Source organism: Silene latifolia, chromosome 9, assembly GCF_048544455.1.
Source record: "Silene latifolia isolate original U9 population chromosome 9, ASM4854445v1, whole genome shotgun sequence".
NCBI lineage: Eukaryota > Viridiplantae > Streptophyta > Magnoliopsida > Caryophyllales > Caryophyllaceae > Silene > Silene latifolia.
This window is the reverse complement of record NC_133534.1, coordinates 138,251,652-138,395,830: the sequence shown is the minus strand read 5'-3', so window position 1 is coordinate 138,395,830 and position 144,179 is coordinate 138,251,652. Positions and strand designations below refer to the sequence as shown.

At 40.4% G+C, this 144,179-nt stretch overlaps 1 protein-coding gene, 1 long non-coding RNA gene and 1 other non-coding gene across 3 annotated transcripts; 2 read left to right on the top strand and 1 right to left on the bottom strand.

Moving 5' to 3' along the window:
- Window positions 1-39,381: 39,381 nt before the first annotated feature.
- LOC141598311 (uncharacterized) lies at window positions 39,382-101,251 on the top strand. The gene is made up of 4 exons (XM_074418112.1): window positions 39,382-39,641; window positions 99,749-99,934; window positions 100,025-100,434; window positions 100,524-101,251. Exons 3-4 carry the CDS (start codon window positions 100,060-100,062, stop codon window positions 101,145-101,147), a joined length of 999 nt encoding a protein of 332 aa, XP_074274213.1. The 5' UTR covers window positions 39,382-39,641; window positions 99,749-99,934; window positions 100,025-100,059; the 3' UTR covers window positions 101,148-101,251.
- LOC141603207 (small nucleolar RNA R71) lies at window positions 48,191-48,297 on the bottom strand. Its single transcript, XR_012525098.1, has one exon. It is a non-coding gene; the product is annotated as a small nucleolar RNA R71 (small nucleolar RNA).
- A 32,586-nt stretch (window positions 101,252-133,837) lies between the features above and the next one.
- LOC141598310 (uncharacterized) lies at window positions 133,838-136,320 on the top strand. The gene is made up of 3 exons (XR_012523413.1): window positions 133,838-133,976; window positions 134,072-134,124; window positions 136,083-136,320. It is a non-coding gene; the product is annotated as an uncharacterized LOC141598310 (long non-coding RNA).
- The last annotated feature ends 7,859 nt before the right edge of the window (window positions 136,321-144,179 follow it).

Below are 144,179 nucleotides of genomic sequence, written 5' to 3'. Positions count from 1 at the left end.
GTTGATAAGCAATTCAAAGCCGGGTTCATCAAAGTTTCCGAGTATTCTGACTGGGTAGCTAACATAGTACCCGTGCCCAAAAAGGATGGGAGAATCCGTGTTTGTGTTGACTTTAGGGACTTGAACAAAGCGAGTCCAAAAGATGACTTTCCTCTACCTCACATCGACATATTAGTGGACAATACTGCAGACCACGCATTACTATCCTTCATGGATGGATATGCGGGTTATAACCAAATCAAGATGGCCATGGAAGATATGCATAAGACCGCATTCGTCACCCAATGGGGAACCTCATCGCTATACGCCATTGTTCGGATTGATCAACGCCGGAGCTACATACCAACGCACCGCAACCACACTCCTACATGACATGATGCACAAAGAAGTTGAGGTATACGTAGATGACATGATCATCAAATCCAAAGAAAGAGAGGGACATATTGCGAACCTTCGCAAATTCTTCGCAAGGCTACGAAAGTACAACATGAGGCTCAATCCTCAGAAATGCACATTTGGGGTAACATCTGGCAAACTCCTGGATACGTGGTTAGTCAAAGAGGAATAGAAATAGATCCTTCTAAAATCAAAGCTCTGATCGAAATGCCACAACCCCAAACAGAAAAAGAAGTCAGAGGATTCCTGGGAAAGGTACAATACATAAGTCGATTCATATCGAAACTTACAATGATTTGTGAGCCTATCTTCAAGAAACTCAAGAAAACAGACCACACCATGTGGGACAATGATTGCCAAAAGGCGTTTGACCGAATCAAGGAGATATTGGCTAAACCACCAGTGCTCATGCCGCCACAACGAGATCAACCTCTTGGTTTATATCTCACAAGAATCGAAACCGCCATGGGTGCTATCTTTGGCTCAAATCGTAGGAAGTGAAGAAAGAGCTATTTACTATCTAAGTAAGAAGTTCTTGGAATATGAGTGTAAATACTCACAACTCGAAAAGACATGCCTCGCTCTTGTGTGGGCAACGAAGAAGCTACGTCACTACATGCTGATGTGACCATAATTGGCGCATATTTAGCCCCCGAATTACCATTGTTTCCATGCTTTTTAGTGCCTATTTGGGTCATTTCTTATCTTTAGTTCTTTGTTTTGCATATTCTTTGAGATTTTGATCCCTTGGTAGGAAAGGAGTAAGAATCTTGCATTTTCATGGCAAAACGAGGCTAAATTGATCGTATTCAATGACCAAGCATCAAGGAGAGACAATACTAGAAGGCCTTTGTACATATTATAGTAGAAGAGCATTGTTGAGAAAAGGATCCTTGAGTCCCCAAGGAAATCCCCAAGGAATTCATGAAGAAAAGGGAAGAAAAGAAGAAGAAAAGATGTCGCTGGACAATCCGAACGGATTGTATACAATCCGCCCGTCCGTCCAGCCCAATCCGAGCGTCCCTCAAAGGAATCCGCTCGGATTCCACCTCGCCAATCCGAGCGTCTTGACCAAGGATCCGCTCGGATTCTCCAGCCCAGATCCGGCCGTCCCGACTCCCATCCGCACGGATTTGATGACAAAGCACGTTTTCATTCTTCAAGCCACGATAAAGAGAAGCCCTTCTCTCGGAGAATACCGGAGTCTCCTTGCTCAACTTAAAAAGTGTAATTACTAGTTTAGCCCTTAGTTAACCCTAATGCATCCTCCCTAATTTTCACTATAAATACCCCATTAGTCTAATTAGAGGAGCATGTTCTTCTTATCAATAATTAGTGTAGTTAATATCAATCAAATCTCTCTTCAATATTGTAATCAAATATTAATCAAGTTTTAATTCAAGTTTTAGTTCTTTAATCTCTCTCTTGTTCTTACTTTATTTTGGGTAATTAGAAGATTATTGGGTTTATTGGGAGATTGACAACCTTCCATCAATCATCAAGTTCTTCTATTATTCTTTGCATCATTACTTTGGAATCATTAGTAGGTATAATCTCTTAATCCCTTTTTAATTATTGCTAATTACTTTCATTTATTCATCACGTTTCATTATGTTAGTATGATTGACAACCTTTCTAGCATGATCAATATGATAATGAGTGAGTAGTCTCTTAGCTAGGGTTTAATGGGTGATTAGGGGAAACCAACATGGGGAATGATTCATGCTTAAATTAATGTGCTTTCATATCTTATTTGCTTGCTTGTTTTGATCTTAATACATGCACATGTTATGTTTGATGAAATGCTAAGCCTATGAATCCTTGCATTTACTATCATCTTCTATCCTTTCAACTTGACTTGTAAGACATAACCCAACTCGAGTCTTGTTAGACCATGCATGTGTTAAGTAGGAAAGATTAAGTCGACTTGTAGGTGTTGTACAATCTAATCGATTCGGCTCCGGGACCTAAACTTTCCTAGGATTGTAAGATATAACCCAACTCAATCCATCACAACAATAATTGCTTGTTTATAATTTGAGAACATGTTTGTATGATCATATCCCATGAATCCCCTATGAACCCATGACACCCTAGTGCCTTTAATCAATTGTTTACACCCCTTATTTTATTCATCTTGCTAGTTTATTTTCATTGTTATTTTAGTTTAGTAACCTTCTACATCAACCCAATTTGTGACACCCCTTAGACACTACTAGTTACAATAGAATTCTCATTTCAATACCCGTCCCTTGGGATCCGACCTTTACTTGCCTCTTTACTAATTGTAGAGTTGCTTGTGGAGTATAAATTGTGTTTTGTATCGACCATTGACCAACGACCACATATGCTTAATTGTGAACACCAAATGGACTCGATCACATGCTTAGCTACTCTATCAAGATATACTCCAAAATGGATCCAGTCAAATACCTCTTCGAGAAACCCGTCCTCAACGGACGTCTGGCAAGATGGACTCTGATGCTCTCAGAATTCGACCTCAAATATGTGCCACTGAAAGTCATAAAAGGTCGCGCCGTCGCCGAATTCTTCGCGGAAAATCCTATCAACGACGCACAAACCATAGATACTTGGTCATTTCCCGACGAGGATATACTTCAAACAGATGTAGACTCCTGGGATCTGTACTTTGATGGAGCATCAAACTTAAGAGGATTCGGAATAGGTGTGTTGCTCATTTCTCCTGAAGGTGAGCATACACCGATTGCTGTCAAACTCGACTTCGAGGTGACAAACAACGCCGCAGAGTATGAAGCTTGTCTCATCGGACTACAGGAGGCAGTAAGTTTAGGAATCAAAAACCTCCGGGTACATGGGGATTCATCACTGATCATCAACCAAATTACAGGATCTTGGAAAATCCGAAGTGAAAGCCTCGCACCCTATCAGGCTAGGATAGACCAAGTCGCTCAATTCTTTGATCACGTAACCTACTTACACCTACCTCGATAGGAAAATCAATTTGCAGAAGCTCTTGCAAAACTTGCATCTTTGATAAATATGCCAGATCACATGATGGACATGCCTTTGTGCATCGAACGACGGTCAGAGCCGGCTTATGTCCACCAAATCACCGATGAAGAGGAAATCGCGCAGGAACCCTGGTTCCAAGCAATCTTGAATTTTAAGCTCAATGGTACCTATCCACCGGATATGGACAAGAGGGGACAACGTGCTATACGCCTATTAGCTTCCCAATACATTCTGATGCAAGGAGAATTATACAAAAGAACATCTCTTGGGGTAGTCCTACGTTGCCTTGATCATTCACAGGCACGAAAGGTGATGGAAGAAGTCCATGATGGAGAATGCGGTCCCCACATGAGTGGGCCTATGATGGCAAAGAAAATCACACGTTTGAGGTATTATTGGACCACAATGGAATCCGATTGCATCAAGTACGTAAGACATTGCCATAACTGCCAAATCTTCAGGAAGGTGCAACATGTCCCTCCTTCATTGCTCTATACAATGACATCTCCTTGGCCATTTTCTGCATGGGGAATTGACATAATCGGAAAGATAACCCCACCAAACAGAGGTCACCTGTTTCATTCTAGTAGCAATTGACTACTTCACCAAATGGGTAGAAGCGGCTTCCTACACTGGTCTTACAGCTAAAAATGTGGCAAAGTCCATACAAAACAACATCATCTGTCGATATGGTTGCCCACATGAGATCATTAGCGATAATGGGTCACACTTCCAAGCTGAAACCGAGCAATTGCTAGCCAAGTACAAGATTAAGCATCACCGCTCTTCGCCCTATAGACCACAGACTAACGGCGCGGTAGAGGCAGCGAATAAGAATGTTGTCACAATTCTCAAGAAAATGACTGACAACTATAAAGATTGGCCAAGCAAGATACCCTTTGCTTTATGGGGGTATCGTACCTCTGTCAGGACGCCCACTGGGGCTACTCCTTTCTATTTAACCTACGGCATGGAAGCTGTACAACCAGTCGAGCTAGAAATACCATCCTTGCGTATTTTACTTGAAAGTCAAATCCCGGAAGCCGATTGGAAAAGGGATAGATATGAAGAACTCATCCTCCTGGATGAACGTCGGCTGCACGCCTTGCATAATGTCCAAACATATCAAGCACGTATCAAACGAGCTTTCAATAAAAGGGTTAGGCCAAGAAACATCAAAGAAGGAGACTTAGTACTCAAATCGGTTAGAGCTCTTTTACCTGTCGACCCAAGGGGAAAATTCAAACCTAATTGGGCCGGACCATTTCTAGTCAAATCCATACTCCCAGGGGGTGCGGTTAGAATCACAGACCTAGATGGGAATGAGTTTTCAAACCCCATAAACCTTGACCAATTGAAACGATACTATGCCTAGAATAGGACCAAACACGCGCCTCGCGTAAACCCATGTGTCGCTCTTGTGGCACTGAATAAACGGCCCCTGGCCAAGCTGAAATAAGCTAAATGTCACTGTGCTCTTGCATTTTGACAAATTTGTCATCCTCATATCATCAAATAAACTAAATTCGCACCTTGAGAACAAGCAAAAGCTCATGCTTATTTTCTAAGTTCATTACAAGCTCTTGCTTCGAAAAATTATTCTTTTACATTTACTTGAACTACGCGCAAGGGTTTGATTTCGCTTTTTTTAAAGTGAATACGTAGGCAATCCTTCACAGGATTCAACCCATTATACCTAAAATGTAAATAGAAGGACATTTGCATTGCATTTGAAATTCGACAAGAATAATAAGTAGAAAATCTTAACGGTTTCATAACCATTTAACCTTTTATTCATTTCCAAAATAATAGTAGTACGCTACATAATAATAAAAGAATAGGCTAGGATTCTAAAAATCCCCACCTTTTTATTACAACAATAATAATAATAATCAAATAATAAATAAAGACTCGGGCTATTCTTCCATCTTCCCTTTGCCCTTGTCATTCTTGTTATATTTCTTGTCACGACCTCGAGCTGGGCGCTCTTGCACCACTTCAGACCTAATCACCAACGGTCTTTCTCGAGGCCTGACTCTTCCATTCTTGCCAACCACCATCTCTGCAACAGGAGTAGTCTTTGATTTCTTTGAAGGACGAATGACCTGAAGCCCGGCTTCTTCTTCTCCCTCTGTCAGATGCTTCTCCTTCTCTTTCTCTCTCTCGCGCACCTTGTAATCAACAGGTTCGCGTTTCCTCAGTCTCTCGCGCTCTTCCGGAGTTGCAGCCTTTCTCCACCTCAGATAGGAATCCGACACCCATAAAGCATTAACGGAGAAGTTCAAGAACCACATGTTTCTTTGGGCCCATTTAATAGCCCACTCTCTTCGGCTCTCGGTAGTAAGCGCCATAGCGATCTGTCAGGGACGGTGTCAAGCCTCGGGATCGTCTGCTTCAGCCCAACTTGCCTCATCAATCTTTCCGGAAAGATGCATACCATGAACTCCAATCCCGGAATGCGCACGGACCTAGTAGGATCCAAAGAAGACACTCCAGTGACAGACTTGAGGTGCCACCACGGTACGACCCACCTAATCAACGGGCCATCATCACTTTTCAGCTTGTTCTTCCAATAATCGTCGACCCGGGTGAAGTCCACCATATACAACCGCGTCCTCATCGCAATCATACGGGAATGATAGGAAAGTGCATGAACTGGGGGCTCGATCAATCGGAGCCGTTCCATAAGCCAAACCTACCAAAAGCAGGTATTAGACACCAAAAAAAAAAAAAAAAAAAAAAAAAAAAAAAAAAAAAACGAAAAGAGAAAGAAAAAAAGAAAAAGGATGTCTTTTACCTGCAAGATGACGGGACTCCCCAAAAATGGAAGATCACGGTTGGATTTCCTATTATCCAAGCCCAATATAATCTCTCCTAAGCATAAGCAAGCTGGGCTCCTGCGCAGCTCCATTTGCTCGATAAGGCACAAAAGACGAGGATCACCTCTCAAGTCTTCATCAACATGCCCTTGGAAGACATACACATGCAACAAACAAAAGCCAAATGCTCTCCTCCTAGCAACATGAGAGACAGTAGGGTCGGCCCTGTTGATAAATCGATCAATAAAGTCCAACATTCTCACGCCTTTCGGGGTAACTAGACGATCCACCTCAAGTCTGGTCAGTCCAAGCAAGTCTCTGAATTTGCTCTTATACCCTTGTGAAGTGGAAGGAATGGCAGGTAAATGTTCAGGATCCCATCCACCAATAGCAGCTATTTCTTCAGGAAATGGGCAAATGTCACCCCCTGGGAACGCGAAAACATGATAATTCGGGTCCCAATAGTTAAGGCAAGCGTCCAAGAATGGTTTTACAATTTTAATGAGTTTCAAACTCAATAGAGATCCAAGGTTATAAGCACCCATGTCATGCTTCTCCATATTTGAAAATTCATTGGTCCATTCCTTCAAGCGGATCTCCAAAGTATTCATGATGATAATTTTCTTTTGAAAATTTATTTTGGGAGTTTTATGTGAATAGACGAAGAAAAGACGGAAGATTTAGGTGAATTAAAACTCCATCGACGCTTCTATTTATACTAATTGCTGTTTCCAAAAATCCGCCAGAACGGACCAGCTTGGGAACAGGCGCAGCACCTGCTGCGCCTCTTCAAAGGGACGCAGCTCATGCTGCGCCTCTTCCCCAGTCTCACTTCTGTGATTTCCGCGTTGGATCTTTCCTAATTCTATAACGCACGATTTCCTATTCCCGCGAGGTTTTATTTTGGTAAATGCGAGAAGATTACCATGTTTCGAGTTTCCTAAATTCGCGGGCACGCATTTCGAGGCGACGTCGAAACCTTCGCCATTTCATCACACTTAAGTCCTTTTCTTTTTTTAGGAAATAAATTTCATTTTTTATTTTTTAGGAAATAAATTTCATTTCTTTTTAGGAAAATAATTTTCTTTTGTTTTCAACATTTCATTTCTACACTTATAGATTTCTCTTTTTTCTTTTTTTAGGGGGTAACCCTCCCTACCTTCCGGTCATTTCCGGCAAAATTTTTGCATTTTTGTGTTCTTTTGAGTCTTTTTTGCGCTAATTAAGGCCATATGTATAAAATGTATGTTTTGCGTGATTTCCATGTAAATTTAAGCAAAGATGACGCCGTAAACCGTTATCTACCAAACCTGTTCAAGAACTAACCTGCAGATACAAGCAACACAACCCAGCAGCAAAGGCACTCAGGCCGTCGTATATACACCAAACAGAGCAAATGTACAAGCAAACTGGGGGCTTGCGCCCCAAACAAAGTCCAAAAATGTTCAAATCAGATGTCCAAATGTACAAGTCTACAAAACTACACAAAACTACTGCTGGGCGCCCTCCAACTCGGCAACTCTCGCCACCAGAACGGCGATCTCGGCGTCCCGAACCTCGAGCTCCCTCAACAAGCGAGCTGTCTCCTCCCGAGACTGGGTCAGCTCTCGCTCCAGCTCACGGTCACCCTGTAAACAGCAGTAAATTGGCTCATGTCAATCAATTCAAGCAAAATTGGAAATCAAAAATCAAAAGAAATCAAATGAGGTTCATACCTGACGACCTCGACCATCGACGAGTGCCTCGATGGCGGTAGCTCGTAGCCGGTTGGCCACCCTCCATAGTGCCACGAACCGAGACGGCGCGACCTGCATTTCAAAAGAAATTCTCAGCAAATTGAACAAGTTTAATCAAATGTGTTCTTACACGAAAGATATATAAGCTGGAGGCCCACCCTCCGAATCAGATGCTGCCAGTCGTCTAGGCCAGCATCACTCACAGCTACGTCAAAGTCACGCAGCTCGGAGATCGTCGTCCTCCCGGTCGCGTCGGTGTACTCAAGGGTCTCGGGGTACACTGGGGGCTCGATGCCCGCCGCCTCGACCTCCTGCAAAGACAAATAGCTCTCATTTATCGATGATCTTTCGTCGTAATTCTCAAAATCAAATCAAGGAAAAGTAAAAATACTCACCACTACTGGCCAGTACGCCAGCCTCCCGTAAAGGAACGCCGAGTAATCCTCACCAGGGAGAAGAAGGTCGTCGCCATCGGCACCGCCCCAGTCCGCCTCCTCTCGGCATCAGAAGGCTCCCTAAACATCGTCCTGGGAGGATCAACGGGAACCGTCAACGCGTCCCGTGAGCACTGACGAGCCAAACGCTCGCCCAGATACCACACAGGACCCATCGACGTCCACAACAGCAGCCGACTCGGGCTCCTAGGTCGAAGGACCTCAGCGACAAAAGGAGGCGCTCCAGCGTACTCCGCCCAAGGTCTGGGCACCCACTGCGACAAGATAAGACGAAGCTCATTCCTATGATCAAGTAAAGGCAAAGGATAAGAAATATAAATGAATACGAGTGGGATACTCACGCTTTCGGTGAAGGGCGTTCACGTCCCGCCGGTGAGACATTGTGAGAAGAACGCTTGCTCTTCGTCCGGCACATCACCCAATCCCTCACCACGGGATAGGCCTTCTCCAGTGGCTCCGTCCTCTTAGGCGCGAGACTCGGGAAGTAGGAGTACACCCACGCCTGTAAAACAGAATAATCAGTGACGATCTTTCGTAATTCAATAAAGAAAGGAATTTGCATTAGTCTAAAAGAGGAAGGTTCATACCTCCAACAGTAGTCCAGGTCCGACAGCACCTGGAGAAGTCCCCTTCTCCATCAGCTCTGGACGAACCATGGCCCTCATGAAGCGGATGAGGACCGCAAACCAAGAAAGTGATGACCCGGTCCCAAAGACCCTAGGGAACTCGGGTCGAAAGAAAGGGAAGAAGCTTCGTCGTGACCTCTCACCCTTGTCTCCGAGGTAAATCGAAGAAAACCACCACGCCCACGGGCGAGCCCCCTCTCGCTCAATTTGTGCGGGGAGGAGGAGCCGTCTCCCTCCCCTCGATCGTCACCGGCCGGGTCTTCCCCGCAAAGTAGTCTCGAACGTAAGTATCTGGGTACCAAACCAAGATCGCAACAGACCTTCGGCGACAAGTTCCAGCCGATCAATCTCCTCGCCTCGGCCGAGTCCGCCCTCATGGCAGTCTCCGGCCACACCATCTCCTCGGTCCCACACGGCAGACCAGAGATCTTGCCGTAATCCTCCAAAGTGACTCCCACCTCACCAAAAGGCAGGTGAAACGTGGAAGTCGTATCCCAAAATCGGTCCAAGAAAGCACGGACCAGGCTAAGGTTAGCCCGCAACTTCCTCTTCACGATATCCCTCCGGACTGAACCCGGAGGACCGAACGCTCCACGCTCGATCATGGCCCTCTCCTCACCGACGTACCGCTCGTAGTGCTCCATCGCTGTCGTATAACCCGAGAACGACCTGATGTTCCCGGCCTCCTATAATGATTTGAAACAAAGCTATCTTTAGTTTTGGCTGAAACTTGAAAGAAATTTGGACAAAAGAATGAAAAAGGACAGGTAGTGAGTAGTGAATTCTTATTTACCAGGCTCTTCATCGTCCTGTAGGACAGGTGACCCTCTGCAGCCCACACGAGGTGCCTACTCTCCCAGGTCTCGGCCCACGCAGGAGCTCCCCTCAGCTGACGACCCCCTCGCCCGACGTTGGCTCGTCTCGGGATCTCCTCCTCCTCGACGGCCTCCTCATCGTAAAACTCAGCAGCCATCACCGCAGCGGTGAAGGCCTGCTCTAAAGCCTCCTCAACAGTAGTGGCATCTATCTCCATAGGAGTCCTCCCAGAAGTAGAAGCATCATCACCTGCAACGTTAAAGTAAATTCAGGCCGCGTCACATGACGACAAGCCTTTGTTAAGGAGTTTTCGAGCCTTCAAAGTCCTGAAAACACCCCTTCCATGCCATCTTTGGCCATATTCCCGCCAACCCAATCACTCAGGTGGTAAATTGGGTCAAGTCAAGTCCAAATCCGAAGCCTAGTTCCGAGTTCGAGTTGAAAATTCGGCAGCATTCCGCTATAACGGCGATTATGCCCTAGAAAGGTGTCCCGAAAAAGTTGTTACAAACCAAAATTCCGAGATGGTAGAAAGTTTACCCATCATCCAAGGATCCCAAATATCAAATTTCATCACAAATGGGCAGTCCTAAGGCTATTTTCGAAGCAATTTACGGTTTAGCTGTAAAACCGTCTCAAATTTCACTCAAGAGCGCAAAACTCGACAAAAATTCGAAGCAAACACATGGTTATGTTCCTAACATTGCCTACTATCCGTTTCTAACATCAATTTGGCATGGCAAATCCATTTGGAGGAAAAGCCCCAAATTTTCGATCAAAAGGGTCGAAAACCCTAAATCTCGCGGCTCAAAATTCAACAAATGTAGATGATTAATGCAAGATTGGAATACATACCTCGATTATTCATGTTTAATGCAAGCTTTTAGATCAAACCTCGACGGAAATGGTGAAGATTTGAGAGAGTAATTGCAAGAATTGTGTTTCGAAAAAATGAATACAATCCCTTCTGATTTCGCGTTTTTACGCAGGAAAGCCAATTTGGGGAAAAGACGCAGCAGGCGCTGCGCCTCTTCCAAGAGACGCAGCTCTTGCTGCGCCTCTTCCTTGTGTTCCCTCCATACGGATTTTCAAAAATTCGTTATGAGTTCGTTATTTGTGGGCCCATCTTTGGTGCGCCTCTTCCTTGACGCTGTTATATTCTTTTGGTCCGTTTCGATGATTTTCTTTCGTTCCGGCCCACATTTCATCAGCCAACGACGGACTGTTGCATATTATTAATCCTTTTATCCGACGCAGCAGTATTTTGCAGTATTGCTCAAGATCTTTATACCAGTAAGAATAAGATATTTTGCGGTATTGCTCAAATCCATTTCATCCGGTAGAAGAAGATTTTTGCGATATTGCTCAAAATCCTTTTATCCATTGTGATAGTATTTTGCGATCTCGCTCACTCAAGATTTCTCCCATGACGATCAAGATGTTCCTAGTCGTCAAAATATTCCCCAAAGACAAGAGTTTGCTTGAGACCGACGCAAGCGATTCAACCTCAAGTTTTGCGAGTTCGCTTGAGACCGACGCAAGCGGATTCCCCAGCCAGATTTCTACCGACGTCCTGTTGCTTTTCAATATTTCTTGTTTCCCGCTGAGATCGACCAGGGTGCCGTTCTCCGAAGTTCCCAAATCAAAGCCTTGAGAGATAGCCTTGAAGTGTTAAGAGATTCCTTGGGTTCCTGTGACCCTAATGCCTTCAGACACCAAGTTATCTTCGGACCAAAGAGTTTTGCGAAGCGTCTTGATCTGTTTCACCGGGGGTATCTCGGTATGGTCTCTTTTTATGGTGGCGAGCTTCCTTACATAGTCTAATGGACTTTAAACGACCCTCCTCGATAGTCGACAGACTCTAAAATGTTCCCGACGACAGGTCCTTGGTTGAGACCCCTTGAACCCCGCGTCGCCATAGTCGTCAGGTTGTAATCTTCGATTGACTGATGGCTATACTTTGACTTTCGCCTTGTCCAAGCCTCGGTCAAAGTGGGGGCTCTGTAGATACCTCATTTTCGCACCTCCCGCAAACCACCCGGTGATGATTGGGCCGCATGTTTGGTACGCGGAACGATTTGTGACGATTCGTAAGATTATCGTCAAGTGATTGCTCAAATATTAATGTCGACCTCATAGTTGTCATCTACGTACCGATACGGTCGTTTTGGCGATAATTAGAGTACATTCGAGTCCGGGTCAAAAACCGTCTCCATTTTCTCGATAATGTTAAATCCCGAGTCGGAATGTTTTGGAATGTTAGGTATTTCTATTCCATATTTTACAAGTTTTATCTTTTGGCAAATAATATCCCGTAATATTCATATTAAATATTAAGGAAGATCGGATTATTTCCGTCCTACCATAACTCAAACGCGGAGATCTTTCTTCAGCAGGAGGAAACCTCCTGGGAATAGACGCAGCAGGTGCTGCGCCTCTTCCAAGAGACGCAGTGGCTGCTGCGCCTCTTCCCAGGCCCTTCTCTGCATGTTTCACGTATCTTTTTCATATCTTTCCGAGATTCACTTCCAAAGAGTCTCCGAAACCCTAATTCCTTCACGTGATTAGTATAAATAGGAGCCTTCGCTCCTCATATTTCTCACGCGAGTGTCCGCCCTTCTCTTCTCCCTTTGCATTCTAGACTTTGTTCTTACTAATTGGCGCCTACGTGCTTGAACTTTCGACCACGTAAGCTCGGATCCTTCCGGGTACCAGCCTCTCCGTTTGCATGACCGACCAATTTGACCAACTACACAATAATCAATCTAATTAATCAATTTAATCAATCGTTTTCCTCTTACGAGGGCACTTTCCTTGCATTCGCGTCGAGCATCACTAATCGATATCTTAGTCCTTCTCGTTTCGTCAACATGTAAGTCTGAGGGTGTAAATCTCTCTTTTATTTATTGTACTTTTATTTATTGTATCACAATTGTAAGGTTTATGTCGAAAATACCTCATTAAACCGATTTCTAAAACCGTCTTTAAAACCTCTTTTTACGGATTTTGGAAGACTAACGATCAAAAAAGACGCAAAGAATCGCTGCGCCTCTTGAAGGAGCGAGTTCTGCTGCGCCTCTTCGTGAGGCTGCCGCAGTTCCTGCTTCTTTTCTTCTTCTTCGTCCTCTGTAAATTTCGTCTTGCTTTTGTTTATTTTGTTTGCTTGATTAATTCTTCGTTCACATGATAGTTTAATAATCATATGTATATAATCCATCATTCATCCACATGTTTAAATCGTCATAAATCCGACTTAAATCCCAAGTAATTCATATTTGCGGGTTTTCGTCATTCAATTCAAACCCGGGTTGTAGAGGTTCGATTCATTCATATTGAATCTCTAGAATTCGTCATTGGTACATTCTAACCCGTTGTTCATCATATATTCGTCATATATCATCATGTTTAGACTAGTTAATTAATTTCAATAGAGGACTCATTAATGTCTTTCACCAATTAATCGTTCATTCATGTAAATTAATTAATTTGCATCCGTCTCACCCATGTTTTACTGTTTTTACAACCCATTCATATGTTAAATAACCTGTTAATCACTTCCATCCGAGTCAAATAATCTAATCAATCCTGAAAATTAACAATTAACATTAACGATTTGCGATTCGCCACGGCCAGAACTCACCCTTGGAAAGCACGCAAAGAATCGCGCGCCTCTTCCGAGGGCGCATCTCTGCTGCGCTGTTCAGGATGATTTCTGTCCCTGAACTCCGTTTCTGCCTTGACCTAGTTTAATTAGTTTACGTATTAACTAACTAATACCCGTAATATCGCTAATTTCTGTTCGTTTATTTTATTTCTTTCTTTTATTATTTTTTTCTCAAATTGTCCGTTTTAAAGGTATTTTCGACATAAATCGCCTATTCCAATGTAATTAATGTAATTTCCATTATTGTAAATTATTGTATTCCTTTTATTGTTTGTGTGTTTTCACATGTAAATCAATATTAAATCCCAACTTTGACCCAATTGTTTGTTAAATTAATTGTCAACCGACTTAGTTAATTTTCATATGCTAGGATTAAAACTTGGATGTTGCATTGCATGCATATAGCCGACGATATATCAAGTACGAATAAACTCCCTAATCATTAGTAGAGGCCGCTATCGAGGCGGGCGGGATTAGGTGTTCGATCAAAAGAGCTTCCTAATACGTACCCTCACCCCTTACTCCAGATCTCCGTGAGCACCCGTGTTCATTGGCATCCACGAGAGTCATTCTAGACATAGAATGCTAAGGGTAACGATTGCTTAGTGTTCATGTCACTACTTTATGTCTTGACATGACATGAGGTATTCGAACGGTTCCAATTTCCCATAAAAATTGGTGGCGACTCCATACAAAAATGCAAACGCTTGTCTTCGCTTCTCACCAAGCGCCCCCGTGGGCGGCCCGCTGTCCACAGGTTGAAGCGATCGTCTTGAAGTATCATGGTAATGATCTCATCCTGCGCGGCCCTAACGAATCGATCTTCTCCAAACAATAGGCTAACAGCTTATTCGTCTAAGCAAGGTGCTTGACGGGTTTTGACGGTAGGAACCGTTTCTGGAGGGATAAAGTAGCAATCGTGAAAGATCTCGATTCCGGCTAACTTCCTCTCGAGATAATGCCAAGGTTCGGGAAATCCGTGAAAGAATTCTACACTTCCTTCTTGAACAAAGTACCCATTTAAAGTAGGGAGATAGGGTCTCATTTGGATCCCCACGTGCTTGCGGTTTTGGACTTGGGCAAGCATTTCGAGAACCTCCTCTTTTGTGGGTTTGTACCCTAGTCCAAGTGGTATCCTCGTTGAGTTGCCTTCCTTGTACGGTGCGAAGGTATTCTTCCGAATAGGGTTCAAAGGCATTCCAGGGAAGTATCCCTGGGATTTGAGTATGTGGTTGACCACCAAGTTGGAGTAGGGATTATAGTATAAGGGTGCCAACTAACTTTCTATGACACTTACACTTTGGAAGCCCCCAAGTTCGTATACAGGATCTGCAAGGACTTGATTGTTCGACTGCTTTTCGATTATTGCCTTGATGGGTGACGAAGTGATCGTCACCACTTTGCCATTTAGTGGGATCTTGATCTTTTGATGAAGGGTGGATGTTACCGCTTTGGAAGCGTGAATCCAAGGCCTTCCCAGAAGTATGTTGAATGAAGCTTCAATAACCACTATTTGGAAGTTAACCTTTCGTTCGATTGGCCCTGTGGCTATGGTTAAGTTAACAAGTCCTACTACCTTTCGTCGTGTACCGTCATACGCACGCACACCTTGATTGGTAGGGGTCCAATCCGACTCTTTCATGCCTAGCTTATATGCCGTTTTGAGGGGTATGACGTTGACCGCGGAGCCATCATCCACCAAGGTCATTGGCACATTCTTCTTTAGACAAATGACAGTGATGTATAGAGCAAGGTTGTGACTGGCGCCAAAAGGTGGCAAATCTTCGTCCGAGAAAGTAATAGGATTACTTAGCCTCGGTGATTCTTGGAAGACCAAGTTGACTACATCTTCAGGAGTGGAGTTATGTGCTACATTTAGTTTGGCCAAAGCTTGCAGTAAAGCTTGGCGATGTGGGAATGAGCTTGCTACTAATTGCCAGACTGAAAGATCAGCCTTTGTCTTCTGTAATTGCTTGAGCAAATGATCAGTGGAGTCATCTTCGTTGTCATTTGGTGTGATGACGTTGGTTGGACCATTTTGAGTAGTGCTTTGATATGGATGACCCGAACGAGTTAGGTGGTCCACATCTTGGTCTTTGCCATTTTGGACTATTTCTTTAACTAGGGAGTTTTCAATGAGATATTCGTCCTCATCATCGTCGGCCCAAACTCCATTGATTGCAGCTAGTTCTCTCATTCTCATGATATCATCTTCTAATCGTGTGATTTGGTCGACTAATTTATCAACCACGGTGATTATTTCTTGCATAGTAGCGTTTTGGGAGAAGATTAGTGGCACATGTTCTTCGGGAGTTGCGTTGGGATTATGTAGAGCTGTCACCATATTTTCTAATTCCCAAACTTGCCTATCTACACTCCTTGCCCATGTGATGAAGTCGGAAATGGTAGGGGAGATAGTGGAGTAGAACCCTTCATTCTCGATTGCATAAATTTCATTTTCGATTGGAGAGATGAGGTGTGAGCAATCTAAGGTAGATTCATCACTTGTGATCACTAGAACTCCAAGAGGATTCTGAGTATTGTTGGGTTTACCTCCCGGTGGTATTGGCAATCGACCATCTTCAATCATGTCTTGAAGCACGTTTTTCAACTTGTAGCATTTTTCTGTGTCGTGCCCCTTGCCCCTATGGTAATCACAGTATGAATTCTCATCACAGAACTTGGACTTCCTTTCGGGTTCGGGAGTAGGTCCAATGGGTTGGAGTTTACCTTGCTTCATTAACCTTTTTAGAGCGTTGGAGTAAGTGTCCCCAAGATTTGTGAATTTCCTTGGTGGGGTAGTTTTCTTGGATGGCTCGAGAAGGTTAACTTCATCGGTCTTGCTAGTGGAGCCATATGAACGACTTGTGGACCCTTGATATCCTCGACCTACCGTTTTGGACAAGAGTCCTTTACGGATGTCATCTTCAATCTTTGTCCCTAGTACGGCTAAGTCCTTGAAAGTCTTGATGTTTTGGTATCTCAAATGATTGGCATAGATGGGTTTGAGATTATCCACAAACTTCTCCACAAGAGTAGCCTCATCCGGGCGTTCAACTAGTTGAGTGCTAGTCTTCCTCCACCTACTTAGGAAGTCGATGAATCCTTCTTTGTCATTTTGGGTAAGAACCTCTAGAGTGCGCATGTTGACTTGGATCTCGGCATTATCCGCATATTGTTTAGAGAACTCGATTGCGGCATCTTCCCAAGTAGCGACCTTCTTGTGATCTAAAGAGTAGAACCATTGCCTCGGGATGGTGTCAAGAGATGAAGGAAAGATCCTTAAGAACATCTCGGGTTTGATGCCTTTGATAGACATGTAATCCTTGAAGGCACGGATGTGGTTCAAAGGGTTCTCGTGTCCCTTGAACTTTGGGATATCCGTCATATTAAAGTTAGTTGGCAATTTGGAGTTGACGGCCTCATACTTGCGATTGTTCTCCCTATAAATGTCATCACCCTTAAGGTACATCAATTGCTCCTCTAAGTATTGGAGTCTTTTCTCGCCTACTGATCATCCCCATGAGAGGATTTTCATCCTTGGATTCGTTGTCAGAGTCACGTAGTACTTCACTTTCATAAGGAGGCAACCTTCCCTCTACGGCATAGATACGGCCCTCGATGAGCTCAAGGCGGTCATAGTTTTGTTCTTGGGTAGCTTGCATTTGGGCTAGCGCGGCTAGGATTCGATCATTACCATCTTGAAGTTGTTGAGGTTTGTTTCATCACTTGATCCCGGCATCTTGGAAACTGGATAAGAGATCGGCGACGAATCAAAACACGATCGACCATTCTAACACACTTGCTAAGAGAAGAAATGTTTTGACTCGTGAAGTGGGTGTGTGCCACTTGTGTTGAGTGAGCTTTGAAGAAAGACAAGGTTTTTGAAAATGTGTGTCCTAGTCAACTGTAGTGTAGTTGTAGGAGTGGACTCGAAGTGAGGTTTTGAAATGGGTTTGTGGCCCGAATTTGGACCAGACAAACGGACAGAGTTTTGACCGGATTTTGCGCTAATTAAAAGCCTATTTCGAAATTTTTGTTTGAAAAATGGGTTTTGATTTTTTGAAAAATCGTCATGGTTTCGTTTAGAAATGGTGATCACGTAAGGTATACACATTTATACAAGCATTATAACGGGATGCTGAGTGCATTTAATGGGTTTTGGTTTAAAGGGTGGGTTGCCTTACCGAACCATCAAACCCGAAGTCTGTGGAGAGGCTCGTACCAAACACGAGTAAGGCCGATTCCTAGTCCATTTCCTCAAGTAGTGAAGGCCCTTGATACAAACAAGAGTAAGCATCATGGTATGGATGACGTCAATCGCTATCCATCCTTAGGCCCAAATAGGAATTAGGACCGTTTAGACGGGACGATTGGTCGAATGGGTTGGGTTGGGCCTAGGAAGGCCGAATAAAACGATCTAGGAAGACCGAGTTATGAAAACCGACAATTGTCTTATACAAATTATTCCCTAACCTTGTTCAAGTTTCACCCTTGCTACACGTAAGTGTATTATCCCCAGTGGAGTCGCCAAACTGCGGACAGCGGGCCGCCCACGGGGGCGTTTGGGTTGGAAAAGAGAAACAAGCGTTTGCATTTTGTATGGAGTCGCCACCAATTTTTATGGGAAATTGGAACCGTTCGAATACCTCGTGTCATGTCAAGACACAAAGTAGTGACATGAACACTAAGCAATCGTTACCCTTAGCATTCTATGTCTAGAATGACTCTCGTGGATGCCAATGAACACGGATGTTCACAGAGATCTGGAGTAAGGGGTGAGGGTACGTATTAGGAAGCTCTTTTGATCGAACACCTAATCCCGCACGCCTCGATAGCGGCCTCTACTAATGATTAGGGAAGTTATTTATACTCGATATATCGTCGGCTATATGCATGCAATGCAACATCCAAGTTTTAATCCTAGCATGTGAGAATTAGACTAAGTCGGTTGACACGTAATTTAGCAAACAATTGGGTCGAAGTTGGATTTAAGTTCAATTACATGTGAAAGCATACAAATGATATAAATGCGGTAAATAATACAATGATAGAAAATTACAATAATTACATTGGGTTTCATTGATTTATGTCGAAAATACCTTTGAAACGGATAATTTGAGAGAAAGAATAAAAGAAAGAATTAACGAACAGATCAGTAGGCGATAATACGGTTAATAGTCAATTATACGTAAGCTAATTAAACTAGGTCAAGCAACAACGGAAGTTCAGAGACAGAAATCAACCTGGAACAGGCGCAGAAGACGCTGCGTCTGTTCCAAGGGTGAGTTCTGGCTGTGAAGCCGGAACTGCAAATCGTTAGTATTGATTGGTGATTTTAAGGATTGATTATGATATTCGACTCGGATGAAAGTGATTTAATTCATTAATTACGTATGAATGAGGTCATAAAAACGATAAAACACGGATGAGACGGATGCAAACGAATTATTTACATGAATGAACGAGATTGATAATTAACAAATATAAATTAACTAAACAAATTAATTAGTTTAAACATGACGAATTAATGATGAATGTGAACAAACGATGAATAACAGATGCAAATATGTCAACGGCGAATTCTAGAGACTCAATATTGATTGAATCGAACCTCTAAAACCCGAATTGAGTTTAATGACGAAAACCCGCAAATATGGATTATAAGGGATTTGACACGGCTATCGCAACCCTATAAAAGATAAAACCTAACGGTCTCAACTAAAATGTAGTAGAGGCAGTCGAGTATCGAATCCACAGGGAGGTAATGTAATTATAGCTGTCTAATCCTAGTCCTACGGTAACAAATGGGGGTTGTTTAAATTTGGTTCTAAACTACGAAGTTTGAAAGGAAGAGAAATAAAATAAGGAGCAGTAAAGACAATAAAATATGATTAAACTATCAAGAAGAGAGGGACATGTCGGGAATTCGGTTCACTACGGTAGTCCAGTGACTCAGTTGTAAATGATTCAGATTTAACTAGATGTGAGACGGATGTTAAAAGGTCCTTTCGGTCCACTTTCTATCCTAAAATACCACTAACTTAACTTTCGTCCTCATTAGGGTAGTCTACTGTTTATAGCAGGCCTATTTAGTCCAATCTTTCGATCCAGGATTAATTTTAGCCAGATTAAAGGGTGACATAGAAGCGTGCACTCAACTAGGTCGGAAATTACAGTTAAATTGCTATAGTGACAGAGTCTCGTAATTAATTCATCTAATTCATTCACTACATCGTCACATTTCTACTGCAGATCCCCTAATCCCAACATGAAGGGGTTTAGCTACTCATATTCTTAATTGAACTAACAGCAATTAACTTTCCAGCAGTAAACATTATAAATAAACAATAAATTGCAATAAAGAAAATTAGGGCAAAAGAAATAATAACACAAACAAGAAATTAAAGCAACCAAATGATTAACTATTATTAAAGGGAGAGAAGGAATTACAATCAATGCGAATCCGGCGTAAAGAACACAGAATCCGAGTAAAAGCAACCCCGAAAATAAAGTAACAGTAGAGGAGGAAAAGTAACGTAATAATGTTTAACAGTAGAGAGTTTGATAGTATCAGAGATAATCCTCATTAACCTAGTAATGCCTGCTTAAATAGCAAACAAAATAAGTTTATGCGAAATAAAACATCACGCGGGCTAATTAAAGCCCAAACCCATCAAAACTACTCGATCGAGTGGATTGAAACCACTCGATCGACCAACTCTTCAGCCAAAACAGCTCGATCGACTGGAAGGTTGCTCGATCGAGCAACAGCTCTTTGTGCAGGCTAGGGGTCGAGTAAAAAATCACTCGATCGATCATCAGAGGGAGCAAAAACCAGTCGATCGAGTAGTAACTGCTCGATCGAGTAACTATATCTCCATTTCAGCTCATGTCCGCGTCTAAGTGCCTCGTAATGCGTGCCGCGACGCTTCCAAATGCAGTATCTCACTCTGGAACAATCCCGTCTCCTCTAAATGCATGCAAAAAGGACGAAAAAGGGTACGATTCCACTACTTTCGCGTTCATTTCTACAAAATGGAGAAAACGAACCAAAGTAGCCAATTCGGGGCAAAATATCATAAAAACAATATGAAAATGCATAGAAATACGTGCTGAAATAGGCTAAAAAGACTATACATTAGGCACGTATCAAATCTCCCCAAACCGAACCTTTACTCGCCCACGAGTAAACTCAAAACTAAACTAATGGAACGGAAATGATAACTCAGAGCTAGCTTAACTTGTCGACTTGAACCAATTTAATGCAACAAAAATTAACAGTTAAAGCTAAACAGTCAATACGCAAACGAATTATAAGCTGTTCAGAAAAATAGCTGACCTATCGACCTTGCAAGACCAACAAAACTGGACTCTCACGTGGTCACCCTTCTCTCATGAAGCAAAGGGCAAATGTTATATGTAAAAGAGAGAAGAAAAGACAGTCACTCACCTAACTGCGACCTACATAGCATGCATGCAACAAAAATGAAAGACAATTCAAGCACTAATGCACAATTTCCAACCGATAATGTCCGTCACAGCCGAGGGTTTGCAAATAATATGGGAATAGTGAGGTTCAGGTGAGAGAAGGCAAAACAAGTTATGGAAATGTGGAGGTACAAGCGTCAAGCTAGTTCCTAACAAGACCATAATGAAACCATCCGGATCTCAACTGACTGAAAGACTAAGTACAAGTGCCCTTCATTTGGCACAAAACTCACTAGACTCAAAACACAATCTCCTCAAAAAATATGGGATAGAACGGAGGAGTCAGACGGTCACAAACTTTCCTTTTTTTATACACCGTCTGAAACAATTAACTGAAACAAGTCAACCTTTTTCGATTGTATATCTTCGAACATCTTCTCAACTCTTTTCTTTTTTTTTCTTCTTTCTGTTTCATGTTCCAGCCTTCCTTTTTTATCGTTTTTTTTTTCTTTTTTCTTTTTTTTTTTCTCACGTGTTTCTCTTTTTTTTTTTTTCATTAATCTTTTTTTCTTTCTTCCTCTATACTTACGCCAACTCCAAAACAAGAAACACGGACCAAATTGCAAAGGAAAAATATACCGCAGAAGAACATACTTACTAGCTTGACTAGGTAGGCTTAGTTTGGGATGTAGCTAATGGGTCAAAAGGCAATTTTGGCTTATGTGGAGCTAAATGGGTGTAAAGTAATAAGAAAGGGAAATTTGCAAGACCCTCCCTGCATGTGACACCAACCACAAACCCGAAAATGTGCATTTGACAAGAAATTGAATGTCATAAATGTGCAAATGAGATGAACATGCTATGCAAGGAGTACTACTCAAAATTCCTAATGAACTGGTCATGAATGTCACCAGTTATGGCTCTAAAAACTCAGAATTTTTAAGTAGTTTGCCAATTTATAGGTCAAGTCTAAACAGTCAGCTTATATTTGAACAGAATTTCGTAGATTATGCGTATGACAAAGCTAAAAACTATCAATAAAGTGCAAGGCTCAAGTAAATTGACAAGTTATAGTGCATTGTCATCATGGGAATCTACCGTTCCGACTCAACCTATATGCTGAAATAAACGTGAAATTTTTTGAATATTTGAAATTTTCTAATTTTTTTTGGATTTTTGATTTTTTAAAAGAAAATAAATAATAATGCAAGCTGAAAAATAAACGTGAATGCAAAAACGAATGCAAATGCAGACTCAAAAGGATGCAATACCCTCCCCAAACCAAAACGGACAACGCCCTCGTTGTCCTCCAGCATACACCAGCAGAAATATGAGGGATCGGGAATATACAACCTATAAAAAAAATAAAAGCAATAAATAAAGGAGACAAAATAAAAGTGTAAGAAAACATACAAAACACGAACTTCCCCAAACCAGCCAGAAAACTGGGGAAGTGAGTAGACCAGTAGCTACTCGTCGTCGTCGTCGTCGTCGCCATCTCCCTCACCCTGGTACTCCGGGTCTCTCTCCTCCTCTCTTCTCCTCCGCTCCTCAGCGCGAGCTCTCTCCACCGCCACCTCTGGGTCCTCGCTCTCCTCCTCGTCCTCTGACGCCGGGTACCCCCCAGCTGGGTACCGAAAGAAGGAAGGGTGTGGCCAACCCTCGGGCATCGGTCTGTGTCTCCGTAAATGGTACTCGTGCAGAGGGTGTAGGGTCAAAGCTAAGTCCCTCTCCATACGAGCCTGACGCTCTGCAAGCTCGATCAACAGACCGTAAACTGCGCCCCCTTGGTCCTGGACCGCGGGCGCTACAAAGGGAGGAGGTAGTCTAAAAGTAGCCGGAAAGACCGGCTCAGTCTGAGTCTGGGTCTGGTCTGTGGGAGGTGGGGCAGGAGTAGGAGTGGGAGTAACAGTGGGAGTAGGGGTCGGATCGGGAGTAGCCGTGGAAGGCTGGGTACTCCCTGAAGGTGTAGACCCCTCTCCAGTCTCAACTCGCCGCTTCTTGGCGGCAGGTGCATCAGGAGATGGTCGAAGTGGAAGGTGAAGTAGAGGCAAGGCAGGCAGACGGTGGCCCTTTACCACAGTAGGTAAGGGCTCAAGACGGGGGAGACTGTCGCAAGGTAAGTCAACAGACAAGGAGCCGTCAATCTTCCAAGTCTGGTAGTCTGGGGTAAGCCAATGCTAAGCGAGCATGGCAGCCAGACTCACTGGCCTCTCTCCCTCGAGGTACTGCAAGTCACGTGACCAGGCGGGGAAAAGTCGGTGGGCAAGAATGGTGGCTATGCCACCGCAGGTAATGGTTCCCGCCTCCTTCTTCCCCTGGTCGTGGAGGTACTGGGCGGTAAGGTAGGCAATGTTGAAGGTAAAAGGACCTTCACAGTCGACGTTCAGATAACCGCCCAGGATGGAGAGCTCGTTGTTGGTAGTGTTGTTCGGCTCCTTTCGGCCGAAAATAGAGCTCCCCATAAGTCTAAGAAAACAACGGACGGGGGGATGGTGGACCTGGTGGAGCTTTCGCTCCTGAAAACGGGTCTGGGCCAAGCACCGCCAAACCTGTTTGTAAACCTTCCTCGAGTCTGATTTCACGCCCGAGGAGGTAAGGTCAAGCAACCTACCAAACTCCGCTAGGGGCATCGGGAAAGTCCGGTTAAACAACCGGAAGGAGACTGACAGACAGTCGGGGTCAGCGTCGTATTCCTGAGGAGAAGGTAAAAGAGCTGAGAAACTCAAGGCTCAGCTCTAAGAAGGTGCGGCCCCTCATGGTAATGAGGCCAGGCATCCCCGTGCCCCGAAGTAAAGAACAGACTGACTCGTAAATACCTAGTTTCTCTAATGCCGATTTATCTAAAAATCGGGAAGGCACATGTACACACTTGACCAAGTTAAAGAATTTCGAACGATGAACAGCGTTGACGAATAATTCCTGTGGGTAGTCCGGGTGAGAGTCGAGGGAAGTGTCCCCTCGATCAGAATCGTCTCGAAGTGGACGGAGCGACGGTGAAGTAGAAGCGAGCAGGCGCACTGTGGAAAGCGCTAGGGGCAGGAGTAGAGGCAACAGGAGCTGGCGTAGCTCTAGACCGTCTACGACCCCGACTTCCGTCTCTGGAACGCAAGGCGGCGGCCCGCTCTCGGACTGTGTAAGGGACTAAAGCAGCTCTGAAGGCAGCTGCAACCGCAGGTGAGTCCGTCACAGGTGCAGAAGTGGAGGCTGGTGTACATGTGGTGGCTGCTGTGGTCACCACCGAAGAGGAACTAGCAGCAGTGCTAGCTGTGGTGGTGACTGAAGTGGAAGTGGCAGCCTGAACTGGGCTTCCAGCTGAGCTAGCTGGAGCAAAAACCGTCCCTACAGCTGAAACAAGGAAAACTGGAGCTGCAGTGGTGACTAGGGCAGAGGTAGTGGCGACAGCAGGGGCCACTGACTCGCTCAAAGACGGGCTGGAGGAAGTACTGGTAGAAGGTAAGGTACTCGACTCCATCCTGAAAACATAGGGGAGGGGGTATGAGAGGAAAACAATGGTTAACAGAGGCGAAAACAACAGAAAAACAGCATGTGAAACCATATACACTCCCCTATCAGTCGAAAATTTCGACCTACAGCAACAATTTCCAACAACTCCTCAGAAATTTCGAAATAGCAGTACGTGAATGGTGATAATGTGACAATGTAATGACTGCTAACGGAGACTAAAACAGCACGAAAAACTGCATGACAGCATGTAAGTTTCCTAGCAGTCGAAAATTCGACTCACAGTACTTGAATCCCAACAGTTTACAGCATGTAAAGGCGATAGGAGACGGAAAAAGCAGTTAACAACAGCAGCAAGTAAGCAAGAACTGAGGTTAAACAAATCATGGCAGCATAAAGACCGTCTGACAGTCGAAAAATTCGACTTAGATGCCCTAATCGCGGAATTCTTGCGCAAATTTCGAATTAAACAAGCAACAACAGCGAGGAATTGGGATATGATCATCAAGCAAGCTAAATAAGGGCATATAAAAACAATTAAGTCGAGAAATTCGACTGAACATGGATTTTCGAAACCCTAATTCAATATCACCTCATGAAATTCGAATTAATCGAAGATAAAATGCAAAGAGGGTGAATGAAACACTTACTTGATGATGATGAACCTACAAATGCAAATAATCCTCAAGTAAACAAGCAACAATGGTGGATTTCAGTCGAAAAACCCGCAAACCCTAAATCCCTTTTAAAACCGCAAAAATGGACACAAATAAGGGTGAAATTAAGGGGCTTTTGAAGATTAAGATGCAAATAAAGAAATGTAGGTGATGGATTTGGTGATTTGGGCAGGAAAATGGGGATTTGGGAGAGTTAAAATCGCAATTAGGGGAAAGGGATAGACGGAATTAGGTGAAATATGAAAAAGAATTGGGAACAAAAGAGTTTAAGTGAGAAAACTCCCTGTACACGGCCCATTTAACTCGATCGAGTGGTTTTAAACCACTCGATCGAGCCCTTTTATGGTCCAGCTGCTTGGTCGAGTAAAAAATTACTCGATCGACCAATCCTTCTTTTTGCTTTACTCGATCGAGTAAATAAACTACTCGATCGACCATATTTTCACTCGATCGAGTACAAAAAGTACTCGATCGAGGACTTTCCTTGTGTAGGCTCTTGAATTTTCGTCTTTTCTTCCTTGAATTGCGTGAAACTTCCCCAAACCTGCATAAAAACACATACAAAAATTTCCCAAAATACCAAATACGCAAAAGCACAGTCTATAGTCTTATGTTTACGCTAAAAATTGTCTAAAACTGATTGTCCTAATTAAAACGCAATAAAACAAATTCAAAAGAAATTCAAAAATTATCTATTACAAAGTGTTACACGGGGCATTTCCCCGTTCAATTCCCATCAAATTTCAGTAGCCCCTTCGTGGGCTTCTGACTGGAGGACGTCACCTCAGCAACATTGACTGTCCTCTTTATCTTCCATGAGCATGAATTATCACTTGAAACGGTAGGAGGAGAATAGCTCGCATCCACGTAAGCGTCAGCTTTCCTCGTCCTTGCTCCTCTATCACCAACCTTAGCGTTAACATTTCCAGGTTGATTGATAATGATTGCACCATGTCCTTTGACAGCTTCCCCTTTGCTTTCATCTGTACCTGCAGTAAGGACAACAGACGAACTTTCCTCCTCTTTGCTCTCAATCTGAGGCGGAGGGTTAACAATGGCAGCACAGTTCTCCAAATTTTTATTTGGAGTGTCAATATTAGGAATAATAGAAGAGAGAGCATTGCAAGGCTGGACTTGCATGGGAGCTCTCCGGAACTTGGACTGATGAAAAATTAGCTCCTCATCCCCTACCTGAAAGGTCAAAGTTTTCCCCCCGACGTCTATTACTGCACGGGCAGTGGACAAAAATGGTCTCCCTAAAATTATAGGGGTGTGTGCATCTTCGGGGATGTCTAAGACAACAAAATCAACGGGAATAAAGAACTTCCCGATCTGAACAGGTACGTCTTCTACTATACCTAGTGGCCGTGATAAACTACGGTCGGCCATCTGGACAGTCATGTTGGTGCAACTCAGCTTTGTCAAACCAAGTCTCTTAGCCAGAGACAAAGGTAAGACACTTACGCTAGCGCCTAAATCGCATAGCGCGTTATCAATCAAATGCATACCGATATGACACGGAATTGAAAAACTACCCGGGTCTGATTGCTTAGGGGGTAACTTATTTTGAAATAGGGCTGACCCCACCTCAGTCAAAGCTACGGTCTCACTGTCATTAATAGTCCTCTTACGTGCTAAAATTTCTTTCATAAACTTTAAATAAGAGGGTACCTTAGTCAGCAATTCAGTGAACGGCACGGTGACTTCTAAACTCCTCAAAAGTTCGACAAACTTGCCGAACTGTTGATTAAGTTTGGTATTCTGCAGCCGCCTTGGGAAAGGAACCGTGATTGGTATCTCGAGTCCCTTGTTTCTCGCTTCCAATGTATCTTCCGGTGCAAGTTCTGTATCCTTTGGACGCTTCTTACCTCTCGAACGAGGTCCTTCCGGTGATTTCTCACTTAAACGAGCACTAGCAGGCTCTCGAATAAGCTTCCCGTCATCAATACTACTCGATCGACCAATTTGCTCACTCGATCGAAATTTTTTCTTCATCTTTGTCGGTCGATCGAGCACAATTTCCACTCGATCGACCAACTCCACTTTCTGCTTCAGTCGATCGAGTACAATTTCCACTCGATCGACCAACATGCTCTTCCTGTTCACTCGATCGAGTGGAAAAACCACTCGATCGAGGACTTTCATCTTCGACTCTACTTGATCGAACACCAGATTTCAGTCGATCGAGTAATTCCTTTGTCGTGAGCCCTTTTCTCTTATCAGAACACTGATCATCACCAGTTATAGCTTCCCTCGGGTCTGATTTCGACACTTCCGGTCCCTCATAAGAAAGACCGCTTCTCAATTCTATCAGGTTTACCGTCTCACGTGGGTTCTTCTCATTTTGAGTCGGTAAATGACCCTGCTTTCTGGAGGATTGATTTGCAGCAAGTTGGGCAACTTGAGTCTCAAGTGCCTTAAATGATGCGTCCTTCTGTTGATTTTGTTGATCATTCAGCTGCAATTGCTTTGAAATGGACTGCAACATAGAATTTAGCTCACCCATTTCACTCACCCCACTAGAAGATGATGCACCTTGGTTAGGAGGGTTGAAAGAAGGAGGCTTTTGATAGCCTTGTTGATTCTTGTGTGGAGGAATATACGGCTGCTGCTGATTCGGAGGAGCAGTAGGATTGAGTACATTCTGACTACTCCTCCTCAGATTGGGGTGGACATTCGGCTCGTAGTAACTGTTGTTCTGCCTGTAGTGTTGGAAGGCAGCACATGACTCATAGGAATTGGGACAATGATCTGAGACATGTCCCTCTCCTCCACATCTTCTACAGACGAAAGGACCGTCTGTCACAACATTAACCTGGTACATCCCTCCTTTGGAAGCTCCTCCCAACTCATATTTATCAAATCTTGCAGTGAGAGCCTCAAGTGCAGCGACAGAAGAAGATTCAGCAGCTCTTCTTTGATTACCTCTGGAGTTCCCATATTCAGCCTTATGGATGGCCAAATCATCAATGATCTTCCACCCCTTAGTCTCTCCCATGTTTTCAGCAAATCGGCCATTGGAAGCAGCATCCAAAATAGCTCTCTGATCGTCGTACAACCTGTTATAGAAATGATTGCATAGACTCCACTTTTCGAACCCATGGTTCGGAATGGTTCGCACCAATTTCTTGAAGCGGACCCATACCTCGTGAAAGTTCTCGTCAGGCCCTTGTTTAAAGCTCGTGATCTGAGCTCTAATTGCAATAGTCTTCGATGCAGAAAAGTACTTCTTATAGAATGCTAAAGCCAGTGAATTCCAGTCAGTTATACCGTGAGCAGTCCGGTCCAAATTCCTATACCACTCCCTTGCAGCATCGCGGAGTGAGAAGATAAACATGGTTTCTTTTATCTGATCCTGGGTCACGCCAGCAGGTGGAGGTATGGAGCAGCAATAATCGATAAAAGTCTCCATGTGCTTAGCTGCATCTTCATTTGCAGCTCCCCCAAATTGGTTTTTCTCAACCAGATTGATATAAGCTGGCTTTGGCTCGAATTTTCTCGCCTCCCCTGGTAATACAAACCCTTTATAGAGATTTGCGGCTGTCGGCTCAGAGTGACTGGCAATTGTTGCTTCTTCGGCCATTTCTAGAAAGTCCGGAGAAGTGACTGTTTCAGCTGGTGAATTGGAAACTGGAGATGAAGGTGGATCTTCCTCAAACAAAGCGTTCTCGTAATAGCTTGACAGAGTACTCAGCTCTTCCTCTGTCGGTAATACCCTCTGTGATCGCCTCAACTCGCGCAAGGATTTCTCAAGTTCGGGATTATAAGGCAATAATTCACCGCCCTGTGACCTGCGCATAAGAGGAAACTACAAACAGGATATAAGAATAGTCTAAGGAACGGGTGTTCCTTAAACTGAAAAGGACTAAAAATAAAACAACTAATAATTTGAACAATTGCCTCCCCGGCAACGGCGCCAAAACTTGACACGGCTATCGCAACCCTATCAAAGATAAAACCTAACGGTCTCAATTAAAATGTAGTAGAGGCAGTCGAGTATCGAATCCACAGGGAGGTATAGTAATTATAGCTGTCTAATCCTAGTCCTACGGTAACAAATGGGGGTTGTTTAAATTTGGTTCTAAACTACGAAGTTTGAAAGGAAGAGAAATAAAATAAGGAGCAGTAAAGACAATAAAATATGATTAAACTATCAAGAAGAGAGGGACATGTCGGGAATTCGGTTCACTACGGTAGTCCAGTGACTCAGCTGTAAATGATTTAGACGAACTAGATGTGAGACGGATGTTAAAAGGTCCTTTCGGTCCACTTTCTATCCTAAAATATCACTAACTTAACTTTCGTCCTCATTAGGGTAGTCTACTGTTTATAGCAGGCCTATTTAGTCCAATCTTTCGATCCAGGATTAATTTTAGCCAGATTAAAGGGTGACATAGAAGCGTGCACTCAACTAGGTCGGAAATTACAGTTAAATTGCTATAGTGACAGAGTCTCGTAATTAATTCATCTAATTCATTCACTACATCGTCACATTTCTACTGCAGATCCCCTAATCCCAACATGAAGGGGTTTAGCTACTCATATTCTTAATTGAACTAACAGCAATTAACTTTCCAGCAGTAAACATTATAAATAAACAATAAATTGCAATAAAGAAAATTAGGGCAAAAGAAATAATAACACAAACAAGAAATTAAAGCAACCAAATGATTAACTATTATTAAAGGGAGAGAAGGAATTACAATCAATGCGAATCCGGCGTAAAGAACACAGAATCCGAGTAAAAGCAACCCCGAAAATAAAGTAACAGTAGAGGAGGAAAAGTAACGTAATAATGTTTAACAGTAGAGAGTTTTATAGTATCAGAGATAATCCTCATTAACCTAGTAATGCCTGCTTAAATAGCAAACAAAATAAGTTTATGCGAAATAAAACATCACGCGGGCTAATTAAAGCCCAAACCCATCAAAACTACTCGATCGAGTGGATTGAAACCACTCGATCGACCAACTCTTCAGCCAAAACAGCTCGATCGACTGGAAGGTTGCTCGCTCAAGCAACAGCTCTTTGTGCAGGCTAGGGGTCGAGTGAAAAATCACTCGATCGATCATCAGAGGGAGCAAAAACCACTCGATCGAGTAGTAAACTGCTCGATCGAGTAACTATATCTCCATTTCAGCTCATGTCCGCGTCTAAGTGCCTCGTAATGCGTGCCGCGACGCTTCCAAATGCAGTATCTCACTCTGGAACAATCCCGTCTCCTCTAAATGCATGCAAAAAGGACGAAAAAGGGTACGATTCCACTACTTTCGCGTTCATTTCTACAAAATGGAGAAAACGAACCAAAGTAGCCAATTCGGGGCAAAATATCATAAAAACAATATGAAAATGCATAGAAATACGTGCTGAAATAGGCTAAAAAAACTATACATTAGGCACGTATTAGGATTTAAGTCGGATTTAATGATAAATTATATGCGTTAAAGAATGATAAATAATACATGTGAGATGATTACGTTATTGTACCAAAGAATTAAAGAACAGGACGAAAAATAAATAAAGGAGACGAATTACAGAGGACGAAGGAAGAAGAAAGGAAGCAGGAACTGCGGCAGCCTCACGAAGAGACGCAGCAAGTACTGCGCTCCTTCGAAGAGGCGCAGCAGTTGCTGCGTCCTTTCTCAACGGTCTGTCTTCTGGAAATCCGTAAAAAGGGTTTTAAAGCACGGTTTTAGAAATCGGTTTTAACAAGGTGTTTTCGACATAAATCTTACAATAGATGATACAAAAATATAAATAACAATAAATAAAAGAGAGATTTACACCCTCAGACTTACATGTTTGACGAAACGAGAAGGACTAAGATATCGATTAGCGATGCTCGACTCGAACTATAATGCAAATATGAAAGTGCCCTCGTAAGAGGAAAACAATTAGATTAATTATGTTGATTGATGTGGAGTTGGTCAAATTGGTCGGTCATGCAAACGAGGCTGGTACTCAGAAAGATCCGAGCTTACGTGGTCGAATGTTCAAGCACGTAGACGCCAAAAAGTAAGAACAAAGGTCTAGAATGCAAAGGGAGAAGAGAAGGGCGGACACTCGCATGTGAAATATGAGGAGCGAAGGCTCCTATTTATACTAATCACGTGGAGGAATTAGGGTTTCGGAGACTCTTTGGAAGTGAATCTCGGAAAGATATGAAAAACATACGAGAAATACGCAGAAAAGGGCATGGGAAGAGGCGCAGCAGCCACTGTGTCTCTTGGAAGAGGCGCAGCACCTGCTGCGTCTGTTCCCAAGGGGTTTCCTCCTGCGGAAGAAAGATTTCCGTGTTTAAGTTATGGTAGGACGGAAATAATTCGGTTTTCCTTAACATCTTATGTGAATATTACATGAAATTGTTTACTAAAAGATAAAATTTATGAAATATGGAATAGAAATATCCGGAACATTCCAGAACATTCTGACTCGGGATTTAACGGTTGTCAGGAAATGGAGACGGTTTTAGGCCCGAACTCCGAATATACTCTAATTACTGTCAAAACGACCGTATCGGGACGTAGATGACAACTAAGAGGTAAACATTAATATTTGAGCAATCACTTGACGATAATCTTACGAATTGTCACAAATCATTCCGCGTACCAAACATGCGGCCCAATCATCACCGGGTGGTTTGCGGGAGGTGCAGAAATGAGGTATCTACAGAATGGTTGATTTTCGTGATGATATTGCACTTTAACTTGTCATTTTACTTGAGCCTTGCACTTTCATTGACGGTTATTAGCTTTGTCATACGCATAATCTACGAGTTTTTGTTCAAATATAGCTGACCGTTTTGACTTGACCTGATAAATTGGCAACCTACTTACAATTTATGAGATTTAGAGCCTTATAACTGGTGACATTCATGACCAGTTCATTAGGAATTGAGAGTAGTACTCCTTGCATAACATGTTCATTATTTTTGCACATTTATGACATTCGATTTCTTGTCAAATGCATACATTCGGGTTTGTGGTCGGTGTCACATGCAGGGAGGAGCTTGCAAATTTTTCCCTTTTCTTACATTTTTCACCCATTTAGCTCCACTTAAGCGAAATTTAGCCTTTTTGACCCATTAGCTACATCCAAAACTGAGCCTGCGGTATGATTTTCCGTTTGCGGTTTGGCCTGTGTGTATATTATTGGAGTTGGTGGAGGATGAAGAAAAGGAATATGAGAATGAAAAAAAGAAGAAAGAAAGAAAAAAGAAAAAAAATGAAAAAATGAATGATTCACGTAAGTCAGAAAAAAGAAGAAAAAGTTGAAAAATATTTGATTTGTATCAGTTGATTCATTAAGACGGTATTAAAAAAGGGAAGTTTGTGACCGTCTCACTCCTCCGTTCTTATTCATATATTTTTGAGGAGATAGTGTAATTGGATGGTGAGTTGTGTGCCAAATGAAGGGCACTTGAGCTTTATTTTTCAGTCAGTTGAGATTCAGACGGTCTTATATGGTCCTGTTTAGGAACTAGCTTGGCGCTTTTACCTCCACATTTCCATAACTTGTTTTGCCTTTTCTCACCTAAACCTCACTATTCCCATATCATTTGTAAGCCCTCGGCTGTGACGGACATTGTCAGTTGGAATGTGTGCATTAGTACTTGAATCGTCTTTCATTTTTGTTGCATGCATGCTATGTAGGTCACAGTTAGGTGAGTGACTGTTTCTCTTCCTCTCTTCTACATATTTAATTCACCCTTTGCTTCATGAGAGAAGAGTGACCACGTGAGAGTCCGATTTTGTTGGTCTTGCAAGGTCGATAGGTCGGCTTTATTTCTGAACAACTCATAACTCGTTTGCGTATTGACTGCTTAGCTGTAACTGTTGATTTTTGGTGCATTAAATTGGTTCAAGTAGACAAGTTAAGCTAGCTTTGAGTTTTCATTTTCCTTCCATTAGTTGCATTTTAGTTTACTCGAGGACGAGTAAAGGTTCGGTTTGGGGAGGTTTGATACGTGCATTTTGTATAGTCTTTTTAGTCTATTTTTGCACGTATTTCCATGTACTTTTGTACTGTTTATATTGCATTTTACCCCGAATTGGCTATTTTGGTTCGTTTTGTCTATGTTTTAGGAATGAACGTAAAAGTAATGGAATCATACCATTTTCGTCCTATTTTGCATGCATTTTGAGGAGACGGGATTTTCAGAACGAGATATTGCATTGGGATGCGTGAAGGAACGGTCTATGAAGCAGTCGGCTACGAGCTAGAGCTATTTCAGAGGAAGAATACTCGATCGAGCCCTTTTATTGGTCGATCGAGTGGTTTTATTGGCTGAGGTGGTCGATCGAGCAGTCTATTTTACTCAATCGACAATGCTGGAAATAGAGGTTACTCGATCGAGCAGTATTTCTACTCGATCGAGTGGATTGCTTGAAGAAGTACTCGATCGAGCTGTTTCAAACTGCTCGATCGAGTGGTTTGGTATCTCACGGGCCTTAATTAGTCCGTGTTACTTATTTTAGTTAATGGACTTCGCTAATTTCTATTTAAACGCATAATAATTAGGTCATTAGGATCTATCTTTTCATCTAGCATTTTTACACTACTCTTGAACGCTGCTTTTCTCCCTTCACTGTAACTTTTGCTTTTGGGGTTATTTAGCTTGGATCTTGTGTTCTTTACGCCGGAATTCTCGCGGCGATTGTAATCTCTTCCTCTTCCTTAATCTTAATCTTTCATTCATTTGCTTCAATTCTCTTGTTTTGTTCTCTTTAATTTCTGCCCTAATTAGTTTATGCACATTTATTATTGTTTTATCATCTTATTTATTAGTTATTTCATTATATTCGATATTGACAACAACAATAATATGAGTAGCTAATTTATTTCATGTTGGGATTAGGGGATCTACGGTAGAAATGTCACAATGTAGTGAATAGGTTAGATGAATTATTTGTCAGATTCTGTCCCCATGGCAATTTAACTGTATTTACCGACTTAGTTGAGTGCATGCTTCTAAGTTACCCTTTAATCTGGTTAAATTTAATCCTGGATCGGAATATTGGACTAAATAGACCTACTATAAAGAGTAGACTACCCTGACGAGGACGGAAGTTAAGTTAGTGGAAATCTAGGATAGAAAGTGGACCGGAAGGACCTTTCCATATCCGTCTCATAGTAATTTATCTAAGTTATTTACAGTTGAGTCACTGAACTACCGTAGTGAACCCAAATCCCGACATGTCCCCTCTTTATTGATAGTTTATTCTTATTTCCTGCCTTTACTGCTCTTATTTATTTCTCTTCCCTTAAAGCTTACTTAGTTTATTAGAAAACCAAATTTACAAACCCCCACTTGTGACCGAATAGACGAACCTTTTACAGATATCTTGCCTCCCTGTGGAGATCGACCTGACTTCCCTAGCTATATAGTTAGTTTAGTTAGTTATTTTTGATAGGTATATGACAGCCTTGTCAGTCAATATCATCCTTCTGAGTGAAACCTTTTGCAACAAGTCGAGCCTTATACCTTTCAATGTTACCTTTAGAGTCCCTTTTGGTCTTATAGACCCATTTCGACCCAACGGCCTTAGAACCCTCAGACAACACCACTAAGTCCCATACTTTGTTGTCCTCCATAGATTTCATCTCCTCTTTCATGGCAATTAACCATTTTACAGAATTATCACTTTCCATAGCCTTATGGAATAACAATTGATCCTCACTAATGCTCAAGTCACATTCAACCTCAACGTTATATGTCTCTAGTCATCTGGGATGGCTGATCTTCTTTCTCTTATAGATCGCCTTAATTGTTCTTATGGAATGTTGGCTAATCTCCTTCGCCTTATAGATTGCCTTGACTGTTAATGTGACATATTATTCTCCCCTTGAATTGTGACTTAATCATCATTGGTATTGTCATTTTGTGGGTCTTGCACCTAATTTCGTTGTTGTTCCATTATGTCATTTGATTGTGACGGCATAATTGGTACAACAATTTCACGTGCAACTTCAGGAGAAGGAACTTCAACCCAAATTTTTTTAATGTCCACTTTTCGTGGTTCGATGCTCCCACTAGTTTGACCATTCTCAATGAATCTAACGTTTCCAGTCTCTACTATTCTCGTACTATGATTAGGACACTAAAATTTATACCCCTTTAACTTTTCGGGATAGCCAATGAAATAACCACTGACTGTCCTAGGATATAACTTCTTTTCATTTGGGTTGTATAACCTTACTTCTGCTGGGTAACCCCAGACACGAAGATGTCTTAAACTCGGTTTTCTTCCCGTCCAAAGTTCATAAGGAGTCTTAGGAACTGCTTTACTAGGAACACGGTTTAAAACATAGGTTGATGTCTTTAATGCATAAATTTATAGTGAAAGAGGTAAAGATCAATTACTTAACATGCTCTTAACCATTTCCATTAACGTACGGTTCCGCCTTCCAGTAACACCATTCTGCTGAGGTGTACCGGGCATTGTATACTGTGCACAAATACCCCTACTTTCAAGTAGCTTTTTAAATGGACCAGGACATTGTCCATTTTCAGTAAACCTTCCATAAAAATCACCACCTCTATCAGACCTCACAATTTTCACTTTCTTTTCTAGGTGCCTTTCTACCTCATTTATGAATATCTCAAGGACATCCACAGAATGAGTCTTTTCATGCAACAGATAAGTGAAACCATACCGCGAGAAATCATCTATAAAAGTGATAAAGTACTTTTCACCTCTCCATGATGGAATGTTAAAAGGTCCACATATATCAGTGTGTATAATCTCTAAAAGCTGAGAGCTCCTTGTAGCTGGTTTCTTTAATGTATGTTTAGTATGCTCACCTTTAATGCAGTCTACACACACATCTAAGTCACTAAAATCCAATTGAGGTAGAATTTCATCTTTTACCAACCTCGTTAATCGTTCTTTGGATATGTGACCTAGCCTTTGATGCCACAAGTAAGCTGATTATTCCTTTGATGCACTACGTTTAATACCTTGACTCTCAACATAAAATAGGGAATCGGAAAATTTAACATCAAGATTGAACCTATAAAGTGAATCAATCAAAGTAGCACTACCATAAAAGTATTCATTACGGTACATAAAAAATACACCATGTCCAAACTTGAAATTAAAACCTAAATTATCCAATCTACTTGATGATACAAGATTTCGAGCACAATCAGGTACATAGAGACAATCTATAAGACCTATATGACAATCAGTGTCTAAGATTAAGCTGTAAGTCCTAATGCCTTCAATACGTGTCTTCATCCTGTTTCCCATGGATACAAAGTGTTCAACTCCTCTTATGGGCTGGATCATATATCCTGTTTAATGTGAGAAATATGAGTAGTTGCACCTGAATCTAACCACCAAGTATTATTAGGTACTTCTTTTTTTTTTTTTTTTTTTTGGTGAAAGGTAAGAATATATTGATATCAACAAAAGAATTATATCCCAGGTATGAGTTTATCAGATCATCTACATGATCTTAGATGGAACAACTAAGTATACAAACAACCTATATAAGGACTAGGTGTTTTGAAGTTTACGAATCCATTCACAATCTCTAACAGTGACACCATTATTGTTACGACTCCAAAATCTATCAAGAACTGCTTGAAGCACTTGCTGCACGACTATTTTTGGTGGAAGAACCTGATGCTCAAGCCTTGCTTTGTTTCTGAACTGCCAAATGAAGTAAGTATACCCACATGACAAGAACACACAATTCTCCTGACTAAAAGGCTTCTCGTTCTGCCAGTATTACTCCATTGAATGAGAAGCTCAAGAGAGAAATTCACCTGCAATCGAGTTTGTAAAAGGGACACACACAAGACGCTAAAGCTGCATTGATAAAACAAGTGATCATGAGACTCATCACCACTACCACATAAGAAGCAAGAAGGTTCATGTGCAATCCCCATAGTCATGAGTCTATCCTTAATGAGGAGTTTCCTGTGCTAATTGGCTCTGTAGATAAAGGACCATCTAGGAATATTCAGAGAACTCCAGCAAACAAATCTCCACTGAACTTTTGGAAGAGGATCTTTAAGCCATTGGTATCCAGCAGCAACTGTATAAGGGGCATCATCGCCAAGCCATTGATTGTTGGTATAGGCAGATTAGAAGAAAGACATGGTATGAGCAATTTTCTTCCAGGACCAGCTACAGTCATTAGGAGGGCTGTAGTTGATCCAGGATTCATTTCTCATATAAATATGGCTGATCCACTTCACCCAAAGGTGGTCTTTCTTACTAGCAAGCCACTATGTGTACTTTTCCAACATTGCCTTATTCCAGAGTTTGTAATTCTTTATCCCCAACCCACCTTCCTCCTTAGGTACGCAACATGTTGTCCAACTCACCTTAGAGGTTTTCAGATAGATATATCCCCCCCTCCCCCTAAAATTTCTACACAAGGCATCAATCTTGTTCATAACACCAGCAAGTATAAGGAAAATTGCAGTCCAATAGGAGCGTAAACTAGTAAGAATAGAATTAATAAGTTTAATTTTACCTACATAGGAAAGCTGTTTAGGCCCCCAAGATCTGATTCTAGCAGTGATCCTATTAGTAAGTTTAGCACACTCATTTTTTGAAAGCTTCTTGGAGGAAATAGGAACTCCAAGACAACGGAATGGCAAGGTGCTAAGCTTGAATCCAGAGACCTGCATGATATCCTCCATTATATTCGTATGCACCCCATTAAAATATATGTCTGATTTCTCCTTGTTCCAACACAATCCACTAGCAGCAGAGAAGGTAGAGAAGGCACGCAGAATCCATATAATAGAACCAGGATCTCCTTTAGAAATTAGCAGAAGATCATATGCAAACAGCAGATGATTCATTTTAAGTGAGCCACATAATGGATGAAACTTGAACCCTTCCTTATTCCCTACAACAGTTAAGATCCTTGAGAGATATTCCTTACATATTATAAAAAACAATGGTGACAAAGGATCACCCTGTCTTAGCCCCCTTTTTCCTTTCAAAAATCCAAAGTTGTTCCCAATCAATGATAAAGTATAAGTTGGGGTAGTAACACATATCATAACTTTATCAATGAAATCTTATGAAATCTCAAAGCTTCAAGCATCTGTCTCAGAAAAGACCACACAACAGTATCATATGCTTTCCTTAAGTCAATTTTGATGAGGCATTCTTTCTCTTATAAAGCCTAATTAAATATTAACAGTAGTGGTGTTGAGCTGTTTTTTGAATTTTTCCAGTGTGAAAAAAGTCCATAACAGCTTCACTCACTTCACGTCCAATGATATCCCAGAAATCCTTAAAAAAACTGACTTGTAAAACCATCAGGGCCTGGTGCTTTAGTTAAAGGAATGGAAAACACATGTTTTGATTTCATCATAAATAACAGGTCTTGATAGAATGGGAATATGATGATCTTCAACCATACTCCCAGTTTGAATAGTAGGCAGATGTACTACTTCAGTCACATGATTGGATCCCAATCATTAATCATTAATATTATTAAAGCAAAAGCCAATATACTCCTATAAAATGACGTGTCGAACTCCCATCGTATAAAATACACTATACATACGTAATACCTAATTTCCTTAAAAACAGAAACTTTGAATTAGCCCCATTAACTACCCCACTAAGCCACTACCTGATTTACAGTTTTACGGCATCAAAACCATAACCTTCTTTCCTTTTTCTGGCCCATTCTCTGTTTTTCAGCATCAGACGGAGTCCAACAAAAATTTTCGTTTGGTGTGAAAAACCCAAAGTTCCACATGTGAGAACTGTCCCACATTGGTAAAAGAGGAGAAGAATTAGCACTTTATAAGGCAAGGGGCTACTCCCTCTATTGCCAATTGGTTTTAGAGTGGAACCCTCTTGGGCCTACGTTGTGGACTCTTTCTCCTCCGTTTGGGTGCGGCCCAGGCCCGTTGTTGAATTTAACATGGTATCAGAGCCCATGGTTATGTGACCTGGGATTCATGGGCCAAAGTTTGCAGTCGGACGAGCAAAAAAAAATGTTGCTCAGTTGAATTTGTCCGGTCTGAGTTAATACTGGGCCAAGTTTACAGCTGGACGAGCAAAGTTGCTCTGTTGAATTTCGGTCTGTGTGAAAAAGTGGGCCTCGCATGTGAGGGGAGTGTGAAAAACCCAAAGTTCCACACGTGAGGGCGTTCGCATTGATAAAGAGGAGAAAATTCACTTTATACGGGAGAAGGGGCTACTCCTCTACGCCAATCGGTTTGGAATTGGTTTTAAGTGGAATCGCCTGGGGCTCGTTGTGACTCTTTTCTCCTCCGTTTGGGTGCGGCCCAAACCCGTTATTGAATTTAACATTTGGTTTATATCTTCTCTAAACTATCACCTTCTTTCTTTTTCCTGGCATATTAATGATCGTCATCATCGTTTGTTGCTTGATCGATGTGCCGATTTCTTGCAGAGGGTCAATCAATACGATGTTGCTTAATTTTCCGAATTGATTAATCGCACCAGACTACTATACGTCGGAGACAATCAATATTACTTTCACTTTGGTACTGATTATGGTGGATTTATCTATCGACTCTATTCAACCCTTTCGTTGAATTGTATTATCTAATAGGTAAACTTACACTTTCGATCTCAACTTTTTCTCTGCTATTTTTTAGGTTCCTTTGTTAATAACTCAGTTTTTTTTAGTGCAAGCATTTTTCTTTGTATTTCAATTATGTAGAATGAAAACTTGATTTAAGTGTCTCCTATTAAAGTTTCAGAAGCTTAGAGAATTGGTGCCAAATCTTTTAGACTTGATTTATACATCACAAAAAACTCAAAAGGTACTCCTTAGAAATTGTTTACCCCTCCGCCTCCATATCAGATCAATTATTTTTAACTCTTTATTCTTTGTAAAGACTATTTAAATCCAAGTTTAACAATTGATCGGAACGGAGAGAGTAATTAGCAAGTGTAAGTTTGTCATTAAAAATCTCCTTGGGAAAAAAAAATGTGAAAAGGACATATGGAGTCGAGGAAATGTTCAAAAATTAAGAAGAATTTGTTGGTAACTTAAATGCAACAATTGCAAATATGGCATCTGGAGTTGAGGAAATGTGTTTTGGAGTATAAATTTCATGTTTTTTTGTTAGAGATTTGATTAATGAAATTACCTCTTCTTCCTGATTTCAAGGCATTTTGTCGACAATAATTCTTTTGTGAAACAGTCTCATTATATAAAAAACAACTCATTTATTAGTGCAAAATGAAAATTTTTTTAATAAAAATGGACATCTCCCGGTGTGAGACGGTCTTATTCTAGAATTTGTGTTTTCTCTAATAGAGTATAATTAAACTCAATTATCCCCGGGTGTCCTTTTTTTTAGGATGAACTTATATTGAGTTGGTGAAGTTTGATTATTTTTGGAAGTTTGGCAAAGAAGTTCAAGGCTTCAGACTTCGTGTTAATTTAGAGTTCAATCTAGAGTGCAAATAGAGGTTCTTCCTATAGACTATAGACATCAATGGTGATAGCTACATGAACTTAATATGCCATTATAAGCAGATGCAATTGATTGCATTATACAAAAGATGTATAGAATTTTGGGTGGTGCTTATAAGAAGTTCAATGTTGTCTCTTCAAAAGGATAATGGCCAAACATCAGTTTTAATCTTCTCCTTTACAGTATACAGTGATGAATAATATGAGGATTCTTGCATTATTACTATACAGAACTATTGATTGGTTGGATTGTGCTTACTACTACTAAATATGCAACTCTCTGTACAAAAAATTCTAAATTGATATTATGACACTCATGTAATAAGAACTTCCTTACATTTTGTTTAATCTTGCATAATTAGCTTATATGATAGACATGTATGCATCTTCTTTCACTTTTACTTTGTTGATTACTTAAAAATATACAATTAAAAAGAAATCAAGAGTGCACACTCTTTATCAGATGATTGTTTGTTTGTATCTTAAGTCTACAAGGAAATACTCCCTCCAATTTCCTATTATTTTGTTTTTTGAATCAAATTTTTGTTATTTTGTTGTGTACTGTAATTATGTCTCATATTATCTTCATGTGAGACGGTCGCGCAAGAGACTTACTCATTGAAATGTATTCGATGGCAAGTGCTCTCCTTTCGTGAGGAATGAGCGTATATATATTAGCTTTTGGCGCGTGTGTAGGTATTTTTTACCAAGTTGATTGATTAGGGTCAATGCAGTCTTACTCGTTGGTTAATCGTATGATTGTTCGTTTGTTGATAATTAAATAAAGAAATAAAGTACGCGATGTAAATTGACACGTAAGATTTGGTGACGCGGAAAACCTGATGTGGGAACAACCGCGGGAGGGACGGTACCCTGCCAAGTATTGCACTATTTGAATAGGAGGATGATTACAATTGAGGCACGAAGTCAATCCCGCTGGCTCTAGGCGTCAGGCCTGCAAGATCTAGGACGAATGTATATTTGAGTATAATAATGTGCCGCGGTGTTGATGCGTTCCTGAATGGGAATTTGTGAATGCGAATGTGTTGAATGCAGATGTGTTGAATGTCCTTCTTGATTTGCTTCCTTGGCTATTTATAGGGAAAGAACCCTAGATATTGTTGGAATATGTGTCCTCCGACAATAATGCGATCACAACTGTTGATCATGATGATCACATGTTTAAGTCTCATTAAAATGAATACAATTGGGAAGTAATATTATTCTTGTCAACCCAATTGGTCAACATATATCGGTAATGATTGGTGACTAGAGTTTGACATTCTTGTCGTGTGACGGTGGTGATCGATTGACCCCTAGGTCATACCTAAAGGGCAACACTCTTAATTGATTATTTAATTAATCGTATAACGTTGCGAGTTAATTAAATTACTTGAAAATTGACGGACGATTTTGGATGTATAATTTACGTATCAAATTGAAATGTGATTAAATGAGATACGGTCTGAGTAATCAAATTGTATAATTACTCGGATGAAATAATTGTTTAATGAAACAATTAAATTTGAATGAATTGTTATAAATACAATCCGTTGTGATTTATAAATGGTAAAATATTTTGGCACAAGTAATTATGAAATTACTAAGTCGATTTTTGTATGTGACGTATTTTTATTAATACGTTGATTTTTAATATGTTAAAAATACATAACAATTTTATGTTACATGTGACATGTTACATATTGAGAAATTGACAAAAATAATATGGACACCATATTATGATTGTGCCGAAATTAATGGGGTATTAGGTTAATATTGTGTTGATTAATTTATTAAGTAAACACAATCATTACCTAATTCTCTAGCCATGCATACCTATGAACTTTGTTAAGAGCAACAACTTCATGCATTGGCTCCCCAAAAACCCCTCCTCTTACCCGGTTTTGAGAAGACAAAAACCATCATGGTTTTTGTTTAACTTTTACCTAATAATATACATAATGTTGTAGATTATTATTATTCTATTCTATCATCCAAAATTAGTATTTTAGAGAGATAAAAAGCTCTCTACTTCTCCTCCATAATACCGAAAATATTCAAGTGTTAAACAATATTTTTGGTTCAATTTTCTACCTTGATTAATATTATACTAGTATTTGTAATATTAATTAAATTAAGAGAAGCCTTGGGTATAAAGCTTGGGGAGAGATCTTATACTTAGATCTTGTTCATCCATAAAGGAAAAGCTCAAGAACAAGAGAGAAAGGTGATCTCCCTTGTGCCCAATATAACCGAAATCTTCAATGTAAGGACATGATTTCTCCTCTATTATATTATTGTTTGCATGCATAAAATCCGTTTTAATTTTATGACAAATTAATTAGACATATATGAGTATGTTAGTATGTATATGAATCTACATTTCCTTCAATCGGTATCAAGAGCCACGGTTGTTTGCATGCAAATTGGTTAAAAGTTTTTCCGAGTTATAAGAATAACAAATAAAACTTGTAAAATTTGTGTTATTATGATATATCACGAAATTATTACATGCATGTTAATATTTCTGGTCCTAAAATGTTTTAGGATATTTTGGTTAATTTTTCGGATTTTTATTGTTCATAATTACAATAATGGCATTTAAATGTGATTTTATGAGTAAAAATGTCATTTTTGGTCTAAAATTAGCTATACTCGAATTTTCACTTGGTTTTTGGATATGTTGTCACATATATTATTTTGAGATAACCTGTAAATTTTCATAATTTTTGGACTTGTTATGCTCGAAAAATGGATTTTCATTATTAAATTCGGATTTAAAGTGAAAAATAGGTTAATATGAGTTAAATTTCGAATCTGGTCATAGAAATTTTATATGTTGTCACATGCAATTTTACAAGATGTGTGTAAAATAATTGGCCATAAAGAAGTTCTTATGCATGATTTATGGATTTTTGAAGAAAAATAGCATAAATAGTGACATTATTAGTGAAAAATTAATAAAACATAATCTATGACTTAAGAAAAACGTCTAATGTTTCATTTTATTATATTTTTCAGATCTAAAATTGAAAAGTTAATGAATATAATTTTTCTTCATGTTTTATGATTATTTTAGTTAAAAATCGATAAAACCGCAACATTGTTTTTCCGGGATAATTTCGAAATTTTTTAACCTAAAATTTTGAACATTATGAGTGTCATGGTATTTTTCCAGAATGTTCATGAGTTTAAATTTCAAATTTCAAATTTATTTGAAGTTTTGTGTTTTATTTGAAGTTTAATAGCTTATTTTTGTAATTTTTGGTCCATTTATGAACAATTTTATAAGATATGGGTTAATTATGGTCAAATTATTAGTGAAGACTATATTTTGAAGTCCTAAGTGGTTAGGGTAATTAACTAGTGCATAAATATGAATTTATGTATTTTTGTGATTATAAAATGTTGAAATCACGCAAACCGAAAAAAAACCGAGTAATATACGATATTGGCAATTTAAAGGCGATTTAGCATAAAATTGAGCATGTTCATACATATTATAATGCTGCATTTTCTTTATGATTGTCATAATTTTTCATTTATGTAATTTTGAATTATGTAATTTTACTTAGTATGGCCTTAGATTTTAATTGATATTTCCCGAAATGTATGGGAATATCGATTCGGTTGTAATTTTTATTGTGATCTCGTATCACCATTTTGTAATTTAATAGATTTATTTTATTTTAGTTACAAATGTATAATAGGAATTATGTAATTTATTATGTAATTTTATTCATTAGGAGTTCCTAAGACGGATTTCTTCAAGAATGGCGATACATAAAGACGGTGTTACCTCGAGATGCGTGCCTCAACCGAAGTTCAAGGGACCAATGGAGTTGGTTTCCGAATTTGTAATAGTTAAAGAGTTTTTCTATTTTAGGAAAGGCCATACTAGGATTTTTATGCTTGCATTTTATTTTATGTCACATGCATTGCTAAATCGCCATAACTAAAACATGCATTGTCTTTTTATCGAGTTTATCGACCGTGTCAATTAGAATTATCGTAGTTCACCGCTTTAGTTCACTTAAAACGTGATAGATAATAAATTGACATGACCTCTCGCTAAAACAATTAATTGAGACATAGCCTTACCAAATAGTAGAAACCATGAAAACCTATTTCGCGAGGGAGTGCACTCGGCCCTACCGGGGTACAAACCTTGTTACGTAGGGGAAGTGGGTGATGAGTGTTAATCCACCGAGTTCATGTTAATGAGGGTTTCATCGGCCATACCGTGCCCAAGTTGATGTGGATTTGGATCATGGACACATTTATTCGAAATTTGGATTGAGCTCAACGGAAGTATTCGCGACCGTAGTTGCATGTGTTCCGGGCTATAGATAAATATTAGAGTAATTTTATCGACCAAGAGTTCTAAAAGTAGAATCGATTAAAGAGTTAATCCACCGAGTTATATTGATGAGGGTTTCATCGGCCATACCGTGCCTAAGTCGATATGAATTTGGGTCTTGGAATCATTTATCTAGTTGGGTAGAGGTCACTAGAAAATGCATAAAACTTGTTTAATTCCTACATTTTACGAGTATTATTTAAACGACAATTGTTTTACTCCTTATATTTTGTTTTGTAGACCACTTCTTATTCATAACAAATGGCAACACCAACTCCTAATGCTACACCTCTCGCTAGTTCATCTTGGCTCCGATCCTTTATGGATCGATGTAAACTTGAAAAGAATGGGTCAAATTTCTCCGAATGGGATGCCCAACTCAAATTAGCCGCCGAAGGTGACGACAAGCTTCGTTACCTTACCGAGGCCTGTCCACCCGAGCCCTCCACTAGGTCCACCGCGGCCACTAGGGAAGCATATGAGGCTTACCAAAAGGAGTCCGCCGCAATGAAAAATGTCTTGATATTTGCGATGGAGGCGGACCTCCAAAGGAGAGCCTTCAAAATGGGCAATGCTAATGAGATTTACTCCAAACTTGTGACCATGTTTTCACAAACTCCGCGGATCGTCCAATATGAGGCGGCCGCGGCATTCTTTGATCTCGACTTCAAAGAGGGCCAAAAGGTTAGCCCTCATGTGCTCAAACTCATGGAGCTTGTCGAGACCTTGAAAATTCAAAAGGTTGAAATCCCCAAAGAACTCATCGTAGATAGGATTCTACACTCCTTGTCTAAAGTCAAGGCATATGTGCAATTCCGGGTGAATTTCAACATGCAAGACAAGGATGTGTGATGCGACCATAATTGGCGCATATTTAGCCCCCGAATTACCATTGTTTCCATGCTTTTTAGTGCCTATTTGGGTCATTTCTTATCTTTAGTTCTTTGTTTTGCATATTCTTTGAGATTTTGATCCCTTGGTAGGAAAGGAGTAAGAATCTTGCATTTCCATGGCAAAACAAGGCTAAATTGATCATATTCAATGACCAAGCATCAAGGAGAGACAAGACTAGAAGGCCTTTGTACATAGCATAGTAGAAGAGCATTGTTGAGAAAAGGATCCTTGAGTCCCCAAGGAAATCCCCAAGGAATTCATGAAGAAAAGGGAAGAAAAAGAAGAAGGAAAGGCTTTGAACTACAATCCGAACGGATTGTAGAGAATCCGTCCGTCCTCGCCAGTCCGAGCGTCCTCACCAGGAATCCGCTCGGATTCCCCATGCCCAGTCCGAGCGTCTTGTTCCTTGATCCGCTCGGATCGTCCATCCCAGATCCGGCCGTCCCGACTCCCAGCCGCACGGATCACAAAGACAAAGATGATTTTCGTTCTTCAAGCTACGAAATGGAGAAGCCCTTCTCTCGGATAATCCCGGAGGCTCCTTGCTCAACTTAAAAAGTGTAATTACTAGTTTAGCCCTTAGTTAACCCTAATGCATCCTCCCTAATTTTCACTATAAATACCCCATTAGTCTAATTAGAGGAGCATGTTCTTCTTATCAATAGTTAGAGTAGTTAATATCAATCAAATCTCTCTTCAATATTGTAATCAAATATTAATCAAGTTTTAATCCAAGTTTTAGTTCTTCAATCTCTCTCTTGTTCTTACTTTATTTTGGGTAATTAGAAGATTATTGGGTTTATTGGGAGATTGACAACCTTCCATCAATCATCAAGTTCTTCTATTATTCTTTGCATCTTTATTATTGGAATCATTAGTAGGTATAATCTCTTAATCCCTTTTTAATTATTGCTAATTACTTTCATTTATTCATCATGTTTCATTATGTTAGTATGATTGACAACCTTTCTAGCATGATCAATATGATAATGAGTGAGTAGTCTCTTAGCTAGGGTTTAATGGGTGATTAGGGGAAACCAACATGGGGAATGATTCATGCTTAAATTAATATGCTTTCATATCTTATTTGCTTGCTTGTTTTGATCTTAATACATGCACATGTTATATTTGATGAAATGCTAAGCCTATGAATCCTTGCATTTACTATCATCTTCTATCCTTTCAACTTGACTTGTAAGACATAACCCAACTCGAGTCTTGTTAGACCATGCATGTGTTAAGTAGGGAAGATTAAGTCGACTTGTAGGTGTTGTACAATCCAAGAGATTCGGCCCCGGGACCCAAACTTTCCTAGGATTGTAAGATATAACCCAACTCAATCCATCACAACAATAATTGCTTGCTTATAATTTGAGAACATGTTTGTATGATCATATCCCATGATTCCCCTATGAACCCATGACACCCTAGTGCTTTTAATCAATTGTTTACACCCTTATTTCATTTACCTTGTTAGTTTATTTTCATTGCTATTTTAGTTTAGTGACCTTCTACATCAACCCAATTTGTGACACCCCTAGACACCACTAGTTACAATAGAATCTTCATTTCAATACCCGTCCCTTGGGATCCGACCTTTACTTGCCTCTTTACTAATTGTAGAGTTGTTTGTGAAGTATAAATTGTGTTTTGTATCGACCATTGACCAACGACCACATATGCTTAATTGTGAACACCAAATGGCTCCGATCAAAAATGGCGCCGTTGCCGGGGACGGTGTTTAATTGATTTAAGATTTCTTTTATTGTTTTTAGTTGTGTCTTTTTCACCTTGGGGAAGTAAGACTCCTCAAGGTTTGTTCTAATTGTTTTCGAGTTGTTTGATATTTTGCATGTCTAGGAGGTTACAAAGAAATTTGTTACCTTTTGACCTTGAGATCGAAAGAACTTTGACGAATAATAGGAGACTTGTTAGGAGGAATTTGGGAGGTGTTGGTGAAGTTGTTCAACCCACTAGTGAGTTTGTCAATCCTTTCGCAATAGAAGGAGAAGAGAACCCATTAAACAATACCACACAAAATCCACCTACAATGCCTAAATTCTCGTCACACTCTATACCCACCGAGGAGGATCTACCAAATGGTACTCCTACCCCACAACATCTCACCGGAAACTTTATTGCCAAGTCCGCCTTCATCCAACTAGTTGAGAGAAGCCAATTCGGGGGAATGCCTAGTGAGGACCCTCATTCTCATATGGAAACATTTTGTGATTATTGTGAAGCTATCTCTCAAACGGGCGTGACTCAAGACCAAATAAGATGGGTCTTATTTCCTTTTTCGTTAATCGGCACCGCAAAGCAATGGTTGAAGGGCCTTGATAAGGCCACCCTTGGAATAGATTCTTGGAAGAAGCTAGCTCTAGCTTTCTACAAAAAATTCTACCCACCGAAAAAGACAAATATGCTAAGAGCTCAAATTACGGGTTTTAAGCAAAGGGATGAAGAATCTTTGTACGAAGCTTGGGAGCGGTTCAAAGGTATTTGTCGCTCGTGTCCTCACCATGGACTTAGCGAATGGTTTTTAGTGCAACAATTTTGGAATGGTTTATATGAAGATTCAAGGAACATTCTCAATATGGGATCGAATGGAATGTTCACCGAAGTTGATGACAATCAAACATGGAACAAGATTGAGGAAATGGCGGTCCATAATTCGCAATATAGTAGGCCTCGCAAGGTTACTAGAGGAGGAAAGTATGAAGTGGACACCGTTACTCAATTAGGTGCTCAACTTAGTGCTCATATTGACACAATCAACTTGAAGTTTGAACAAGCTATGGCTAAGCTTGAGGAAAGCTCAAAATCATCAAAGCATCATGTCAATGCCATGACGGCATCCTCATCAATCCCAAGCGGGATATGTGAGAATTGTGGAACCTTGGGTCATGACTCAAGTGAATGTAGGGGAACAACCGAGCAAGTCAATGCTTTCCAAGCTTACAAAAGTGGTACCCCTTATTCAAATTTTTACAATGAAAACACCAAGTTCCATCCAAATCTCTCATACAAAAGCCAAAATGTCCAAAACCCTCAAACAACATACACTCCACCACCCATGAGAAATCAAAATCAAAGACCCTTTTTCAATCAAAACCAAGGCTACCAAAATCAAAATCCATACAATCACCAAAATGACCAAGGTTTTGATGTCCAAAAAGCAGTCCTTCAAATGCAAAAGAATCAACAAGAATTTTTCACTCAAATGCAAAAAGATAGCCAAGCAAAGGATACCACCATCAACAACATTCTAGCTCACACCAAGATGTTGGAAACACAATTGACCCAACTAGCATCTTCAAACTCACAAAGACAAAAGGGGCAATTACCACCTCAAAGTAATCCCCCTAGACATGAAACGGTTAGTGCCATTCACTTGAGAAGTGGTACAAGATATGAAGCACCGAAGAAGCAAGTTGAGGATGAAGTTGTGAGAGCTAGTGAGAATGAAGTTGTGGTGCAAGGTCCCAAGGAAGGGGAATCATCAAAAGAAGAAAGTTCAAAGAAAAATGAAGACAAAGCCAAAGAAAAGGAGCCCATTGTGATTAGACTTCCTTTTCCAAGTCGTCAAGCCAAGCCTAAATTTGATGATCAACTTGGAAAGTTCATGGAAATTGTGAAGAACTTAGAAGTCTCAATTCCTTTCACGGAATTAATCAATCACGTTCCGGCCTATGCAAAGTACATGAAAGATATCCTCACAAAGAAGAAGTCAATCCGGAAACTTGAGACTATCGCCTTCACTAAGGTGAGTAGTGCAATTCTTCAAGGGAGTTCACCTCCAAAGTTAAAGGATCCGGGAAGCTTCTCAATACCGTGTACCATTGGCGACACAACGATCAACAAAGCCTTATGTGATCTAGGGGCTAGTGTGAGTGTCATGCCGTACTCGGTAAGTAAAAGGTTGGGAATGGGAGAGCTTAAATGCACCAATATCACTCTTCAAATGGCCGATAGATCGACGAAGACACCGCTAGGGATATGGGAAGATGTCCCCGTGCGAATTGGGAAGTTTTTCATCCCGGTGGACTTTGTCATAGTTGATATGGAGGAAGATTCCAACATTCCAATCATCTTAGGAAGACCTTTCCTACACACAGCGGGTGCGGTGATTGATGTGAAACATGGAGAGCTCACTCTAGAAGTGGGAGATGAAAGCATAACTTTTAATCTTGACAAGACCATGAGAGCTCCTCGTTTGCATGAGCCATGTTTCATGATTGATCATTATAGCCGAAAAGATGAAAAGAAGAAATCGGAACTCCAATGGAGGAAGAAAGTTGAAGATGCTCCATTCAAAGAGCAAGTGAATTGTGAAAAGGAGAGCTTGCAAAGCTCATCAAAATCAACCAAGGAAGAAGATGATGGCCTCATTGGCCAAGAGAAGAAATTGGGAGAGTTGTCTCCATCCAAGCAAGAGATTTTCAATGATCAACTCAATGAAGTTTGTGGTCTTTGGGACGACGAATTTGAAGGGATCTTTAATCCCTACATTGGGCATGCCATCGATCATGATCAACAACAAGGGCCACGGTCTATTGAGGACCTCTACCACAACAATGAACAAGCTTTTAATTACTTCTTCGAGGTGTTGAGCAACATCAACAACACCTTGAACATGCCCCTTGACATCTCATCAAGAATGAGAGTTTGGTGGAGTCCTCCCTAAACCACCACTTGTAAATATTTCTAACTCCCTAACTTACATTTAATTTTTGTATTGCATTTTTGTCATTTTTGGATTTATTTACTTTGATCAAAATAATTGTCATGAAAAGAGAGAAGTGAGGGAGGGACTAATGATTTTAATTGATGTGTAGTGCTTTACCTTAGTGTGGGGATGGCAATTGCCTAGGCTATTCATGCCTTAGTAGTGCCCCCACAATGAAGAACACAAGATTTGAAAGAAAGAAAGAAAGAATGATAAGGGAATGCGTTGGTGCACGGATGGAATCAATCCGTGTACACAAGGACCAATCGAGCGGATCCCGAGAATCCGCCCGTCGAAGAGGATCCGAGCGTCCTGCGAGAAGACGCCCGTCTTGGCTGAGCTGAAAACGCAAATTCTTGATGTTGAAGAATCCGAGCGGATTCCGGAAAGACGCCGTCTCCCCGAATCCGTCCGTCTTGTGGACAATCCGCCCGTCTTGCGGTGAAGAAAAACAAAGAAAAATCTCTCGGACAAGAATCCGTCCGTCCTGCACGAAATCCGCCCGTCTCATCTCAGAAGAATCCGAGCGGATTCCCCAGAATCCGCCCGTCTCTAGGCGGGATTTTTGAAAATTTGAAGCTGAAGAATCCGAGCGGATTGCGCCTAATCCGCACGGATTGTCCCTGTGTCCTAATATTGTCGAGTTCTTTAAATACCCACCCCACCTTCATTCATTCATTCATTCACTCATAAACACTACCCATAACATCAAAACCCTCATCCTCTCCATCTCAAAAACAAAAACCCTCAACAAAACTCACCAAAATCAAATCAAACCATCTTTCAAATAACAAATCAATCACTCCATCTTCATTAACAATAAAAACCAAGCACAAAATCTTCACCTTTGAATTGATTTTTGTTCTCATAAAGGCAAAGCCTTTTACCTTCAAAATCGATTTGGGCATTCTACAAATTGAAGATTTTTGATCTTTTTCTTGGTTAACTCATCAAATGGCAAGAACAAAGGGAGCAACAAAAGCAAAAGCAAAGGCACCAAAGACTACAACTCTCTCTCAAAGGCAAAAAGCTCTACAAATGAAGAAAGCTTTGGCAATGGTGGTATCAACACCAAGCTTGGAAGTGCAACCACCTCAACAAATTTCTATGGAAGCATCACCCTCTACTCCGGTAATCGATCAACTCTTACATTATCCGGAGGTAACATTCATTTCCGATTCCCATAGAAATACATTTGTCAAGTTTGCTATGAAACAAATTCAATCCACCAAATTCGTATGCCAAGATGCTTTAGAGAAGTTGGGTGTTCTTGAACAAACAAGAGTCTTTTTCAATGCCATGGGTTTAAAGAAATTGTTTGAAATGAAGGAAGTAACATACCCCTCCCTTGTCTTAGAATTCTTAAGTTCCTTAAAAGTAACAAAAGTTGAGAATAGGGAAAATATTGAGTTTCGTCTAGCTAACACTAGTAGACGCATTACCTTTCCGGAATTGGGTGGAATTTTGGGTCTTAGCGATGCACATAAATTCTATAAGCAATATGGGAAGTATGATCCCGAGCCTCTTTGGGAGGCAATCTCCGGGAAGAAATTTGAAGATTTTAAAGCTTGTCGTGCTCTTTTGGTCCATCATCCGGGCATAAGAATATGGCACAAAGTTGTGGGAAATACCATAATTGCTAGGAAAGACACCAATCATTTCACGGGACTCGATTTTATTCTCCTTGAATCAACTTTGAATATTGGAAGAATTCACACCAAGCCTTACAATTCTTTGAGGCTATTGGTTGATAGATGGCTCCATGTAGATAGTGGGAAGAAGGGTCAAACCGTTATTGTTAATGGCGGCCTTGTCACGGTCCTAGCCAAGCACTTTGATCCTAATTTCAATAAGGATAGCAAGTACAAGGCTAAGGATGGTGGCCATCTTATTGATATGTCCACCTTGATTAACAAGTTTAAGTGGGTTGCTCACAATCCCCTTGACAACAAGTATGGGTGGCTTACAAGTGAGGCTCGATCATTCACTCTACCCGCAAAGATTTGCCGTCTTAGTGTCCACCGGACCAACTATTTACTTCCCCTATCCAAGGAAGCCGAGTACATCATTCAACAACAAAAGGGTGATCATGAAACTCCCTCCTCTTCCATTGTTATACCACCTTACCCCTATGATTATGAAGAGTTCAAACCGCAAGGAGTTGAAATTGGAAAAGATTATGTCACTCTTCTAATGCAAGCCATGCACAAGCAAGCTTATGAAGATCGGAAGAATGCTTATTTGGCTCAATATCCTCCCCTCCTACATCTAGCTAGGCAAGGACTCCTTGATCCATCTTGTCCTTTGCCTAGTTGGGCGGATAGAGAAGCCTTATTTCCGGATGCATCAAGGGACGTGGTGGAAGGCAATGAGGTTGTTGGAAATGATGAGGAATTTGATGATAACATTGAAGAAGAAGCAAGTGGAGATGAAGAAAGAGATGGTGAAGATGGTGAAGATAATGATGAAGAAGATAGTGATGAGGAAAGCAAAGAAGAAAGTGCCAAGGAAAGTGGCAATGTGACCACTTCTCATGAGGGAAGTGGTGATGATGATAGCATGATGGAAGACTAGCCTTGGAGATTCCTACTCTCCCACGGTTTGTCTATATCTCTTTGTATTTTATTTCATTTTGATCATTGTTGGTTTAGTCCTAGCAACATCAAAGGACTCACACCTCGGTACCATTGAGGTGTTCTTTATTGTTCCCATTTTTGAAAATCCAAAATGACAATCTAGTTTCATGCATAGCATAGCATGTGCATGAACTCCCCCATGCTTTGACATTAGCAATAGTGTCTTACTTGGTTTGGGGAAGTTAATGCATACGCAACGGGAGGTAATTTAAATTATCCTCTCCGTCATAACAAAAACCATGCATCATGTAGTGTAGCTTAGTGTAGAATTGCATTTAGTATAGAAATCATGCATCATCTTTGCATAATTTCCATCGATTTTGGCCATTGAGGACAATGCCCATATTAGTGTGGGGATGGGAATTCTAACACTTAACTTTTATTCAAAAACCATAAAAATTGAAAAATTTCAAAAAATAAAAAAAATTTAAAAATTGAAAAACCAAAAACAAGTTCATTTCCTTTGTAGTGTAGACTAGTATATATTGTTTTGTATATATTGTGTTTGTTCATCCTTTTTCACTTTGATCGACTACGCCACATCCGAGACATGAGGATATTGAAGACCGCATGGTATGATCTTTCCAATCTCCTTTTTCCTCTTTATGTTAATGACTATGTGGCTTTATTTTGATTGATGCGGTAAAAACAATGTGAACTTAGGACTTGCATTTAGTTTATATGGCATATTAGTTGGTAGAATCATTTGCATTAGGATGTATAAATGTTAGTTGCATTATCATGGCATGTAGTTTGCATGTTAGAAAATTTTGCGAAACCGTCTATTTGGGAAGCTTGACAAGTGTATATAGGCCCTAGTAGATGCTTTTTATTCTTAAGACTTTGCTTGTTAGAATACTTGTAAAACACCCTAGGATGTGTCATGCTAGTATCCTTTGACCCATGGTTTAAGGCCTAGTCAAGAGTACCTTGTGGTGTGATAACTCCTTGGCTACCGTTTATTCCAAGGTGACCCTTGAAACCATGCATACTTCTATCATTCATCCATGTTCTACCACATTTTTGTCACAAAAAGGGAATGGGCACAAAACAAAAAGAAATCTATTTGAGTTCAATGAAATGAAAAAGTGAAAGAAAGTTTGCAAAAATGCATCAAATGAAAAGAGGAGCAAAAATAGAACTCCTAAAACTTCAAATACAAGACACCCTCGTTACTAATTGGGGTGACTTTGAAAATGTTCAAAAAGAAATGCAAAAAGTTGTCAAGTATTGAAATGCCAAAAATCAAAAGAATGGCAAAGAAAGTGTTCTCAAATGTCAAATGCCAAAGAAATTGGGGGGAAAACAAAAACAAAAGCAAACTCCCAAATGAAACTCAAATATCTATTGGTCCCTTTTATCCATCGTATCCATTTTTGTGCATGGTAGAGAGGGGACGACCCTTCTTCTTGTCTAGGCAAGAGGGGGAATTCCGCGATCCTCCAGTGTTTCTAACACCATAGGGAGTCTACTCTTGACAAAAGCATTTAACGATTGAGGACAAAGGTACCCTAGCTTGACACCTTTTGGAGGTGATTTATTGGTATCCTTCTAGGCTTAGTTTGAACAAATTGCATCTATGAAGGATTGTGTACCCTTGAATTGCTTCCCTTGTAGATAATTTCCGCCACTTAGATGAGGAAAGTGGCTATTCTTTTTGTAGATGCATCCATTATGTGTTTTTGTGTGCTTAATGTTTGGATGTGTCGCCATTTTGGCAAGACCCACCTTGCCTTGCAAGAAGGCATCCTACCTCATGGTTGTCTTGTTGTGAGTTGAAGGGGCGGAGTGAGACCCGCTAATTGTCGCATATCGGCAATTATTATTAGGTTATGTTAGTATTGATCCTAGTCTTAGTCACCTCTTTACTCGGGACGAGCAAAGGTTCGGTTTGGGGATATTTGATGCGACCATAATTGGCGCATATTTAGCCCCCGAATTACCATTGTTTCCATGCTTTTTAGTGCCTATTTGGGTCATTTCTTATCTTTAGTTCTTTGTTTTGCATATTCTTTGAGATTTTGATCCCTTGGTAGGAAAGGAGTAAGAATCTTGCATTTCCATGGCAAAACAAGGCTAAATTGATCATATTCAATGACCAAGCATCAAGGAGAGACAAGACTAGAAGGCCTTTGTACATAGCATAGTAGAAGAGCATTGTTGAGAAAAGGATCCTTGAGTCCCCAAGGAAATCCCCAAGGAATTCATGAAGAAAAGGGAAGAAAAAGAAGAAGGAAAGCTGCTGAACTACAATCCGAACGGATTGTAGAGAATCCGTCCGTCCTCGCCGATCGAGAGCGTCCTCACCAGGAATCCGCTCGGATTCCCCATGCCCAGTCCGAGCGTCTTGTTCCTTGATCCGCTCGGATCGTCCATCCCAGATCCGGCCGTCCCGACTCCCGGCCCGCACGGATCACAAAGACAAAGACGATTTCGTTCTTCAAGCTACGAAATGGAGAAGCCCTTCTCTCGGATAATCCCGGAGGCTCCTTGCTCAACTTAAAAAGTGTAATTACTAGTTTAGCCCTTAGTTAACCCTAATGCATCCTCCCTAATTTTCACTATAAATACCCCATTAGTCTAATTAGAGGAGCATGTTCTTCTTATCAATAGTTAGAGTAGTTAATATCAATCAAATCTCTCTTCAATATTGTAATCAAATATTAATCAAGTTTTAATCCAAGTTTTAGTTCTTCAATCTCTCTCTTGTTCTTACTTTATTTTGGGTAATTAGAAGATTATTGGGTTTATTGGGAGATTGACAACCTTCCATCAATCATCAAGTTCTTCTATTATTCTTTGCATCTTTATTATTGGAATCATTAGTAGGTATAATCTCTTAATCCCTTTTTAATTATTGCTAATTACTTTCATTTATTCATCATGTTTCATTATGTTAGTATGATTGACAACCTTTCTAGCATGATCAATATGATAATGAGTGAGTAGTCTCTTAGCTAGGGTTTAATGGGTGATTAGGGGAAACCAACATGGGGAATGATTCATGCTTAAATTAATATGCTTTCATATCTTATTTGCTTGCTTGTTTTGATCTTAATACATGCACATGTTATATTTGATGAAATGCTAAGCCTATGAATCCTTGCATTTACTATCATCTTCTATCCTTTCAACTTGACTTGTAAGACATAACCCAACTCGAGTCTTGTTAGACCATGCATGTGTTAAGTAGGGAAGATTAAGTCGACTTGTAGGTGTTGTACAATCCAAGAGATTCGGCTCAGGGACCCAAACTTTCCTAGGATTGTAAGATATAACCCAACTCAATCCATCACAACAATAATTGCTTGCTTATAATTTGAGAACATGTTTGTATGATCATATCCCATGATTCCCCTATGAACCCATGACACCCTAGTGCTTTTAATCAATTGTTTACACCCTTATTTCATTTACCTTGTTAGTTTATTTTCATTGCTATTTTAGTTTAGTGACCTTCTACATCAACCCAATTTGTGACACCCCTAGACACCACTAGTTACAATAGAATCTTCATTTCAATACCCGTCCCTTGGGATCCGACCTTTACTTGCCTCTTTACTAATTGTAGAGTTGTTTGTGAAGTATAAATTGTGTTTTGTATCGACCATTGACCAACGACCACATATGCTTAATTGTGAACACCAAATGGCTCCGATCAATGTGTCTCTTGAGGAGTTGCACAAGTTACTTGTGCAAGCCGAGAGGGACATGGGGTTAAATGTGAACCCTCCCAAAGATGTGCTTAACATAAGCACTAAGAGTAAGGGGAAGTTCAAGAATAATGGGAGAAAGGGCAAGAAGCAAGCTCCCACATTCACCAAAGCTAAGTCTTGTGAAGCTAGCACCTCCAAAGTCAAGAAGGGTCCTCTTGATAAGTGCCATTATTGTAATGGCATGGGACATTGGAAAAGAAATTGTTCCAAATACCTTGGTGATATCAAAGCTGGAAAGATCACTCCAGTAGGTAAATGACTAACCTTCTTTTATGTTTCAAATTCAACTATGGTATTATGATGCAAAGTTGTGATAATGTATCTCCCTTTTTATTGTAAATAGGGCCTCCACCAAGCAAAGACAAAGGAAAGGAAAAGCAAGCATAAGAAACCATGGAGAAGCTAAGGATAGCTTTTATGGAGCTTTGTTTTTCCATTGTCTTGTTTTAAGTTATGTTTTGAATTTTAGAACTTTAAATTTCCGTGTTCGACATGGAAAGGTATTTTGGATAATGGTTTGTATTTTGGATGATGGTGACTTGGTTTGCAACCCAAGTCACCCGTTTTATCATTTATCCTTTTATGTTCTAAAATTCATCTTTAATGCTTGCACATTGGAACATAAGATTATTTACTTAAAGTGATCTAATAGACTAATATAATGACGGGTTTCATTATATGTCCACATGCTTAAGGCTTGTGTATGATCATTTATAAAGTAAATTGAGTCTATCACCAAGTACACATACAAAATCTAAAACAATTAGTCAACCTATGAGGTAGTTCTCCTTATACTTCAAAAATCATTATTTGTGTCTCATGTGCTATCTTTGAATCTCTAGCGTATTTATTCTAAAGATAGAGTGGGAGAAAATGAGGACACAACACACAAGGCGAGATTAAACTTGTGTACTTGTGTAAATGTCTACGCAAGAAAGAAGAATGATTTGAATAGTGGTATGTCTATTTAAATAGACATACCCAATAGATGTGATCTATGGTCTCAAGCAAGTTCTATATGACTAAAGAGACCACGTGAAGAATCGAAAGAAGATATTCTTGAGATTACTACGTAAGGACACCAAAAGAAAGTTTTGGAAGAAATGACTAATGTAAAGTCTTAATAAGAATTTTGACTAAGTTTAGACTACTTTGTGATAAGTTTTTGACCTATAGTTTCAACCGAGATTTACTTAAGAGCCTAAATGAATCAAAGTAACCTTCTAGTATATATATATATATATATATACGAGATTTATGACTAGAAATTGCGAGGATTGATATACCGATATCTTCAAAAGCTAAGTTAAGTACTAACCAAGCAAATGTCAATTATTAACCTCATTGTGAAAATCAAATGGTTGTGAAAATCAAATGGTTAAACCTCCTTTCGAAAGGGTATTTCAAAGGATGTATTCCAAATATTATTTATATTTGAATAAAGACATTGCTACACATCATTATGATATGTGTGAGTTAGATTAAAATCTTTTAATAAGGTTAAGATGAGACCACTTCAAAATAGGTATTTTGAAGGGATATGATGGGAACATATATGGTTCTATCTTAATAACTTGGCAAATACAATTCTTCGATTTCAATTCCTTAAAAGTTCCGATTGAGAAGTCAATGTCGAAACATGTGGAATTGAGTGGGAGTTAAGCAATTATCATGTGAAGACATGGAATTTAGTGGGAGCAATCATCTTGAAAAAGTTATAACTCATCACTCATTGAAGAATGACGAGCTAATACCTTCCTTCATAAAGGAAGATTTGAGTTTTCAATTCTGGATGAACATGGACTATGATGAATCCAATTACATCGAGGGATGTTGGATTAGTATTAAGAGATACACATCACATCAACTTTCATATAGGTTATTCACATAAATGAAAATGGGATTACCATTAGCAGTCATGGTAGTTCATTGAACCTAAGAACGGTTGATCTCATGATTATTAGTAACTAATGTTTCCGCCATTAGAATAATCATGTACGTGTCCAATTATGAATCATATGCGTAAGAGCATGATGATTGATTGGTGAGCTATAAAAGAAACGTCATGAATTCTCAAGTAGAATCCGATGAGCGATTTCGGTGTTTGACGGAATACTCTATTATGTGACAAGAGGTTGCACATATATATGAAATCCGAGCACATGTAAGGATTTATGAGAATCCTAAAACTTTCGAGCTAAAAAGAGAAATAAGAAGTTGTGGAAAGATGCTTAGTTGAACAAGAAGTTGCTTGAAACTAATCTTTCCAATAAGCTAGGACTTGTTAGAAGTGCTAGGCTAATCATCTTGACAATTGTTGAAAGATACTACAAAACATATACCTAGTGCATTATGTGTGGATGGAATACTTGATCAGTACAAGTTATATTATTCATCACAAATTCGTTCGTTATGTGATAGTCGATAAGAAAGTTCTTTCAAGTTAAAGAACCGAAACCAAGGTCGTGAACCTTGATGTGTACTTGGTAAGATTCATGCTATGAGAGAGAACATGAATGTGAAGGAGATTGCAAGTGTAAGAAGTTTTGAACACATGGACACATGGCATGTTAAACTTCTATTGCAATCAATAAGTGGTTACACTTACGATATACATCACAAGGTTGTAATATGATATTGACAACCCGAGTGTGATGTCGACATTTGTCGTTTGAGTTATTATTAACTCACCTTATACTTTGTTACATCCAAACGGGTTGTGAAGACAATTGAACCCCGTTAAAGTGAACGCGGATTAACATAGTATTTGCCCATAGTCACTTGTATGAGGTGACATCTCGAAGTGACTAGAGTGTGAGGCGATTGATGGCAAGTTCAAGTGCCATAGAGTCATGTGAGATGACTAGTCGATCACATAGGCAGATTGTTAGGAACATTTTGTCGGGCCTTATGACCGCTTATAGAGTTCTGGCAAATTTATATAGCCTGGTCGTGGCGAGAGCTACTATAGTATTCAAGTGAGTCGATTCTTTTGACTAAAGACTATTCACCTAAGATGGCACGGTTTCAGATTAACTTTGATTTGTGTTACTACGACCTTTGTAAATGGGGTCAAATGGGCACATTTTGGGTTATGATGGCTGTGGCTAGTCGAAGGGAATGAGTGCAATAGGAATTGTCCATCCCTAGTCAGGGTTATAACAATATCTCAGGGCCACTCGAGGAGTAATGAACTGGAAATGCGTGGCCACGCTCGGAAGGTATCCAGAGTGGATAAATCCGGTCAATCAGTTATTCTCCAGATCGAGGAAACCACTCTCGATATGATCACTTGCAAGTACGACTGAAAGAGACCTTGCATTGAGTGGGAGATAGTAATAGGACAAGAGAATTGGTGACGCACACTTGTCGAGGACAAGTGGGAGATTGTTGGAATATGTGTCCTCCGACAATAATGCGATCACAACTGTTGATCATGATGATCACATGTTTAAGTCTCATTAAAATGAATACAATTGGGAAGTAATATTGTTCTTGTCAATGGTCAACATATATCGGTAATGATTGGTGACTAGAGTTTGACATTACTGTCGTGTGACGGTGGTGATCGATTGACCCCTAGGTCATACCTAAAGGGCAACACTCTTAATTGATTATTTAATTAATCGTATAACGTTGCGAGTTAATTAAATTACTTGAAAATTGACGGACGATTTTGGATGTATAATTTACGTATCAAATTGAAATGTGATTAAATGAGATACGGTCTGAGTAATCAAATTGTATAATTACTCGGATGAAATAATTGTTTAATGAAACAATTAAATTTGAATGAATTGTTATAAATACAATCCGTTGTGATTTATAAATGGTAAAATATTTTGGCACAAGTAATTATGAAATTACTAAGTCGATTTTTGTATGTGACGTATTTTTATTAATACGTTGATTTTTAATATGTTAAAAATACATAACAATTTTATGTTACATGTGACATGTTACATATTGAGAAATTGACAAAAATAATATGGACACCATATTATGATTGTGCCGAAATTAATGGGGTATTAGGTTAATATTGTGTTGATTAATTTATTAAGTAAACACAATCATTACCTAATTCTCTAGCCATGCATACCTATGAACTTTGTTAAGAGCAACAACTTCATGCATTGGCTCCCCAAAAACCCCTCCTCTTACCCGGTTTTGAGAAGACAAAAACCATCATGGTTTTTGTTTAACTTTTACCTAATAATATACATAATGTTGTAGATTATTATTATTCTATTCTATCATCCAAAATTAGTATTTTAGAGAGATAAAAAGCTCTCTACTTCTCCTCCATAATACCGAAAATATTCAAGTGTTAAACAATATTTTTGGTTCAATTTTCTACCTTGATTAATATTATACTAGTATTTGTAATATTAATTAAATTAAGAGAAGCCTTGGGTATAAAGCTTGGGGAGAGATCTTATACTTAGATCTTGTTCATCCATAAAGGAAAAGCTCAAGAACAAGAGAGAAAGGTGATCTCCCTTGTGCCCAATATAACCGAAATCTTCAATGTAAGGACATGATTTCTCCTCTATTATATTATTGTTTGCATGCATAAAATCCGTTTTAATTTTATGACAAATTAATTAGACATATATGAGTATGTTAGTATGTATATGAATCTACATTTCCTTCAGATATGTCCTACTTTGAATATGAAAAAGGAATATAATTTCCATAAGAACTCTTTCCATACTTGGCCGCCTTTCCCAATTCTCCCTGACCTCCCTAACTTCTCCCTATCTTCTCCCTAACTCCTCTTTCCTTAATCCGGACGCCTTCTATGATGGGCTCCTGATCTCCCTTGAGCCCGTTTCCCCTTTCTCCAACCGCGGGCTTCCTTCCTCCTTATCACTCCTTCCATAGCTTTTTATTTTATTAAGTGGGCCTTCTTTATTGTGCTATTTTTAGCCCAAACAGTTTGCCCCAAATTTCTTGTGAAGTACGCTTCTAGGTATCGAGCAAGGAATTTACGTAACCGAATGCTAAAAACCCTAAGCCGCCTTTTACACTCCTTCCCATGCAATCCATCATGTCAGCCGCCCTATTCCTCTTTTCTCGCACCCAACTCCCTCTCTCCTCTTTATAACTCCAACCTCCACCTTCCACTTTCATTAATCTTAAATCATTTCAAAAATATTCTTCTCTCTTAAACCCTCAACCTTCCTTCTTCTTTATTCTTTGTCGGCTTCACTGTTCCTCTTCCCCGTCTCTTTCATCAGGTATTTCTCCCTCTTTCCTTCTCTTAATTCCTATTTTCTCTCTCCACCATGGGCAAAACTCGACAATCCTCCACACCCTTTGACCGTAATCTCGACCCCACCTTTCCTTCTCGGGGACTTTTTAAGCATCCCCACGACTGTGACTCCGCCTTGACTCCGGCCGACATTCCCACGATCAAGAATCTGCTTGGTCTTGGTGACGGGGTGGTCATTGCCATTCTTGAACCGGGACAGAAAGCTGACGCCCTCCGTCCAGGGTGGGTTAGTTTTTACCTGTACCCATTTAGATAAGGCCTCCGTTTTCCTTTTCCTAAACTCGTTCAAGACTTCATCTTCACCAATAACTTTGCCATGGCACAAATTTCTGCTGCCATTTGGAGAGTTCTTCTCTATTCTCTTGCCGCCGGTCGAATCTTTGGTAAATCTGTCACTCTGGGCGACCTAGCCCATATGTACAACATCAGATCCCTGGGCAGGGGTCAATTCTCATTCCGGGGCCGTGGAGAGGCTCCCTTCAGACACGTGTCAAAATCCCGTGATGAGAAATGGTTTGAGGACTTCTTCTTCGTGAGGAAGGCCTCCATCTAGCCTCCTGCTGATTATATTTTCGAGAAATTGGTTCTAACTTCGAGTAAGTATCCTCCCTGTCACCTGATTTATTTTATCTCGCTGCTTACTAGCTTACTTCATCGTCTTCGTGCAGGCTCCTGTGACCTGACCCGTATTGGCGCCAAGATCCCTGCGCACAAATGTTTCAAAGCATCTCCGAATCGAGAGAAAGTTCCCAGACCTGCTCCCTGGTTTTTCACCTGCTTCCTCCTCCAATCCTCCTCAGTCGGCTCACAGTATGTCTTCTGGTAAGACTTCTACAGCCGTTTTAATTTGCATGCTACTTCTCCTGATGTTTTAAGCATCGTAAATGCGAGACTATATATGCTTGCAGGTTCAAAAGTTGATCAATTAGAAATCATCCTCCAAAGTGCCAAAAGAAAGAGACCTTACGCGCCACGATGTGGCCTCGCCTCCAAGAGGAGTGCTCCTGCTTGCTTCCTTCCAGACTCCTCCCACGCTTTCCAGTTCTGCTGCACGCGAGCCCTTGGAGGTCGACCCGTTGTCTCGTCATCCGCCTACTCCTCCTGCCAGTCCTCTTGCTTCATCCAGTGGAGGCATTACCGTCATTTCCGGAGGGCTTGGGAATGTGGACAAGGTGCTATCTTGGCCGGAGATTGACCATTTGCTCTTCCCTCCTCTTAAGGAGACATTCTCGAGTTCTCCCGGAGGAGATGGTCGAGAACGACGTGCACAATGCCTTCATGGTAAATACTCTTCATTTTGCACTGTCTGTTTGTCCGCTTTTGCTTAGATTCTCGCCTCTTGACTTCCTTGCCGACTTTTGATTTCTCCCGCCTCGGACTCTTGATGCACTCTATAATAGGAAGATGATCAACATAGTGCGGACCACCAGCCGTGCTACCAACGTCAAGAACCAGGAGTCGAAGGGGACTATTGCGATCCGGCACAAAGCGGCGGGTTGATCGAAGGAGCGTGCGGTGGAGTCAAGACCGAGCTTCTTTGTCACCAAGAAGAAGTGAAGGAGGGGGCCGATTAGTGGCTCGTACTCAAGCGGTGTGCGACACTTTCTCGACTCCTCGAGCGCTCGATGAGAAGATCGAGCCGATCTCCCGACCACCCAACGTTGTTGCCTATGCTACCGGCGGGGAAAGATCGGTGGGATGCGTGCGCCCTCGTGGAGGCTCCTACCAAAGCAGGCTATAAAGGAAGAGGAGAAGCGGTGGAGATGCTCTACCCCACCCAACCCGATCCGAGTGTCTTTGATGCCGAAGTTGGGAGGTGAATTCTCCTGCACTGGCTGAGCAAGCTGCCGGGGATAGAGCTGGAATGTCCCAGGACGCTGCTGACGGAGCTCAGGAAGCTATGGCAGCTGAGGATGTGCAAGCTGGTGCGGTACCTGAAACGGGAGGTCAGCAGGCAGAGGAGATGCCAGAGGTGGAGGTCATTAACGTGACCGATAATTAAGTATTTTTATGTTTTTTGGTGAATCTTGGTAGTCTGGCCCAGTGGTGGCAGACTTGTAAGTTTTTGAAACTCTCTTCTGTGGTTGCTCCGCCAAGGTGGCGGTTAAAACTTTGGGGCCGTATTTTGGCCATGTTTTGAAATGCCCCTTGTCATAGTTTGGCAAGGTTTTAGTTTACATATTGTGTGCTTGTTATTTATTTTTCCTATTTTTAGGAAGTTTGCCGTGTCAGCCTGCTTGACTGATTTAGGCGAGTCCTGTCAACCTGAAAAGGCTGGCGTTCTAACTCAGCTAGCTGCCGTGTCAGCCTGATGGCTGATTTAGGCATATGCCGCAATGTAAGGAGGAGTGGCCGTGTCAACCTAGGAGGTTGATTTAGACCAGCCTGGTCAGCTTGAAAAGGCTGATCCAGACTAAGCTAGCTGCCGTGTCAGCCGGATGGCTGATTTAGGCGTATGCCGCAGTTTTGGACTACTTAACCTTGTTCATGACGCAAGGTGTGTTCATCACGTTTAAAGCCAGCATGGGCGTTATTTAGGCAAGTTTATCGTCATTCTAGAACCAATGAGACGCTGCAGGATTCTCGTAGCGCAGATATCCCTACGTTCCATGTTCATGTGCATGCATGCTGGGGCCCTGATTAATTGCGATTAGTGCGAGCTACGTCCAGGGGGTGGTATCAGGAGTAGCTGGATAAGCGTACTTAGATGTCAACCAGGCTCCCTTTCGTATGTTCCACAGTCCGCCTGGTGAGGGTGCTCCTTGTGGAGAAAATAGGTTAGGCATGTTGGAGTGCCATGCGCCTTGTCACCCCGCGTTGGCAGTTGACAGTCCTGCTAGATATCCTTTCAACGTACCATAGACACTAGGATTCAAAGTGATGTACCTAGAGAAGCCTGAAAATAGAAAAATCTATTAAAATGATGTAAAGTACCTGTCTCCATCTCATGGGGTACCAGAGCAATTGTGGTCCCAGGACGCTGCCAGACCACACTATCTAATAGCAGTTTAAAATTTTAAAATAGTTAGAGACACCAGAAATGGGAGTGAACTTGGTAGTATGCCTATTACCGGATTTTTATGATCATCTCTGTATTGTTTAGTTCCCCTGTCATATTTTCATACCTGTGAGTGGGAACTAGAACTTCTGACGGAATGACTGCTTCTGCGCAAAACACCAGGCTGAAGGGTGTTTGACCTTTTGCTATCTTTGGTGTCGTTCTGTCTGACCATAACACTAGTGGCAATTCATCTGCCCACTTTCCTCCTAACTCCTGTAACCTCCTTCTCAAGTTGTCCATGAGGATTTTGTTGCTGGATTCAGCTTGCCCGTTGGAATTTGGAGTCCTAGGCGCTGACTTTTTTAAGGTGATGTTCCACCTGGCACAGTATCTCTCGGTATCGTTGGAGATGAATTGTGAACCATTGTCACATATGATTTCTGATGGGATACCAAACCTGCAAATGATGTTTCGTTTTATAAACGAAATGACCTGTTTATCCTTTACTTCGTGAATGCTTCGCCTCTATCCACTTGGAGAAGTAATCTGTCATTGCCGCATCCGGTTCATTTCCGTGGCCCGTGGTAGAGGTCCTACTATGTCCATGCCCCATACCATGAATGGCCAGGGAGAAATGATAGGGTACAAGGGTTCTGCTGGCTGATGGATCATCGGTGCTGAGCGCTGGCAGGCGTCACATTTGCGTGCGTACTCTGCTGCATCTGCCTTCATTGTAGGCCAGTAGTATCCCTGTCTGAGGGCTTTATTTGCAGGACTCCGCCCCCGCATGGTTTCCACATTCGCCACCGTGGAGAGCATGTAACACGATCTGTGCTTCTTCCTTGTCCAGGCACCGTAGGTAGGGGCCTGCTAGCGATTTTCTGAATAATATATCCTCAATAAGTATGAATCTGGAGGCCTTCACTCTGAAAGCTCTCACTTCCTTCTTGTCATCTGGTAGCTTGTTATGGCGCAGCCAGTCTAGGTAAGGTGTGCGCCCGATCTTTGTTTGTTCTTTGTTTGGTCGGGCGTCGCTGTTTGGCTGGGAGTTCTCACCTTCCTCTGTAACTGTCTGGACTTCTTTCTCGCTCTGTGGGTCCTCCAGTTCACCTTTATCTATTTCATCTGCGTTCTGGATGGAAGGTTCCAACATGTGTGCTATTAGAATGCTGGATAGCTATATTGGTTTAAATGTTGCCCCCAGAGTTGCCAAGGCGTCTGCTTCCACATTCTGATCTCTGGGGATCTGTTTAAGCTTGCAAGTTTCAAATTTCTGTTTTAACTCCTTTGCTACTTTTAGGTATGCAATCATCTTCGAATCTCTGGCTATAAACTCATCATTCACGTGGTTGACTATTAATAGAGAGTCACTGGATATGAGCAGGTGCCTGACCCCTAACTCCAATGCTAGCTTCATTCCTAATATCAAGGCCTCGTATTCTGTTTCATTGTTGGTTGCCTTGAATTCACATCTTACTGCTTGCGCTATCAGGTCTCCCTATGGTGATCGCAGGATTAATCCCACGCCTGCCCCCCTTTGGTTGGAGGCTCCGTCAATATGCATCTGGCAGACTTCTGTCTCCTTGCTTCCTTATAAGGCGAGGATCTCCGTATCTGCCAGATTCTGGATGGCTGGGCTGAAGTCTGACACGAAGTCGGCCAGTGCTTGCGATTTGATTGCTGCTCTGGGGTCATACTGGATATCGTACCCACTGAGGTGTACGAACCATTTTGACATTCTGCCTGATAGTTCAGGCTTCCTCATGATAGATTTTAGCGGGTAGTTGGTCACGACATGTATGATGTGAGACTCAAAATAGGGCGCATTTGCGAGATGCTACTACCAATGCTAGTACTAACTTTTCAAGAGATGTGTACCTGGTCTCGCCGACAAGCAGAGACTTGCTCACGTAGTATATCTTGGCTTCTCGCTCCTTTTCTTGCTCTCGACCAAGACAAAGACTTATCGCCACTTCGTGACGGCCTGGCTTTGGCTTCGACGCCAGCGGCGGGATCCGAGGTAGTGCTTGACTCTTTGAAGGCTTGCTCGTGCTCGAGGTCCATTCAAACTTCGGATTTTCCTTAGTACGTCGTAAAAAAAGCATGCATTTATCTCGAAGATCTTGAAATGAAACTGTTTCAGGGTCGCTACCTTTCCAGCTAGTCTTTGAATATCCGTAGGCTTCTCAGGTGACTCCAGCTGCAAGACGGCTTTGATCTGCTCGATGCTGGCCTCTATTCCACTTTGGGTTACTATATAGCCTAAGAATTTGCCAGAAGATACTCCGAAGGTGCACTTAGATGGATTTAACTTCATTTTGTCTTCTCTGAGGGTGTTGAACGTTTCTGCCAGATGCCGCATATGATCTTTGGCCTTTTCTGATTTCACCACCATGTCATCAATATACACCTCCATTGTTCTTCCTATCTGTTCTTTGAACATTCGGTTAACCAGCCTTTGATATGTGGAGCCTGCGTTCTTTAGGCCGAATGACATGACGTTGTAGCAATATATTCCTCTTTCAGACATAAATGCCGTCTTCTCTTGATCTGCAGGATCCATCTTGATCTGATTGTATCCACTCCATGAGTCCAGGAATGTTAACATCTCATGTCCAGCTGTCGCATCTACCATTGCGTCAATATGAGGCAGCGGGAAGGGATCTTTAGGGCATGCTTTGTTGAGATCGGTGAAGTCCACACATACTCTCCACTTCCCATTCTTCTTAGGCACCACCACTACGTTAGACAGCCATTCTGGATATTTTACTTCTCTTATTTTCTTTGCTGCCAGCAGGCTATCTACCTCCTGGTTGATCACCTTATTTCTTTCCGCTGCAAACTTTCTTCTTCTATGTTGGATGGGTTTACACTTTGGGTCCACACTAAGCTTATGTGTTATGATGGACGGATCTATTCCTATCATGTTGTCGTGTGACCATGCAAAACAATCCATGTTATCATGTAAGAACTTGACTAGCTGCTGTCTTAAGCTTCCTATGCATCCTGCTCCAATGAGCACGGTTCGTTCTGGGTGCAGCTTGTCCAGGTTGATTTGATCCAGCTCTTCTGCTGGGGGTTCAATGTATTCGTCCTGGATATGCTGCTTCTGTAATTGCTATGCGGGAGGGCTGGCAGTGCACTTGAGTGCCTTCTTATCGCAGCCTCTAGCTTCCTCCTGATCTCCTCTTATTGTTTCTACTCCCCATGGTGTGGGGAACTTTATGCACTGGTGGTATGTTGAGGGGACTGCTTTCATCTGGTGCAACCATGGTCTTCCCAAGATGACGTTGTAGGTGGAGGGGCCGTCTATAACCAGGTACCTGACTTGCTTGTTGACTCCTCCCACATAGGTTGGGATGACTATCTCGCCTAGTGAGCTGGCTGTTTCTCCACTGAAGCCTACTAGCGGAATAGTCTTCTTCTGCAAATCCTTCTCGCTGAATCCCATGTTCTCTATAGTTTTCAGCATGATTAAGTTAACCGAGCTTCCTGTATCCACCAAGACCTTCCTGACTGTACAATTGGCCATCGATAAGGTGATAATAAGTGCGTCGTGATGTTCTCACTCGTCGTATGTATCTCCTTCATCAAAGCTGACCGCTGGTAGGTCACTGTGAGAAATTCTGCAAGAATTGGCTGGCCTGTCTCCTTTGATCTCGGTGGCACGTCTTTTAGCTGCTAGTGTTAGTTCGCTTAAGTCTGAGCCGCCTGTTATCACGTTTATGATTTTGGTGCATGTGGGTGGATCTGCAGGCTTAGCGGAGCCTACCTTATCTTGCTGCTTGCCCCCACGTGGTAATAGGTGGCTCAGCTTTCCTTGTTCGTACAGGCGCTTGATCTCTCTTCGTAATGTGTAGCAATCCTCAGTGTTGTGCCCAATATCACGGTGGAACTCACACTTCTTCTTGCTGTCCATTCTCCAAGCTTGTTCTCCTACTGGTGGGTTGGGCCACCTAACTCCATCTCCCATTTCCCTGAGTGCCTTCAGGATTCCTCCGATACCTGTAGTGAATCCATACTCTGCCAGAGTGGGGAGTAACTGATTTTCCTCGATTCTGTTGACTCCCCTTCCATATGGTCTGTATCTCTCATCCTTCTTGCTGGTGGTTTGCTTTCTTCCTGATTTCTCCACGGCTGAGGTACTAGAAATACTTGGCGTGCTTAGTAAGCTGGCTCTGGCTAAGATATCTTCCTCCAATCTGATTGTGGCAACTACCTTTTCCTGTACCGCCTCGAAGCTATAGCATGGATGCATGGTTAGCTGCTTATATAGGTCGGAGTCGTGGTGGAGGCCTCTTCTGAAGGCTTCTACTGCTGTTGAGACATCACACTCTCGTACTGCTACCTTCTCATTTTTTAACCTAGTATTGTATTCTCCAATGCTCTCTCCTGCCCCCTGGACGATTCTGTACAGATCTCCTGCATGCTTTTGTGGTTTTTTCTCGCTTTTGCGAACCGTTGAGTAAATGCGTTCACCAATTCAAAAAAATACAGATATCGACTGTTGGGGGGCTCACAAACCAAGGAAGTCTTTGGTATCTTGTTAGGGTGGACCCGAACCCTTTGCACATGCAAGCCTCCTTGACTTGCCCTACAGCTGTTACTGTCATCATTTTCTGCTTGTACTGGCTTATATGATCAAAAGGATCTGCCGTGCCATCGAAGAGAGGCATATTTGGGTTTGTGAATCCCTTTGGCATAGTTGTGAAGGATATGGTGTCCACGAATGGTGAGTCGGCGTAGCTGTCTAGAGCTGCTTTCTCGAGTGGGGGTGGCAATCCTGGGACCCTGCTCAGTATTTCTTTTAACTCAATCTTCGCGATTCATTATCTTTGCTGAACTGGGTCCTTTGTCGGCTGCCTCCTCGTACTTCCATACAGCTAGCTGCGGGCCAGTTATCTGGCGTGAGGTATCCCAGCCCTTGTGGGGTTATCCTTCCATCTGATGGTATCGTGGACAGATCCAATCTCATTATCAATTCAGCAGGTACCTGTCGAAGTGGATTCCTGCTGCCTCATGCCCCCTGCGTCAAATCTACTAGTGTAATCCATCCCACGTCTGTCCTGCTTGCTGGGGTGACAGACTGCTGTTTCAGGATGTCTATCTGTGCCCAGAGCTCTTTGTCCCTACTTCTTGCTTCAGTTTCAGCTTTCCTCTGGTCTTCTCTCATGTTTTCCATAGCTTTCTGAAGATTTTCTACGCCAGTGAGTAAGATTTGTGTGGGACTAGGTGGCGGAGGGACGCCTGAACTTGTTGTTCCTTTATCTGATCTGGCTTGGGCCGCGGCAGCAGGAGTCCTAGGAGGTAAAGAGGTTTTTGTTTTCGGTATGATTCTTGGGGTGTGTCCGGGAGCCTGCGTAGCTACTGTTGTTGTCGGGTTTTGAGTAGTTGATGGCGGTGGCGATGGTTGCCTGCTCCCTGACACGGCTTCAGATGTTTGCTTATCCATTGTGTATCTAGAATATCAACAATTGACGACCACAATGCTCCACGGTGGGCGCCAAACTGTTTAGGTATTTTTTACCAAGTTGATTGATTAGGGTCAATGCAGTCTTACTCGTTAGTTAATTGTATGATTGTTCGTTTGTTGATACTTAAATAAAGAAATAAAGTACGCGATGTAAATTGACACGTAAGATTTGGTGACGCGGAAAACCCGATGTGAGAACAACCGCGGGAAGGACGGTACCCTGCCAAGTATTGCACTATTTGAATAGGAGGATGATTACAATTGAGGCACGAAGTCAATCCCGCTGGCCCTAGTCGTCAGGCCTGCAAGATCTAGGACGAATGTATATTTGAGTATAATAATGTGCCGCGGTGTTGATGCGTTCCTGAATGTGAATGTGTGAATGCGGATGTGTTGAATGCGGATGTGTTGAATGTCCTTCTTGATTTGCTTCCTTGGCTATTTATAGGGCAAGAACCCTAGATATGTCCTACTTTGAATATGGAAAAGGAATATAATTTCCGTAAGAACTCTTTCCATACTTGGCCGCCTTTCCCAATTCTCCCTGATCTCCCTAACTTCTCCCTATCTTCTCCCTAACTCCTCTTTCCTTAATCCGGACTCCTTCAATGATGGGCTCCTGATCTCCCTTGAGCCCGTTTCCCCTTTCTCCAACCGCGGGCTTCCTTCCTCCTTATCACTCCTTCCATAGCTTTTTATTTTATTAAGTGGGCCTTCTTTATTGTGCTATTTTTAGCCCAAACAGCGCGCCTTGATGCTGCTAATAAGAAAGCGGCGATAGATCCTTCTCAGTGCTGTTGGGCGAACCGATGATGAAGAATCTGAGGAATCCTTGTTAAAATTTCATAGGACTGTTCGTAGAATTGACTTGACTTTGGGAAAGCAAGATTTCAACCTAGTGTGACGTTTCGACCCTTTCTTTTCTTTACTTTTGACTCAATAGCTCCAGTCACGGGCATGAGCGCACGGGCTTGGCTTCCTCACCGACTACGCAAGTAAGTTCACCTTAACCCGTTGGTTCAACATGAACTTCGACAGCCACGTCTACTGCGTCTACCACATCTGCCTCGTCCCCCACCGAGAGTGTCAGCCTCTTCACTCAAACAGGAGAGCCCATGCTGTCCACATGTCTGGGTAATAACGCTTGGTGGTTAACACTTGCTTGTGGTAACATCTAGGTAGTAAGCCGCTAGCTATGCCCCGCTTGGTCTCCCGGCACGCTTGAGGCTCCGTAGCGCGTTATGAGCACCGGGCTAAGGGGCGGTTGAGCAACTCAAGCGAACCGCCTGAGTGTGCATATAGAACTATAGACTCTCCTACTCTACAAAAAATCAGTTTTGCTTAAATTGAAGTGAAAGTGGTAGAAGCATAGAATGCAAGTACAAGAAATGTCTACCAAGACCCAAGGGTACCTTTTGTTTGAATGTCTCCGGTTGTTGAATTTTTATTTTAATTGTCTGTGGTTTTTGGTCAACTTATTCAGCTCTCACACTTATTTCTCAAAAATTCATTTGATTATCTTACATTCTTACGTGTGCACATGAATTTGAAAGGGCACTCCAATAGTAAGAACATCGTGCGGGTTGATCAATGAAAGAAGCGGGATAAAAGATAGGGACATTAATTAGTGAATTAATAAGGTTGTAAATTAATTGTTGTGGTAAAGAAATGACATGAGTATTTTAGCATAGCATATTCCTATAAATATATGACATGAGTTCTTTAGATCTACATGTGGTTGTAGGCTGTAGTAAATGTTGGAATTTTTTCAGTTTGGTTATGTAACACCCCCCATACACTAAGGTGCCTTACCAAGACCACCTAATGTATGAGAATGTTACCATCTCGGTTGCCCGAGGGAAAATATATCAAATAGACCATCAAAGAACGTACTTTAAGTAAGTAAGTTTAAAGTGTTACATCCAAAACCAAACTGAGAAATACGGTACAAGTGTTCCAAACCAAAAATACAACCAAAGTAAATAAAAATGTCTCGACACAACAACAGAAGACTACTAGCTGACTCGTGCTGACTCATCCCCAGCTAACCCTCGCGCATCCAAGTCATACGTGCTCAACAACTGCTCACCATCCCCGAATGGATCACCACAGTTTTCAAACCAATTAAACGGGGTCAGTTATTATACAACGATATAAGATAATACAACAACAAGTACATAGTCACAATCCTCCAACACCGTTACATCACCAATCATCCGACTAGCCTGAAGGTCTAGCCCTGACAGATTACAAGTCGCAACCAGTAATCCACACCGCCATTGGGGGACCGCAGCCTTGCCCACCTAAGCCCCACTCATCTCCATCGAGCGAATAACCCATATTCCTTAATGTGCACATCGCCCTTTTGACGGGAACCACAAGGGGTGAATCAAGGGCGTGAAGCCACTCACGAAAGTGACTCCACTCAGCCGAGGGCGCACCTCGCGAACCACAGACAATCAACAACAACCAATTAAAATATCAACAACACCAAAATCAATTACGATATAATCACATGCCAACAACCAACAACCATCTTAACATCATGTATAGAATAACTGAGCAGAGAAACCCTACCTGGAATGCAATCACCAAAATCAACACAAGCAGCGGATCAAAAGCGTTCCTCTACGAAATCACCTCCTATCAACATATAATCATACAATTACAAACCATCATCAACAATACTCCCACACACCCCAAATTACCCAATTAGGGTTTATCCAAAACTAACGAATTAACATAAAAACTGTACTAGGATCTTACCCACAATAAGACGGTCTCAACGGTATAAAGAACTATGAAATCCGACGACTCTAGTCCTTGGATTTGTTAGCAATGCGAGAGAGGATTCAACGTTGTTTGTTTTCTCTTGTAAAGGTTTTTAGAATAACGTAAAAAGTAAAAGAAACTGACGAAAAATACTTTATATATCATTTCACGCGTTGCTATCAAACCCGGCCAAAAATCCGTATAAACCAACTTACTCGATCGAGTAACTGAGGTACTCGATCGAGTACCGCTTACTCGATCGAGTTGCCCTTACTCGATCGAGTATCCACCAGGTAGAACACTCTCCAGAACGCAAAACTAACTTACTCGACAGAGTAAGCCTTACTCGATAGAGTACCCAAAAGCTCATAAATCTGAGGTATTACAGTCTTCCCTCCTTAAAAATGAATTTCGTCCCCGAAGTTCAAACCCATACTCGAAAACAAATTTACTAACTCAACTATGACATAACAAGACAACGAAAACTCAAAAACAAAACCCAAACATTACTCATACCGATTCAAAACAACCACTAACTGTACTAGAACCGACAGAAAACCGTACCAAAACCTTATGCGATCATCTCCTACCTCCCTAAAAGAAACATGGTTACGTCCCCGTAACCACACATACCCGAGCAAAAAGAGACGGATACCGCTCCTTCATAACCTCTTCCGCCTCCCAAGTTGCTTCCTCAACATCGTGATTGGACCATAAAACCTTGAGCAACACTGTTTCCCCAGATCTAGTTTTGCGAACTTTGCGATCAAGAATCTCTTTTGGCACCTCTAGATAAGACAAGGATTCATCCAATTCGATGTTCTCCACCTCTAACACATGGGAAGAGTCACTAACATACTTCTGTAACTGAGACACATGAAACACATTATGTACACGATTTAAAGCTAGTGGCAGAGCTAACCGATAAACAATCTCTCCCACACGGTCCAAAATCTCATAAGGGCCAATGACATTTCGGCTTAACTTCCCTTTCTTACCGAACCGCATTACCCCACACATAGGTGACACTTTCAAAAAAACCTTATCCCCAACCCGAAACTCGATGTCCCGACGATGTAAGTCCGCATAACTCTTTTGTCGATTCTGGGCCGCTTTTATCTTTTGCCGAATCACTTTCACTTGTTCTATTATCTCCTGTACCATCCGTGGTCCTAAAACCACTGCCTCTGCACTATCATCCCAGCAAATTGGACTCCTACACCTCCTCCCATACAAAGCCTCAAACGGAGGCATCCCAATACTCGTATGGTAGCTGTTGTTGTAAGAAAACTCAATCAAATCCAACCTATCTTCCCAACTACCACCAAACTCCATCACAAGCGCCCTTAACATGTCTTCCAAAGTCTTGATTGTTCTCTCTGTCTATCCATCTGTCGCAGGATGAAACGCAGTACTCATTTTTAAGGTAGTTCCCATCACTCCTGCAACTCTAGCCAAAACCGAGAAATGAACCTCACATCCCGATCTGACACAATGTCCTTTGGCACCCCATGTAATCTCACTACATTCTTCCTGTAGCCATTTGCCAACTACACCTTACTCCACGTGTCTTTTATTGGAATAAAATGAGTTGACTTTGTCAAACGGTCAATGATCACCCATATCATGTTATTACCTTGCTGGCTCCTCGGTAAACCCACTATGAAATCCATGGAGATAGATTCCCACTTCCACTCAGGCACCTCAAGAGACTGTATCTTACCTTGTGGTCTTCGCTGCTCCCCTTTGACTCTCTGACATGTCAAAAACCTAGCCACTAGCTCAGCTATCTCCCTTTTCATCCCAAGCCACCAAAAAGTCTTCTTCAGATCTCTATAAGGCATGTCACCACCCGGATGCACTGAATACGGAGTGCAATGAGCCTCTTTCATTGTCTTTCTCAACTCTTCATCCTTAGACACACACCATCTCCCATCAAACCGAACACTCCCATCAGAATGAATAGAGAACCGAGACACTGTCCCTTTCTCTACTCCAGCCCTCCACTCCTGAATCTTAGAATCAAGAGCCTGCTTCCTGCGAATATCGTAATAAAGATCCGGTTCCACTGTCAAGTCTCCCCTAGCACCCCCTTTTTGAATCACATGAATCCCCATCTTACCTACCTCATCTATCAACCTCATCAAAGACATAACTATGCATAGAGAATGCACACTCTTCCTACTCAACGCATCAACAACCACGTTTGCTTTCCCTTCATGGTATATGATATCCATGTCATAATCCCCGATAAGCTCCATCCACCTCCTCTGTCTCATGTTCAGCTCCTTTTGAGTAAAGATGTACCTTAAACTCTTGTGATCGGAAAACACCTTAAAGGTCGCCCCATAAATATAGTGCCTCTAAATATTGAGAGCAAACACAACTGCACCCAACTCTAGATCATGCGTCAGATAGTTCTCCTCTTAAGGCTTTAGTTGCCTAGAAGCATAGACAATGACTTTCCCATTCTGGATCAACACACAACCCAACCCGTTCTTTGAAGCATCTGTATACACCTCAATATTCTCACTCCCCTCAGGTAAAGCTAAAACTGGAGCTGTGGTCAAACACTCCTTTAATGTTTGGAACGCCGTCTCACAACTTTCGTCCCAACGAAACCTGTTCTCTTTCCTCATCAACGCGGTCATAGGCCTGGCAATCTTCGAAAAGTCTTTCACGAACCGTCGATAGTACCCTGCCGAACCCAAGAAACTCCTGATCTCGGCAACATTCTTTGGTGCTTCCCACTTAGATACCGCCTCTATCTTGCTAGGATCAACAGATGCACCCTCTTTAGAAATCACCTGACCTAGAAAAGCCAATTTCTCTAACCAGAACTCACACTTAGACAACTTTGCATACAACTGGTTGTCAAGTAGAGTTTGCAACACCAATCTCAAATGCTCCTCGTGCTCGTCCTTAGTCTTGGAATAGACTAAGATGTCATCTATAAACACCACCACGAACTGATCTAAGAACTGACTGAAAACCCGGTTCATCAAATCCATAAACACTGCCGGCGCATTAGATAACCCAAACGACATCACCACATACTGAAGAGTCTATCACACCCGAAATACTCGAGAGAGGGGGGGGGGGGGAATTGAGTATTTAAAAATTATGCCTACTTTTTATTTTATATCAAGGTAATTAATTACTTAAAGTTTATTGATTAAACTTTAACTAATTAACTAATTGATTATGAATGTAATGAAATGACTGAAAAGAAAGATGCAAGGACACACGATATTTGAAGTGGTTCAGCTTCACACGTCGAAGCCTACGTCCACTATTCTCGATTAATAATTTTAGTACCTTACTCCGGATTACAAAATTATCAACCCAACTCGTATAGTTAACTCTAACTATAACTCGATTTGAATATCACTAGATATTCGATTTGACTATCTTAAGTTAGTTACTAAGAAAGCACTTGATTGTTCTTCTAAGTGTTCACACAATTGAACGAGTAAGAAACAATATGAAGTACTATAATCTTATGACGTAATCTTAAGGAAAGATAAGCAATTTGACGAGCACGACTTTTCGCAAATCTTTTCCAAAACAAAACAATAAAACAATTAAGAATTAAACTCAAATATGTTTTGCAAAGTTTGTTGTATTTCGAAAAGCTTTTTAAAATGAAGAATGATCAATTGTATTTATAGTAGAAGTGGGTACTAGGGTTTGCACGAAACCCTAGGAGCCGTGAGATAGGCGGCTAAGGAAATAAGAGATAAAACTTTATCTCTTTCCTTAATTTAATCCAAGATATTACAGTTTAGGTAAATAAGATAAAAGTAAATCTTATTTGAAATCTAAAACTATATCTTTTAAGATGTTGGGATAAGTAAACAAATCAAATCATATATTATAAAGATAGGAAAGTATCTTATATAAATATAAGCTAGATTTGATTAAATAGGTTACTTAAACACAACCACCTCACACGCCCTAACGGTTTGCAGCTCACGGCTGAAACCCTAGGCCCGTGTCCATCTTGGATAAAACCTATCTCCTTGGATTAGGGTTAGATTAGATAGACTAACAAACCCTAGGTAGCATGACGACCCATAAGTCGTTTTACTAACCAATAGGAATATGCAAGTCACCAATTATAATAATCCATAATTCAATTCTACTATATACAAAAGATTTCGAAATATGTATAAAAGAATTTTATCTTTTGAAGGATGATTTTAAAACTATTAAAATCGTGCCTTTTAAAATGCTACCTAAAGTTATAGTAGAAACAGCTATAACTTTAAGTTTGGTTAGTAAAGTTATAGGTGAAATAGCTATAACTTTACTTCCCAATATTCTTATCTTAAGATACCGTCATTAGATGAAGACCTATACTAACTAATCTTCCTGGAGATCTTCAGTAAAGGATCTTCTCTTTATCTTGACCAAAAGCTCTTCATCTTGAGCTTTGTTAAAGACTTGATCTAGCCTTTTGCTTGAATGATCATCATACTTGAAACTTGTTACGAGTTCCTTATGATGCCTTAAGAACTTCCAATGTTATAGCTCAAGTTTGCTATAACATGACTTGAATGATGCTTCACAAATCTTCAATGTTATAGCTAAGAGAGCTATAACATTACTTGCTAAACTTGTAAACCTAAGTTAATCTAACAAAGACTAAACAAACAATTACAAGCAAGAGTATATATAAAACGAAGCACACACTTGTCATTATCAAAACTTAATCATATATCTATATGGTCCAACAAATTCCCCCTTTTTGATGATGACAAGTCTCTTAAGATTTGTGACTAAGTGTAAGTTCCCCCTCAACAAAATACTATAAAAAGTCATAGAGGTTGAACGCAAGAACAATCACTTATATACAAAGTATAGCATCTAAGGACCTTAAGAGATTAAAGATTCCGACAAGGAGCAAGCTTAGGCAAATACTTAAGTCACGAAGATTTCTTCCCCCTCTTGACATCATCGAAAAGACGAGAAAAGACATAAAACAACTAGAATAATATTAGTCGAGACACAATTTAAGCATGCAAAGAGATATTAGAAAACGAGAAAGTAATCAACATTAACATGCCAAAATAGAAGATAAGCATACTACAAACCAAAGTAGTCTAATTGCCAACTGGGCCGAATAAGAACAAGAGTTTTAAGCCAAATGGGCCGAATGAGAAGAAAGCCAAAATGGGCCGAATTAGACAATTATGCAAAATATAAAGTCTAACAAAAGAAAAGGCAAGGAAAAGAGGAGGACAGGTTTAAGGAATGTCACGTTTCACAACATTTGGGTTGATATAACCGGGACGGGTCCTAAACTCAAGAGAGTCGAGACGATCGAAGCATGAACGGACGTGATTAGCTTGAGCCGTGAGACACCGCTCAAAATTAAGCACCTTCATTGACAAGGCTTGAGTAGCCTCGTACACAACCCGCATATCCTCATGCATAGCCTTCCCTTCCTTCCACAAGGCTCCACCTTGACTAGCCAAATTAGCTAACGAGCTAGAATGACGAACACACTCTTGCGCCGCCCTAGCCGCATCCTTAGCCATAGCATCCACTCGTGTTTCAAGCCCATGTAAATAAGACAAGACTTCACCATGATCCGAACCCTTCGAACCCGAAGCCTCACCCTTGTCTTTTCCCAAACCCGAGACCAATTCCACAACCATCTTATTTTGTGCATCCAATTTCTCACAAATACTAGCCATAAACACTTCCAATTTTTGTTCAATAACCGAAACCACATCAGACGATTTCTCCACCACATTCCCTTTTGACAAAAACACCAAGTCGGGTCCAATAGCACCGACTTTCATCAATTTAAGATGAGTGTCACACATCTCATCTTTCACCCTTACACCATAACTGGAAATCCCAATCACCCCTTTGTGTTCCAAAAGCCGAGAGACCCACATACCATACGGCAAATCCAAAGTTGTATAAAATTTTTCCTCAGTGACACAAACACTAGTTTGAATGATTTTATGAAACACAAGACGAGGAAGACTAACTTTGGTTCCCTCGAGCCACTTAGACAACAACAACATCTCATAGCTAGACAACTTATCACGACCACCCCTTCTCGGAACAACCGTGTTCCAAATGAAATTAAGAAAGAATTTCAATTTTGGGGTAAACGGCCCCGCAAGCATGTTACTTGACCCCGTAGCATCAACATCAAATGATTTCTTAATTTTAAGCTTCTCTTCCTCCGTCACATCTCCCCATTCCGCACTCGGATTTATTTCGATCCCATCATCACGGACCGAAAACAGAGTACAAAAATCGGCAAGGGAGATTTTGACTTCGGTATCATTTACCACCGCATGCAACACATTATTTTTGACAGAGACGGAAGAATAAAATTGGATTACCTCTATAGGATAAACCGGACCAACAAAGGAACAAACTTTCTTCCATTCTTGAAAATTCAAGAAATCCTTAAAGAATTGCAAGGCTTCGATTTTTCCATACCACTTTTCGGAATAGAGACGACCACCATGAATACCGTATCTCATAACATTGTTGACACGAGTTCTTTCATCCGCGGTGAGTTGAAGAGTATCAAGCCCCTTTGATGTTGCATTCGGCATATATTCCCGAAACATTGTCCTTTGAGGACCTTCTTGAGTAGCTATAACCTCAGTTTCTTCCACCGAGTCTTCAAACCCCACGTCCTTCTTTTTCCCTTTATTCAACTTCCGTCTTTTCCCTTCTAAGTTAGGATCAACCCGGTTATGATCGGGGTTAGTTGGTTTTTGGTTTGATGAAGGTGAGGAAGTTTTGATAGGGACATAGGTTTTGGTGCATGAAGGTTTGGATGACCCGGTCCGAGTTGTGGACCGAGTTGAGGGCGAGTGAAAACGGGTTGAGGGAGGAGTCATGATGGTGAAAGGATTTTTGGAGGTTAAGAGTGTAAAAAAGTCTAAAAAGTGATTTTTGGGTTTTGTGTTTGTGATGGTGATGGTGACGGTAGGAGGGAGTATTTATGGGAGTTGGAATCTCATTATGGTAATAGAGATTTAGGGGAAGTAGGATTGTGGAGGTGGCGTGTGGAGATGAGTTAGGTAAATTTCCTTTTTTTTTTTTTTTTTTTTTTGTTAATAAAGGATTTACCAAAAGATAGACAAGTGGTTAGGGTAAAAGATATGGCAAGATATGTAAGGATAAAATAAGATATGGTAAGAGATAAATTTATGGGATTTTCGGTTTTGGCAGGAAATAAGAGCAATTGGTTACGAATTTTGGCTCATAATAAACTTAAAATATATATGACTCGAAAATGGAATATTCTTGTAATATAATATAAAGTTGACATACATAAAAGTGCAACTAAAAATACGGACACAGTCATACAATCTCGTCAAATCTAGTCAGTCATATAGAGAATAAAATTTTGTGACAAGTTTAGTTGCCACCAATTAAACCAATTTCCAATCGTAAAATCTCAAAACGTTCTCTAGCCAATGCTTTGGTAAAAATGTCAGCCCATTGTTTTTCTGTACTACAAAATTCCATTCTTATGTTGCCCTTATCTACATGATCCCGTAGAAAATGGTGTCTAATGTCTATATGCTTAGTACGTGAATGCTGTGCAGGGTTTTTAGAGATAATTATAGCACTTGTGTTGTCACACAGAATAGGTATACACCCAACATTAACACCATAATCACATAGTTGTTGCTTAAGCCATAAAAGTTGAGAACATACCAGTCCAAAGAAGAATGTATTCGGCTTGATAGATAATGCAACGGAATTTTGCTTCTTGGATCCCCACGTGATGATACATGGTCCAACAAATGTGGCTATGCCGGAAGTACTTTTTCTGTCAAGTGAACATCCTGCATAATCTGCATCTGAATACCCTATGAGATCGAAATTACACTCAAGAGGATACCACAGATATAATTTAGATGTACCGATCAAATACTTCAAGATTCTCTTAACTGCCATCATGTGCGATTCTTTAGGGCACGATTGAAATCGAGCACAAACGCATACACTAAACATAATATCCGGACGACTAGCAGTTAAATAAAGAAGTGAGCCAATCATACCTCGATAAGTCGTTTCATCGACAGACTTACCATTCTCATCTAAGGTCAACTTTTTCTCAGTACCCATAGGAGTTGGCTTAGAATTAGAATTTTCCATACCAAATTTCTTTATTAGCTCCTTGATGTATTTTTGTTGGTGTATCATAATCCCTTCAGGAGTTTGTTGGATTTGGAGTCCAAGGAAGAACTTGAGTTCTCCCATCATGCTCATCTCGAATTCTGAGGTCATTAAATCTGAAAAATACTTGCATAGACGATTATTAGTTGAACCAAAAATAATATCATCAACGTAAATTTGAAAGACTAATAAATTGGAAGCCTCAGTCTTCAGGAATAGGGTTTTGTCGACATATCCTCTTTTAAAACCACTTTCTAGAAGATATTTTGACAATCTGTCGTACCACGATCTCGGAGCTTGTTTCAAACCATACAAAGCTTTATCCATTTTGAAAACGTGGTTTTGAAACTTGCTATCGAGAAATCCTGGTGGTTGTTCAACAAAAACCTCCTCATTCAAATAACCGTTAAGAAAAGCTATTTTAACGTCCATTTGAAAAAGTTTTATTCCTTTATGAGCAGCAAATGCTATTAATAATCTAATAGCCTCAAGTCTGGCTACAGGAGCGAAGGTCTCATCGTAGTCAATTCCTTCTTGTTGAGTATACCCTTGTACAACCAATCTAGCTTTGTTTCGAACAATCACTCCTGTATCGTCCAACTTGTTTCTAAACACCCATCTCGTACCGATGACCGTTCGATCTTTAGGTCTTGGAACCAAATGCCACACTTTGTTTCGTTCGAACTGTTGAAGCTCTTCTTGCATTGCCACGATCCAATCTGGTTCGGCAAGTGCTTCTTTGATATTTGTTGGCTCAATGGTTGACAAAAATGAGTAGAAGGAGCAGAAATTGTTAAGTCTTCTCCGAGTTCGAACGCCTTCATTCAAACTTCCTAGGATGGTTTCCATTGGATGGGAATCCTTATATTTCCATTTCTTAGAAATATGAGGTACATCTTCATACGAACTTGTCTCGCCTTCTTCGAATGATTGGGATCCAAGCCTTGTTCCCCCGAGTCCAAGTCCGGGGTTATAACAGAATCAGTTATAACTTTGGACTTAGTTCGTTGATTTGAAGTTGAAGTTATATCTTCATCAGTTATAACTTTATCCTCCAATTGCTTGGATTGAGAAGAGGTTGTAGTATCATCAACTAAACTCTCAGTACTCTTTCCTTTATCATTCGAAGGGGTTCCTTGTTCATCATTTGTGCCCTCAATTTCTTTATCTTCCTCATCCATTTCCGGAAGTTCATCCTGGATAGCCGGAAATCGAGGTTCGTTCAAATCTTCTTCCTCATCCCTGTTCACTTTGTCAAACATGTTATTCTCATCAAAAACAACATGAACACTTTCTTCGATGCATAAGGTTCTTTTATTAAAGACCTTATATGCTTTACTATGATTAGAATAACCGACAAATACCGCTTCGTCACTTACGGGATCAAATTTGCTTAATCTATTTTTACCATTATTATGGACAAAACATTTACTCCCGAAGCAACGTAGATGTGATATGTTAGGTTTACGTCCCCTAAGAAGCTCATAAGGAGTCTTCTTGAGAATAGGTCTAATCAAAGCTCGATTATGAACATAGCATGCGAAGACTAATAGCTTCACCCAAAAATTTCTAGGTAGGCCACTACACAATAACATCGTGCGTGCCATATCCTCCAATGTTCTATTCATACGTTCCACAACACCGTTTCTTTGTGGGGTTCGTGGTCTTTGAGAAGTTATGCCCAACACCATTTTCCCTACAATATTGTATGAAGGCTTGATTATCAAATTCGGTGCCATGATCCGTACGAATGGAAATTAGTTTTGATTTATACTTATTTTGGGCAAGTTTCATTAGAACTGCAAACTCCTCGAAAGTCTCATCTTTTGAGTTTAGAAAGATTGGCCAAACAAATCTGGAATAATCATCAACTAGAACGAAGACATACCTGGATCCACCTCTACTTCTTACCTTCATTGGGCCACAAAGATCCATGTGCACGAGTTCTAGTGGTTCCTTGGTACTTACTATTCTCTTAGGTTTGAACGATGATCTAACGTGCTTGCAACGGGCACAAGAATCACATAGAGTTTCTTGATCGAATTTGATTGATGGAAGTCCTTCAACGGATCCCATTTCTTTAGCTTATTCAATGTTGTTGAGTTTATGTGAGCAAATCTTTTGTGCCAAAGGCACGGATCATCTGTCGTTACTTTCATGCATGTGAATGAATTAGTAGGAATGTTATTTAGGTCAATCATATAGACATTCCTTCTACGGTGTCCTTCAAGCACAACACTACTCGTTCCTTCAATTATTATTCGACAGGAATCTGAATGGAAAACAACTTTATTTCCTTTGTCGCATAATTGAGAGATACTGAGTAAGTTGTGTTTGAGACCACTAACAAGATAAACATCACTAATTGCATGAGAAGAAGATATTCCAACTTTTCCTACACCGATGATCTTACCCTTCTTGTTATCACCAAATGTGACCTTACCTCCATCGAAGGGTTCAAGTGAAAGAAATAAGTTTACATCTCCAGTCATGTGCCTTGAGCATCCACTGTCAAGGTACCATAGGTTATTTTCTTTCACCATAACCTGCAAAATAATTAGATACAGTTTTTAGGTACCCAAGCTAAGTTGGGTCCTTTGATGTTAGTCACCCTGAAAACTAGATCTTTTCTAACCCAAACCCTTTTTATGATTTTACGTTTTGGAGGCGAATGGGTTTGTTTAGGAACCGTCTTAGGTTGAGTTGTGGGTTCCTTATGTCGCGGTTTTTCAGGTTGTTTTGGAGGAGCTTTGGTTTTTACGGGCTCCTTAGGTTTTGGAGTTTGTTTAACTTTGGTATCCTTCTTGAAATCAAAGCTCATATCATAGAACCAACGATGATCATTGTTTCGTTTCTCACTAGTACTTGGTTCAGATGAGGTACAATCATTATCTCCGAAAATAGTGTCGGATGCTTTAACAAAGTTGATTCCTTTTCTTAAGTCCTGAGCATACTTGACACAATTTTCTTGGATATGTCCAGTATGACCACAGTAATTGCAAATCAAATATTCTGGTAAATTTGTATATTTTCTCCTTCTGAAGTCACGTTCGGAAGGGGTTGATTTGCATTTAGAGTGATCTCTACGACCATAGCACTCGTGCCCTAATCCCATTTTCATGTTATTGTCTGATTGCTCAGTTAGGAAATTTAGAACACGTGTGCTACCTTCCCATTTCTCATGAACCTTTCTAGCATGCAAAAGTAATTCCTTTAAGGACTCTATTTCTTTATTGCATTTAGAATGGTCTGACTCTATAACTTTGGGAGGATGAGTCTCTTCATAATTATCACGGAAGTTCTGGAACCTATCATTAAGAACCCGTACCATCTCGGTATGCGTTCTTTTAATATTTAAAAGATCAGTTTTAGATTCCTTTAATTGCTGGGTTAGAGATTCGATCTCCTTCTTTTGATTTGAGATCATAGCCTCTCTATTCGTGGCCTTTATCTCAAGTAGCTCTTTGACTTTTCTCAATTCCAATGTTATAGCTTCACTAGCTATAACTTTGGCTTGAAGATGCTTAATGTTGAGTTTTAGGTCTGAGGTTATAGCTTCATTAGCTATAACTTTAGACTCAAGAACCTTCTTCTCAGCATTTGTCGAATCTGAAGTTGTAGCTATATTAGCTGTAACTTTAGATTTGAGCTTTTTGGCCTTTGCCTTAAGGAGTTGATTCTCTTCAGCAATATCGAGAATTTGTTCTTTCAAATCTTTCAATTCCATTTCTTGTTCGTGACACTTATCAAGAGATTGCTCAAAATATTCTATTAAAGCATTCTTAGAGAGTTTCTTGACACTCTTCTTAAGTTCAAGATAGCTTACCTCTTCTTCTTCTTCTGAATCGGAATCTCCTAGGAAGCAGCAGTAGGAGTCCACACTATCTTTATCATCGTCTGAGAAGAGGTCAAGACTAACGTTGCTTAAGCATAGGTTAGCAACTTCTTCTTCTTCTGATGCTTCGTCGTCCTCAGGGTCGAGATCTCCCCAGCAAGATGCTATCATAACTTGCTTGAATTCCTTCTTGGTTTTCTCCCGTTTTGCTTTGTCTTTGATTCTCTCCCATGTGGGACAGTCCTTAATCATATGACCGGATTCTCCATACTTGAAGCATCCTCTATTAGCAAACGTGTTTTTTGTCTCTGAATTTTTCTTATTAGAGAACTTATTATTGTTGTTGAACGATTTTGCTTGCTTATTTCTGAAAATGCGTTTGTTGAACCGTTTAGCAAACAAGACCGTTTCGTCCTCTATTTCTACATCTTCTTCTTCCCTAGCAGAGGCTTGTAGAGCCATGCTCTTCTTATTACTGGACTCGGCCTCATCATCTTCCAGGACGAGTTCATGAGCCATGAGAGCGCCAATAAGTTCTGCATAAGGAAGGGAAGTGAGATCTCTGACTTCTTCCATAACCGTGACCTTGGGACGCCATTTCTTGGTTAGACTCCTAAGTACTTTTCTAGCAATATCCTCGGAGTTAAAGGTTTTACCAAGATTTTTTAGCTCATTGACTATAGTAGAAAATCGTGCTGACATGCTATCAAGTGATTCATTATTTTCCATTCTGAAAAGTTCATATTTTTGAATCAGCAAATCAATGCGATATTTCCTTACAGCCGATGTTCCTTCATAGGCCAACTCAAGACCATCCCATATTTCCTTGGCCGAAGTGCAAGAAGAAAAACGATCGAATTCAGTCGATGTCATGCCGTTCTGCAACAGGCTTATCGCTTTCGAGTTTTTCTCAGCCTTCTTGTAATCAGCCTCAACATAGTCTTCTTCTTTTTTCTCATAGGTAGTGCCTTCCGAAGATGCGACCAAAATTTTATTTGGTCCGTTCTTTATAATCGTCCAGCACTCCCAATCACGTCCTTTTATGTAGTGTGTCATCATATTTTTCCAAAGTCCATAATTCTTCCCATCAAAGACGGGACACTTAAGATACTTAGAATCCATTTCACACGAGTAAGGCAGCGGAATAAAAATAAAATAAAAAGATAAAAGATAGACGGATCTAGCCTCTTTGCGGTTAGGCAATCAAGAGCACGAGGCTCTGATACCAATTGAAGAGTCTATCACACCCGAAATACTCGAGGGGGGGGGGGTGAATTGAGTATTTAAAAATTATGCCTACTTTTTATTTTATATCAAGGTAATTAATTACTTAAAGTTTATTGATTAAACTTTAACTAATTAACTAATTGATTATGAACGTAATGAAATGACTGAAAAGAAAGATGCAAGGACACACGATATTTGAAGTGGTTCAGCTTCACACGTCGAAGCCTACGTCCACTATTCTCGATTAATAATTTTAGTACCTTACTCCGGATTACAAAATTATCAACCCAACTCGTATAGTTAACTCTAACTATAACTCGATTTGAATATCACTAGATATTCGATTTGACTATCTTAAGTTACTAAGAAAGCACTTGATTGTTCTTCTAAGTGTTCACACAATTGAACGAGTAAGAAACAATATGAAGTACTATAATCTTATGACGTAATCTTAAGGAAAGATAAGCAATTTGACGAGCACGACTTTTCGCAAATCTTTTCCAAAACAAAACAATAAAACAATTAAGAATTAAACTCAAATATGTTTTGCAAAGTTTGTTGTATTTCGAAAAGCTTTTTAAAATGAAGAATGATCAATTGTATTTATAGTAGAAGTGGGTACTAGGGTTTGCACGAAACCCTAGGAGCCGTGAGATAGGCGGCTAAGGAAATAAGAGATAAAACTTTATCTCTTTCCTTAATTTAATCCAAGATATTACAGTTTAGGTAAATAAGATAAAAGTAAATCTTATTTGAAATCTAAAACTATATCTTTTAAGATGTTGGGATAAGTAAACAAATCAAATCATATATTATAAAGATAGGAAAGTATCTTATATAAATATAAGCTAGATTTGATTAAATAGGTTACTTAAACACAACCACCTCACACGCCCTAACGGTTTGCAGCTCACGGCTGAAACCCTAGGCCCGTGTCCATCTTGGATAAAACCTATCTCCTTGGATTAGGGTTAGATTAGATAGACTAACAAACCCTAGGTAGCATGACGACCCATAAGTCGTTTTACTAACCAATAGGAATATGCAAGTCACCAATTATAATAATCCATAATTCAATTCTACTATATACAAAAGATTTCGAAATATGTATAAAAGAATTTTATCTTTTGAAGGATGATTTTAAAACTATTAAAATCGTGCCTTTTAAAATGCTACCTAAAGTTATAGTAGAAACAGCTATAACTTTAAGTTTGGTTAGTAAAGTTATAGGTGAAATAGCTATAACTTTACTTCCCAATATTCTTATCTTAAGATACCGTCATTAGATGAAGACCTATACTAACTAATCTTCCTGGAGATCTTCAGTAAAGGATCTTCTCTTTATCTTGACCAAAAGCTCTTCATCTTGAGCTTTGTTAAAGACTTGATCTAGCCATTTGCTTGAATGATCATCATACTTGAAACTTGTTACAGTTCCTTATGATGCCTTAAGAACTTCCAATGTTATAGCTCAAGCTGCTATAACATGACTTGAATGATGCTTCACAAATCTTCAATGTTATAGCTAAGAGAGCTATAACATTACTTGCTAAACTTGTAAACCTAAGTTAATCTAACAAAGACTAAACAAACAATTACAAGCAAGAGTATATATAAAACGAAGCACACACTTGTCATTATCAAAACTTAATCATATATCTATATGGTCCAACACATACTCATAATGACCATACCTCGATCGAAAAGCTGTCTTTGGTATGTCTTCATCCCAAATCCTTACCTGATGGTACCCCGATCTCAGATCTATCTTTGAAAAGACCCCGGCCCCACTCAACTGGTAAAAAAGATCATCTATCCTTGGTAAAAGATACTTGTTCTTCACTGTAACACTGTTCAGCTCCCTATAGTCGATACACAACCTCAAGCTCCCATCTTTCTTTTTCACAAACAAAACTGGTGCACCCCACGGCGATACAGTAGGTCTAATGTACCCCTTGTCCACCAAATCATTCAACTATTTCTTCAGCTCCTCCAACTCCTTAGGACCCATATAATACGGGGCCTTAGAGATCAGTCCCGTCCCTGGTTTCAACTACACACTGATATCTATCTCTCTCTTTGGTGGTAAACCCGGTATCTCCTCTGGAAAAACATCTGGAAACTCTCCCACCACTGGTATCTCATCTGCCGTCGGCTCTACCATACTATGATCTTTCACATGGCATAGAATCAAAGGACACCACTTCCTCAAGTAAGACTTCAATGTCACCGCGCTGTAATCACTTTGACTTTGGGTTTGACAACATACCCACGATAAGACACACTAACTCCCTTAGGACCTCTCAAAGAAACATTCTTTTAGTGACAGTCTATTCTAGCCTTGTACCTACCCAACCAATCCATCCCAACTATCATCTCAAAACCATCCATAGAAAATTCTAACAAATCCACTAGAAGATCAACCTGCCCAACTATCATGGATACCCCTTTATATAACCGCCCACAAGACACTGACTCACCCGACGGTATAAAAAATTCATCTTTTACAGACTCAAACTCTCTCAAACCCATAAACTTAGCATTACCCGACGATACAAAAGCGTGTGACGCCCCCGAATCAAACAAAACAAAGGTAGAAACATCGTTAACAAGAAAGGTACCGGTGATCACGTGTGCATCAGCCTCAACAGCTTGCTTGTCCATCATAAATAGTTTGCCACTGGTCTTTTGTCCACCCCCTTGTACTGTACTAGCTGATACCGTCGTCAGGTACCAAAAATAAATACCTAAGTTACAACTAACAGAAGTCAGCGGCAAGTAGGGTCGATCTCCACAGGGAGGCAAAATGAGATTTATCTGTCTAATTTTAGTCTATGAGTAACGGGTCACAATGTGGGGGTTTGAAAAGATTTTCTAAACTAATAAGAATAAGGAAAAGAGAATAAGAGAAGGGGATTAACCAGACAGAGAGAAACAACTAAGACAAACGGTTCACCATAATCATCCGGTCAAGTAATCTAGGTCTCAGGTCAATGCAAATACGGTCTAAGGGGTAACGAACGTCACCTTTCGGTCCTTAATTCACCCTAAAGTGTAAACAGCTTAACTTTCGCCCTCACTGCAATACCCTATTGTTCGCTACTAGTCTTGCCTCTTCCAACCTTTCGGTCCAGGTCGAGGATCACTAAGAATTATAGGTCTAATTGCGTCGACTCAATCAGACAGATACAATTAACTGCAGCATTTAACCAACAAAGACAATACCAACATTAACCCAATAAATCGATTACTCTCCCTTCATAATTATGGATCCCCTATAATCTTAGCAGAGGGGAATTAGCTACTCATAACCAACGAATTATCAATAACAAGAAATAGATAATTGGAATTCAACATTATAAAAGACTAATAAGAATTGAATTAAAGCAATTACGATAATTAATATAGGGAAGAAGGAATTAAAGCAATGAAAAGGATTAAAGGATTAAAGAGAAATAAAAATACCAATACAATCTGAATCCGAGTAGCAAAAGTATAAGGGAAGAGAAATTACAATTGATCCGAAAAATAGAGAAATGAAGAACAAGCAGTCGTCCGTCCCCTCTACTGACTCCAGGGAATGAATGATTTGCTATTAGGTCTAAACTACTCTTATTTATACTAAGTATTATTATTATTATTAACTAGATATAAGATAAACATAAGAATAAATCTAATCATACTCGACAATAACCTTCTCGCTGTAGCTAGTACTCGATCGAGTGATTTATCTACTCGATCGAGTACTTTTCCTGCTTTGCGCACTGAACTTCAAACGGCTGCCATTTCTTCGTTACTTGGTCAAACAGGGCGATTCCGGTGGCGTTGGAAAGCTAAGAGGACAAACTTTCATCTCCAATTGGAATCACCTGAATATCAGTTGTATAACTCGAGATATGGCTCTCCAAAGTAGGCACTAGCAATTTGAAGTTCTTCCCTTGTTCGCCTAGCTATCTTTCTTCTTTGCGCATCCCAAAATAGCTACATTACCGCTCCAAATTCACTCTTTCTCCAAATGCATGCTAAAAGGACAGTAAAAGGCTTGAATTCACTACTTTCTGGTTCATTCCTGCAAATAAGACAAAATAACCCAAAGTAGCATATTCGGGGCATTTCGTAGCATAAAACTACGATAAAAGCATGGAAATACGTGCATAAAATAGGCTAAAAAGACTATATAAAATGCACGTATCAAATCTCCCCCAAACCAAACCTTTACTCGTCCTCGAGTAAACTCAAAACTATATGCTAATGGAAAGGAAAAATAACTCAGAGCTAGCTTAACTTGTCTACTTGAACCAATTTAATGCAACAAAGATTAACAGTTTAAGCTAAGCAGTCAGTACGCAAACGAATTATAAGCTGTTCAGAAATATAGCCAACCTATAGACCTTGCAAGACCAACAAAATCGGACTCTCTCGTGGTCACTCTTCTCTCATGAAGCAAAGGGTGAATGTTTATATGTAAAAGAGAGAAGAAAGGACAGTCACTCACCTAACTGCGACCTACATAGCATGCATGCAACAAAAATGAAAGACAATTCAAGTACTTATGCACACACTCCAACCAATAATGTTCGTCACAGCCGAGGGCTTACAAATAATATGGGAATAGTGAGGTTCAGGTGAGAAAAGGCAAAACAAGTTATGGTAATGTGGAGGTAAAAGCGTCAAGCTAGTTCCTAAACAGGACCATATAAGACCGTCCGAATCTCAACTGACTAAGAAATAAACACAAGTGCCCTTCTTTGGCACAAAACTCACTATCCAAAAACACTATCTCCTCAAAAAATATGAATAAAACGGAGGAGTGAGACCGTTACAAGATAGAAATAGGCACAAACGGACTCAAAAATCAAACCACCTCAAAAAATTTCCAAACTTTGCCTCCTCTGGTTTCTTCCTGTGAACGTGATATTTGATTTTTTTTTCTTTTTTTTTTTTTCTTTTTTCACGTCTTTCTCATCCCTTTTTTTTCAATTCTTTTCATTTCTTCCTTTCTTTCATCCTGTATCACGTTTCCAGCCCTTGGTTTTTCTTTTTTTTTTTCACTTTCACGTTTTCTTCTCTTTATTTTTTTCTTTTTCAACACTTTTTTTTTTCATACTCCCTTCCTTTATTCTCCACCAACTCCAAACAAAATACACATGGGCCAACTGCAGACGGAAAATCATACCACAAAAGAACATACTAAACTAGCTTGACTAGGTAGGCTTAATTTGGAATGTAGTTAATGGGTCAAAAAGGCAAGTTTTGGCTAATGTGGAGCTAAATGGGTGAAAAATATAAGGAAAGGGAAATTTGCAAACACCTCCCTGCATGTGACACCAACCACAAACCCGAATATGTGCATTTGACAAGAAATTGAATGTCATAAAAGTGCAAAAGAGACGAACATGCTATGCAAGGAGTACTACTCTCAATTCCTAATGAACTGGTCATGAATATCACCAGTTATGGGCTCTAAAAACTCAGAATTTATTAAGTAGTTTGCCAATTTATCAGGTCAAGTCTAAACAGTCAGCTATATTTGAACAGAAACTCGTAGATTATGCGTATGACAAAGCTAATAACTATCAATGAAAGTGCAAGGCTCAAGCAAAAAGACAAGTTATAGTGCATTATCATCATGGAAATCTACCGTTCCGACTCAACCTATATGCAAAAATAAACGTGAAATTTTTTGGATTTTTTTGAAATTTTTAAATTTTTATCAGATTTTTGATTTTTATGAAAATAAACAACAATGCATACTGAAATTAAACGTGATAACGGAAATGCAATAAAAACAAGATGCAGACACAGATATGGATGCAAAACCTCCCCAAACCAAACCGTACAATGCCCTCATTGTACCAAAACATGGAAAGGAAATGCAAACTAAAGGAAAAAGAGAGTAAATGCAGAAAACTCACAAGATTGCGCGAATAAAGGGACCTCCCCAAACCAGCCAGCAATATGGGAGGTCACTAATAGCTCCGAAACATCGTCACAAGAAGCTAAGTCGAGCAATGGGCGTCCAAAACAGCTCGATCGAGGGGAAAACCGGTCGATCGAGTAAAAAAAAAAAAAAAAAAAAAAAAAAAAAAAAAAAAATATCACGTTCACAGGAAGAAACCAGAGGAGGCAAAGTTTGGAAATTTTTTGAGGTGGTTTGATTTTTGAGTCCGTCTGTGCCTATTTCTATCTTGTGACGGTCTCACTCCTCCGTTTTATTCATATTTTTTGAGGAGATAGTGTTTTTGGATAGTGAGTTTTGTGCCAAAGAAGGACACTTGTGTTTATTTCTTAGTCAGTTGAGATTCGGACGGTCTTATATGGTCCTGTTTAGGAACTAGCTTGACGCTTTTACCTCCACATTACCATAACTTGTTTTGCCTTTTCTCACCTGAACCTCACTATTCCCATATTATTTGTAAGCCCTCGGCTGTGACGAACATTATTGGTTGGAGTGTGTGCATAAGTACTTGAATTGTCTTTCATTTTTGTTGCATGCATGCTATGTAGGTCGCAGTTAGGTGAGTGACTGTCCTTTCTTCTCTCTTTTACATATAAACATTCACCCTTTGCTTCATGAGAGAAGAGTGACCACGAGAGAGTCCGATTTTGTTGGTCTTGCAAGGTCTATAGGTTGGCTATATTTCTGAACAGCTTATAATTCGTTTGCGTACTGACTGCTTAGCTTAAACTGTTAATCTTTGTTGCATTAAATTGGTTCAAGTAGACAAGTTAAGCTAGCTCTGAGTTATTTTTCCTTTCCATTAGCATATAGTTTTGAGTTTACTCGAGGACGAGTAAAGGTTTGGTTTGGGGAGATTTGATACGTGCATTTTATATAGTCTTTTTAGCCTATTTTATGCACGTATTTCCATGCTTTTATCGTAGTTTTATGCTACGAAATGCCCCGAATATGCTACTTTGGGTTATTTTGTCTTATTTGCAGGAATGAACCAGAAAGTAGTGAATTCAAGCCTTTTACTGTCCTTTTAGCATGCATTTGGAGAAAGAGTGAATTTGGAGCGGTAATGTAGCTATTTTGGGATGCGCAAAGAAGAAAGATAGCTAGGCGAACAAGGGAAGAACTTCAAATTGCTAGTGCCTACTTTGGAGAGCCATATCTCGAGTTATACAACTGATATTCAGGTGATTCCAATTGGAGATGAAAGTTTGTCCTCTTATCTTTCCAACGCCACCGGAATCGCCCTGTTTGACCAAGTAACGAAGAAATGGCAGCCGTTTGAAGTTCAGTGCGCAAAGCAGGAAAAGTACTCGATCGAGTAGATAAATCACTCGATCGAGTACTAGCTACAGCGAGAAGGTTATTGTCGAGTATGATTAGATTTATTCTTATGTTTATCTTATATCTAGTTAATAATAATAATACTACTTAGTATAAATAAGAGTAGTTTAGACCTAATAGCAAATCATTCATTCCTGGAGTCGATAGGGGACGGACGACGCTTGTTCTTCATTTCTCTATTTTTCGGATCAATTGTAATTTCTCTTCCCTTATACTTTTGCTACTCGGATTCAGATTGTATTGGTATTTTTATTTCTCTTTAATCCTTTAATCCTTTTCATTGCTTTAATTCCTTCTTCCCTATATTAATTATCGTAATTGCTTTAATTCAATTCTTATTAGTCTTTTATAATGTTGAATTCCAATTATCTATTTCTTGTTATTGATAATTCGTTGGTTATGAGTAGCTAATTCCCCTCTGCTAAGATTATAGGGGATCCATAATTATGAAGGGAGAGTAATCGATTTATTGGGTTAATGTTGGTATTGTCTTTGTTGGTTAAATCTTTGCGATTAATTGTATCATACGATTAGTCGACGCAATTAGACCTATAATTCTTAGTGATCCTCGACCTGGACCGAAAGGTTGGAAGAGGCAAGACTAGTAGCGAACAATAGGGTATTGCAGTGAGGGCGAAAGTTATTTTGTTTACACTTTAGGGTGAATTAAGGACCGAAAGGTGACGTTCGTTACCCCTTAGACCGTATTTGCATTGACCTGAGACCTAGATTACTTGACCGGATGATTATGGTGAACCGTTTGTCTTAGTTGTTTCTCTCTGTCTGGTTAATCCCCTTCTCTTATTCTCTTTTCCTTATTCTTATTAGTTTAGAAAATCTTTTCAAACCCCCACATTGTGACCCGTTACTCATAGACTAAAATTAGACAGATAAATCTCATTTTGCCTCCCTGTGGAGATCGACCCTACTTACGGCGACTTGTTAGTTGTAACTTAGGTATTTATTTTTGGTACCTGACGACGGTATCAAATTTTGGCGCCAAAATTTGATACCGTCGTCAGGTACCAAAAATAAATACCTAAGTTACAACTAATGAAGTCGGCAAGTAGGGTCGATCTCCACAGGAGGCAAAATGAGATTTATCTGTCTAATTTTAGTCTATGAGTAACGGGTCACAATGTGGGGGTTTGAAAAGATTTTCTAAACTAATAAGAATAAGGAAAAGAGAATAAGAGAAGGGGATTAACCAGACAGAGAGAAACAACTAAGACAAACGGTTCACCATAATCATCCGGTCAAGTAATCTAGGTCTCAGGTCAATGCAAATACGGTCTAAGGGGTAACGAACGTCACCTTTCGGTCCTTAATTCACCCTAAAGTGTAAACAGCTTGACTTTCGCCCTCACTGCAATACCCTATTGTTCGCATTAGTCTTGCCTCTTCCAACCTTTCGGTCCAGGTCGAGGATCACTAAGAATTATAGGTCTAATTGCGTCGACTCAATCGCATGACAGATACAATTAATCAAAGATTTAACCAACAAAGACAATACCAACATTAACCCAATAAATCGATTACTCTCCCTTCATAATTATGGATCCCCTATAATCTTAGCAGAGGGGAATTAGCTACTCATAACCAACGAATTATCAATAACAAGAAATAGATAATTGGAATTCAACATTATAAAAGACTAATAAGAATTGAATTAAAGCAATTACGATAATTAATATAGGGAAGAAGGAATTAAAGCAATGAAAAGGATTAAAGGATTAAAGAGAAATAAAAATACCAATACAATCTGAATCCGAGTAGCAAAAGTATAAGGGAAGAGAAATTACAATTGATCCGAAAAATAGAGAAATGAAGAACAAGCAGTCGTCCGTCCCCTCTACTGACTCCAGGGAATGAATGATTTGCTATTAGGTCTAAACTACTCTTATTTATACTAAGTAGTATTATTATTATTAACTAGATATAAGATAAACATAAGAATAAATCTAATCATACTCGACAATAACCTTCTCGCTGTAGCTAGTACTCGATCGAGTGATTTATCTACTCGATCGAGTACTTTTCCTGCTTTGCGCACTGAACTTCAAACGGCTGCCATTTCTTCGTTACTTGGTCAAACAGGGCGATTCCGGTGGCGTTGGAAAGCTAAGAGGACAAACTTTCATCTCCAATTGGAATCACCTGAATATCAGTTGTATAACTCGAGATATGGCTCTCCAAAGTAGGCACTAGCAATTTGAAGTTCTTCCCTTGTTCGCCTAGCTATCTTTCTTCTTTGCGCATCCCAAAATAGCTACATTACCGCTCCAAATTCACTCTTTCTCCAAATGCATGCTAAAAGGACAGTAAAAGGCTTGAATTCACTACTTTCTGGTTCATTCCTGCAAATAAGACAAAATAACCCAAAGTAGCATATTCGGGGCATTTCGTAGCATAAAACTACGATAAAAGCATGGAAATACGTGCATAAAATAGGCTAAAAAGACTATATAAAATGCACGTATCACTAGCTAATGTAGAAGGCTTGGCAGCTGACCCCTGATTGTTGTTAGCCGCCGGTTTCTGATAAGAATTACCGCCATTGCGGTTGAACCCACGGTTGTTGTTACTCTGCCCTCCTTGATTATTCCATGACCCAGCTGGTCGGTTGCTAGCATAGCTCTGTGTCGGACCCTGCGAAAAGCTCTCCTATGATGGCCTCTGAAAACCTCTTCCCCCTGCACTAGTACACTCGTGCCTCTTGTGGCCCATACCGCCACAGTTGAAACATGAGATACCCCAACTGTTGTTACAACCTTGACCACGCCCATAAGAAGATCCACCACTGAAACCCGATCCCGAAGAATAAGTCCTTGCTTGGTTGTGATTACCCTTTTGTAACTAGACTGAGCACCACCCTCACTCTCAGCCATTCTCATTTCCGGACCCCTCTCTTTGTTTTTCTTGGCCATCTCGACCAACCTCTCAGCTCGTCCTTCTCTCTCATAAACTTTCTTAACATCGGTAAGGACCCCAACCGGTAGCTTCTCCATGATCTGATAAGTCAACCCCTTCTCAAACCGAAGTGCTAAGTTCTCCTAACTCAGCCCCATATCCTCAGCATATCTCAATTTCTCGTTGAACTTATGATAATACTCCTCCACTGTCATATATGAGGTCATCTTGAAAGAATCGAACTCCTTCCGCATCTTACTGCGAACATGCTCCGAAATGAACTCCTTTCTCATAGCTCTTTTGAACTCGGTCCATTGAATAATAGACCTACCCTACTTCAGATAAAGGTCTAGGGCACTCTCTCTCACTTTGTCCCACCACTCCCCCGCTGCATCTCTCAGGTAGAACGCGGCTTGTTCTACCTTAAACTCTTCGGGACAATGAACCATCCCAAGGATATTATCCATCTCACGGTGCCAGTTGTCGAGCAAAATCGGCGCACCTGTACCCATATAGTTCGTTGGGTTGAAGCGGGATATCGTAGTGCTCATCTTGGCAAAGTCTATCCAGGGCATCCTTATCTTTCCCAAACCACTTGATAGCTTCGGTAAGCGCATCCAGATGCTTAAGCATCTTGGCAATATCATCAACACTCATCTCCTGAGCCCTAGCATACATAGGTGACCTCTTTGGCGGCATATCTTTGAGCTATAAGAGGCAAGATAAACGTAAGCACATAGCCTACGACTCAAAGCAAATATGACCCGCACAGAACCTACTCGATCGATTAACCACACATACTCGATCGAGTAGAGGTCACTCGATCGAGTTACCCACATAGTCGATCGAGTACCTCAACTCCAGAACCTGACCAGATCTGACATATAACACACTCGATCGAGTCATATACGTACTCAATCGAGTAGCTGACACTCGATCGAGTACTCCCCTTACTCGATCGAGTTGCACAAAATAACAGCTACTGCCCAACGTATACATATTCCCACTCGATCGAGCTCAGCCCACTCGATCGAGTCCAACCTACTCGATCGAGTTCCCCCACTTGATCAAGTCATGCTGACGTCGATACTACACTACCCGCATGCCTTTAACTTTATAAATTTTCATAAAAATAAAACATACGTATATGTTTTGTGTGGATTTTGCGCAAGGCGAAATCAGGTCAGGGTAGAGTTATGCAAGGTTAACTAGCTCTAAATGGTCTATTAGTCAGGGTCAAATGTAAAGCTGTAAATAACAATAACGACAATGAAACAAAGAATTTTGTACGTGGAAAACCCTTGAATGGGAAAAAACCACGGGCACCAAGCCAGGAGAGGATTTCACTATGTAATTTGGGAGAATAATTGTATGACAATAACAATGCTTATATTTCTCTATGTATTGCGTATGCTTCTTCTTGTGTGAGAACGAGATATGTCCAATGTCTTCAAAGTGTTCCTTATATAAGCTCCAATCTTGAACGGCTGCTTGATATGGTATTGAATGCGGATTATTCTCCATTATTGCCTGTAATAATGGCTAAATATTCCTCCCTTAATTACTGCATTTACTGCGAGATCTTCTCATTCAATGCTGCGTATATAATCCTTCTATAATACGCGTTTTATGGTCTAATATCGTCCTGATATTTTGACCGTTGTCCTCTCCATGGCCTGGCGCCTATCTTCATGTGCCCTGATGGCCTGACACCCTGACGGCCTGGCAGTCAGGTTTAGATGAGATACTGATCAGGAAGGTATGCGGATTTCCAGGCCTAACAATTGCCCCTTATCTCCTTATTTACAGTGTGCCAGGACGAAAAAATAAGGAGATAACTTTATTTTTAGGAAGATTACCCAACGGTTAAGTTATGCTTAGCCAGTTTCCTGTAACGGCTATTTTACTGCAATTTATGACGTGTGTAAGATTTACTGCAACTTCCTTAATGATTATCCACTTCCTTTGCGGTTGAAACCCTAATCTTCTCCACTATAAATACCTGCGTGCTTCATTAAGTTGAACTCACCAAAGCAATTCTTCTTATTTTTCTCTTAATAATCCTTCTCTTCAGTACTCTTAATTCCCAACTTCTTCAATCTTCGATCAATTCTTCACAATCTTTCAAATAATGGCTGCAAAAAAGAAGTCTACCAGGGCGGCGGTTCCTGTAACCCCTCCTCCTCAGAATCCTGAGGAAATTTCTTCTAAAAATCGCCTACTTCTTCTGCTGCTGCACCTTCCACGATCAGTAAGCCGAGTGATTCTCCATTGGAGATGATCTCAATATCCCATGGTGATTTTCAATTCAAGCCTACGAAGGCTTTAAATGAGGATCAGTCTGTTGCAAACCGTTTGAAGCCTCAGTTTGAGAAGATTTTGAAGGATAAGGGGATCATCCTGCTGATCTTTCAAGTCGGATCCCGAGAATTCTCCTATCGGGCCGACTGGGCTTGTCCTAGTTGGTTCTGTATTCATGACTGGGTTTTCAGGGCAGGTTGTAAGCTTCCTTTTTTCTCCTCTTATGGTTGAGGTTATTAAGGAGATCGGTGTTCCATCTTATCAGTTGATGCCAATGGTGTGGAAGGTTGTGTGTTCCATTGAGAATCTCGGTAAAAAAACACAATATTTCTTTTTCTCTTGACGATTTGAAGGCTTGTTATGCCGTTAAAACAAATAGTCCTGGCCGTATAAGTTTTAAGGTCAGGGCTTCTACTACTCCTCTTTTGAGCAACCTGGACATCGGCCATGATAAAGGCTGGGCTGCTGGGTACATGTTTGTCAGGACCAATTCTGTGGGTCCTGACTTGGCGTATTTAAATCATGAGGCTTGCGTTGCTGGTGAGTCTTTTGGTTTCTCTCTTTGCCCTACATATTTTACTTGTTAGTGAAAAATAAAATGAAATTTATAATAAGTCATACCTCTTATGTGTGCAGTTGATGATTGGGTTACTGAAACTGAGTATCCCACTCCCAATATTTCTGCTTTTCTTGCTATTCCTCCTTTGGAGAGGTCTTGGCCTCTCTGTTGTGGGGTTGGTCACCTTCCTCGCTGCTTGAAGGTTGATGGTTCTGCCAGGCCGGCTAATCCTTCTGGGGCTGTTAGTGCTACTACCTCAGGCAGTAAGTCTATCTTAGTCTTTCTCTTCTTTTTGCTTTGGCTTCCTGATAATGTTTGGTTTTATATTGCTAATATAGTATTTCGTATTGTAGCCACCAGGTCATCTACTCGCCTTGCCAGGTTTGGTATGGCTGACCTTTCAGCCAGGCTGGCTAAGATCAAGGGGGAAGGTTCCCAGGGAAGCGGGGATGCTGAGCCTGTTATTGATTTGACTGAACAGTATGATACTGCCAAGGTCACTGTTGTACCTGTTGCCCCTGCTGAAACGAGTTCAGCAGCCCAAAAAAGGAAAATTGAAGATGTTGACATTTATGCCCCGGCCAGGGAAGTGAGAGCCAGGGTGGACAATATGGAGGCTGCTAGGGTGAAGATCAGGGATTACGCTGCTTCTAAATCAGATGTCATGCTCACGCTTGACCCTGTTGAGACCGCTACTCAGGCAGTTGCTTCGGTGGATCATTCGGTTAGCCTCTTGGCAGGTGCTTTGGCTGCTGTAAAGGAGGTAGGCTTGAACAATTTTTATGTGTTTTGTTTGAGCAGTTTTTATTATTGGGGTATATTACTCATACTTTTCTCTCTGTTTTTGATCAGGGTGCTGCGACCTGTCTCCATAATGCCTATCAGGCCACTTCTTTGGTAGCCAGGATTGATCTGATGAGATCAGATTACGATAGGCTGAAGTCTGAGCTGGATTTTGCACGAGCTGACCTGGCTGCTAAAGCTACTGACTTAGTGAGGGTGCAGGCTGAGAGAGATGCTGCTAAGACTGAGGCAGTTTCGAGCAAGCGGCTGTTGCAGGAGGCCTTGGACAGAAATGAGGAGCTCACCCAAGAGAGGGATGACTTGGAGTTCAAGCTAGATGATGCTTCCCTCTACTTCTATATCAAGGGAAGGGCTCTTTGCTATGTCGAGCTGTTGAGGCCAGGGCGAAGTGGAACCCTGAAGCTGAGATGGCTTTTGCTGCTTCAAAGTATCATGACTTGCATAATATGGAAAATGAACAGGAGGTCGACTCTCCAGGGGAGCAGGATGTTGACGCTGATCCGGCTAAGAGTAAGGAGCAGGATGTTGATGTTGTTACTGTTTCTAAGGAGAAGCAGTAATTTATTTTTTTCAGTTGGTATTTTAGCCTATCCAGGGGGATGTCCCTGGACAAATAATATTTTATTTTCTTTTCCTGTCTTGGGTCAGGGAGACTATCCCTGGCCTTTATGAATATTTTGGCGCCTTTGCCCAGGGGGTAAGGGTTTTTATTAATATAGGCATGGTGGCCTTCTTTTGGCTGATTTTACTTTTAACTTTGCTTGGTTTGTGAGTTTCGTCCTGTTGGGCCTGTCAAACATTTTGTTTGAATAACCTGCACATCATTTTCGTTTTATTTTGTTATTCATGAGTAATTCAACCAAGTATAGTTTTTTGCTATAATGGTTGAAGGGGTGGGAAAACCGGCCTATCAGGAGGGCTTATGTCTCCTGCTGATCCGGATGATGTCGTCACTCATCCAATCAAACACATTTATAATACTCAACATACAACTAGCTAGCGGTAAGTCGAGGTCGATCCATGGGACGGTGTGCTTTGGGTTCTAAGTCCATCTATCTCAATTTATGCTAGTGTCACAATTGATGGGGTTTGTAGTTGTGTTCTAGACTAATAAAAGCAATAAGGTAAAACAAGCAATGAAATAAAGGATGTAAACAATTGATTAAAAGTGCTAGGATATCATGGGGTCATGGGGGATTCATGGTTTTGATCATACAAACATGTTTACAATTATATGCAAGCAATTAGTGTTGTGGGGGAACCGAGTTGGGTTATGTCTTACGGTTCATAGGAAGGGTTGGGTCCCGGAGCCGAATCGATTAGATTGTACAACACCTACAAGTCGACTTACTTTCCTCCTATTCAACTTCTATGCATGATCTAACAAGACTCGAGTTGGGTTATATCTTACAAGTCAAGTTGAGTAGATAAGAGATGGTTGTAAATTCAAGGATTCATAGGCTTAGCATTTCATCAAACATAACATGTGCATAAAGTTGACATCACAACAAGCAAGCAATTTAATCATGTGAACATATTAGATTAAGCATGAATCAATCCCATGTTGGTTTCCCTTAATTACCCACTAATCCTAGCTAAAGGACTACTCACTCATTATCAAGTTTAACATGTTAATAAGGGTGTCAATCATCACAACAAGTATAAACATGATAATAGAATGAAGAAATGAACAATAAAGATTAAAGAGTATAGGAATTATACCAACTTAAGATGATCCAAATAATAAAGCAAAGAATAATAGAAGAACTTGATGATTGATGGAAGGTTGTCAATCTCCCAATAATAACCCAATAATCTTCAATTACCCAATAATAAACTTGAATAATAAACTTGAACAATAATTATGGAAACATTAATGTGTAATTTGTGGAAAGATTAAAGAGTAATCTATTCTAATCTACTCCTAATCTAATCTAAGAGAATTTCCTCCTAAAAACTCATGCTTGATTAATTATGATACGTGCCTAATGTACGGTCTTTTTGGCCTATTTCAGCACGTATTTCCATGCATTTATATACTGTTTTTATAGTATTTTGCCCCGAATTGGCTGCTTTGGTGTATTTTGTCCTTTTTGTAGGAATAATCGCGGAAGTAGCGAAACCATGCTCTATTCCGTCCATTTTGCATGCATTTGGAGGAAGAGATAATTTGGAGCGGGAAATATTGCTGTCTTGGGATGCGTGAAGGTGTTTCGGAACTAAGAGGACAAGTCAAAGTCAAATTAACGAGAATTCTAAGCTGCTGAAGTCGATATCCACTCGATCAAGTGCTATTCTAGTCGATCGAGTGGCTTTAGGTTGAATAATCAGTCGATCGAGCTCTAGCCTAAGTCGATCGACCAGTTTCTTTATGCCCTTACTCGATCGAACAGTTTCCTTAGTCGATCGAGCTGTTTCCTGGCTGAGTTTGCTCGATCGAGTACTTTCTCTACTCGATCGAGTGTACTTTGCTACGGGTTGGGCTTTTTAGTCTAAATTCCGTTAATTAGGTTTAACCCTACTCCTAATTTCTTATAAATAGGAGTTAGGGATGTCATTTGTAATCATCCAGTAATCTAACAATCGAGGGGATCGACATACGTTACTTTCCCCTGTCACTTTCACTGTTACTTTTATTTCTTCCATTTCCGGACTTAATTCAGTATTTCCTTCTTCTCTTTTCTTCTTTAATTATTATTTAATGTTTATTATTCTTGCTTTAATTCTTGTTTCCCCCATTCCCATGAGTAGCTAATTCCCCCTAGTATGTTAGGATTAGGGAAGCCGTGGTAGCGATGCTTTAACTGTATTAAATAGATTAGTCTTGCGATAAGAATTGTATTAGGCAATTTAACTGTTATCCGGTCGAATGAATGCATGCAGGAGACCATAAACCTAGTTAAACCCGACCTAGATCGAAAGATTGGAAGGGAAGGCTTGCTTAATTACAATAGGGTATTGCAGTGAGGGCGAAAGTTAAGCTGTTTACGCTCTAGGGCGGTTTAAGGACCGAAAGGTGACGACCATAGCTCTTCTTATCAATAGTCTAATCGCCTTAGTATTCCCGATAGTATAAGATCTGATAGCTGCCACGGTGGACCGACTCCTAGCATACTCCCTTTTCTTCTGTTAATTTCTCTTTTTTATTTCTCTTGCTTTAGTCTTTAGTTTAGTTAACACAAACCCTTCAAACCCCCATTAGTGACATTAGACAGATAAATAGACAAATAGATAGTACACCGCCTCCCTGTGGAGATCGACCCTACTTACCGCTAGCTTCTGTTAGTTGTACTTAGGTATTTTATTTTTGGTGTAGAAACGACCGCATCAAATTTTGGCGCCGTTGCCGGGGAGGCAATCTATTTATTTATTTGTTAATTTTATCTGTTTTTAGCTTCAAGGGATTTATCCCTTGAAGCCATTTTAATCTTTTGTTTAGTGCTGTTTTGATAGGCCTTACAGGTACTACCTAGACAGTTCTAGGTGCAGGACTGTCAAAGGGAAGGCTTGAGTACCTTTGACCCATCACCGATGTCCCATTATATGGAACAGTAGGTGATCTCGCTACGGAGATGTGGTTCGCTAAGCACAATGCAGCTGTAGTTGTGCCGCCACATCCACCCTATCAATGGCCACCGCAACAAGATCCTCCTGATATACAAGAAGAAGAGATTGCGGAGCTGAAATCCTTACTGCAGACACTTGCATCTCAATTGCAAGATCGTGACCGAGAGAGGCAAGATCATGATAGACGGACCTCTTCGCGACTTGAAAAGCTCGAATCGACATTGCTCGGTTAGCGGTGAGATACAAGAAGAAGAGGTTGCAGAACTGAGGTCTTTAATGGAGATACTTGCATCTCAAATACAGAATTATGATCGAGTGAGGCAAGAGAGTGATAGACGTGCGGATGCTCAAATCATTGAGTTGGAGTCTAAAATTGCTCGATTAACGGTGAGTCGGATAATTGGCAACCGAAGAGGTATACCTTGCCGAGAACGGTTTTTCCCATGAAAAAACCGTGTTGCCCAATGCCGAGGATGACTTTTATGACTCGGACGACGAGTTTCTATCACATTTCATTGCCCCACACGAGGATTTACAGATACGGGAGGAATCACTCGATCGAGTGACTTATACTAGTCGATCGAGTGATTTTCCAGAGAAATGACTCGATCGAGTGAAATTGCTTTGCTCGATCGAGTGGAATTCAGGAGGAAGTTGGTCGATCGAGTGATTATTCTCGCTCGATCGATCGAGTTGGCCATTGGGAGCTTTGGTTCGTCATTTTGGTTTGATTTGGATGACGAGTCTGACGATGATGAAGGTTACGGTGAACTCCCCTATTCACCGAGTCGGATACACTTGAAGTCTGCGATCTACGGGATGGATTCCACCGAGGAGGTTGATGAAGAAGCTGAGACGGTAATTACTCCTAGCACGGAAGAGGTAATGAATTCTTTTATCTATGATTCCGTCATTAAGAGTGATCAACCTGAGGTAGCAAACGGTAATTTCATTATTATTTGTAAATTACCTCGTCTTATTCATGCTTCCTTTTTCAAAGCTATACCCCCTCATATGTGGACGCATAATTTAACGAATTTTCACCGTCCTTATCATTTCAAAACGTTAATCAATCGGGAACCTTATATATTGACAGTTGCTCCCGCGCTCCTTTATTATGTGGATAAATTTAGGAGCTCACATAGGAAGTTTGTTAGACTTAAATGCTTACATGTTTTTATTTCCTATTTCTGTATTCCACTTTGGTGCTACTTATGCTGTTGTGTAGCACATGCGCAGACTATTTGACAAAGCCTGCGCTTTGATTTGTTTTGATCATGATTAATTATAGTGGCTCGAAGAAAAAGAAGGTCGAAATTTGGGACTGTTGAAGCTAGCGCTACCCGGGAGGCAACCCGGAGATTTTATTTTGTTCTTTATTTTTTTAAGTTGTAATAAATGGTTTTATACCATAAAACTTCCTCAGTATGCTTGTTTTGGTTAGTTGCGGGCTGTTTCAATTGCATTTTGCAGGAATTCATCGAGCATCACTCGATCGAGTGGTTTTGCTTACTCGATCGAACACTGTAGCAAGGGGATTCACTCGATCGACTGATTAATCACTCGATCGAGTGCCTGCAGAAAGGAAATTACTTGATCGACTGGTGCACCATTCGATCGAGCGGTTTTGAATGCCCATTTCACTCGATCGACCACTGTTGGACGGACATCGAGTATATTTGACTTGGATTAGCTTCCTGAGACGGTTTTCCGGGCCCTTAGCAACCTCCCATTTCATGGTCGGTTTGGGGAGGTCCCTTATTTTCGCGCATCTTGTGAGTTTTTCCGCTTTTACACTTTTCCTCCTTTAGTTTGCATTTCCTTTCCATGTTTTGGTACAATGGGGGCATTGTACGGTTTGGTTTGGGGAGGTTATGCATCCATATCTGTGTCTGCATATTGTTTTTATTTGCATTTCAGTAATCACGTTTAATTTCCTGTTTGCATTGTTATTTATTTCATTAAAAATTCAAAAATTCCATAAAAATTGAAAAAAAATTGTTAAATTCAAAAAAAAATTCATGTTTATTTTTGCATATAGGTTGAGTCGGAACGGTTGATTTCAATGATGATATTGCACTGCATCTGTCTTTTTGCTTAAGCCTTGCATTAAACTGTTATCTTTTAGCATTGTCTTATTGCATAATCTACGAGTTAATGTTTAATTTAGCTGAACATATAGACTTGACCTGAAATTTTGGCAACCTACTTATAATTTCTAAGATTTAGAGCCTTATAAACTGGTGTCATTTATGACCAGTTTCATGTAGGATTGTGAGTAGTTACTCCTTGCATAACATGTTCATTATTGCACGTATATGAAATTCAATTGCTTTTTGCCTACATACATTCGGGTTAGTGGTTGGTGTCACATGCAGGGAGGTGCTTACATTTCCCTTTTCTTTCATTTTTACCCATTTAACTCCACATTAGCCAAATTTGCCAGTTGACCCTTAGCTACATCCAAATTTAGCCTGCCTTGTCAAGCTAGTTTAGATTGTTTTGCGGTATATTTTCTATTGTATCAAATATTGGCGCATAATCTATTGATTCGGAGTTGGTATTTTATGAAGAAAAGGAGGATGATGGAAAAAATTGACGTGAAAAAGAAAAAAAAAAAGAATTGAAAATGAAAAAGAATCGAGAAAAGAGAATTCAGAAAAGAAAAGAAGAAACCAAGAAAAATGAAAAAGAAAGAAGAAAAATTATGAAAAAAGAGGTTCATGTTTGGTGATCGGTTTCTGCTCCTATGTTCTATCTTATATCATTTGAGGAGTGTTTGCAGTTGGGTTTGGTGAGATTTTATGCCAACTGAAGGGCATGTGCTTATTTCATAATTGAGTTGGAAATGGATGCTTTCATATGGTTTTGTTTAGGTACTAGCTTGATCACCTATACCTCCACATTCCCATAAATGTTTTGCCTTTTCTTACCCATTGCCTCACTTTACCATATTTTTGTAAGCCCTCGGCTGTGACAGGACCTCGTTTGGTTGGAATGTGTGTACGGTAGTTAGAATTGTCTATCATATTAGTTGCATGCATGTTTATGTAGGTCGTAGTTTAGGTGAGCGACTATCTTTCTTTCTCTCTTATACATATATATGCTTACCCTTTGCTTCATGAGAGAAAGAGTGACCCGTGAGAGTCCATTGTTAAAGGTCTTGCAAGGTCGACGATTCAGCTTTATTATAAACATCTTACAACTCGTTTGCATTTGACTGTTTAGCTATAAGTTTTAGTTTGCTTGCATTAAATTGGCTTAAGCGGGCATTTGTAGCTAGCTCTGAGTTATCATTTCCGTTCCATTAGCATATAGTTTTGAGTTTACTCGAGGACGAGTAAAGGTTTGGTTTGGGGAGATTTGATACGTGCCTAATGTACGGTCTTTTTGGCCTATTTCAGCACGTATTTCCATGCATTTATATACTGTTTTTATAGTATTTTGCCCCGAATTGGCTGCTTTGGTGTATTTTGTCCTTTTTGTAGGAATAATCGCGGAAGTAGCGAAACCATGCTCTATTCCGTCCATTTTGCATGCATTTGGAGGAAGAGATAATTTGGAGCGGGAAATATTGCTGTCTTGGGATGCGTGAAGGTGTTTCGGAACTAAGAGGACAAGTCAAAGTCAAATTAACGAGAATTCTAAGCTGCTGAAGTCGATATCCACTCGATCAAGTGCTATTCTAGTCGATCGAGTGGCTTTAGGTTGAATAATCAGTCGATCGAGCTCTAGCCTAAGTCGATCGACCAGTTTCTTTATGCCCTTACTCGATCGAACAGTTTCCTTAGTCGATCGAGCTGTTTCCTGGCTGAGTTTGCTCGATCGAGTACTTTCTCTACTCGATCGAGTGTACTTTGCTACGGGTTGGGCTTTTTAGTCTAAATTCCGTTAATTAGGTTTAACCCTACTCCTAATTTCTTATAAATAGGAGTTAGGGATGTCATTTGTAATCATCCAGTAATCTAACAATCGAGGGGATCGACATACGTTACTTTCCCCTGTCACTTTCACTGTTACTTTTATTTCTTCCATTTCAGGACTTAATTCAGTATTTCCTTCTTCTCTTTTCTTCTTTAATTATTATTTAATGTTTATTATTCTTGCTTTAATTCTTGTTTCCCCCATTCCCATGAGTAGCTAATTCCCCCTAGTATGTTAGGATTAGGGAAGCCGTGGTAGCGATGCTTTAACTGTATTAAATAGATTAGTCTTGCGATAAGAATTGTATTAGGCAATTTAACTGTTATCCGGTCGAATGAATGCATGCAGGAGACCATAAACCTAGTTAAACCCGACCTAGATCGAAAGATTGGAAGGGAAGGCTTGCTTAATTACAATAGGGTATTGCAGTGAGGGCGAAAGTTAAGTCGTTTTACGCTCTAGGGCGGTTTAAGGACCGAAAGGTGACGACCATAGCTCTTCTTATCAATAGTCTAATCGCCTTAGTATTCCCGATAGTATAAGATCTGATAGCTGCCACGGTGGACCGACTCCTAGCATACTCCCTTTTCTTCTGTTAATTTCTCTTTTTTATTTCTCTTGCTTTAGTCTTTAGTTTAGTTAACACAAACCCTTCAAACCCCCATTAGTGACATTAGACAGATAAATAGACAAATAGATAGTACACCGCCTCCCTGTGGAGATCGACCCTACTTACCGCTAGCTTCTGTTAGTTGTACTTAGGTATTTTATTTTTGGTGTAGAAACGACCGCATCAAATTACAAGGATGGGGTATTTATAGTGGAAATTAGGTGGATGCATTTAGGGTTAACTAAGGCTAAAATAGTAATTACACTTTTTAGATTGAGCAAGGAGGAGCCGGTATTTTTCGAAGGAAGGGCTTCTTTCTTTGTAGCTTGGAGAAGACGAAATTGTGCTGTGGAGGAATCCGTGCGGATTGGTGTCGGGACGGGCGGATTCAGGTAGGGGAATCCGGGCGGATTCTGGGAGAAGACGGGCGGATTGTAGGGAATCCGGGCGGATTGTGGCAGGGGAATCCGGGCGGATTGTAGGGAATCCGGGCGGATTGTGGCAGGGGAATCCGGGCGGATTCTCTTCCAGCAAAATTTCTTGTTTTTCCCAGCCAAAAGACGGGCGTCTTGTAGGGAAGACGGGCGTCCTGAGGAAGACGGGCGGATTTGTCTCCGGACGTGCGGATTCCCGAACAGTTTCTTTGTTTGACCTCGGATTGTAAAACGGACGTCATTTTCTCATCCGGACTCCTATTGGAGTGATTCAAAAGCCTAGATCGCTTGATTTTTCGACGCCGTTCCATCTAACATATTTTCAGAGCCAAAGGAGCAACTCTTGGTTTGCGTTCCGAGCAATTTTCTTCATGAATGGCTTCCTTGCTTTTCCTCCTTGCTTTAAACCTTATGACCCTTCTATATACTCTTTATTCCTACATCATTGGTCATCATTCTTGCCTCCTCTTCATACTAGTCCATCTAAAATCATCAATAAGCTTCCAAATATGCACGAAAGATGGGAATTTCCGCCTTATTATGTCCTTTTCTACAAAACATATGAAATGCGATAGAAAAGCAAATAGGAAAGTTTTGACGGATAAAATGGCCATGAAATGCTATAATAGTATGCAAAATAGGCTCAATTAGGGGACTAAATGTGCGCAAATAATGTTCACATCAAATATCTTCAAACCGAACCTTTACTCGTCCCGAGTAAAGAGGTGACTAAAACTAGACCTTTATTTAAACTAACCTAATAACATAACCGATATGAGACAATTAGTGGGTCTCACTCCGCCCCTTCAACTCACAACAAGACAACAATGAGGTAGGATGCCTTCTTGCAAGGCAAGGTGGGTCTTGCCAAAATGGCGACACATCCAAACATTAAGCACACAAAATCAAGTAATGGATGCATCTACAAAAGAATAGCCACTTTCCTCATCTAAGTGGCGGAAATTATCTACAAGGGAAGCAATTCAAGGGTACACACTCCTTCATAGATGCAATTTCTTCTAACTACTAAGCCTAGAAGGATACCAACAAATCACCTCCAAGTTGTGTCAAGCTAGGGTACCTTTGTCCTCAATCGTTAAATGCTTTCGTCACGAATAGACTCCCTATGGTGTTAGAAACACTGGAGGATCGCGGAATTCCCCCTCTTGCCTAGACAAGAAGAAGGGTCGTCCCCTCTCTACCATGCACAAAAATGGATACGATGGATAAAGGGATCAATAGATATTTGAGTTTCACTTTGGGAGTTTGCTTTTGTTTTTATTTTTCCCCCCAATTTCTTGTGGCATTTGACATTTGAGAACACTTTCTTGCCATTTCTTTTTGATTTTTGGCATTTCAATACTTGACAACTTTTCAATTTTTTTTTTTGCATTTCTTTTGAACATTTTCAAAGTCACCCCATATGTAGTGAGGGTGTCTTATATTTGAAACTTTTGGAGTCTATTTTTGCTCCTCTTTTCTTTTGATGCATTTTTGCAAACTTTCTTTCACTTTTCATTTCATTGAACTCAAATCAATTTCTTTTTGTGCCCATTCCCTTTGATGACAAAAATGTGGTAGAACATGGATGATGGATGGATGGATGCATGGTTTCAAGAGTCACCTTGGAATAAACGGTAGCCAAGGAGTTATCACACCACAAGGTACTCTTGACTAGGCTTTAATCCATGGGTCAAAGGATACTAGCATGACACATCCTAGGGTGTTTTACAAGTATTCTAACAATCAAAGTCTTAAGAAGAAAAAACATCTACTAGGGCCTATATATACTTGTCAAGCTTCCCAAATAGACGGTTTCACAAAATTTTTCTAACATGCAACTACATGCCATGATGCAACTAGCATATAAACATCCAAATGCAAATGATTCTACCAACTAATATGCCATATAATCTAAATGCAAGTCCTAAATTCACATTGTTTATACCGCATCCACCAAAATAAAGCCACATAGTCATCAACATAAAGAGAAAAAAGGAGATTGGAAAGATCATACCATGCGGTCTTCAATATCCTCATGTCTCGGATGTGGCGTAGTCAATCAATGTGAAAAAGGATGAACAAACACAATATATACAAGTCTACACTACAAAGGAAATGAACTTGTTTTTGGATTTTTAAATTTTTCAAATTTTTATGGTTTTTGTTTTTATGAAAGTAAAAGACATATTTTTGGGATTTTTCGAAAATTTTCAATTTTTATGCATTTTTTGAATATAAATTCCCATCCCCCACTTTATTTTGGACATTGTCCTCAATGTACATGTAGGAGTAGGAATAAAAAGGAAATACATGTTTTTGGATTTTTGATTTTTTTTGAAATAAAGTACAAATGCAATGATATGATATGAATGAATGCATGCTCTAACTAAATGCAATTATATATGACATATATAACAAATGAATGCAATCTAAACTATACTATATGATGCATGATTTCTAGTAGACTATGGTCACCTATGATCAAACCTCCCCAAACCGATTTAAACACTATTTCTAGTGTAGAAAAGAATAGGATTGGTCATTAGTGACTATGCATGAATTCTAGTCTACATGCAATTATCTATATGAATTATATTACAATGCAACTATACTATGAACTAACTAATGTAAATGCAATATGAAATATAATACAAATGCATGCAAAAGCTACACTAAATGCAATGTATACAAAAGAGAGAGAGGGAGAGATGGGTATCATACAAATGGGAGTGGTGAAGTAGGCCTCTTTCACTCGTCATCCTCATTTTGATCATAGCCATAACCATGAGAGCTTCCAGCTTGATCATATCCGGGTGCTTGGCCCCAATATCCTCCTTGGTCAAATCCTCCTCCTTGACCCGAGTACCCTCCACCTTGGCTAGAATGCCCTCCGTCTCCTCGACCCCAAGCTTGGTCCCCATAATTTGGGAACAAGAGCTCCGGTTGTGCCCAAGAGGGCTTAGGACCATCGGGGTCAATATACCCTTGTTGAGCCATGTTATAGTATTGGGGGTAGAGGGCCAAGTAGTTGTCTTCCCTCCCTTTATGCACCCCAAGGTCCACTCTATTCATGAGTGCCATCAAATCATTAATACCCGGGGTATTGGGGATTGCCGGTTGAAATTCGGTATAAGGAGTAGGGTATGGCGGAATAGGTACGTAGGAAGGTGGGCGAATATGTATTCCCGGCCCTCCACGAGGTGGTTGACGGTGTGGCTCTTCCCTTTGAGGGGGATTATCAAGAATTTGGATATCAAGGAGGTAGCTTGGTGGAGGAGAGTATGGACTCAATCTTGGGTCAATGCCCGGTATCTTCCATCCCTCAAGGATCATTGAAGTGCATCCCTTGGTGTGCCACTCCACACTCCCATCTCGAGTGTAGTTACACCATCGGTGACTGTGGAAGATGGTGTGCTCATCAATCAAAGTCCTCCCTTCAAGAGGAGTATAGGTTCCTCGGGTATTGAACCCGGGACAAAGGTGGTGGGCCAAAATGGTAATTAGACCTCCCATCACGAAGGTTTTGAGTTGGGTGGTCCCTTGAGCAAAATCATGGAACCTAGTAAGTATCTCAAGTGGCGTATTAAAGTTATAACGCCTCACCGCTCGTACATTCAAATAGGACTCAAGAAAAGTTAAGTCGATGAGAGTACACCTATCTTGTTCGTACCTCCCATTGATGCAACCGGCTACAAAGCGTTCGGTGAATCGAATCACCGGATGTTGGATGGCAAAGGTATAGCAACGCTTTATATGGGTAAAGTTCCTCCCGGAGATAGCCTTCCAAAGAAAGTCCACACCAAAATTATCGGGCTTTTCGGTATGGTCGGTGGGTACTTCAAGACCGAAAACATAGGCAAATTCCTCAAGAGAAAGAACATGGTCTAGGTTGCATAACCTAAACTCCATGCCCACATTGTTGTGGGTATCCGCCATAATGCGAAGGCTACTCAAGAATTCAAGGGTGAGACTAAGGTAAGTCTCTTCATGGGCATGGAAAAGTTTCCCAATGCCAAGGCCATTAAAGAACATCTCGGTAGGGTACCTTATCTTAAGGATTTCCAACACCCTAGTGTCTACAAATTGAGTAGGTTCGTACTTCTTACCTAGTAGCTCGACAAATTTTTGGCGGTGGTCGTCGGATTGAAAGAGCACTTCTTGGAAGTGGTTGAGTTGTTCAATGCCTCCCCTCATTAAGGGTCGGGTGCTCCTTGGTAGTACTACCTCTCGCGGTGTTGAAGAGGTTGATCCCTTGCGCTTCTTCCCGAATGATTCAACCAATTTCTTGGCCTTTCGTTTGGTGTTTGTCAATGGTGCCATTTGGATGTTGGTGATAAGGGTGTTTTTGAGGGTGGCATGGTGATTTTGAGGATTGAGATGAGTGTTTTAGGGTTTGGTAAGGTGAGGAAATGAGGAAGAAAGAGGGGTGATTATATAGAAGGAGTAGGGAATCCGAACGGATAAGGTTGGGTCGGACTCGTTTTATCCGCAGGAACAGGACAATCCGAGCGGATTTCAGTCGGGACGGGCGGATTGTCGAGGAAGAAGACGGGCGTCTTTGCTAGAATCCGCTCGGATTCAAACACAGCAAACTTCCTTGGCTGGGAAGTGGGAAAAGTCGGGCGTATTGTGCCTAGGACGCGCGGCTTGATCGGGAAGGGCGGATTGTAAACAATCCGCACGGATTCTTTCACCGCTTAAAATCTTGCTTCTGGATGACACACGGGACGGGCGTCCCGTGAAGAAGACGGGCGTATTGTCCAGGACGGGCAGATTCGCTTGAATCCGCACGGATTCTCCTTCAGTTTTAGCCTTTTCTTTTCCGCGGGTCTTGGTCGGGCGTCCTCCTTTCGATCCGGGCGTCTTCTGTTCTTTTCCTTCTTTTTCTTCCTTTTTTCGTGAAGTAACGCACCCCTTCTCACCAATTTTCTCTTTTTCCTTATCTCTTTCTGAAATTTGCTCATGAAACATGTAAGATGACTCTCTCTCTCTTCTCTCTTATGCAAGAAATTGAATGCAAATGGAAATGTACAATATTATACAAAATAAAGGGGTTCAAGAAATATCTTACAAATGGTGGTTTGAGATAGGACTCCACCAAACTAGTTCAATTTTAAATTCTTATCCATAGAACTCAAAGCTCTTAATAAAAGATCAAAAGCTTGTGAACAAGCTCCAAATAAGCACAAGTATGGGTTGCTCAATTTGAATATGAAATTTGGCCAAGGAGGCTTGTAGAATGTTCTTTTTCTTGCCTTCTCCTTAGCGTTAGAGCTTTCCCGATGCTTCAAATGGGTAAACCCATGATTCTTGTCAACATTAAGCATGAAGTGTGGTTCATTTTCATCCGTGGACTTCCACTTACCAACTTCTTCTTCAATTTTGGTGATGATGATAGCATTTTGATTTTTCAATTCTTCAAAGGTAGAAGGAGAATTTTCATGGCTTTGATGATTGGATACCATAGGAGTTGAGATAGTGGGTGCCAAATCTTCACAAGTAGCCTCACGAGCAATTTTCTTTTTGAGCTTTTTCACCAAATAGCTCTTGTAAGAAACTTTGGCCTTTTGAAGAAGGTCTATCATATCCTCTTCAATGATCATTGGCTCCATGATAGGTGCCAAGTGGTCTTCATGAAGAATAAAGGAAGGACGTTCTTCTTCATGATAGGGTATCTCAAATGCCTCAAGGATAGGCTCCTCAAGCAAGGTGATATTGTGAGTCCCTCCTCTAGGTTCATCATCATTGTTGCTATCTTCACATGAATCATAAATGTGGGCTTCATGTAACTCTTTTTTCAACACCTCGACGTCCATATCAAAAGACACACCCTCATACTCACAAAGGTTAAGAGTATTTGGTTTGCTGAACCTCATGTCTTCTTTATCGAACACAACACTTTCATAGTCACAAGAGCTCAAGGAATTTGGCTCCTCCCACTTCTCATCTTCCATGTCAAAGGTCACTACTTCAAATTCGCATTTATGCTCAATGTCCAAAGAATGGTGCGGAGTGATTGCTTGGGATTCTTTTAATTGGGCAATTTGAATCCTCAATTCCTCTCTTTGGATAACAATGTCTTTAAGAACATTATCTTCTTTTTGGCTCTCTTCTAGCATTTGTTTGAAGAAGTTTTGTTGATCTCCCATCATTTGGAGAATCATGTTTTGAATGGGTTCATCTTTTTGTTGTGGGTAGGTGTGAAAGTGGTTGTATTGTGGCGATTGAAGTTCATTGTGAAATGGGTATTGGGTGGGTGGTTGTTGTTGATATTGGGTGTGGTGATTTTGGTGGGAAAAATTGGGGTAGTGGTTAGGATTTTCGTTGTATAAGTAATAAGGTAGGTTTGTGTTGACTTGCTCCTCAAACTCCCCATACCCATAGTCATACTCAAAGAATCTACCACATACTCCATATGTTAAGTCTTGGGTCATCATCATAGTTAAGACAAGTTAACAACTACACGCATGGAAACTACACAAAAATGGTAAGAACAATCCTTGAGGAACAAGTTCCTCAAGGTGAAAGCACAATTAAAATAGATAAACAAATAAGAACTTAATCACATAGCACCGTCCCCGGCAACGGCGCCATTTTGATCCGGACGATGTCGTCACTCATCCAATCAAACACATTTATAATACTCAACATACAACTAGCTAGCGGTAAGTCGAGGTCGATCCATGGGACGGTGTGCTTTGGGTTCTAAGTCCATCTATCTCAATTTATGCTAGTGTCACAATTGATGGGGTTTGTAGTTGTGTTCTAGACTAATAAAAGCAATAAGGTAAAACAAGCAATGAAATAAAGGATGTAAACAATTGATTAAAAGTGCTAGGATATCATGGGGTCATGGGGGATTCATGGTTTTGATCATACAAACATGTTTACAATTATATGCAAGCAATTAGTGTTGTGGGGGAACCGAGTTGGGTTATGTCTTACGGTTCATAGGAAGGGTTGGGTCCCGGAGCCGAATCGATTAGATTGTAGAACACCTACAAGTCGACTTACTTTCCTCCTATTCAACTTCTATGCATGATCTAACAACACTCGAGTTGGGTTATATCTTACAAGTCAAGTTGAGTAGATAAGAGATGGTTGTAAATGCAAGGATTCATAGGCTTAGCATTTCATCAAACATAACATGTGCATAAAGTTGACATCACAACAAGCAAGCAATTTAATCATGTGAACATATTAGATTAAGCATGAATCAATCCCATGTTGGTTTCCCTTAATTACCCACTAATCCTAACTAAAGGACTACTCACTCATTATCAAGTTTAACATGTTAATAAGGGTGTCAATCATCACAACAAGTATAAACATGATAATAGAATGAAGAAATGAACAATAAAGATTAAAGAGTATAGGAATTATACCAACTTAAGATGATCCAAATAATAAAGCAAAGAATAATAGAAGAACTTGATGATTGATGGAAGGTTGTCAATCTCCCAATAATAACCCAATAATCTTCAATTACCCAATAATAAACTTGAATAATAAACTTGAACAATAATTATGGAAAGATTAATGTGTAATTTGTGGAAAGATTAAAGAGTAATCTATTCTAATCTACTCCTAATCTAATCTAAGAGAATTTCCTCCTAAAAACTCATGCTTGATTAATTACAAAGATGGGGTATTTATAGTGGAAATTAGGTGGATGCATTTAGGGTTAACTAAGGCTAAAATAGTAATTACACTTTTTAGATTGAGCAAGGAGGAGCCGGTATTTTTCGAAGGAAGGGCTTCTTTCTTTGTAGCTTGGAGAAGACGAAATTGTGCTGTGGAGGAATCCGTGCGGATTGGTGTCGGGACGGGCGGATTCAGGTAGGGGAATCCGGGCGGATTCTGGGAGAAGACGGGCGGATTGTAGGGAATCCGGGCGGATTGTGGCAGGGGAATCCGGGCGGATTGTGGCAGGGGAATCCGGGCGGATTCTCTTCCAGCAAAATTTCTTGTTTTTCCCAGCCAAAAGACGGGCGTCTTGTAGGGAAGACGGGCGTCCTGAGGAAGACGGGCGGATTTGTCTCCGGACGCGCGGATTCCCGAACAGTTTCTTTGTTTGACCTCGGATTGTAAAACGGACGTCATTTTCTCATCCGGACTCCTATTGGAGTGATTCAAAAGCCTAGATCGCTTGATTTTTCGACGCCGTTCCATCTAACATATTTTCAGAGCCAAAGGAGCAACTCTTGGTTTGCGTTCCGAGCAATTTTCTTCATGAATGGCTTCCTTGCTTTTCCTCCTTGCTTTAAACCTTATGACCCTTCTATATACTCTTTATTCCTACATCATTGGTCATCATTCTTGCCTCCTCTTCATACTAGTCCATCTAAAATCATCAATAAGCTTCCAAATATGCACGAAAGACGGGAATTTCCGCCTTATTATCTCCTTTTCTACAAAACATATGAAATGCGATAGAAAAGCAAATAGGAAGGTTTTGACGGATAAAATGGCCATGAAATGCTATAATAGTATGCAAAATAGGCTCAATTAGGGGACTAAATGTGCGCAAATAATATTCACATCACCTGCCTAGCTGGAGGGCTTGGTATTCGGCCTGTCAAGAGGGCATTTTAGACTAAGTGTTTGGGAGAGAACACCCTTACACCTATCTTGCTGCGTCCAGCCGGTTATAATCCGTGGCAGTAAACCTAGCCAGGTCAGACAATTATTTCATGCCTGATTGGTCCTGACATTTACTGTATCTGTTGGCGGTTACCAACTCGTCAGGCACAGTCAAGTGCAGAATTTTTGTTTCAGAATTATATAGTAGAGTAGCCCTCAATCCTGAATATTTATGCATATAATCTTTTATCATGTATAATTGTTCAGGATTCAAGAAGTAAATAAATAGGTTAGTTGAACAGATATAAAATACAGACAAGGCATGTAAAACATGTAGTTCATCACGTAGCACGTCAGGTTGAGTAGTGATTGAATTTATACCTGATTGTAGCCTGATCTGATATTTACATATGGAATAATTTTAAATGAGTTACATTCCAGGATCTTTGGATCATTTCCCCTTCTAGCGTTTGGAGCCTGTATGCTCCTTGTCCAACAATTGAATCGATTAATTAAGAGCCTTCCCATGTGGGAGCCAGCTTGCCTGCTGATTTTTCTTTTTTTTATTTGGAAATACCTTGCGTAGGACAAGGTCTCCTTCTTTAAAGACTCTGATCCTGACGGTTTTATTGTAAGTCCTGGCGACTGCTTGTTGATATGATGCCATCCTGATCTTGGCAGCGTCTCTTAATTCTTCTGTTAGGACCAGGTTATCTTGCATTAGGTCTTTGTTTGCTTCAACATTGTTCAGGCTGTACCTTGATGTTGGCACCTGTACTTCTGCAGGAATGACAACTTCACAGCTATACACCAGGGAGTAAGGTGTTTGGCCTGTTGCAGTTTTTGGAGTTGTCCTATCTGCCCATAGTACTAATGGAGTTCTTCAGCCCATCTGCCTCGTCTTATTTTCAGCTTCTTTTTTAGGCAGCTTATGACTACCTTATTGCTTGATTCAGCCTGGCCATTAGCTTTTGGATATCCAGGGGTTGATGTTACCAGGTTGATATTCCACTCTTGGCAAAATGCTTGGGTCCTTTTTCCCACAAGTTGAGTTCCATTATCACATACTATTTCTAATGGGACTTCGTATCTGCAAATGATGTTTGTCCTGATGAAGGATATTACTTCCTTTTCTGTTACTTGCCTGAAAGAGTCAGCCTCAATCCATTTGGAGAAGTAATCAGTCATAGCCAACATGAATACTTTTTGTCCTGGAGCTACGGGCAGTTTTCCCACAATATCCATGCCCCACTTTATGAATGGCCAGGGTGCGGAAATTGAATGGAGGAGTTCAGATGGCTGATGTATGATTGGTGCATGAATTTGGTAGGCTTCGCATTTTGAAGAGTATTCCAGGCAGTCAGCCCTCAGTGTAGGCCAGTAGTAGCCTGTCCTGAGAACTTTGCTCGCCATGCTCTTTCCTCCTTTGTGGTTGCCACAGTGTCCATCGTGTATTTAGTTTGGCTTCGTCAGGCTCCAAGCATCTCAGGTAGGGTCCAGCCTGCGATCTCTTGAACAAAGTGTTATTGATGATAGCATAAGTTGAAGCTCGAATTTTAAAAGCCCTTGCCTCGTGTCTGCCTTGAGGCAGTATTCCTCGGAGAAACCAATCATAATAGGGTTTAGTCCAAGAGTTATTGTCCTGATTGACAAGACTGACTTGTTCAGGTCTGCTGATGGTTGGCTCTAATAAGTGCACAATTGGTATTTTGTCGAAAACAGTGGGGGTAAAATTCGAACTTAGGCTGGCCAGAGCATCAGCCTGGGTGTTCAGGTCTCTTGATATTTGATCTATGTCAAATAAGGCAAATTTAGCGGTAAGGTTTTTTGCATATTCTAAATATGAAATCATTTTTGTATCCTTAGCCGTATAAATTCCCTTTATTTGATTAGCAATTAGGAGTGAATCAGTTTTTACCTTTAGGTTTTGAACACCGAGATCTAGACATACCTTTAAGCCTACTATCAGAGCTTCATATTCTGCTTCGTTGTTCGTAGCTTTGAACTCACAGCTTACAGCCTGTGCTATCATATCTCCCTGGGGCGATTTAAGTACTAGTCCTAACCCTGTCCCCCTGGCGTTGGATGCCCCAACTATAAATAGGGTCCATTCTTGGCCCGGGGTTTTATTTTCTAGTTGGTTGACCTCTTTTATTAGGTCTGGTTCCAGGTTAGGGCTAAAGTCAGCCACAAAGTCTGCTAGGGCCTGCGATTTGATCGCTGCCCTGGGTTCAAAGGAGATGTCGTATGTGCTAATCTGTACTGACCATTTGGCCATCCTGCTTGAAAGTTCAGGCTTACGTAGGACAGATTTTATGGGTAAATTGGTCCTGACTATAATGGGGTGACTTTCAAAATAAGGTCGCAATTTAGTACATGACATAATTAAAGCTAAGACATATTTTTCAAGTAGTCCATACCTCAACTCAGCATCTAGCAGGCTTTTACTTACATAGTAGACTGGATGTTGCTGACCATCCTGTTCTTTTACTAGGACTGCGCTGACTGCTGTGTCAGTGACATATAGGTATACTGACAAAGGCTCTCCCTTCTCTGGCTTAGCCAGTAAGGGTGGAGATGATAAGTAGGATTTTAGATCCTGAAAAGCTGTCTCATGTTCATCCGTCCATTGGAACTGTTTATTCTTCCTGAGGAGGTTATAGAATGTTTTGCATCTCTCAGAGGATCTTGATATGAAACGGTTCAGGGCAGCTACCCGACCTGTCAATTTCTGATATCCTTGACAGACTTGGGTAACTGTAGTTCCAGGATAGCCTTTATATGTTCAAGGCTAGCTTCTATGCCTCTTTTTGTGACCATATATCCAAAGAATTTGCCTGCAGAGACTCCGAAGTGGTATTTTGCAGGGTTTAGCTTCATGTTGTATTTTTCCAATATCTCAAATGCTATTTCTAGATGTTTCACATGATCTTCTGCATTTTTGGATTTCACCACCATGTCGTCTATGTATACTTCCATGATGTCACCTATTTTGGTCTTTAAACATCATGTTGACCAGGCGCTGGTACGTTGCCCCTGCATTCTTCAGGCCGAAAGACATGGCAAAGGTAACAAAGATATGCCTCGATGCAGTAATGAATGTAGTACTCTCCTGGTCAGCAGGGTGCATCTTTATTTGATTGAATCCACTGGAAGCATCCATGAATGTCAGCATCTCGTGGCCTGCTGTGGCGTCTACCATGGCATCAATATGAGGCAGGGGGAATGGATATTTAGGACAGGCTTTGTCCAGGTCAGTGTAGTCTACACAGACTCTCCACTTTCCATTCTTTTTCTGCACAACAACTACGTTAGCCAACCACTCAGGGTATATTACTTCCCTGATCATCCCCATATCCAAGAGTTTTTCTACTTCCTCGTTAATAATGGTATTTCTTTCAGCTGCAAATTTCCGCCTTTTCTGCTGTACTGGGGTTTAAAAGATGGGTCAATATTGAGCTTATGTGTAATTATATCAGCGCTAATTCCAGTCATATCAAAATGTGACCAAGCAAACCAAGATGATTTATTTTTAAGGAACTTTACCAGTTCAGGCCTGACACTATCTGGTGCGTCAGATCCTATTAAAACATACCTGTCAGGGTACTCAGGGTCTAGGATTACCTGATCTATTTCCATTTTGGGAGGTGCTACATAGGTACTCCTGGCAGGGTACTGTAATTGCTATGCCAGGGACTTACCTGCCTTGGAAGCTTTAAGGCTGCTGTGTAGCATTCCTGGGCTATCTTGTGATCCCCTTTGATTGTGGCTATGTCCCAGTCTGTTGGTATCTTGATACACTGGTGATAGGTTGACGGTACGGCTTTGACATTATGAATCCAGGGCCTGCCCAAGATAGCGTTGTAGGATGACAGACAGTCAAGGACTCCAAATTTCTCATAAGATGAGACTCCTTCCACGTAGGTTGGGAGGTGGATTTCTCCTAGGGTGCTCCTGGGTTCGCCACTGAATCCCACTAGGACGCTGGATTTTTTGATGATTTGGTCCTCGTTGATCTTCATGGCTTTCAGTACGTCAAGCATGATCAGGTTCACTTAGCTGCCTCCGTCTACCAGGATCCTTCTTACTGTGGCTGTTCCAATCTGCATAGAAATTACCAGGCCATCATGATGAACATTAGGGATGCCCACCAGGTCACAATCATTGAAAGTGATTGTTGGGATATGATCAGGTTCACTGAGCTGCCTCCGTCTACCAGGATCCTTCTTACTGTGGCTGTTCCAATCTGCATAAAAATTACCAGGCCATCATGATGAACATCAGGGATGCCCACCAGGTCACAATCATTGAAAGTGATTGTTGGGATATGATCCGGCTTGTAGGGTGACACAGTCCTTGGCATCCTGGCTATCTTCTTTGCTGCTGAACTTGTCAGGCCGCAAATCTCTGATCCGCCGGATATGAATTTTACTACATAGATTAGTGGTGGTGGAGGGAGACTACGATCCTGCTTATGCTCCTGGTTCTCTTTATCCTGGTTTGCGTTCTTGCCTTTTGTCTTGATCAGGTCTTTCAAGTATCCAGATTTCAGCAGGTAGGCCACTTCCTTCCTCAGGGTGAAGCAATCATCCGTGGTGTGTCCAATATCCATGTGAAATTCGCACCATTTAGAATTGTCTCTTCTGAGATTTGGATTTTCTGACTTTCTGGGCTATCTGACAGCTGATCCCATGTTGTCAAGTCTCTGGATTAATCCTGCACTATCAACACTGAAGTTATGTTCGGAAATAGGTGGATAAACTTTAACCTTACCTTGATACTCATGAGCCAGGTTAACCGACCGATCCGGCCTGGAATATGGAGTAGGTCTATAGTTGTTTCCTTTGTTGCTCTTCTTCCTACCGCTCGTTTCATGATCTTTTGGTCTTGGGTGATCCAAGTTTATAGCTTTTATCTTCTTCTAGCCTGATGAAAGCAAGAGTCTTGCTTTGAACATCTTCGAAGGTGTGGCGGGGATACTTAGTGAGCTTTGTATAAGTCACTATATGGTAGTAACCCCCTGTCGAATGCCTCCACCTTTGTTCCAACGTCACACCGGGTATGGATACTTTCTCCTTGTTGAATCTTGCAAGAAATGTCCCGAGAGTTTCATCAGGCTTCTGTGTAACTCGGTAAAGGTCACTGGATTGTTTCTCCAACTCCCTGCTACTTGCGAATCTTTGGTTGAAACGTTGATCAGGTTGGCAAAGGAATGGATGCTCCCAGTTGGCAGGTTGATGTACCATTGCAGAGCAGGGCCAGTCAAGGTCGTTCCAAATCCCTTGCACATGCAAACTTGTCTAAACTCGCTGGGAATAGATGCAGCCAGCATTTTCTGCTTGTAAAGAGCCACGTGATTTTGTGGATCCGTGGTTCCATAATAGACCCTCATGGATGGAATTGTGAACTTTTTTGGTAGGTCTACTTTTGCTATTTCGTCGATGAAAGGCGAATCAGCATAGCTGTCAGGAGCAGCTTCTTCCATGCTGGCAGGTACTCCAGGTATCTTATCGAATTTTTCGTTGAGTTTCTTGATCTTCTGAACCACTGCCATCATGATGGCTGCTGCGGATTCATCAGGTTTGTCTTTACCATCTTTTGGTTCATCATCACCATCAACATTAATGGATTTAGGAATACTTGGGCTCCCAAAACTGGAAAAATCAATATTTTTAATGATTGATGCAAATGAGGTTCCTGGTTGGAATCTGGAGCCTCCCCCTTGAGTTTTTTCTAATTTTTGCTTTAGAGATGACTCAGATTCTTTTAATTGCAGGATTTCTGCCTTAGTTTGGACAACTTTTTCTTTCAGGCTTTCCAACTCAGCGATTTGTTGGAGAGATGCATTCAATTGTTCTTCAACGGTGGGTTGGGCCATTTTTGTAGGTTTTTTGAGTTTTTGTAGGATAAGAAAAAAGGATTTAAAGAGCTAGATGCCCCACGGTGGGCGCCAATTGTTTTGTGTGGATTTTGCGCAAGGCGAAATCAGGTCAGGGTAGAGTTATGCAAGGTTAACTAGCTCTAAATGGTCTATTAGTCAGGTCGTCAGAGTCAAATGTAAAGCTATAAATAACAATAACGACAATGAAACAAAGAATTTTGTACGTGGAAAACCCTTGAATGGGAAAAAACCACGGGCACCAAGCCAGGAGAGGATTTCACTATGTAATTTGGGAGAATAATTGTATGACAATAACAATGCTTATATTTCTCTATGTATTGCGTATGCTTCTTCTTGTGTGAGAACGAGATATGTCCAATGTCTTCAAAGTGTTCCTTAAATAAGCTCCAATCTTGAACGGCTGCTTGATATGGTATTGAATGCGGATTATTCTCCATTATTGCCTGTAATAATGGCTAAATATTCCTCCCTTAATTACTGCATTTATTGCGAGATCTTCTCATTAAATGTTGCGTATATAATCCTTCTATAATACGCGTTTTGTGGTCTAATATCGTCCTGATATTTTGACCGTTGTCCTCTCCATGGCCTGGCGCCTATCTTCATGTGCCCTGATGGCCTGACACCCTGACGGCCTGGCAGTCAGGTTTAGATGAGATACTGATCAGGAAGGTCTGTGGATTTCCATGCCTAACAGTATACAACATCTTCTATTCACATGTTACTAATATTGCCACATTATAAATTACTTCCACCATACAACATGCTTAACCACAAATCATATTATCATATACAATTACTTTCATCTTTTTCACCACATCCTCCATTCAACCACATATCCATCCATCCAACATATTCATATGAACATTAGTAAACACATAGAGATCCCCATGACACTCCATAGTGACCGGTTCAAAGTTGTAGGGCGAGTTCGCGACTTTTGGACGTCTCCCAAGTCTTTGCATTAGCTTCTAACAAATCCTACTCGGGTTCATTTTAGTTTGACTCTCTTAGTTCATTAGATTCATTAGTTACAGGTTCCAAAATCGTCGCTCTGATACCACTTTGTAACACCCCCATACATTAAGGTGCCTTACCAAGACCACCTAATGTATGCGAATGCTACCATCTCGGTTGCCCGAGGTAATTTATATAAAATAAACCATCAAATAACGTACTTTAAGTAAATAAGTTTAAAGTGTTACATCCAAAACCAAATTGAGAAATACGGTGCAAGTGTTCCAAACCAAAAATCCAACTAAAGTAAATAAAAATGTCTCGACACAACAACGGAAGACTACTAGCTGACTCGTGGTGACTCATCCCCAGCTAACCCTCGCGCATCCAAGTCATACCTGCTCAACAACTGCTCACCATCCCTGAATGGATCACCACAGTTTTCAAAACAATTAAACGGGGTCAGTTACTGTACAACGACATAAGATAATACAACAACAAATCAGCCGAGGGCACACCTCGCGAACCACAAACAATCAACAACAACCAATTACAATATCAACAATACCAAAATCAATTACGATATAATCACATGCCAACAACCAACAACCATCTTAACATCATGTATAGAATAATTGAGTAGGGAAACCATACCTGGAATGAAATCACCAAAATCAACACAAGTAGCGGATCAAAAGCTTTCCTCTACGAAATCACCTCCTATCAACATATAATCATACAATTATATACTATCATCAATAATACTCCCACAAACCCCTAAATTATCAAATTAGGGTTTAACCAAAACTAACGAATTAACATAAAAACTGTAATAGGATCTTACCCACAATATGACGGTCTCAACCGTATAGAGAACTTTGAAATCCGACGACTCTAGCCCTTGGATTTGATCGCAATGCGAGAGAGGATTCAACGTTGTTTGTTTTCTCTTATAAAGGTTTTAGAATAACGTAAAAAGTAAAAGAAACTGACGAAAAATACTTTATATATCATTTCACGCGTTGCTATCAAACCCGGCCAAAACCCCGTATAAACCAACTTACTCGATCGAGTAACTGAGGTAGTCGATCGAGTGCCGCCTACTCAATCGAGTTGCCCTTACTCGATCGAGTATCCATCAGGCAGAACACTCTCCAGAACGCAAAACTAACTTACTCGACAGAGTAAGCCTTACTCGATAGAGTACCCAACAGCTCATAAATCCGAGGTATTACAGGTTATTTATTTTCATTTATGTCTTTAACCTCTTGGTTATTAATCTAACACGGAGTACTTTATTTTTATTAGGCAAAGAACAAGAAATTGGATGTAGATGTGGCAAGCATCGTTTATACTCGACTCATCTTAGGTAGTGAAAATTAGTAGCTACTCTATCAACAACAGAGTAAAGAGATAAGTTGTGGTGGTTATGGCGAAAAAGCGGCGAAAAAAGACGGGTGCCACTCTATCTTTGGAAAAACTTCAACAGAGGTTGAGCTCAAATTCATATTCAGTGGATAGGGTCGTAACTCAATTGACGAAGGAAGTAATGGTGATGGCGATTATTGGTGGTGCTAATGTGGCAGGTGGATACGATTGAAATTTTCATGTCCATTTAGGTTTAATGATTTCATCTAGCATTTGGAGCATTTTTGTTTATTTTGATTTGTGATGAGCGTGTCGTTGTACGCTCTCAAACACATTTATACCCAACTACTAGCATAGCAAGCAAGTCGGGTCCAAGCCAAAGGACGGGTGATGTGACTCATATTTGAGCACATTTAGTCCCTGAATTAACCTCGTTCCTATGCTTTTTAGCACATATTTAGGTCATTTATTGTCTTTAGTTTCCCATTTTGCATATTCTTTGAGGTTTTGTCTCCTTGGTAGGAAAGGATTTCTAACCTTGCATCTATGAGGTGAAATGGAGCTAAATTGACCACATCTAATGACCAAGCATCAAAGAGAAGACCTACACTAGAGGCCTAAGTAGATAATAAAGTGAAATGGGCAATGATGAAAGGATCCTTGTATCCCCGAGATGATCCTTGTGGATTGTGAAGGAGGAAAAGAAGAGAAGCTGTCTGCCCAGGAATCCGAGCGGATCAGGCACGATCTGGGCATCCCCCAGCAGCATGATCCGGGCGTCTTGTGCCCAAGACGAGCGGATTGCAACACCTTGATCCGAGCGTCTTCCCCTGGATCCGAGCGGATCCTAAGTTAGAGAGCCCGTGCCTTACCTCAAGTCGCACGGATTGTGGCAAGACTAGCACGAGAATATGCTCATTTCCTTCGAGAGAAGCATTTCCTCAACTTTTCTTAGGGTCTTGATCGGTCCGTTTCGTGTTCACAATTAAATAGATGTGGTCGTTGGGTCACGTCCGAATCAAAACACAATTTATAGCTTCACAAACAACTCTACAATTAGTAAAGAGGCAAGTAAAGGTCGAATCCCAAGGGACGGGAATTGAGATGAGATTTCTATTGAAACTAGTGGTGTCTTAGGGGTGTCACAATTTGGTTTGATGTAGAAGGTCACTAAACTAAATAGCAATGAAAATAAACAAGCAAGATGAATTAAAAGGGTTGTAAACAATTGATAAAAAGCACTAGGGTGTCATGGGGTCATAGGGGAATCATGGGAATTGATCATACAAATATGTTCTCAAATTATAAGCAAGCAATTATTGTTGTGATGGATTGAGTTGGGTTATATCTTACAATCCTAGGAAAGTTTGGGTCCCGGAGCCGAATCGATTAGATTGTACAACACCTACAAGTCGACTTAATCTTCCCTACTCAACAACATGCATGGTCTAATGAGACTCGAGTTGGTTTATATCTTACAAGTCTCATTGAAAAGATAGGTGATGGGTAAAAAATGCAAGGATTCATAGGCTCGCATTTCATCAAACATAACATGTGCATGAGTTGAGATCAAAACAAGCAAGCAAATAAAACATGAAAGCATATTAATTTAAGCATGAATCATTCCCCATGTTGGTTTCCCCTAATCACCCATTAACCCTAGCTAGGTGACTACTCACTCATTATCATGTTGATCATGCTAGCAAGGTTGTCAATCATACCAACAAAATGAAACATGATGAACAAATGAAAGTAATTAGCAATAATTAAAAGGGGATTAAGAGAATTATACCTACTAATGATTCCAATAATAAAGCAAAGATAAAAGAAGTACTTGATGCTTGATTGAGAGGTTGTCAATCTCCCAATAATAACCCAAATAATCTTCAATTACCCAAAATAAAGGATGAACAAAAGAGAAATTAAGGAAATAAAACTTGTATTAAAACTTGATTAATTGTTGATTACAAAACTAAAGAGAGATTTGATTGATATTAACTACTCTAAGAATTGATAAGAAGAACATGCTCTTCTAATTAGACTAATGGGGTATTTATAGTGGAAATTAGGGGGATGCATTAGGGTTAACTAAGGGCTAAACTAGTAATTACACTTTTTAGATTGAGCAGGGAGGAGCCGGTATTTTTCGAAGGAAGGGCTTCTTTCTTTATAGCTTGGAGAAGACGAAATTGCGCTGTACAGGAATCCGTGCGTTTTGGAGTCGCGACGGGCGGATTCTGGCGGTGGAACAAGGGCGTCTTGAGGTGAATCCGGGCGGATTGTGGCGGCTGCTAACCCGAGCGTCTTTGGAGGAAAACGTACGGATTGTGCTTGTGGAGGACGGGCGGATTGTGGAGAAACCGCACGGATTGTACCTCAGCAACATTTCTTCTTCTTTTCTTCCCTTTTCTTCATAAATTCCTTGGGGATTTCCTTGGGGACTCAAGGATCCTTTCTCAACATTGCTCATCTACTATAATATGTACAAAGCCCTTCTAATCTTGTCTCTCCTTGATGCTTGGTCATTGGATTTGATCAATTTAGTCTCGTTTTGCCATGAAAATGTAAGATTCTTACTCCTTTCCTACCAAGGGATCAAAATCTCAAAGAATATGCAAAGCAAAGAACTAAAGATAATAAATGACCCAAATATGTACTAAAAAGCATGGGAACAAGGCTAATTCGGGGGCTAAATATTGGCTAATTATGGTCACATCAAATATCCCCAAACCGAACCTTTGCTCGTCCCGAGTAAAGAGGTGACAAAGACTAGGACCATTATTTAAACTAACCTAATAACATAGCCGATATGAGACAATTAGCGGGTCTCACTCCGCCCCTTCAACTCACAACAAGACAACCATGAGGTAGGATGCCTTCTTGCAAGGCAAGGTGGGTCTTGCCAAAATGGCAACACATCCAAACATTAAGCACACAAAATCACATAATGGATGCATCTACAAAAGGAATAGCCACTTCCTCATCAAGTGGCGGAGGCACTAAAGAGGAAAAAATTTAAGAGCATGTAATCCTTCACAAATACTAGTTCAACAAATTACTAAGGCTAAGAGGATGGCACTAAATCACCTCCAAATGGTGTTAAACTAGACTACTTTCGTCCTCAATTTCCAAATGCTTTCGTCAAGAGCGATCGGATGGTGGTGGAATGAAGATCCCTATGATGCTAGTAGCATATGACATAACAAGTCTCGAATTCTCTACAAAAGTAAAGGTCATGGATCGTCCCAAGCTCGACAAAGTGGCTTGACAAAAGGCTTTTTGGGAATGAAATGCTCAAATCGTTATAAACAAAGGGTGGATATGACTAGTGTTCAAAAATTGACCTCATTTAACTTTCATATTTCAAAACTTTAAGATGGGGTTTGTCCTTCCGGGCTCGTGTCCTTTGCTTTGGCCAATCGCTTATTAGGCAACCGGTTAACCTCTAGACAATAGCTTTTCGGGGTGATAGTCACTCTGTCTCTGGGCGGTTGAATTCACAACCGTGTGGGGGCCCAATTCAATGGATCCCGCTCCAAAGCACATCGAAGTGGTACGCCTCCATCAAAACAATTAAATTTCTCAACATTCAACAATTCATAACATTTGAGGTTTCCTTAGCATTAAATTATTTCCACATGACAAAACTTTCGAAATGAGCACTTCAAACTTATTGATATAAAGTATTTTAGGGTTGCCTTACCACAAGGTCAATCAAGGTCACCTAGACAAGTTAACCAAGTCCACATCAGATCACGGGGTTGGATAGGTGACTCACATGCAAACCCTTGACTAGGCTTTGGGTCATGGGTCAAAAGACACTAGTATGACACTATCTAGGGTGTTTTACAACCATTCTAGTAGGCAAAGTCTTAAGTTGAAAAAGGTATTTGTAATGGCTTAGTTGCTCTTGTTAAAGTTCCTAATTAGGCACTTTTCAAAACTTTTTATCTAAATGCAACTACATGCTATGATGCAACTATTATAAACATCCTAATGCAAGTGATTCTATCAACTAATATGACATATAAACTAAATGCAAGTCCTAAGTTCACATTGTTATACCGCATCAATCAAAATAAAGCCACATAGTCATTAACATAAAGAGGAAAAAGGAGATTGGAAAGATCATACCATGCGGTCTTCAATATCCTCATGTCTCGGATGTGGCGTAGTCGATCAATGTGAACAAGGATAAACACAATATATACAATGATATATACAAGACTACACTACAAAAGGAAATAAACATGTTTTTGGGTTTTCAAATTTCAAATTTTTATGATTTTCGAAATTTTTCAATTTTTTTGGATTTTTGAATAAGAATTAAGTGTTAGAATTCCCATCCCCACACTAATATGGGCATTGTCCTCAATGGCCAAAATGATGGGAAATTATACAAAGATGATGCATGATTTCTACACTAAATGCAATCTACACTAATCTACACTACATGATGCATGTTTTTTTTGTTTATGACGGAGAGGATAATTTAGATTACCTCCCGTTGTGTATGCATTAACTTCCCCAAACCGAGTTAGACACTATTGCTAATGTCCTAAGGATGGGTATAGTTCATGCACACACTATGCAATGCATGAAACGAATTTGTCATTTTTGATTTTGAAAGTGGGAACAATAAAATGAGAACACCTCAATGGTACCGAGGTGTGAGTCCTCTATGGTGCTAGGACTACTCCAACAATGATCAAGAAAATAATTAAAATACAAGGTAACAAGACACAAACTTCTTTTCATGAAACTTTGAAAAATAAAGAGGAGAGATGAGAAAACTTCACTTAAACTTAGGTGGGTGCCTCTCGCCTGCTCCACCTAGGTATGAAGTAGTCTTCTAGACATCGGCATCATCTCCCTCTACATCGCTATCCCATATCTCCTTTGATGCATCACTCAAACTTGGGTCCATGAATTCGTCTTCTTCACTATCAAGCTCCACCGTGTCTCCTCCACAAGAATTGCCACTCCCCTCCTCTTGTCTCCCGTTCGCCCCTTCATTAGCTCTCTCCGAATTGGGGAAGAGCAAATCCAATTGAGCCCGTGAGGGGAATGCTCCTTCCTCACTAATCCGTCCTCTTCGAACCTTCTCGTTATATTGAGGATAGAGTGCATAGTAAGTGTCCACGGAGGTTTCGTATTGACAGTAGTGTAGATCTTGTAAGATTCCCGTGACAAAGTCGTCACGGGGGAGGATGAAGGGGTTTGGATGGTTATACGGTTGGTAGGGAAAAGGGTAGGGAGGCACTTTGGTCTTCTCATCTTGAGTTTGTTTCTCTTGTTGTTGTTGTGGTGGATTTGGAGGTGGTGGTGCTTGCCTTTTTTGACTTGGGATGAGGTAGGATGGCATTGGAGACAAGTGTCCTCTTCTTGGGGAGATACGTGGTAGGTCGGCCATTGGAAGATAAATCGGATCGCTTCCTTTTGTTAACCACTTTATCCGCTTATCAACCCCCTCAAGGGTTATCCAATGGTGGTGAATAAGTAGAAGATCTTCGTTTATCCTAGTGTTTCCCAAGAGAGGAGCATACTCATTATTCTCATTAAATCTCGGGTTGAAGTGCTTTGCAAGCCTAGTAATGAGTCCTCCATTCACTATGTGCTTCATTCCATCATCGTCCTCATTTCTAAACTTTGCCCATTTCTCTAGCAATACTAGAGGTGAATTGAAGTAATACACATTTCTTCCTTGAATGTTGAGGTAGGATTCCATAAACACAAGGTCTAATTGGTTCACGATGGCCGGATCTCGGCGGGCAAGTAGAGTGCCCGAAAGAAATCGATAAGTAAGCCTCAAGATTGGATTTTGGATATGAAAAGCAAGACATTCCTTGGTATGAATGAAATCCCGGCCCGTCATAGCCCTCCACAAAGGTTCAACACTATACTTCTTGGGTTTCGATGTTCGGGTAGGCGAAACATCGAGCCCGAGTACATTTGCGAATTCTACAAGGGTCATCATCCTAGAAACATTCTCCAACCTAAATTCTATACATATTGTTTTGTTCAAGGTTGTAATCTTCAAAAAGCTCAAAAATTCAAGCACAAGAGATCGATAAGTTTGTTCATACATGCGAAAAAGGGTTGAGAGACCAAAAACATCAAAGAGAGCTTCCACTTTGTGATAGATCCCAAGTTTCCTCAAGGTAGCATGACATAAAAACTTAGTAGGAAGAATATTCTTACTTAGAAGCCGGTGGAAGACTAATCTTTGCACATCATTGACAAATTCCACATTTGAGAAGTCATCAAGCCTTGTGAGATCTACAATCTCTTCATGCTCCCTTCTTAATGTGTTGACATGGGAGGTAGAAGAACTTCCCCTCATCCTTGGTCTTCTTGCATTCCTAAAAGAGTATCTCCTTGTTGTCATTCCTGATTATTGAGCTGGATTCTTTTGATTTGTGAAAGGATAAGGATGCTCCTTGTTGATTGAGGTTTGAATATCTGGCATTTCCTTGTCGTCTAATTTCCCTTTCTCCTTGATCATAAGCGTTACCATCCATACCTCCTTTCCTCGCTTCATCTTGCTCCTCCCTTAAGTTTGATGCTAGTGGCCTATAAAAACTCTGTCTTTGACATCCTTGTTAAATTGACTTCAATTCTTGCTCTATGAAATTCGTCGTAGCTCTTTTGATTAGTTAAGTTTGAGTCCTGTTAGCATACTTGTATCTATGATATCTAAGTTACTTTTCTTTTGTCCAATTTCTAAACCTTCAAGCTACCAGTTTCGATTCGTTGTTAAAAGTTGATATTACTTTTGAAAAACCTTACCTATTTTAAGGATTTGAAAATGAAAATTTGATTTAATTCCATAATTGTCCCTTGAGCGTGGACTTCTTTAACATGATTTTAATTCTTTGAACCCGAGATTTCTTTAAATTTTATCCAATTTCTGTTAACTTTGACCTATTTATGATTTCTTTGTCAAAGTATAATGTTATATTTCAGGAACTTGATTCCTTTTTGAGTTTATAAGTGAAATCTTCATTTCTATTTGGACTTTTGCAAAGGAAAATTTGAGTAGATTACCTTTTCTCTTGATTTTAACGTTGATCGGATGTTAGAACTCGTTATTGGAGACGTTTGATAACTTGTTCTACGCTTGTCGGCGAATGATTTTTGTTTTAAATCTGTCTTTGACTTGGAAAGTTAGCGTTCTTGTGTGCACGACAAGAGCAATTTCGTTCCATGAATGAGACTTATACTTTTGAAAACTCTTCATTAATGTTTTTGAAAGAGTTTTGAGATTTTGATTTATACAAATGATTTGCCTTTTTACCTTATCTTTGATTTGGAATGTGATATTCTTGAATACGTAACGAGAACACTTTCGTTCCTTTGATGAGAATATGGTTCTGTCGAAAATTTTATTTGGAACTTCTGAAAGAATTTTTAATCCTTACGATAAGTAACCTTTTAAATGTTTTGGTTACCGATTCCAAAGTCCCAGTTTTATTTTATATAACCTTTCATTTCTACTTTCAAGTTTCGAGGACGAAACTTTTTAAAAGGTGGGGTGATTGTAACACCCGCGAATTTCCCATTTTGACATTTAAAATTTATTAAGCCATTTGAATTACTTTATTAAATATTTTTGAATTGTTCAATTTAATTAATTTTATGTCAAACAAGATTTTTATAAACGTATTATATAAAAGCTCATTTTTATAAAAATACGTACGATTAAATTATATTTTTAAGGCACAATTTATATAATAATATATGTATACGTATTTTTGGTCGGATAATAATAATGACTGTAATAATCTTAACCTCCGTCTTAATTTCCGTCTAAACTTTAGACCGTCACATTTCATGTTGTACCTACTTTAATCTGGACCAATTAAAAACCAACAACACATTCAAAATATCTCCTATTATTATTATTATTATTATTATTATTATTATTATATATAGTGTAGTTGGTAGTAGTACCATCGGTATGACCCACCCCCCATTTCCCTTCTTCTTCCTTTCTGCAAAAAAAGAACAACAACAAAAACGCAGCAGCAGCAACAATCAAACGCCAACCACCATTTCCGCCTCCTTCAACCTCCGTTATCTCCCTCGTTTCTCAACCAAATTTCATGATTTTTACACCTTTAGCTTCCTCTCTTCTTCCTCCTCATTTTAAGGTAATAAAGTCTTGATTTTGTAGAAGTTCGAAAATACCGTCTCAAATGACAACTCGGTTTCTTGTCTTAATCGACTCGTTTTTCCCTCTTTTAAGCTGAAGGTTGAAGAAAGGTTCGTACTTTTGGACGTTTAAGAGATCAAAGACAGGTAACGGTGATAGGTTACTCGACAATAAGTCGATATTTCCGTCTTATTGCGTCGTTTTATATGTTCCTTTCGAATAAAGTTTAATTCTTTACTTTTATTTCGTTTGTATGATAAATTTTGCGTGTTGTATTGGTGTTGGGTTGAAGCTGTTTGAGTCCCGGGCTCCATCGTGAGCTTCGGTGGTTTGAACTCGGATGATGGCTCTCAATGATGGATAAGATTGGTTGTTTTACACGATAAACTCGAGTATTGTTGGAGTAATTGCAGTGACCGATAACCCTGTAATTAACGTGCTTTATTTCCGTCTCCACGCTGCTTTCATTTTTGTATAAACTTTGAGTCGACTTGACTGTTTTTGGGACTCTGTTTCGTGGTCTCGAAAAAGGGTCGTTGGACTCGGTGGGGTGGTGGCCGTGGGGTGGGTTTGGCCGTGGACGGCGGCTGGTGGTCGTGGGTGGTGGTACGACCACGACTGGTGGCTTGTGGGGTGGTCACGGGATAGGTGATGGGATACACCCCTTTGGTTTCCCTTCCTTTGTTTTCATTGGTTGCTTGGGTTATTCAATTTGGGCTGGTTCATGCCATTAGATATTGGGCCGGTCTATAAGAGGGCTTGACCTTGTGAATATTTCGTTGCGAGTGTTTAAATTTCCGACTCACGCTATATATAACGAACCCCTTAAATATTGTTCATTTGTCATATTTATCCATTGGGACACTTCACCTTTATTTTAAATTGGGCTAGTAATGTTTGATAAATTGGACTAGTTAGGTTAACGAATTGAACTAGTTATACTTAGCAAGTGAGCTTGTTGCATCATATCTGTTGGGCTTGATTTGTTAAGTCAATCGGGCTTGTCACATGTTTATAATTGGGCTTATCCTAGTCCATTCCTTGGATTTCACATGATTTATCTATTGGGCTCCTAAATGGGTCACTTGGACTTAGTCACATTTTATTCCGTAATTTCATATACGTAAATTATTCATTGTCACTCATGATATTATATTCAACCGGCATGTTAAATTAGAATACGGAATATCTATTAATATAAGACAAGCATGAGTATCATTATTAAATAGTTATTTGGGAAGGGTCATATTCTTGATAATGCCTTGTATATTGTTCTGTTGTGAGAGTCTGGGTCCTATCGGATACTAGGGGTGAGCTAGAAGCCCTCTAGTTGCGATATGATCGTTGGAATTAATGTTCCCATCTGTACTCATGGTGAGATGCAAGCCATGAGTATGAATGTGACATTTATAGTCCCGTATCATATGATGTTTGCATGATCATTCTTACTCCTATTGTGACTCAAGTGTGACATTTTACATTGTGTGACTACTTGACATTCCCTATTTATTTGCCCTCGGACATTGGGTCACGGTTAGGTGCCATTGTTTCCGAGTTGGGCTATTTTTCCTTCCGCCTCTTCGGACAGGGGGTCACGGTTAGGTGACAAGGTTCCGATTTGGGGTTACTCGACTTCCGGGCACGGTTAGGTGTACCATGTTTCGAGTCTTGGATACGATTTGGTATCGTGTGTCGAATCGGGTGTCGTCCATCCCGAGAGTCTGGCCAGGTTTAGACTAGGACCGTATTATGATCGTCGTCCTACCAAGAGGTTGGAGTCTAGAGGGTTGTCTTGTTTGAGTTCATACTAAGTATATGTCTTACACTTGTTGAGTCGTGTCCACATGAGTGGGTTGACTTGGTGATTCTATTCCTTGATTGTACATTCATCCTCATATACCATGCCTATTCTATTAAGAAAGTATTATGCCTGTTTCACCATGATTGTTCATCATATCTCCTTATTCTTTATTGTTCGTATATGTTGCATGATTAACATGTTTGATTAAATGTTGTTTGTTACCTGCATTTCGACATATTGTGGCTGGGAGAACCTTGAGTTACTCCCCACTGACTGTGGCGTTCATGTTTACATGAATGACAGGTTTTGAAGATGCTTACGTGGGGAAGACGTGTGGGCTAGCGAGAACTAAACCCTTGGACCTTAGTTTCTAATTTAGAAACCTTTTATCTGTTTATTCGTGGGATATCTTTTCCCCGCTTTCTAGACTTGGGTTGTAATGACCTATTAATGTCTATTGTAGTATTTGTTTCATTTCGTTTTTGGCACCCGCGTGCTAATCTTTAACTAGTAATTTAAAAGTTCTTAAAATCTCACTAATTTCCGCATTAATTTATTAGTTATATTTTCCGCTTTATCGCGGGGTGTCACACGGCCGGATTCCAGGGAACACGCACGTGTTCAGGCTGTGAATTCATCCTTTGACTTTCTCTCCTCTCTTAGATGCGTCCCCACACTTGAAAATTGGTTCCTTCCTTCATTCAAAATTCATTAGTAACCCTCCCTCACTTACGCTCATGAAAAGAGTTCATGCTATTTATTAAAACAAATACAATAAAAAATTAAATACAAGTTAGAGGGTTAGTATATTTACAAGCGGTGGTTTAGGGAGGACTCCACCAAACTCTCCCTTGGATGGTTCTTTCAAGGGTGAGGAGGCCCGAGGTAGGTGACCTCGATCTCTCCAATAAACGCTCCCTCATAGTATGGCTTCAACCTTTGACCATTTACCTTGAACTTGCTTCCATCTTCCGCCTTGAGTTCGAAATCTCCATATTTTCCAACTTCGGTTATCACATAGGGACCCATCCATCTAGAGTTCAATTTTCCCGGAAAAAGTCGGTAGCGGGAATTGAATAGAAGGACTTTGTCTTCTTTGTGCAAGGCCTTTTGTCTAATTCTCTTATCATGAAGCGATTTCGTTCTTTCTTTGTAAATCTTTGCATTCTCATAGGATTGTAGTCGGAATTCCTCCAACTCTTGAATTTGAATCATGCTCCTTTGCCCACTCAATTTAAGATCAAGATTAAGTGCTCGGATTGCCCAAAAAGCTTTGTACTCCAATTCGATTGGCAAATGACATGCTTTTCCATAGACAAGCTTGTAAGGGGAGGCTCCTACGGGAGTCTTGTAGGCCGTCCTATAAGCCCAAAGAGCATCATCAAGCTTTGTGCTCCATCTTTCCGAGTCTTGTTCACAACTTTCTCAAGGATTTACTTGATCTCTCTATTTGAAATCTCAACTTGACCGCTTGTTTGAGGATGATATCCCAAGCCGGTTCTATGTTGGACACCATATTTGGTCAAAAGAGATGCAAGTTTCTTCTCATGGAAATGCATTCCTCCATCACTTCTAATTGCTCTAGGAACTCCAAATCTTGGGAAGATTATCTTCTTGAAAAGCTTGGTGACCGTTTTTGCATCATCATTTGGAGTGGCAATTGCCTCCACCCACTTTGAGATGTAGTCTACGGCCACAAGGATGTACTTATTCCCATTGGATGTCACAAAGGGTCCTTGGTAGTCGATTCCCCAAACATCGAAGATCCCCACCTCTAGAATGCCCCTTTGTGGCATTTCGTTCCTCCAAGAGATATTCCCCGTTCTTTGAGAAGCATCGCAATGAATGATGAATTCTCTTGTGTCTTGAAACATTGTAGGCCAATAGAAGCCCGATCGAAGAATTTTTGCGACGGTCCTCCTTGCTCCATGGTGCCCACCGTAGGGTGATGAATGACATCCTTCCAAGATTCCTTGGATTTCCCATTGAGGGATGCATCTCCGGTAGAGCCCATCACTACACTCCTTGTAGAGGTTTGGATCGTCCCAAAAGTACCTCTTCACTTCGAATAGGAATCTCTTCCTTTGGTTGTGGTTCAAATTTGGAGGGAGTACTTTTCCAACAATATAGTTAGCATAATCGGCAAACCATGGGGTGATGTGCCTTTCAAGTTGTGTTTGAATGGCCATCAAAATATCGTCGGGAAATGAGTCATTGATCGGGGTTTCTCCATTTTTATCATGAAACCGGATCCTTGACAAATGATCCGCCACTACATTCTCGGCTCCCTTCTTGTCTCTTATTAGTCAAATTCTTGAAGAAGCAAAATCCATCTTAACAATCTTGGTTTAGCCTCCTTCTTTATCAAGAGGTGTCGGAGAGCACGGTGATCCGAAAATACAATCACCTTGGATCCAAGCAAGTAGGAACGGAATTTATCCAAAGCATAGACAATGGCAAGAATCTCTTTCTCGGTGGTATCATAATTCACTTGGGCAGGGTCGAGAGTCTTGCTTATGTAATAGATGGCGTGAAGAGCTCTCCCTACCCGTTGGCCAAGAACCGCTCCAACGGCGTAGTTGCTAGCATCACACATAATCTCGAACGGTAGTTCCCAATTTGGAGGTTGGATGATCGGTGCCGAGATTAGTGCTTCCTTGATTCTATTAAAGGCTTCAACACACTCATCAGTGAAAAGGAATTGGGCATCTTTAAGCAAAAGTTGAGTGAGGGGTTTCGCTATTTTTGAAAAATCTTCTATGAAACGGCGATAGAAACCCGCGTGACCGAGAAAACTTCTCACCCCTCTAACATTCACGGGAGGTGGTAGTTTCTCTATCACCTCAACTTTAGCTTTATCGACCTCGATGCCCTTTTCCGAAATCAAATGACCCAAAACAATTCCTTCATTGACCATGAAGTGACACTTTTTCCAATTTAAAACAAGACTAACATCTTCACATTTTTGCAACACAAGAGAAAGATTATGCAAACATGAGTCAAAGTCCTTTCCATAAACACTAAAATCATCCATAAAAACTTCCATTATGGTCTCTAAGTAATCGGAGAAGACACTCATCATGCATCTTTGGAAAGTGGCGGGGGCATTACATAAACCAAAAGGCATCCTCCTATATGCAAAAGTACCATAAGGGCATGTGAAGGTGGTCTTATGTTGGTCATCCGGGTGTATAGGGATTTGGAAGAATCCCGAATACCTGTCAAGGTAATAAAAGAATTTGTTGGAGGCTAACCTCTTAAGCATTTGGTCAATGAATGGTAGGGGGAAGTGATCCTTTCTTGTTGCGGAGTTTAATTTTCGATAGTCAATGCACATACGCCAACCGATGATCATTCTTGTGGGTATTAGTTCATTCTTTTCATTTGTCACTACCGTGGTACCTCCTTTCTTAGGTACCACTTGGACGGGGCTAACCCACAAAGAATCCGATATGGGATATATGATTCCCGCATTAAGTAATTTCATGACTTCTCCTTTGACAACTTCTTGCATGTGGGGGTTCAATCTTCTTTGGGGTTGAATGGTAGGTCTATGGTCTTCCTCTAGATGAATTCTATGCATGCAAAAGTTGGGACTTATCCCCTTAAGGTCATCTAGACTATAACCTATAGCCTTCTCATGTTGTTTCAACACATCAAGCAATTTTCCCAATTGGTTCTCATCAAGTCTATCATTAACAATCACGGGTTTGGTCTTTGATTCATCAAGGTAAGCATATTTCAAATTTGGGGGAAGGGGTTTTAAAGTAGGAGTTTGTACCTCACTTTCCTCTTTTGGAGTTTCATTGAGAATTTGCTCCATCTCCATTAGACATTCCATTCTCATAGCATATTCAACTTGTTCCTCATTCTCATCAACCTCATCACATTCGAACTCCATGATAGGTTCCTCTTGCTCTTGAGCTTGTAAAATATCTTCTAGGATGGATTGCTCATCCTCTATGGGTTGATATGCTTCTACAAGGATGTTATGCACTAATTCGGATTGTGCATGAGTAAGTTCTTTGTTAGCTAGAGCGGCCTCAAAAAGATCCACCTCCAATTCCCAATACATATTTTTAGCCTCACTTGCCTCCAAGGCTTCCAATACTTGCATGGGATCTTTGAAGAAAGGTATACTTAAGTGGTCCTCTACAAAACAATCTATAAAGTCCATCTTGCAAAATATCGAACAACTTGAAAATAATTAGAACAAACCTTGAGGAGTTTTACTTCCCCAAGGCAAAGAAAGACACAACTAATAACAATATAAGAAAATCTAAATCAAGCTAACACCGTCCCCGGCAACGGCGCCATTTTTGATCGGTCCGTTTCGTGTTCAAAATTAAATAAATGTGGTCGTTGGGTCACGTCCGAATCAAAACACAATTTATAGCTTCACAAACAACTCTACAATTAGTAAAGAGGCAAGTAAAGGTCGGATCCCAAGGGACGGGAATTGAGATGAGATTTCTATTGAAACTAGTGGTGTCTTAGGGGTGTCACAATTTGGGTTGATGTAGAAGGTCACTAAACTAAATAGCAATGAAAATAAACAAGCAAGATGAATTAAAAGGGTTGTAAACAATTGATAAAAAGCACTAGGGTGTCATGGGGTCATAGGGGAATCATGGGAATTGATCATACAAACATGTTCTCAAATTATAAGCAAGCAATTATTGTTGTGATGGATTGAGTTGGGTTATATCTTACAATCCTAGGAAAGTTTTGAAGGAAAAGTAGATCTATATACTAACATTTTCATATATGTTCCAATTTAATTTGTCATAAAATTAATAAATGATCTTATGCATGCAAACTAATAAACAATATAAAGAAGAAATTTTCATCTTACATTGTGTTTTTCGGTTTATAAGGGCACAAGAGAGATCTCCTTCTCTCTTGTTCTTGTGCTTTCCTCAATGGATGAACAAAGACACAAGTGTAGGATCTCTCCCAAGGATTAATACCCAAGAAATACCCTTAATAAAATTAGTATTATCAAAACTAGAATAATATCAATCTTAAATAAAAGACCCAAAAATATTTTGGTCCTCTTGTAATTCGGTCAAGAGGAGGAAGAAGGAAGAAGAATTATTTTTCTCTCTAAAAATAATGTTTGAATGATGGAATGAATAAAAATAAATCACACACTCAAGCATGTAGTGAATGATCAATTTTTAAGCAAAAGACCCTTGTTCTTTTCTAGGGGAAACCGGGTAGGAGGGTGGAGGAATGGCCAATGCATGGGCTTGGTGCTCTTCCACAAGAGACAATAGGTATGCATGCCTAGTGTAGGGAAGTAATCATATATTCCACTAATCTTAATTAACATTATAAGAATTGTTAATCACACCCAATATTTCGGTCTATTTGAGAATAAAATGGATTCCATTTTATCTTTGTCAATTTGTCAATATGTCACATGTCACATGTTACATAAAATTGTTATGTATTTTTAACATATTAAAAATCAACGTATTATTAAAAATACGTCATATACAAAAATCGACTTAGTAATTCATAATTACTTGTACCAAAATATTTTACCAATTATAAATCACAATAACTTGTATTTATAATAATTCATTAGAATTTAATTGTTTTCTTAAACAACTATTTCATCTAAGTGGTGAAACAATTCAATTACCTAGACCGTATCTTATTTAATCAGATTATAATGAGATACGTAAATTTACTTCCAAAATTATCCGTCAATTATTTTTAATTAACTCGTAACATTATAAGATTAATTAAATGATCAATTAAGAGTATTATCTTTTAGGTATGACCTAGGGGATCAACTGATCACCACCGTCGCACGACAGTAATGTCAAACTCTAGTCAGCCAATCATTACCGATATATGTTGACTAGTTGACAGTAAAAATACTTCCCAATTGTATTCTTTAAAATGAGACTTAAACATGTGATCATCATGATCAACAGTTGTGATCGCATTATTGTCAGAGGACACATATTCCAACAATCTCCCACTTGTCCTCGACAAGTGTGCGTCACCAATTCTCTTGTCCTATTACTATCTCCCACTCAAAGCAAGGTGTCTTTCAGGTCGTACTTGCAAGTGATCATATCGAGAGTGATTTCCTCGATCTGGAGAATAACTGATTGACCGGATTTATCTATCATAGATACCTTCCGAGCGTGGCCACACATTTCCAGTTCACTACTCCTCGAGTGGCCCTGAGATATTATTATAACCCTGACTAGGGGTGGACAATTCCTATCGCCCTCATTCCCTTCAACTAGCCACAACCATCATAACCCAAAATATGCCCATTTGACCCCATTTACGAAGGTCGTAGTAACACAAATCAAAGTTAATCTGAAACTATGCCATCTTAGGCGAATAGTCTTTAGTCAAAAGAATCGACTCATTTGAATACTATAGCAGCTCTCGCCACGACCAGGCTATATAAATTTGCCAGAACTCTATAAGCGGTCATAATGCCCGACAAAATGTTCCTAACAGTCTGCCTATGTGATCGAATAGTCATCTCACATGACTCTATGGCACTTGAACTTGCCATCAATCGCATCACACTCTAGTCACTTCGAGACGTCACCTCATACAAGTGACTATGGGCAAATACTATGTTAATCCGTGTTCACTTTAACGGAGTTCAATTGTCACTACAACCCGTTTGGATGTAACAATGTATAAATTAAAGATAAAAGACAAATGTGATTGTGAACATGAACAAAAACAACACTTTTATTTCATTTCAAAATCTAGCAAAAACTTGGTACACGTTTAAGCCCCATGGACGTAACATGTCCATCATGCTTAGCCTGCGATAAAGGGTTGGTGAGCGGGTCGGCTATATTGTCATCCGTCCCAACCTTACAAATCGCAATTTCCTTTCTTTCAATGAAATCTCTAATTACATGATATTTTCTAAGTACATGTATAGATCTATTACTAGACTTCGGCTCCTTAGCTTGGAAGATTGTCCCACTATTATCACAATAGAGAGTGATGGGATCATTGGCGGTAGGTAATACTCTTAGACCTTCTGTGAATTGCCTGATCCACACAGCTTCCTTGGCAGCTTCTGATGCTGCAATATATGGTACTCAGCCTCCGTTGTTGAATCCGCATGATTCTGACTTCCTTGAAGCTTCTCCTCCACTAACGGCTCCACCATTGAGCATGAAAACAAAACCATCTTGTGATTTCATGTCATCTCTATCTGTTTGGAAGCTTGAGTCCGTGTAACCATTAACACGAAGTTCGGTGTCTCCTCCAAACACTAAGATAGAATCCTTAGTTCTTCTCAAGTACTTAAGGATGTTCTTGACAGCAATCCAGTGACTCTCACCTGGATTTCCTTGATATCTACTCGTCATGCTCAAGGCATACGAGACATCAGGACGTGTGCATATCATGGCGTACATGATTGATCCGACAGCGGAAGCATAAGGGATCGTCTTCATGCGTTCAACATCATGGGGTTCGGAGGGAGATTGAGTCTTGCTCAATATTGTCCCAGTTACGATAGGTACCAAACCCCTTTTGAATTTGTCCATGCTGAACCGTCGAAGAATCTTATCAACATAAGACTCTTGACTTAGTGCCAATATCCTCTTGGATCTATCTCTATGGATCCGGATACCTAATATTCGTTGTGCTTCTCCTAAATCCTTCATTTGGAAGTGGTTACCTAACCACTTCTTAACAGAAGACAACATTGGAATATCATTTCCAATGAGTAGTATGTCATCGACATACAAGATTAGGAACACAACATTGCTCCCACTAAATTTCATGTATAAACACGGTTCCTCAATACTTCGAGTGAAACCATTTTCCTTTATAACGTGATTGAATCGATGAATCCAACTTCTAGATGCTTGCTTAAGACCATAAATGGATCTCTTAAGCTTGCACACTTTGTTAGGATTTTTAGAATCAACAAAACCTTCGGGTGTATCATGTACACCTCCTCTTCTAAATGCCCATTTAGAAAAGCGGTTTTGACATCCATTTGCCATATTTCATAATCATGAAATGCGGCAATCGCTAACAAAATCCGTATGGATCTTAGCATGGCTACGGGGGCGAAAGTCTCATCATAATGGAGACCTTGGACTTGGGTAAATCCTTTTGCCACTAGCCTAGCTTTGTAGACATCGTCATGTCCTTCTATGCCATTCTTGATTTTGAATATCCATTTGCATTGAAGAGGTCTTGCCCCTTTAGGCAAATCTACCAAGTCCCAAACTTGGTTTTCAAGCATAGAATCCATTTCGGACTTCATGGCTTCAAGCCATAAGGAAGAATTAGGACTAGAGATTGCGGCCTTGTAGGTAGCGGGCTCGTCACTTTCCATAAGCAACACATCAAGTATTCCATCTTCCTCGATAAGTCCCATATATC

Excerpts from the sequence above, each read along its gene's own strand:
- LOC141598311 (XM_074418112.1), top strand. The coding sequence starts at position 100,060 with ATGGCTGACCTTTCAGCCAGGCTGGCTAAGATCAAGGGGGAAGGTTCC. Across the intron at positions 100,435-100,523 it reads CTTTGGCTGCTGTAAAGGAG|GGTGCTGCGACCTGTCTCCA; the intron begins GTAGGCTTGAAC and ends GTTTTTGATCAG.